The 144179-nt window shown below is 27.8% G+C and overlaps 5 protein-coding genes and 1 non-coding gene across 8 annotated transcripts; 3 read left to right on the forward strand and 3 right to left on the reverse strand.

The window, feature by feature from the left end:
- Positions 1 to 1204: 1204 nt before the first annotated feature.
- Positions 1205 to 2353, forward strand: LOC100204780 (inositol-tetrakisphosphate 1-kinase). The gene has a single exon (XM_065803548.1). It carries the CDS (start codon positions 1262 to 1264, stop codon positions 2264 to 2266), a length of 1005 nt encoding a protein of 334 aa, XP_065659620.1. The 5' UTR covers positions 1205 to 1261; the 3' UTR covers positions 2267 to 2353.
- Positions 2354 to 6860: 4507 nt separating this feature from the next.
- Positions 6861 to 26130, forward strand: LOC100198804 (nitric oxide synthase-interacting protein). The gene is made up of 3 exons (XM_065803549.1): positions 6861 to 7201; positions 15104 to 15290; positions 25546 to 26130. The coding sequence occupies exons 1-3, from the start codon at positions 6929 to 6931 to the stop codon at positions 25998 to 26000; spliced, it is 915 nt and encodes a 304-aa protein (XP_065659621.1). The 5' UTR covers positions 6861 to 6928; the 3' UTR covers positions 26001 to 26130.
- Positions 26131 to 48046: 21916 nt separating this feature from the next.
- On the forward strand, positions 48047 to 54939 carry LOC100208319 (uncharacterized). 3 transcript variants are annotated; one of them, XM_065803550.1, is made up of 4 exons: positions 48455 to 48537; positions 49837 to 49964; positions 51506 to 52276; positions 53650 to 54939. In XM_065803550.1, the coding sequence occupies exons 3-4, from the start codon at positions 51707 to 51709 to the stop codon at positions 54775 to 54777; spliced, it is 1698 nt and encodes a 565-aa protein (XP_065659622.1). In that variant the 5' UTR covers positions 48455 to 48537; positions 49837 to 49964; positions 51506 to 51706; the 3' UTR covers positions 54778 to 54939. The 3 variants fall into 3 exon arrangements, with proteins under 3 accessions (XP_065659624.1, XP_065659623.1, XP_065659622.1); XM_065803552.1 differs by lacking the exons at positions 48455 to 48537; positions 49837 to 49964 and adding an exon at positions 48047 to 48167; XM_065803551.1 differs by lacking the exon at positions 49837 to 49964 and having other exon boundaries at positions 48227 to 48537.
- A 12011-nt stretch (positions 54940 to 66950) lies between these two features.
- Positions 66951 to 112407, reverse strand: LOC100211838 (SUMO-conjugating enzyme UBC9). Its single transcript, XM_065803555.1, has 6 exons — positions 112291 to 112407; positions 106564 to 106627; positions 103330 to 103349; positions 98851 to 98923; positions 81001 to 81190; positions 66951 to 67224 (listed from the first exon to the last, which is right to left on the reverse strand). The coding sequence occupies exons 1-6, from the start codon at positions 112354 to 112356 to the stop codon at positions 67161 to 67163; spliced, it is 477 nt and encodes a 158-aa protein (XP_065659627.1). The 5' UTR covers positions 112357 to 112407; the 3' UTR covers positions 66951 to 67160.
- On the reverse strand, positions 67893 to 71200 carry LOC136083788 (uncharacterized). Its single transcript, XM_065803553.1, has 6 exons — positions 69627 to 71200; positions 69416 to 69520; positions 69129 to 69249; positions 68888 to 69042; positions 68498 to 68648; positions 67893 to 68398 (listed from the first exon to the last, which is right to left on the reverse strand). Exons 1-6 carry the CDS (start codon positions 70137 to 70139, stop codon positions 68058 to 68060), a joined length of 1386 nt encoding a protein of 461 aa, XP_065659625.1. The 5' UTR covers positions 70140 to 71200; the 3' UTR covers positions 67893 to 68057.
- A 28967-nt stretch (positions 112408 to 141374) lies between the features above and the next one.
- Positions 141375 to 141447, reverse strand: trnat-ugu (transfer RNA threonine (anticodon UGU)). The gene has a single exon. It is a non-coding gene; the product is annotated as a tRNA-Thr (tRNA).
- Positions 141448 to 144179: the final 2732 nt, after the last annotated feature.

The following is a 144179-nucleotide window of genomic DNA, read 5'->3' on the forward strand; positions in this document are numbered from 1 at the left end:
TATCATTTAATTTTTTTTTAAAGTTTTTTTTTAGATTTTTAATTTTTTAATTAAACTTAAAGCTCACTGCTTTAAGTTTTTAATTTGTTTTTATTGTTAATTAAAAGTTCAAAAAGATTCCTCATCAAAGACAAGTGGTTCCTCGTTAAAGATAAATCTAGATTCCTCATCGAAGGTTTTCCATCACTACACACCTAACTAATATTTTTATATTTCAAATTTTTTTGGATCTGTGTGATTAATTTGTTTCTTCTATGAAATAAAAAATATGTTTCTTTGTTGCTTCATTGTTTTTTCCATGAAACTAAAAAAAACTAAAGATTATGCAGACAAGTTTAAAATACATTTTTTCTTTTATTTTTGTGAGATTCAAAAAATTTTTATTTTGTTAAAATTCATTTTTTTGAGTTCCATGGGTTCAAAAAAGTTTTTTTTTTACTGTATTCCCCTTGCCAAGAGGTAGTGTGGTTCACTATAGTTAAAGGAGCAACTCATTATTTATTTTTTATTTTTTGTTTTTACAACCCTCTATCACTCTTTGAAACATAAGCCTTGAGGAACAACCTGCTGTGCAGAGAAATATGTTAAGGGGGTAACACCAGGGATATTATGAGGATTAAACATCTCACAAAGCGATTGTTCAACTACTATACTACTAATGCAATTATGGATACCACTACATCATTACCATAGATACCACTACATCACTACAAAAATCATAAATACTTTTTTCATAATGTTTCACGAGACTCAATAATGTTGGGTTTATTTGAGTTTCATGAGACTTTTGAAAGTTGTTTTAGAATGTAGGATACTAACGACTCAAATTTATTTTTTACATTTTTAAATTGCTTTAACTTTAAAATTAAACTTTTTTAATTGTTTTAAAACTTTTTCTTTGTTATAGTTTCTGAGAGTTATTAAAAATGTTGCTATAATTTTGTCCAACTTATTTTATTATTAATAAGTAAAAACATTTACATATTTGTATTTATTATTTATATATAATTATAATAATTTATATATATATTTTATATATTTATATGTAAATTATATATGTTCATATATCTTTATATATTTATATTATGTGTGACTTACTTCAACAAACTTACAAAAAAGCACTAGCAGTAAAGGATAATGGTTTATTTATTAAAAATTTTTAAATTTAAATTTTTATCAACAAATTTCTATTCCATATTGTATGCATTATAATATTATTTGAAAGCAAAGTTTTTTAATTGTAGAACTTTAAAATATTATTATGACTCCTTTATTACGTGTTGGTCTTTGCATCCCAACTAGAAAAAAATTATCTATGTGTCTTCCTGAGAAAATATCAGATCTTTGCAAAGCTTCCAATATTGAACTATGTGAAATAAATCCAAGCATTGATTTGGAAACTCAGGGTCCATTTGATGTGGTTTTACATAAGGTTTTGGATTATCACAATGAGCTATCAACTGAAGAAGCAAATAAAAAAATAAAATCTTTTGTAACTTACTTTGCAAATCATCAAGACACAATTCTTATTGATAATCTTGAATGGTGTACAAAATTTACAAATCGAAAATATATGATCGAACTACTAAAGTCTTGCGAATTTAGTATGAAAGGAAAGAAAGTATTTTTACCTAAAACCATACATATTGTTGATAAAATGACCATTTCAGACATATTACATATTATAAGTGAACAAAAAGTTAGGTTTCCTGTTATTTTAAAACCATATTCTGCATATTTTGATAATGGCTCACATGACATGGCTTTGATTTTTTCAAGTGACAGCTTATTGAATGTTGAACCACCTTATCTTATTCAAGAGTTTCATAATCACAATGGTGTAATTTACAAAGTGTTTGTTGTTGGAAACAACTTTAATATTTGTGAACGCCCATCAATAAAGAATTTTAAAGTATTGCATGAAATTGAATCTCCTTTAAAAGAAGCAATGCATTTTGATTCCCATTGCATTTCTAAAACTGGACAACCCTATTTTAAAGAGTTGCAGTCAGAGGATCCAAACAAAAAAGTTTGGTGTAATGATGACACCAATCCGAATCTTTTAAATCGAAGTATTATTAAAGAATTAATTTTAAGAATTCAAACCAAGACCAATTTATTTTTGTTTGGTTTTGATATTTTAGTAGATAACGAGAATGGTGATTATGCTGTTATTGATATTAATCAGTTTCCCTCTTATGCTGGGATTGGTGAACACCATTTTGCAAACCATCTTGTGGATTTGTTCAAGTCATTTATAAGATGAAGATGAAACAAGAATTTTTAATTTTTTTTTTGGGAAATGTATTATTATACTAAACTCTTTTATCAATATTTTATAGTTTTTTTTTTATTTATTGTTTTTTTTTTCTTGTATAACCTCTCTTGTAAATTAATAAGGAACTATTTTTTGTGCCTATTTTTATATTATATTTTATTCCTGTTTACATTTATTTTACATATTTATTATAAAATAGTGTAAAAATAACAAGAAAAATTTGTTATAATTAGTAAGCAGATGAAAAACCCAAGGCTTAAATCAAGTCAACATCTGAAATCTCATCAATGAGATCTAAAGTAAACTAATTTAATAATAATAAAAAAGCATGTATCAATTTTATTAATTAAATTGGCATCAGTAATCACTGAAGATAAATTATATGATATTAAAATTCTAGTTTTCTTATATACTTATAACAAAAAAAAATATTTCTCTATAATAGTTGATTGGTTAATAGACAATACTAAGATTACAATGTTTACATTGCAGCCTTAGCAACCTTAGTGTTGTCCAATTTGCTTAATAAAGTATTAAAGTATTAAAATCTCTTATTTTCTCTTATCTCTCTCTAAGATATTTTATCTCTTGACGTTTATCTCTTAGTTTATCTCTTGACGAGATGTGCATCCTAGCACGAATTTTTAAATTATGATTTCAAAAGAGGTTGTTTTGTTTAATAAGTAATCAGAAATCAGATTATTAATTAAAAATTTCTTTAAATATAAAAATAATATTGTTTATTTACAGTTTTTAACTCAACTTCTTTTGTGTGAGCATTTATGGCACTTCTGAGAGATTCGTTTTTCTTTTCTTACTTATAAATTTTATTAAGTGCAAATTTTTTTTCTAATAAGAGTGGTTTATCGCTCAATGAAAAAAATCCTTAAGACAAGCATTTTCTTTAGGTTTTCACTAGCTTTCCATTTATTTATTACCAACTCTTCTTATTTGATACAAAAATTTACAAACAAAGAGCTATAAAAGTTTTTACTGCTTATTAAAAATATTTTATATTTTCTTACTGTAATAGAATGCAAGAATCAGGAATACAGGAAGTTACAACAATTATTACAACAATTAAAACATCCACAATAAAAGTGTTTATATGATATTTACAGTTTTTTTATGGCAGAATATTTAAATGTGCATTATATATTTTTGATTTGCTCAAATTGAGACAAATTTATATAATTCATTACACAATATAAAAATTATTAAGCAATAATTTTGTGCGTAATAAATTATATTATATATATGAGTTTGAGCAAAATTTTAGTTCGCAATAATTTAGTACCTAATAAATTTAGTACGTAATAGATTTGTATTATATATATATGAGTTTAAGCAAATTAAAAGAAAAGTAGTTATAACATTCAAAAAGTTTTACTTTTTCAAATGCATTTTTAAAAATGTTTAATATTATAAACTGAATTTTAAATAATAAATTTAATAGCAAAAAAACATTGAAGAAAAGGATTTACAACAGAATATTAATTTATTTATTCATAATAGCATTTTTTATAAGAAACTGATTTTTTATTTAAAAACCAATCAGTTAGTCCAATCCAACTGATTGAAATGTATCTTGCCTTTTCTCTTCTTAATGTACTTTGTCAACAATTTTTTGAACTAATTTGCCTGCTCTCTCTCTCTCTCACATATATATGTATATATATATATATATGTATATATATATATATATATATATATATATATATATATATATATATATATATATATATGTGTGTATATATATATATATATATATATATATATATGTGTGTGTATATATATATATATATATATATATATATATATATATATATATATATATATATATATATATATATATAGTATATATATATATATATATATATATATATATATATATATATATATATATCTTTCCTAATTTTTCTCAATCATATTTGGTGGGTTTTTTTTCAATAAAGAAAACTTTTTTCATATTTTTATAAAATCTCTTTTTTATTTCAGGTTTTACTTCAGCTTTTTAGCTTCATTCGGTCTATCACTATTTTTGTCCACAAAGCTCTAATTTTAAATGCTATGCAGCAACCTAACTGACTGGTAGAATAATTTGGTGTAAATAATCTTTTATTTGAAAATCTTACCATAAAACTGAGTTTAACTTCATATTAGATTTTCACAAAAAGTTTTTATCTTTAAGATTTTCTTGTGTAGTAGCAAATATAACTATAGTAGATAAAAAAGTCATTTAAGACTATATACTAATATGAATATATAACTTGAAAATTAATAGTTAATTAAGAAAATGATTTTTTGAAAATTAAAAATTTATTTTTTATTTTATTTAAAATCTATTTTTTATTTATTCGTAACAAACTTTGTACAGCAAATATTTTCACTTTTTTAAACATATTTTCATATAAATTGTACAAAAGTATTAAAATGTCTGATAATTTGAAAATATTGATTAAAATGTTTTGTAGAAAAAAATGTTTATTAAAAAGATGTTTATTAGAGATAAATATTTTATTGCCTTTTTTCCAATATTTTTTTTTAAATTCAAATTTTGTTTTTCAATTTCATATTACTACAATAGGCATATTAAAAATGAATGAAGTGCACATTAGAAATGAATGAAGCTTTAGTCAATTAAAAAACTCTTATTATTAAAAAGGAAAAACCGACAAGTGCTAGATTATATTAATGCTGTAATTATTATTGAATAGATACTTTATTAAAGGCTTTGTAAATCCTTTTATCTAGATATACAGCTTCCAACTCTAGTAGACTTTTTTGAATAAATAAAAACAACGTTGATTTGCAGTGAAGTCTCTAAAAGTCTGATGCAGTAATAGCAATAGTTCTAGAAGATACTTTTGCTGGTAAGGTTGCCATTATAGGCTGTGAAATATTACTGAATGTTTTACAGCAGGTAAAAAATGCAATTTTAAATTAATCAGATGTTGATCTTAAATATAATATAAGCAGTTAGTAAATGAAGAAAAAATATATTTTAACTTTTGTAAAAGAGATCAAAGTAGCCATTTATGCTTCTCCATATCTATCATTCTTTTGACGGCAAGATTCTTTTTTAGCTAAACAAAGAAAAAATATTATTGAGGGATAAATAGCTGTTTTAGTTAACATTAATTCAGAGATTCACCTACCTAGAGTATCTACACTAACTCTATTGAGTGGTAAAGATTAGTTCTTAGGTGTAATGGTCTATCAACTTGTGTACAAGGGCATCAAAACAACTTGCATCAAAAGCTAGAGGAATTAGCTTTGATACATCATGGTATTGAAAACTAATAAAAAAATTAAATGACCAGATAATCTTTTTTTTGATAAGTCAAAAAAAAAATATTTTTGAAGAACTTTATTTTAATTATTCTTCAGTTGAACTGTTATGTTTTGATTGGACAAAAGATAACTCAGTTGAACTGTTATGTTTTGATTGGACAAAAGTTAACTCAGTTGAACTGTTATGTTTTGATTGGACAAAAGTTAACTCAGTTGAACTGTTATGTTTTGATTGGACAAAAGTTAACTCAGTTGAACTGTTATGTTTTGATTGGACAAAAGTTATCTCAGTTGAACTGTTATGTTTTGATTGGACAAAAGTTAACTCAGTTGAACTGTTATGTTTTGATTCGACAAAAGTTAACTCAGTTGAACTGTTATAGTTAGAAGTCTTTTCAAGAAGGTACCTAGGAAGTCACTAACATTTTGCATAGCTTACATAAAACAGGTGTTATAAGAGAATAAATATCAGTAAAACAGGTAAAGAGATTATATGATATGAGAGATGATAAATATAGATATGATATATGATTGGCCGAGAGGTCAAGAATATTTTTATTGTGCTTAAATTCATTTTTTATATATTTGATTAAAATTTAGGAAGCATGGTATTTTAGGTATGATAATTTGCCCTCTTTTATATATATATATATATATATATATATATATATATATATATATATATATATATATACAACCCTCGGAATTAGAAAAAAATGAGGTGGGCAATAATTTGCCGACCTCAATCTTTTTGAGGTCAGCACCAGGTCGGCAAAAATTATTTGATACAAAGGTCTAACCATAAAACATAAAAATGAGGTCGGCAATTTTTTGCCGGTCTCAAATATTTTCAGGTCGGCATTGCCGAATGCCGACCCTAATTCCGAGGGTTGTATATATATATATATATATATATATATATATATATATATATATATATATATATATATATATATGCATATATATATATATATATATATATATATATATATATATATATATATATATATATATATATATATATATATATATATATATATAAAGTAGATAAAAATCACTACAAAATTTTTTTTCATTTAACACTGTGTTTCATCAATATAGATTCATCAGCATTTTTGAGGAGTCTTTATTGATGAAACACAGTCTTAAATGAAAAGAACATTGAGCACTCTATTTTCTAGAATACATTTTGTAATAGTTTAAAATTATATATATATACATACGTACGTACGTACGTACGTACGTACGTACGTACGTACATACATACATACATACATAAAATAAGTAAATACATTCTGCACCAATTATTTTGAATTTTTTTTTAAGTTTTAGAATAAATTAATTACTTAAATTAAAATGACAAGGCATGGTAGAAATTCTACTGCAGGTGCAGTGTACACATACCACGAAAAACAACGAGACTCTAAAACTTCTGGGTGGGGTTCCCTTAAAACAAGATTTAGTAAAGATGCAATAAAAGAATTCGATTGCTGCAGTTTGACATTACAACCATGCAAAGATCCAGTTGTTACAACAGAAGGTCATTTGTATGAACGTGAAGCGATTTTGGAGTATATTCTTCATCAGAAGCAAACTTTTGCTAAAAAGATAAAAGCATATAAAAAACAGGTTTTACTGATTTTTTAACTATTTATATATTGTGTATTTTTCTTGAGTTTTTCAGTTTGTAATTTTTCTAATTATTTTAGTTATTTTTCTAGTTAATTACTTATTGAATTTGTAATTATTTTAAATACATGAAATTAAATTTTTGGTTATTAACAATTTTATAAGTATTTAAAAACATTAAAAATTTTACCTGAAATTACTAAAATCGCTATTCTGAAACTTCCCACATGAATTAGTGGGGGTCATAGTTGACCGGTTGAAACACTTATTATTGGTGGCAATAATGAAAAAGTTCATTACACTGTCAATAATTGCTGCAATGCCAATGTTGATTATTTGCCACCTTTTGTTGTCTACAAAGCAAAATATTTTAGGGCTCAATGGGGTATTGGTGGACCTTCAGGTATATACTACACTGTGTTCTCTTCTGGTTAGATGAAGGAATATCAATTCGTACAATGGATTAACTCTGTCTTCATTCCTTTTAAAAAAATACAAATTGTGAAGGCCAAGTAGTTTTAATAGCTGATGGTCATTTAACTCATATTTCTATGGCAGCAGTTCATGTCGAAAGTATAATAATTACTTTAAGTAATTTTACAATCCCATTCTTCAACATTTTTATCATGTTAAAAATGTATATACTATCATGTTAAAAATGTCTAGCGCGCAATTCTTTAACAACACTACAGAGAAACTAGTTTTAGAAATGTTGATAAGCTGGCGTTTCCTCTCTTGCTTTCGAAGTTACATTCATCAGAGCAGGCTTTCAAAAGATCTCATGCAGTCAGTGGTTTTCAAAATACAAGTCTCTATCCATTAAATAAAAATGCAATTCATAGAAAAACTCAAGCCTTCAGAGCTTCACAATTCAGCACCAAAACCAGCACCAAGAACTCCATCAACGTCTACACAAATAGCACCAGCAACTCCATCAACGTCTTCACAAGCAGTACCAACAACTTCATCAACAGCATCTCAACTACCATCATTCATCACTGGTCAATTAGTTCAAGAAGAAATACAATTGGCAAGCCAAGTAATTAAAAGAAGTCTCAAAAGGCACCTGCAAATAAGAAATCAAAATCAAAAGCTCAAAAAGCGAGTCTAAGTTGTAGTCAAAGGTAAATGCATTACAGAACCATTGATTTTTGAGGAAGCGAGGGTAGCAAAAGAAGAGTCAGAAGCTAAAAAACAAGCTAAAAACCAAAACCAACTATTGAAGCAAAGAAAACTGATGATTGGCATTAAAAAAGATGACCACGGCGAAAACAGAAATGCAAATATAGCAAAGAATAAATGCAGTAAAGCAAAGTGTCAAAAGCCATTCAATAGCGCAACAAATGATCAGCAAAACCTTTTGTTGCAATGTGAGAAAAGTTTTTGTCAAAAATGGGTTTGTGAAAAATGTTGACCCAAAAAAAATCAATAGAATTTTATTGCTCAGTAAAATGTAGAAAACAATGAGTTTTTGACTTTTGTCACTTATGTATTATAATTTGTAAATTGTTTTTTTTTTAAAGTTTGCTTGATTATTTTAAAACTCTTTTTTTAGTCAACTAAATCAATAAAGGACCATCTTCATGGTATTCAAAATATCCTACATTTTTAAAAAAAAAAAAAAAAAAAGGTGGAGCAGGGGACATGCCCCGATGCCTCTCGGTATGGATGGCCATGCCCCAAGTTATTGAATATTGTTAGATTTCTTTTAACTGATGTTATTTTTATTTAACTGATTTTATTTAACTATGTTATTTGCAACATAAATTTTTTATTTAAAATAAAAAGTTTATGTTGCAAATAACATAGGTGGCAAAATTCCCCCGAACTAGATTTTATTTAAAATTGGGGTAATTTTACCACCCCATTTTTTCTGTTCTAATTATTTTAAAAAAAAAAATTAAGTATGTAAAGTTTATAAAAATATTATTAAAAATAAAAATTTGATTTTCATTTTTAGTTCTCAAGTTAATTAAATTGAAAGAATTAGTGGCAAAATTACCCCATCTTACTCTATATATATTTAGTAAAACCTTGTTTTATGTAAAAGTAATTTTTATAGTAGTGTTTTATAAAACAATCGTCTTCTTAGTGTTAAATATTCAGTTTAAATGGTATCTGCGAGCAAGAGTTAATAACATTATTATTAACTAATTATTACCCCGTTCATACTGAACAATTTAATGCGCATTTAAAATAAAACACATTTTATTTTAAATGCACATTAAATTGTTATTGTAAAAGGCTGTATGAAACAGCAATAAAACAATACTGCAGGTTGTTTTGTCAATATAAAAAGCTGGTTTTAATGTAAAACAACCTCGCCATATTGTTTTATTGATGTTTTATACAGTTTATCATATTAAAAACATAAAACACATTTAAAATAAAATGTGTTTTACCTGTCAGTGTGAACAGGGTATAAAATTAGCAGTTTTTCAAATGATTTTAATGAGCAAGTGATATAAAAATTTTCTTTTTTACGTTCTGCAATTGAAGTTCTTATTTTATTATTATTCAAAGTTGTTGTATGGGCATGTCCATAAATTTATATATATATATATATATATATATATATATATATATATATATATATATATATATATATATATATATATATTGGTCATGTGCCATCGGCTAATGCCGATTGTGGCTAATAATAGGTTTAATGTATTTATTTAAGGGTATTATAATAATATTAAGGAATTAAATTACATATTTAACATGTACCTATTCATCAGAAGTGATTCAATCTACTAGCCTATGCTATTGGTAACCAGCAACCAATTAATCAGCTTAACTATTGGCTGATTAATCAGCCAATGGCATCGGTTGATTAATCGGCATTGGCCGATGCATTGCTATTGGTTATTAAGCCAAACCAAACTGGTGCATAGACATACCTTATATATGCAAGTTGCATACCTAATATTAAGATATTGCCTTTATATACATACATTAAACCCTATAAATAGATAAATAGCCTCAATCGGTCTTTGCCGATGGCACATCACTAATATATATATATATATATATATATATATATATATATATATATATATATATATATATATATATATATATATATATATATATATATATATATATATATAATATTGTAATTATTATGTAATTATTGGCCTAAATTCCAAATTTGAAGCAAATTTGATAATATTTAGGGGTTGCCATGTTTTATCACTTTTTGGTGTAAGGTTACAAAAAGTAAATTATTTTCTTTTTGCAATTTATTGTTTTATATTACTGAATTATTATCAATTAAATGACATTATGTAGATTTTGGATGTTTATTGTTTAAAAACAAAACTGCAAATATTTAAATAGTATTTTGCTATATATTTATTATTTTGCTAATAGAAATTAAGTACAGTATTTTATTTTACAAGAAAGTGCAGTGCACTTAGTACAGATATGTATGGTAGTACAATCTACATTGCACACAATGTACTACATACTACTATGATGCACTAAGAAATCACAAATCTTCATTAACAGTCATCAACCTATTGAAGAAACTGCTTTTGGTTTTCAGCTTTTGAATACTTGAGTTAAAGTATGTTATAAGTGCTATGCCTTTTTCCACATCATTGTTAATGGCCTTCATTTGACAAACCTTGTGCTTCATTTCAAGATATGATTTCAAGATAATTCCCTTGAAGAAGCTTGGCACTATTCAATGGTGCTTGATCAGAAAAATTCCAAAACTGTCCATATATAAATGCCTCAAAAAGACTTATGTTTGTTATTTCTTTTTTTTCCCTTGCATTAGTAACAAATTGATCTTGAAACAAATATATATTTAGACAATATATAGCTTTCCCTATCCAAAGTGCATTGTATGTTGAACCTGGAGCCCAAAACCTTACATTTGATTCTGATGCTGCAATATATCCTCCATTTTAAATTAAGGTACAAATACAAGAGTTCTAAGTAATTGGGTTGTTGATCTGTAATTGCCTCACACTAGTATACTAAGATTTCTTCACGGAGTTTAATAAGAAAGTCACAGTTAAAAAGTTTTTCATTCCTATAGTGAACCCCTCCCTGTTGATTGCTGGCCATTGTTTCTGAAAACAGTAAAAAATTCCAACATCAGATCTTCCACTGATTCCAAATGCAGTCATGAAAATGGTGGAAAGCATGACTTCAAACAAATGGTGCCTACTTGCTAAAGATTATGCAGGGCTCGAATTAAGCATGTTGGGATGGCGAAATACGTTTTTTTTTTTTAGTTTTTCCTTAAAAAATTATTTGTGTTGTTTTTTGTTTTGTTTTGTTTTTTTGTTTCTTTTTTTTTCTATTCTAATTTAGCTTATTTTTTTTTTAGTCGTTCCAAAAAACATGGAATGTTTTTGTAGAGCTTTTTATTAAGAGTCACCCATAAAGTACATAACGCTAAACTTGACTTAAATAGAAGCATATTCATTTGCTCTCTTTCTCAGAAATTTTCATTCAACATAAAGTGCTTTTGAATTTCAATTACTTTAAATCTTTGCTCGAAAACTAATAATATCCTACTCAGCCCTCGGAATCAGGGTCGGCATTCGGCAATGCTGACCTAAATGCCGACCTAGAATTGTTTGAGGTCAGAAAAAAGTCACCAACATTGTTTCCAAGTTTAATGGTCAAACCTTTGTTTCACATTTTTTCTGCTGACATCAAACAGATTAAGGTCAGCAAGTTATTGTCTTCTTTTTTCTAATTCCAAGGGCTGCCTACTACTAATTTTAAAGTTTATTTTAGTTAGATTTACTTTATGGATAAAGTACATCACAGTGAATTTACCTATAGACTATTTACCTATAAAACTTTTTTATCTATAATTTACCTATAAAACAACCAGTTAAGTTACTCAACTCTTAAATATACTTAATATCAAAGATACTTACTTGCAAAAGTCATGGAAATGTTTTTATTTATATTTTGTTAACACATAATAAGCTTCCAACAAAAAATTATTTTAACAAGAAACCTCGAATAGAACATCAAAAATACAATATCATTTTTTTGATATTTCAATTTTATTTATAGCAATATCAATGTTAAACATTTTCTATAAATAAGGAAGTTGTTTTTATTAAATTCATTTTTAAAAAAAATCTATTTGAACAAAAGAATTTCAGTTCAATTCTCTTATTAAAATTATCTTGAATTTAAAATTTGAAAAATTTAAAATATTTTGAAAAACTTGAAAGAATTTTGTGAATTTTCAACACTTGCTAACAATAGTTATAAATTTAATTGAAGCGACGAATAGTTACATACAATATAGTTATAAACACAATAGAATGAAAGCTGCAGTGATGTTTGTAATACCCAGTGGTATAGCAAGGTTCATTCCTGAAATGTAGATCTAGCTACAGTGACAATATCATATTTAGAAGATTGTGTAAGTTAGGAAGAAAGTTTTATTTAAAATGTTTTTTTATTAGTTAAATTTTTTTGTAGATGTCATTATTTTTTGTTTCTTGAAAATAGTTTAAAAAGTAGAAACATATTGCAAACATTAAGCGAGTGAAATAAAGACTAAATCATAAAAAATTTATATTTAAAAAATGATTCTAATTATGTTCAAAAATTTTTTTTTTTTTCAAAAAAAACTTTAAGCATATATTTAGGCTTAAGGAAATATAATTCGACTAATAAACCAAATTTTTTTCTTACTTTATTTTATTGCAAAAGAGTTTGAACAAAAAACTTTAATGAAAACATCAACTTAAAAACCCTTTGAAAAAACTTATTACACATAATTTTTAATAGTACGCTAGATCAAGAAGCAATAATAATTTTTAATAGTACGCTAGATTAAGAAGCAATAAATTAGAAAAAAAGTAATATCTAATAAGTTTAGTATTTTTTTGAGTTTACTTTTTTTGATTTGACCTTACTTGTTTGGTCTAGAGATAGAGCATGTTTATGCAAAAGTATTAGGTTCAAAGTTTTATAACAATGTTTTCATCAATTCTAATTTAATAATTAAAATAATTCTATTTAATTACTTATTTTTATTTTAAACGCATTTTATGTTTTAAATGTTATAAACTGAAGAAGAGAGCATTAAATCAAAATAACAAAGCTCTTTTATATTAACACAAGCTTTTTTTATTAACAAAACAATTTTGCAGTATTGTTTTATTGTTATTTTACATTTCTTTTTACAATAACAATTTGATATGCTTTAAAAATAAAACATGTTTTATCAGTTGCATAAACTATTAAATAGTTTAAAGGTATTAAATAGTTTTTTATAACTGTTTAAAGTGCTTTAGATATTGTAATATTTGTGTTTTTGTTTTTTTAAGTATCATGTTAAGTAAAAGCAATTACTAAAAGTAATATTGTATTAGTTTTAAATACATTACTTGCAAATTACATTATAACTGCAACTTAAGCTTTAAATTATAACTTAAGCTATTTTAAACCCTGCCAGATGAGATTATTATGAGATAATATTTAATTATGAGAAGTATTATATTAAAAAAAATAGCAATTACAAACTATATACATAAGATGCAATTTTATACTAATGCACCTCCTTTACTGCAAAGCAGCTGGCAGGGAGAATTTCAAAAAAGATTTAAAATTTTTTGCAATTCGAATTTTCTGCGTTAATTCAAGCTCTTTTATGGTCAAGATTCATTATTGTGCAGGCACCAATGTTCAAGCCAGTGTTGTATGAAGTAGTATCAAAAAATCAGTCCCCAAACATGTTTATTCAATTTCCAATCTTCAAAAGCCTTTATACAAGCATCAGTCTTCAAGGACTAGCCTGTTGCTCACTTGTACCTGAACCAATCTTTGGAATGCCCAGCAATTTTCCCATTCCACCACCAGTCACAAGGGTTGCAATCTTATTCATTTTTTGTTGACCACCAATGATATCTGGTAAGAGCTTTCCATCCTAATTCAAAAGAAGTGGATCATCAGGAAAAAGATAACATTCCTGTCATTATCTTACAAAAGTGTTCTCTAGAACTCATATCAAAGACATATCAAAGGTTTTTGATAAAGCCTGGCATACTGGTCTGTTTCATAAGCTCACTTTATTTGGTGGTCTGTTTCATAAGCTCACTTTATTTGGTGTATCTGAGAAAAATCATTCCTTTCTAACTACAATATTAAAGTTGTCCTCATAAACAAATACTTTTGTTCATTTTCAGTAACTTCTGGGGTACCGCAAGTTTCCATCCTTGCTCCTTCATTGTTCTTATCTATAATAATGATCTTCCTGATAATCTTACACTTAAAATGAATCTATTTGCTGATGACACAACAATATACCTAGAGTATACAAAAAGTTATCACTTTTTGGTCACTTTTCTTCTTGGATTATCATTCACTACTGACCTCTCATGGAAATCACATATCAATTACAAAGTTAGCATCTGCTAAGGTTGCCTTTATTTGTTGTACTTGCCTTTTCCTTGCAAATGGCTCCATCTTCTAACTCTATTAATCTTTTATTTGCCCAATATGGGATACTGTTGTCATGGTTGTACTGTTGTACTGGTTCTGGTAGACAATATCCAAAAGTATTAAATTTTCTTTTAGTTTTCAATACAGGAGCAAAATTATTTTGCTTTATATATGCCTTTGCTTGAATTAAAAGTTAAAAATTGATTGTTAAAGTCTAATTGTTTTTTTATTTGTTATAGTTAGTGAAATTCATTTCTTTTATTTTTTTAATAGTATAAAAATATAAATTCATAGTAAATAAAATCTAATTATATATTCCTATTATATTTGTTTTATTATATTATTATTTTAAACTTAAAAAGTAATTATCAAAATATTTGAAAATATCAATAACAGTACGTGTTCATTTATGTGTTGTTATTTTTATAATAACAATATGTGTTCATTCATGTGTTGTTGTTTTTTAAGTTAAAAAAAGACAAAGAAGAAGCAGAGGAAAGTAACGAAAAAAGTGAACGACTAAAAGTTTCACAGTTTATTGGTTTGGAGACTAGTATTGCAACCAAAAGAGAAAATCCTTTTAAAAGTACTGATGATTCTGGTTCTACAAAGAAAAAAAAAGACAATGATAGCTTGCAGTCAATTAAAAATACAAGTAATATATTTAACATTTATAAAATACAAGTAATATGTTTAATATTTATAAAATACAACTAATATATTTAGCATTTAAAAAAGTCTTAGAAAAACAAATCATCACCATTAAAATTGTTTGTATTAAAGTGCTATTTCTATAATTTTAATTAAAAAACATCTGACATAACAAACAGATTTTGTTTAGAGTTGCCGCTACTTGTGCGGTACATATGCGGTAGTGGTGTAGTGGTAGAGCGCTCGCTTCATAAGCGAGAGGTTCCGAGTTCAATCCCCACCACGTCCCTGGTAGTACCGCGCTCAACTTGTTTCTCCGCGCAGCAGCCTTGTTCGTCAAGGTTCGTATTTCGAAGTTATAGAGTTGAGAGAGGGTTATGACTACAATTAAGTAGCCTCCTCATCTGTAGTGGCCTTCTGGGCCTTGGGGAGGTGAAATAACAACAACAACAAAAAACTTGTCTTCTTTTTAAAAACTCTTAAACTTTAAAAAATGAAAAAGGTTTTTTCAGTGTTTAGTTTGATATTAAGGTTTTTGCATTGTACTTGAACTTTATTATTAATTCTTTTAGCCCAGAAAGAGTAGGACTTTGTTGAATTATATTGTCTGCATAAGCAATAATGCCTGTGTATATGCCACTTACTGTTGTTCCAACTTTGCAATCTGAAACAATTTGACTTGATATACTTTCAGTATAGATATTGAACAAATGTGGCAATAAAATGGACCCTTGTTGCATGCCATAAGACAAAAGGAAATGATTTGATTTATGTCTAAGATATGATACACTAGCAGTATCTAAGCGGTATAATGTTTGTAGTTCGGGAACTGCTGGTAGTGATAAATTTTTGTTGTGATAAAGTTTTCCTAACAACAAGTCCCAGTTACAGCTATCGAAGGCCTTATTTGCATTTAAACTACAGATATATACTGATGAGTTATTATTATTGTAGTGTATTATTATTTAATGAACATCTTACATAAAGAACATCTTACATAATGAACATCTTACATAGTGAACATTTTGCATAATGAACACCTTACTTTTTTTTTTTTTTTTAAATTAAGGTTTTACAATAAATTGTGTAGGCATAAACTGCCTGTCAACCTAGTTATATAATTCTTGACAATTACAGAGTTTGTATAACTAATAGAAAATAAAATGTGGATTAGTCGTAGAGAAGCCATTCATTTTTTAGATGATTGTCTAGAAGCAGCTTAAACGTTTTTAGAGATAATGCTTATACAATGTCATTAAGAAGAGAGTTCCATTTATTTATTATTCTTAGAGAAAAAAAGTTCATACGTGAATTTAATTGCGAAGATTGTTTTTTTAGTTTATATATATGACCACGAGTAATAAATTGGCTATCTATTTCAAAAAGACTTCTGTCACTATTTTTATTTTTGCACCATTTATAGACATTGATTAGGTCTGCACGAAGTAGCCTGTATTATACAGTTGTCATATTTAACGCCAAAAATCTTTGTTCATACGGTAGATCATATAATCCATTGATTCGTTTCGAAGCTCTTCTTAACACATTTTCTATTTGCTGTTTGTCTTTGAGAAGTCTAGGGTTACAGATTGATCCACAGTATTCTAGGTGAGGGCGGACTAGTGCTGAAAATATTTTTTTGAAGGATAATAAGTCTGGATATGATGTAAATGTTCTTTTTATTATTCCTATTATTTGTGTGGCTTTGTTAACTTGAATAGTAGTGTGTTTTGAAAATAATAAGTTCGAATCTATGTGAACACCTAAATCTTGTTTGCAATTTGTGGTTTTAATGTTTACTCTTATATTTGTTTCTGGATCATACATATTATAAGAATGGGATTTGTTGTTGTGTCCTAAGTGCATTACAGAACATTTATCAATGTTAAATTTCATTCCCCATATCTGGATTAATGAAGGCGTTTGTATATTTTATGTTTTTGCATAATTCCCTAGCGGCAAGTAAAATTTTATTATGTTCGCTGTTTTCATGAAGTACTGTAATAATGGGCGACCAATTTCCTCAAATATCTTGGCTTTATTTTTTTTGTTGTCATTGTTTTTTTCAAGTTCATTTAAATTATTTGATTCTGGAATTCCAAAAATGATAATGTTCTTTCACGCTTTTTTTTCTCTTCCTGTTCAGATAATATAGTTTTGGTAATTGAGTTTACAACAATAGCTTTTTCTGCAGATTTATTTTTGTTATAAAGATTTGAGCAAAATGTAGCTGAACTATTTTCGGTTTCTTTTTTCGATTCTAATTATTCAATTCTTTTATTTAATAAATCTCAAAGAAAAAAAATATTTATTATGTTATATTTGTTATATAAATTTTATAAATTTTATAAAGAAAAAAAAAACATATATATATATATATATATATATATATATATATATATATATATATATATATATATATATATATATATATATATATAGACTAAAAATTAAATTGGGAAAAAAGAAAAAAAAATGAAAAGTGATATAGAAAAATGGAGAAGTTTATAAAAATTTGCAAACAAAACGAAAAGAAAAAAAATTTTGAATAAAAATTAAAAAAAAAAAATGTAAAAAAATCTCCTGATTTTTTTACATTTAATCAGTCATATGCATTAGTAAACACAATATATGTTGTCAGGAAAATCTGAACTAAGTGCTAATATGTATATTTTCAAAATTAAAATGCATAATTTTTGGCTTTTTTCTTCCAAAGTTTTAATAAAGCCAGCCATTATGGTTGTCAAAATAACCCATTTATATTTATTTAAACCATAATGTAAATACATTTGTATCACAAATGATATTAACGTTAATGTTTGTTTAAATTAAAATTTACTACAACAGATATTTCTTTTATAGTTCGTCTAAGTTTTTTTCAATTTGTGATGAACAGATTCACCACATTGTTCTGCATAGTTACCTAAGCTAATATTATTGTGTTCTACAAAGGGAAGAATGTGACACACTAAAATATGTATTCTCCATGAAACTGTCAATTCATAGCCAAGTACATCTTTTGTATATAGTTGAAGACTAGAAAATGAACTAGCAAAGTGCAGAGTTTATTCACAACTCCCATCATAATGTGAAGCTCAGGTGGAGGAACAATGTATTCAAGAAAAGTTTCTTGATCTTCTTTTAAGTAAATTAAACGAGGATTTATTACATTTTTGTATTCCTGCATTTTTAATCTTTTTTTTCCACCATATACATATTGATCATAACATAAGTCTATGGAGCCCAACGTTCTTAGTTTCCTTGATTCAAGGGAGCATTCTCCTTCACAATACAGACAGGCATATTTGCCAGAGCGACTTGAAAGTCGGAAAACACTGTTTGCACACTTTAGATCAAATGCCATGCTGAAATTCACTTCTTTTAGTTGAAGAGGTGCCAATAATTTTCAAAAACATTAACAATAACTTTTAAGAAGTTTTGACCATCATCTAAAGATATTCAGAGTTCCCTGCAATTCAGCCATTTTAATGCTCGGTTAATCTAACATTAATGCTTAATTCTACAGCACTTGTTAGATTCCTGCGTAAAGTAGAACATAATTTTTTGGTTTTATTTTTAGAAAGTTTTAATACATTTAATAGCTCCATAATGGTTTGGAATGAGATATGATTTTCTTTCTTTTCGACTTAATTTCTTTCACTCCAACTGTAACAGAGAGAAGATTTCCACCTGTAGACATCTTGAACTGCTCTCCACTTACAATGCTTTCACGTTCCATTTTATGCTTTAACAATCCAGATGCTACTTGCTCCGCATGTTTATCTCCAAGTGATTCACTAATATCTATGATATTCCTTACAGCTTTACTTTTGCAACAATCATGAGAAAAATGTAAAATTAATAGTAAAAATTTTATAATAATTTTTGAAATAAGTAAAAACAATAAAAAATCTATTGAATCAAACTGTAAAATAACATAAAGAGAAAAAATGTTTTAACTAATCTTATTTTAATCTTATTTCTAAATTATAAAATCATAAATATAAACAATCCATACTTAGATTTAAATAGCTGAGTCCACAGATTTTTTCAGCCACATTTAAAGTTTTTGAATCTGGCTCAACATTTATCTGGATACAAAGCAGTGAAGAGGTTTGCCTAATAGTTCTATTTACCTGAAATACATTATTTTCTATCAAATACGTTATTCTAACTGAAGTATATTATATAATAATAATATGTATATATGTGTGTGTTTGTATATATATACATATATATATATATAAACACACACACACATATATATATATATATATATATATATATATATATATATATATATATATATATTTGTTAAAGTATCTTCGATATACTCTCTAACCAGCTGGAAAGATATGCAGTTTCACCTTTGTTCAGATTAAACAAGTCTCTTCTGCAGTGGGAACAAACTATTGAAGGACAAACTTCAAGATCAGAATCAAAATTTGGCCAAATATATTTTTGAATTTTCTCACATATTGAGGGTGATATGGGCGTTAGAGATTTTGATCTGGTACCTTTATTTATCAGGCAAGCTGCACAAGTTGATAGTTTAAAGTTTGCTGCCATATTGGAAAATGATCTAAAAGCAGCTGTAAATGGGTTATTTTGATTACCATAATGACTGACTATTAAAACTTTGGAAGAAAAAAAGCCAAAAATTATGCGTTTTAATTTTGAAAATATATATACTTCGCACTTAGTTCAGATTTTTCTGACAACATATATTGTGTTATAAGTCATAAAAAATTTCTGAATTTTTGCTTCTGTCTAAAGTTCCAAACTAATCATTGTCTTCAACTGCCAGATCAACCACATTTGGAGTACTGGCACGAGAGGTAGTGGAGACAGAGAGGTAGGTCCTTCAAGGGCAGCAGCTTCATCAGCTTGTTCTTCAGCTTGTTCTTTAGCAGAAGTGAGCAACCATTTCTTGATCTTGACTTTGCCATAGTATTGCTGGATGTACAGGAGTTTTTCTACTTGTTCTGGTTGCAACTTGGTTCGTTTGTAGGAGACAATAGCACCTCCAGCACTAAAAACTCTTTCTGACAAAGCACTAGATGCAGGCACACAAAGCCATTTTCTTGCAGATTCTGCCAACAATGGAAGCTTGTGTTTGTTGGTCCTACAGAAGTCCAAGATATCCAATCCAGTGACTGCAGGTAACTTGAGGTACATTTCCCATTCAATAGTAATGGAAGGCTGATCAGCTGGGGCGGAGGTAAATCTAACTAGGATGTCACTAGCCAAATCAAAGAAAAGATCGTCATCAGGTTGGGAACATTGAGGTCTTGCCTCTTCTAGTTGTTGGCTTCCATCTCTTGTGTTGCCTGGATCCATTCTTGATGATTCTGAGATTTTGTAATAAGAGCGTCATAGGCCTCATCAAATCCACCAATCTTTTTCAAAGCTCGACCCTTGTACAGAGGATTCAGCAATTTGGTGACTGAATAGTGCAAGTTGGTTGCTCCAGATTCTGGAAACTGGAAATCAATGGCTTTATCTATTTTTTGGTAAAACATCTCAGCAGTAAGAGAAAGGCCACCATGAATAGCTTGCAGAAGTCAGTATTTCAATCCATACAGATGAGAGATAACTCTGTGAATGGAGACTTTCTTGTCAGCAGAAAAGCTTTCCGAAATGTCCAAGAGTTTCCTTAAAATGGCAAAATTTTGTCAAAGAGGTCAAACTCATCCTCACTGGGAATAGCTGATTGAGCTCAAAGGTCTTCTCATCCTTACAATACTGTCAATCATCATTAATGTGGAGTTCCAGCGGGTTTTGACAGGTGAGATTATTTTCACATACTTTAACTCCTCCTTATCAACTATGTCATTGTCATCCAACATGTTTTGAATCTCCTTCTTGATTGCTGTTCTGACAAAGGGGGATTGTGGCATAGAGATGACAGTTCTGTGGCTTTTTTAATGGGTGACTCCTGATCCAAACCTTCAACTGACTTGGCTTCTTTAATTGCACCTTCCACAACTAAGTTCAAAAGGTGATCAGCACAAAGCAGAGACTTGTCAACAAACTTGCATTTAGGGATGGCTGCCTTCATGTTGGAAGCTGAGTCATGAACACAAACAATATAGCTGTGTCCGGGATTTCCAGGAATCTCTGAGACATTTCTAAAAATAAAAAAAAGTTAATAAGTATAAATATTATACAAATTAAAACTTAAATATAACAATTTAATAACTTTAGTTATAATATTATATTATAAAATTATAACTAAAGGTATAAAAAATATTATATGTAACAAGTAACTAGTATGTTAGATTGTATAAAAATTTGTACAACAACAATGATTTGTTGTTGTACGAATATAATTGATACAAGTTGATACAAGTACTACGTAATTAGCTTACTTAGTAATAGTAAGTTAAAGTATTAGTGTAAGTACTACTATACTAAGTTAAAGAAACTTCTATAAAAATTTACTTACTGATCCAGTCTGTTTGCAATAGCTTCTGCAGTATGGCGTCCAGAAAAGGGTGACACACCAATAACAAACATCCGGTGGTTGAAGTCTTCATTGATGAAGTGGAGGGTGATGGCTTGATAGGCGTCATTATTCCGACTTTGCCACATGTCAGAAGATATGGCGAATCCAGGACTTTTTGGCAACTCTTTCTCCAGAACTTGATTCACTGCTGCTTTCACGTTTTTGTAAACTAATAGCAACCTAAAAGAAGAAAAAACAAATAAAAAAAACTGTTGTTTATATTAATTTATAGTTATTAAAAAAAACTAACAAAAAAAATTGGCGCGGACAGGTCTAGAAGCTAATGATTTTAAAATTAAAAAGGGAGGTACTAACTTACTAAGAAATAACAATAATGCAATAATGGCGTCATGGGACTTATGGCGTCATTTTCATTGCAATTAAGATTAAGGGGTTTTGGATTTTGGGTTTGATTTAAAACTTATACAAATTCTTTAAAGCTGTTCCCCTCTTAAACCAAATGAAACCATCTTAAAATTATTTACTTAACCAAAAGTACAATAAGTTATCTATCTTACTTATAACGTGAGTATGTTATGGCAGACTTGATCAGCATCTTTGGGTTGAAATAAGCAATCAGATACTGGAAGCCTTAATGCTCAACAAGGCTAAATAATAAGTTGCATCTGGCTAAGAACTTTGCAATTTCCAAATCACCTCGAAGTTGATCTCTGTCTTATGGTTTATATTTTAACCAAGCATCAATCTTTTTGTTCTGATTGGCCTTCGATGGACTGCCCAGTTTTCTTGACTTTACTCTTCTGTCCATGACCAGAGGAACCTTGTCTCCATGATCCTTTTCATAGGACTCATCCTCGTCGTATATCGGTAAAATTAAAAAAAAGTTATAAAATTTTTACATTACAATAAATGCGCTGTAAAGCTGCTAAAGCCTGTAATACATTGTAGTATTAAAATTTTGAACATACTTAATATAGAAATACTCAATTTATAACTTTTTTTTCACAACTGTCATATAATACCTGTTCTAGCTTATTAAAAGTAACATCAGTCTTCCTCTTCTTCTCTGACTTGTCTTGTTCAATCTGGGAAAATTCAATTGGATGCTTTCTAAAAAGATGGGACCTCACCCCAGAAGTGTTATGATCTGCAACCTTGACAACTGCCGGACAGCGCTTGCACTTTGCTTGGACGACTCTTTCACCAATTACACTTTGAGTCACCTCTTCTTCAAAGAAGTTGTAGATTTCCGTTCTTGGACGCGGCATGATGCTGGGAACTGACTTACAAGATCAAACTTCTAAACTAAATAAGAAAATGAATCTTTTACTTTTACAAAAAAAAAAATTAAATCTGGACAATAATTCTGTTCAACTAGTCACTTTGACTCCCTCTCGAAAACTAGCCTTTTCCCAAAAAATGACAAGGTTTTTTACTAGAAAAATTTCTATCGAACATTTCAAATAACTGATATTTCAATTTTTACATCAATTCAAGTTATTAACATAATATTCCAAAAATTTATCTTTTTTTTTTACTACTTTGAACAACCTGTAGCAATAATAATTTTTGTTATCTAAGTTTAACCATATTTCACTTAAAAAGTTTAATAACAAAATAAAAATAGACATTTCGTACATACTACTATATCGTAACAAATAAAATAAAACAAAATTTATTATATCTTACCAAAATTAAATTTGATTATTTTTACAAAACTTTTGCTTTCTTTTTCAATGTTTTTTTGTGGGGAATTATTTAGACTTTCCCTGAGACACTAAAGAGTCACTGTTTTCTTTTTGAACTTGATATTATTTTTCCCATCTGACTGCGAATCATAAAATTTACAAACTACAATCCCTTTTTATACAGTTTTACAACCGCGCCATTTTGACACATTAAATACATTAAGACCTTACATGCGTTAACACCTACATATATTAACACCGACACACATTATTACCGTACATACATTAACACGTTAATTGCATCTTGAAGACGATATTCCCGACATTTTCGACTTTTGTTGATCAACAAAGTTTTCAGCTGACATCCTATTTAATTGGTTATTGACATCCTATTTAACTTGTGCTTCCGCAGTGAAGCAAATTTTTTGCCAGCCAGGTTTGTTTTTCCAGCCTGAAATAACGCAATGATAAATCAAAGCAAAACAAAAATGAAGTATTGTCAGTTTAAATAAAATGGCTATTGGCCAAGATTATAAAGTTTTGGTCATTGAAGCGATGACCAAAACTTTATAATCTTGTTTCACTTTTTCTTAGGGAATTTTTGTGAAGTTAGACATCTAGATAATATATACAATTAGGAATGATTAACTTGTAAAACCGGTAAAGATAGGCAAAACGACATCTTGACTCGACTTGAAGATTTATAATATATTTACAAATGGAAAGTTATTGGACTGATCAAATAAAGAATCATTACAACATTGAAATAGCCAAGCTTGTGGGTGTTGCTGTTGACATGCCTCAATCTGAAACTCATTGAAGCGATGACCTATAACTGAGTTTAAGTTTAAACTTTCTAAAGTTAAAAGATTTTGATTTTTAACTGACAACTTTTGCATTTTCATATTTACGATGAATTAAAACGTGAACTATTTTTGATCGAGTGTGTTTCTTTGTGTTTTATCGTCTATATTTTTGATTAACTGATTTTTTTAATCAACAAAATAACTATTCCAGTCTGCATACTGAATATTTTTTGGTGATTTGAATCAGATTTAAAAATTGTTTAAAAAGCAACACCGCTTTAAAATAATTGAGAAATAGTATTTAATTAAGAGTCAGCTTAAATCAAAAATTCATTTTCATGAAACTTTATAAATTGATCTAAAAAAGGCAATTAATTGAAAACAATTTTGGTCTCAGTAAGACACTTAAAAATTATTTTAAAAAAGAAAATTTGATAAAAGTGTTTTTGTAAATTAGTTAGTTCAGGTTTTCGTAGTTCTAACTGGCACTGTTGAAGTTATTTGACCGTGGTAAAAGTAGCATATTTAAAACCAGCCAATTCCTTCCCAATTCCTTTCTAATCAAAGTGTAAACTTCTTGTTTGTAGCAAAAAAGTATTGGGTCTTCGTTGCAATATGGAAAATCTATCTTGTCAACCATAGCAAACAGATAGAAAATAGTGTGAAGATCATTTGCATTAGACATTTTCAGGTCTTAAACTACAATGAAAGATTCTAGATTAAAAGTTTTACAACTAAGAATTATTGTAAACCCTATTTACAAGCAAGATGATAAGACTGTCTTAGTAGGTATACGGAAATACTTTTTACGTCTTTTTCACCTTTCCTGTTTTAAACCTTTACTTGATTAAACGCAACTTATTTTTTTATTATGTAGTATTATTAATTAATTAGCGAGTTCATTTTTCTTTTAAAAATAAAAAACTTATTTTCCAGATTTTATTTAGTATTTTTTAGTATTAAAATAGATTAAGATAAACACACACACATATATATATATATATATATATATATATATATATATATATATATATATATATATATATATATATTGTTTTTAAATTCACCTCCCCAAGGCCAAGAAGGCCACTACAGATGAGGAGGTTACTTGTGGTTATAACCCTCTCTCAACTCTCTAACTCCGAAACACGGACCTTGACGAACAAGGCCGCAGCGCGGAGAAACAAGTTGAGTGCGGTAGATTACTTTAATATAATAATAACTTATTTATTTATAATTTATTTGAATAAAAAATTCTAATTTTTATAAACTTATTTGTTATCATCCTTTCTATAGGTGAAACTGAAAAAATGAAGTTACCAAGTTTCTGGATTCCAACTCTAACCCCTCAAGCAAAGGAGACACGTTTAGAAAAACCAGATAGTACTGTATATTGTCCGATGAGTGGTAAAGTTTTAAAAATGAAAGACTTGATTTCGGTTAAGTTTACTCTTGCTCCTCATACCGATAGTAAATCATTAATAACTAAACATGAACGGTACATTTGTCCGGTAACGAAGGATGTTTTAAGTAACAAAGTTCCGTGCGCTGTATTGAGACCGAGCGGCCATGTTGTTACTATAGAATGTATTGAAAAATTTGTCAAAAAAGATTGGGTCTGTCCTATTACTGGAAATAAACTTCATCCAAGTGATATTATTGAAATTAAAAGAGGTGGTACGGGTTTCGCCGGTGTTAGTGGTAGTGAACTAGAAGGAAAATTATACGGAGCCTCTCTTATGTGTGGTTAAAAGTTTTTTTTTTATTTAAATAAAAAAAAATCTTTTATTTTTTATTTTTTGTGTTCTAGATATTGGATGCAATATTTTACTTTTTTTTATTTTTAAATTATACAAATAAATTTTACGATAATGTCGTGTTGATACGTCTTTTTATTTTAAGCTGTAGTTTTTATAGGTGCGTATAAATATTTTAAAAAACAATCAAAATATTTTCGACATTTTTGTGTTATATACATTTTTTTCATACATTAATTAAAGTAAAATCAATAAGGTTTTGTTTACGCTGTGAAGCTCTCTGAATGTTGACTATTTCTATATTTTGAATTGAATTGAAATATTTTGAATATCTTAATAGGCCATGGAAGAATGGAAATTTTTTTATCAAGGTTATCATTACTGATGTTAACCTCCCTAATACTATTATTAATTAGAAATTTTTTTATCAAGGTTATCATTACTGATGTTAACCTCCCACGGTACTAAATGGAAAAGTGCGAGAGATAAGTTTTTTTAAAAGGTATCTTATTGAAAAGGTCTTATTAAAAACTATTCTTGCAGCATGTTTTTGTTTTCGTTATAGTGTGGTTAGTTTGGATCTATGAGTACTCGCCCATGCAACATTAGCGTATATGTAGTAGCTTTGTATAAACGAGAAGTATAGAAACTTTACATTGTCAGGAGATAGTATAGAACTAGCTTTGTAGAGGATACCAATGTTTTTTGATATTTTGGTATTTATTATATCTATATGTGATTTCCATGAGATATTCTCATCAATAAGTATCCCTAGAAATTTAGTTGCTTGGGTTCTCTCTATTTCTTTAGTATCTATATTTAGCGAAGGTAAATCAGGTGGTATTTTTTTAAGGTTAGAATGAAAAAGAATGTATTTAGTTTTTTCTGTGTTTAGCGATAATTTGTTAGATTTTAACCAACTGTTTATTTTTTCAAGTTCAGCATTTGTAGTTTCATAAAGTTCTGAAATTGATGAGGATGCATAAAATAAATTGGTGTCGTCTGCGAATATTATGAAATCCAATTTACTTGAGGCTTTAGGAAGATCGTTTATGTATATTAAAAACAAAAGAGGTGCAAGAATGGAACCTCGCGGGACACCGCATTTTACTTTGAGTAATATTGAAAAATTTTTTCCATGAGCAATAACGCATTGTTTTCTGTCTAGTAAAAAATTTTGAACCGATTTAGTGCAACACCTTTTATCCCATACTTTTCCATTTTCCTAATTAAGATTGCGCAATCTACCGTGTCAAATGCCTTAGATAAATCAGCAAAAACTCCAAGGACGTATTTTTCGTTTTCAAAGGAGTCGTTTGAATTATTTATAAGATCAAGAATTGCGTGTTCGGTTGAATGTTGCTTTCGGAAGTTAAACTGTTTTTCATTTAGGATTTTGTTATTTGTTAGATATTTATACAGTTTATTGTATATTTCTCTCTCCTAAAGTTTTGAAAATACAGGTGGCACTGAGATAGGTCTGTAGTTATTTAGTGTAAATGCATCACCGGTTTTTAATTTTGGTATTACCTTAGCTATTTTTAATTTATTCGGTACCGATCCTGTAATAATTGAAGGTTTAAATATTTCATAGATTGGTTGTTTTAACTCCGGAAACACATTTACAACTATATAGCTACAAATGTCGTCTATCCCAGGGGCCTTATTCTTCTTAAGCGAGTTTTTGCAATTTCTAGTTCTTCATGGTTTAGTCCAGAGAAAATATTTAAACACAAATGTTAGTTTGTGATATAGGTTTCGAAGGAGATATTAGGGCATTAAATTTTTGAAGCCATAGGGCCTATGTTTGTAAAAAAGCTATTGAAGTTTTCAGCGATAGAAGTTTTGTCGATATATTCAGTTTCGTTTATTTTTTTCAATGTGTTCCAGGTTTTTTTAATATCACTTTTGCTTTTTTGTAGTTGTTTTGAATAATATACTTTTTTTGAATTCTTTCTAATTTTTTCAAATAGATTTTTGTATTCCTTGTATGTAGTTAAGTTTCGTTTTTGGTTTTTAAATACTTGATATAGAGTTTTTGCTTTGTTTTTGATGATTTTCTAATCCCGTTAGTTATCCATGTTTTTGATGATTTTCTAATCCCCTTAGTTATCCATGGGCAGTTTAATTACTTTAGCTTTGTTTCTTTCTCTTCAACAAGGAAATGTTTATTGTAGTGATCTAGAAAAATATTTATAAATAAATTGTATGCGGAATTTGTGTGTCCAAGGTTACATTCTTGATACACTTCATCCCAATTTACTACCGATAGCGAGTCTTTAAAATTTTTAATAGAGAACTGATTGATTTTTCTTTTATATATTTTAGTTTTAGGGTTATAGGTTCTTAAATCTTGAAATAATGAAAAATAAATAGGAAAATGGTCTGATAAATCGGTTTTGATAATTCTTGCTTTTAAAGAAGTTTCTAGAAATGTATTTGTTAATATATTGTCTATAGCAGAGACGGAGGTTGGGGTTATCCGAGTAGGTTTGTTGATGATTGGAAGGATACATAATTGAAACAGATTATCAAAAAAAAGTTTAGTAACCGCATTTTCTTTGTAGTTTAGACTGTTAATATTTAAATCTCCTATAAAGAAAATATTTTTTCCATTGTCATTTATTTTAAGAAAGATTTCATTTTAAAAATTTGAAAATTTAGTTAAATCACCTTCTGGAGGTCTATAGCAAGTGAAAATTATAATATTTTTTGATTTATTACCCGTTATCTCAAATAGTAAAAACTTCGCTATCAGTGTCAGAGATGGAGAGGTCTTGTCTTACTTTAATTACATGATTATCTCGGATATACGTTGCGATCCTTCCTCCCTTTTTGTTTGTTTTTCTTTCAAAAGATATTAGTTTATAATTTGGAATTTAAAAATTTGTGTTCGTTTGAAATGATTCATCAGAACACCACGTTTCAGTTATGCAAATCATATTAAATGAGTAATTGCAATCTATTAGAAAGTGTTTTAGTTTATCAAAATTTTTATTTATACTTCTTATATTTATGTGTATTGGAGTAAAATTATTTTTTAAAGTTTCAAGTTCAATTTTAAAGGTTTCTATTTCAAAGTATTTCGAATCAAAATTATTTTTGTGAAAAATTTGCGCATCAGAGTCGTAGAAATCATTTAATAAAATATTATTTGCAGTTTCGAAGACGTTGCAACGCAGCGTTTCAAAATCTTTTGTGTTAGTTTTTTTTTTTTTTTTTTTTGTAGTTATTTTAGGTGCTCCCAGAAGTCCTTATGGTCTTATCACAGAGCACCGCGGGAGAGCATTTAGCAAGAAGTTCACGCCTCCTTCCGTTCCAATGTCGCTTATCAAGAGCTGGCATCGAACCTCGGACCTCTGGGTGCGGATTCACAACTTTTGCGTAACTCTTGCGTAGCTGCGCAAAAGTTACGAAAAACTTACGCAAAATATTTTTTGCGTAACTATTTAGTATTCACAACTTTTTCGCAGCATTTGCGTAAAGTTAAGGTTGCGCATGAGTTACGCAAAACTTAGGCAAAAACTTACGGAAAAATTTACCCAAAATTTAAGGCAAGTATTTTATAACTATTTGTATAAAGGAAGTAGTTAGTATTACTAATTTTTTTTTTATTAAGACACACAGGGCAATGTGACCAAACAGTAAATGTTTCTTTTTTAAAGACAGGGCTTAAATTTACTTACAATTATTATTATTTTTATTGTTGCTGCTATATTTAAAAATGCAGCAAAACCATTTAGGGGCTATTCAAATAATGCGTGACATTCTTATATGAGGTAGAGTTGTTTGAAAGTGTCACCAAATATCAAATGGGAGAGGGGGTGGTTAGCCACAGTGTGACATGACAAAATTTTTAAAATATAAATTCTAATCACAGCGGAATAGTAAACCTTTAGCATAAAAGTACAAACTCAAAGATATATTTGTTTAAGAGTAATGTCACGTCACAAATAGGGCGGGGAGAGATTGTTTAAAATGTTACATATACAAAGAAGGGAGTCTAAAAACAGCAAAAAAGTGTTTCATTGTACTTGAACAGCCCCATATAGCATATATATGCAATTACTTTTAAAAGTAATAACATATATAGCATAAACATTCTTTCAATCTATTTTGAGTATCTATTAGCAAAATAATCAAAATAATTAATAATTGGATTAAAAATGGAACAAATAGGAGTCGGCTGGTTTTTTAAATGAGATATCGATTATTAACAGAATGCTACACGTCTGTTATTTTAAATATAAACATTACAAGTACTCATTAAGAAATAATTCGGGCATATTTATTCAAATCCAAATGGGTAATATAAATTGTATTATCCTGGGCTTATATCATAATTATTTGGCTTTCTGTATGATGCCATCAGTGAATGCCCATTAGTTTTATTTAACCCTAACTCTAAACCTGCAGCGAACCTTCTTTGTAAACATTACTGGCTAAATAAACTAACTAAAATATACAGAAAACTAACGTTTGAAAGAACTTTTTTTCTATTTTAATATAAAAAGGAAAAGAAAAACAACATGAAATTAATCTTTTGAGGCATTATTTTGGCGCCCATAGCGGTCCTATAGTACTAAATAAGGTCTGGGTTCACTCCTGATCAGATCATGCAACTTGTCTTGCATTGCTTCAGGAAGTTAAAACAAAATACTTTAGTTTAGCATAAAATTTCACATTCATTAAATAATGGAAGTGCTAAACTAAAGTGTTTTTTTTTAACTTCTTGTTTTCATTTTTACTTCTTATACCCTAAGGTATAAGAAAACATCATGATAATTGTTAAATTTTCTTTTCAGTAGTCTTGTTTTATGATATAATTGACTTGAATCAAAAACACTTTTATTTGCAATAGGGAATGACAGTTTTATTAAATAAAGAAATTGCTACAATAAATTCAAGAAATACATTTCATTGCATTCTAGTATATTTGAAACTATTTATAAACAAAATTTCTATTGTCAGAAATATAAGGAACATTTTGAAAACATAAGCAAAAGTTCAACAACTTTTCCATAACATACTATGAAAAATACATTGTATTTTTCATATTATGTTATGGAAAATGTTTCAATTGTATTAATTAATAAAAGTTGAGTTTTAATTAAAACCCACTTGTTTTTTGTAAGTTTTTTTTCAGTGATATTTCAGATTGAGAACTTATGGTACCATATTTGCACGAATAAAAACATGATTTTTATATTTGATGGATAGCGTAAATTTAATTATGTGAATCAGGTACATGCAGTATAAAAAAAGTTTAACTCTTTGACAGAGCAAGTATTAATTAAATCACAACAACAAGTATTGTAGTAGGTTTTCAAGACACCAAATACAGTACAAACTAATAGCTACAACCATTGTGAACAATATGCTGTCATCTCAAGAGTTGTATTACTATTTTCAACAGCAACAGATAATAATTCTACTGAACTGTGAAAAGCACTATCACTCCATTTGGACTAACTGGTGGATCAAGTAACTTTTTATGGAATTTCTACTCTTTGCAATAACAAACTACAACAATGACATTTCATATAGATATACAAAAAAAAAAGATCTACCAAAACAATTTAAACTATTACAGAATATGTTAATTATTTGCAAATAACAATATTATTTACCAAGAAATTAGGCTTTAAAAAACTATGCTTTTTTTTTAATAATTTAAATTATCCATAGATATTAATATCTCCTGATAATTGAAATAATTAAAAACAGAGCATTATTCAAAATAACCTTAATATTGTTATACCTTTAATACCTTTGAATAATTGAAATTATCGAAAAACATAGCATCATTATTCAAAGTAAGTTTAATATTTAGGTTATAATACTTTTTTACTTCAATAGCCTGATTACTCAGAGATAATTTTTGCATTATTGTATTTTGAAATAGTCTTATTCTCATTTATAAAAAAAAAAAAATAGATATTTGAAAAACTAATGAATTGATTACATATTTTTGTGAATATTGTATCTATACTAGCACAAATATTTTCTCTCACACACAGAGAGAGGGAGAGAGAGACTCTCTCTCTTTATGCTAGTTATGCAAGTTAAAGTATATACTTCAATAATATTATGGTATATATTTTTGTATAGTATAGTATAGATAGTATAGTATAGATACAACCATAAGTAGGTACGTGACAATTGCGTTTTACGGAACCGAATTTTGTGCTGAAATTTTGTGCCACGATTTTTGCAGTCTCTTCAAAGTTAGCGTGCTTGAGGAAGGCTTTCTGAAATAACTTTTTAGTATTCGTTGTCAACATAGAGTATTTTTAGAAAGAAGAATAGTTGAAGCTTATTATTAATTTGGTTTTAATTATACTCAATTGATATATTACCGAGTTTATTGATGTCAAAGTTTTAGTTGTACTTCTGTGGTGAAATTAATGTCCAGGATATAGTCTATATTTTATCTATTCAATTTTTATTTTTAAGTTATTCATTTATCTATGCACCTGCCAAATTTCGTTGAAAAATATTATGTAGCAGTCACCCTATTTCTAGCTGCACTTTTGTTACCTAATTTACATTTTCCCTGTTGTTAGCGCGGGAGACAGAGGGGTCCATTGATTATTTGTATATATATATATATTTTTTTATATATAACATTCATATTAATAATATTATTAGCAATATTTAACTTATTTCATAAATTGATATTATAAACCTAGATACTTTATAGTAAAAATATGATTTAAAAATATGTAAATTTAAACGAAATTGTTTTATTAAAAGGATTTTTAGTAAATAATAAAATAAGACTTAAATTTTATATTTCATTTAGAAACAAAATGGAGAAAGAAAATAAAGGTTTCACATAGTATTTCGTATCATATTCATAATATAATTTATATATGAATCAAATTAGTTATGAATCATATCTAATTTGAAGTTTGAACGTTGTCTTTATTTAACAAGGAAAGCCTTTAGATTATAATTTATAACTAATAAATAAGTTATTTTTATATAAATTTATTAAACTATTTTTAAATTATTATTTGGCCACTATCTAAACCTTTACGTATAACTTAAATATTTCTTTCGCTGTTTTAGATGCTCTAAGTTGTGAAATGGCGTCAGCCAACAACATCAGTTAGTTACTTTCTTTTTCAATAGCTCAGTAGTTATTTTTATTATAATATTATATATATATATATATATATATATATATACATATATATATATATATATATATATATATATATATATATATATACATATATATATACAAATGTCTTTCTATATGCAAATTTTTATATTAATTTGTAAAAATAAAGTTAATTTAATTTGTTTAGATGAACTTGCTTTACAGAGGATCAGTCAGTTATATCCCTATTATATGAATTAATTTAGTATTTAGTCATTTACTATTAGTTTTCAAATACAGTTCTTTATTATGCCTATGTAGATTGTTGTTAGTTGTATTTTTGTATACCTAATTCTTACATTTTATTAAGTCACTTTTTTTTTCTGTAGACAAATTAGAACAAACAATCAGTAAGTTTAGTTTAAATTGTTTTAGTTACTATATCATTTAAAAGTATTTGTATGCTGTGTTAGTATTCCTTGTTAGCTTTGAATAAACGTTTTGATTTAAAATTGGTATTTAGGTGAGTACGGCCAGCAGATACGTAAGTTTCATAGATTTCTATATTTTTCAACATATAACTAATTGATACATCATTACAAATATAAACTTCAAGTAAATGTTTTAATTTAAAGTTGGTATTTAGGTGAATATGGCAAACAAATATGTAAGTTTTGTAGGTTTCAATATTTTAAAGTGTATACTTCGTTAATACATCATTATATAGATATTATAACTCGAAACAAGTGTATTTTAAAGTTGAAAAATATTTAGAAGATTTAGAAGATGTCATGTCAGATAGAATTGTTGGGAAGAAACTAGAACATGAATCCAAAGACATGCAAAAGTGTTTTATATCGTGGCAGAGTAAAAAAAGTTAATAAATGAAAAAATGACTTCATTTACACCATTTCTTACTGGAAAGATGATGAAACTGATAATGAAGCTGTTGACTATTGCATGAAAAAGATCCAGCTTGCTGCTGATGTTGTTTCCGGTGAGTTACAATTTAAAATAATTTAATAACACTGCAAGTGTTGTGACTTGCCAAAAATGTATTGCAAATGTTGTGACTTGCATAAATAATACAGCAAGTGTTGTGACTTGCATAAATAATACAGCAAGTGTTGTGACTTGCCTAAATAATACAGCAAGTGTTGTGACTTGCCTAAATAATACAGTAAGTGTTGTGACTTCTTAAATTTTTTGATAGACGGCTCTGGCTTACCTTCACGTGGTGTCTATCGTTAAAAATGATTAAAACATAGTTTCATTTTTGGAATTAATTATTTTAATCATTCACTAAAAGCCAAGACAAAAATATATTGTATTATCTTTAAAATAGTTTTATATTATTATTATTTTTTAATATTTTATTTATTATTTATTTTGAAACAGGAAATTTGTTTGTTAACCAAACAAAATGGCTAGCTCGTTAACTATACTGTATGGTCCTTACTTCTGTTAATGTAATAATCACATGAAAGACTTTATTCTTATGACATATTTGGATACCCTTATACTCCACTCTCTTATGACCATGGATGCACCACTAATGTATCTTTTAATCTAGTGGAATATTTTTTTTACTTCTTTGTTGTTGTACTTTAAATATTCAATCAGATATTTCAAGAATTGAAACATTTTTTGATATTATAGTACTAAAACATCATCAACATGTGATGTTTTACTGTGAGTTTTACATTCACCTCCCATATTTGGTGGTTGTCTGGTATGAATTTATTTTTTAATTTGTTTCCAATTTTTTTCCAATTTTTTAATTTATTTTTTAAATTTATTGTTCAAATTTTGAAAATAATAATTTATTTTTTTTAGGTTGGGTGGAGAGGTGGGGGGGGGGGGGGGTAGGCAGGTGGTGGGCATACGCCCCTTTGTAATAGAAACACCACTTTTATACGTAAGATTGTATAACATAATTTTATATTGTGTACAAATTTTACTCATTTTAGTAAAGATATAAATATTTATAAAATCAAGTCGTTTTTGATCCTAGGGTGTGATACACCAATCGCCACCACACCCACCTCTATTGCTAACATTCACCTCTCGTATATTTTGGTGGTTTACTATAAATTTAAAACAACTTTTTTGTGTATTTATATTGCTTATGTCTTAAAAAAAAAAATTTTCTGAAAAAAGTGTCCAGTTTTACACGGGCGAGGTGGTGGTTTAGTGCCCCCTCTGTCCATCCAATACACCCGGTGGTTAGAGTTTAACATAAAGTTGTAACCCACTCTTACACCTATCTTTTGACACCAAGATATTTGTATTTCGATATGAATTGGCAAAGTTATGACAATTTAAGTGAAGAAAAACATTATTATGACCACAGTTTCTTCAACAAATCCATATATAGAAAAATCGCTACTTAAACCGTCATAACTTTTCAACCAATTGTTCGATTTTGATAATTTAACCTTTAAAATACTGTAATAATCCTCTTTCTACTGATATATAACATTATAGTATTCAAACAATTTGAATTTTTTTACTCACGTACCTACCATAAGTTAATATAGTATGGATACATCATATAGTATTGATGTATGACATAACTAGTTATTAAGTTAACTTATTTAATAAGTTATTGGCATACTACAAAACTATATGATATGTCCGTACTATAGTCGCTCTCCTTGTTTTAGCTAGGCTATGAGAGAGTGAACCATCCATTATATAGATTGTGTGTATATTTTTTTAACCTTAAATTTAAGGTGAAAACAAGTTTTATAAAACAAGTAAATATACTGCTATTGTTGTTGTTGTTAAAAAAAACTATAGTTTTATTATTTAAATAAACGACTTAACGTATAGCAGTGTAAAATAAGGATAAAATTATATTTTATTGGCAATAACAAACAAAATCTGAAATCTTTTATAATAATAAAAACGCCATTTTTAAATATTATTCGATGATTTAAAGTTACGCCAAACTTTAAATCATCGAATAATAAAGTCTGTAAATAGCAGACGTAACTTTTCTTGCGCAAAGTTTGCAGAGCACTTTTTAGGAAAATGTTGTGAATACCGTTTTTTTCGACTTTTTGCGTAAGTAATACTTACGTAAAAACTTAGAAATTTCGAAGTTTTTGTTTACGCAAGGTTTGTGAATACCACTTAAGCTTGGTTTCCAATAGTTGTAGAAATGTTGTGCAACAGTTGTGCGTTTTTGTTGTACAACAATTGTTGCCGAGATTGGTTTGATTCTATTTCCGCAACCTTTGTTTTATAACATAAATTTTGTTGTACAACCGACGTTAAGTTGTGCAACTTACGCAAGAAAATGTTTCCATTATAAAGCATTATTGTTGTACAACTGTTGTACGACATTTCTACAACCATTGGAAACCAAGCTTTAGCGTAACTTTGAACTTAAGCAAAACTTACGCAAATTTTGGACTTACGAAAGTTTTGTGAATCTGCACCCAGAACTCTAACCATTGCGCCACGGCTGTTTTGTTTTCGTTAGTCTTTGTGTAAAGTGCGGTAAATTAAATCGTGTTAGCATAACAAAAAATGTACAGAACTATTTCACATATCTCGACTGAGTTAAAATTAAAATTATTTACGAAAATCTCTGACGAATATTTTATCATATTTGATAATAGCAAATTTACCTTCCTTTTGAAATCTTTTAACATCTTCCCAAAGCTTTTTTCTTATTTCCATCGTTTCGTTCGCATAGTCTTCATTAATGAATATTCCGGTTCCTTTGAGTTTTTTTTTGATAGCGTTAAGAATTTATTTTTATTTTGAAAGTCTAGTAGTTTAATGATTATAGTTCTCGGAGATTTATTTTCATTAGTTTTTCCGATGCAGTGAGCTCTTTCAATGATTACGTCTTCAAAGATTCCCAGTTTGTTTCTAAATAGATCTTTAACTTTCTTTGCACAGTAATTCCAAGATTCAATGGGCAGCTCAGTTAGGCCGTCAATCCTTAGGTTATTACGGCGAGAACAATTTTCAAGGTCAATATATTTTTTTTTAAGTTGTTAATTTCCATGGCCATCAGACTGTTAGTTTCCGAAATTTTTTTTTAAGAAGTTTTCTTCCTGAAAGTTGTTACTTTCCTTTATATCATTGATGTCTTTTTCAATTATTATAACCTTCGATTTGCTTTTATTGAACTCATTTTCCAGTTTGTCAAGCCAATCTGTAATTATTTTTAGATTAGCACATCCCTGTTTTCTTATCACCTCCCTGTTTTCTTATCCTAATCACCTCCCTGTTGACTAATCACCTATGTGATTATCACCTCCCCTATGACTATTACCTCCCCTAGATATGACTACCTCCACCTTCCCTGTATATGACTATCACCTTCTCTATGACTAATCACCTCCCTGTTTTCTTATCCATTAATATAAACTTGAAAACATTACTAATTATAAAACATGTTTTTCTAAACGTATTTTTAATTAAAAGAATAAGGAAACATGTAAGGAGTAATTATTTCATATTCATTGGAGGCTTTATATCATTTTAGATTTGGCTTAAATGGTTTTTTTTAAATATATTTTTGTTAAAAGTTTTTTTTTTTAAATAAACTTTACGCAAATGCCGTGTTCGATTTCAATTTGAGAATTATTCTTTAATGTTCAATTGAGTCAAATACTTTTGCAAAATCAAAAAAGGCAGTATCAGCAAAAATACCTCTTTTTTTAGCATATCTAAGGTTTATAAAAAATTTGTAACGCAGTTTTTTGCTTCTATATGGCTATGTTGGTCTTTGCGGCTTTTATATTGCTATGTTGATCTTTGGTTTCTAAATTGTTGTCAATAAGATGCTTCATTATTATATCTTTGACTTTCCATTGGCTTGCAAACAATTGATGTTACAGAGATAAATCTGTAGTTGTTAGTCTTTAAGCAATCTCTGTTTTTAAATAAGTATAACTTGTGTAAGTATAACAGTGTAACTTAGCTTCTAGCTAAATTTCTGGTAGTGTTCCCAATTTGAAAATAATGCACAATGGCTGGCTTAGGCTTTTAGCACATTTATTAAGTTTAGTTACTTGGTTCGCTATTTCAATTGTTTTTTATTTATTTATGAACTAGCTACTTGGTTTGCTGTATTGACTTTAAACATGATGGATTTTATGATGGATGGCTTTTCACATGATGGGTTTCATTATGGATGACTTTTCACATAATGGATGGATCTCAATATTGATGGATGAATAGATCTCAATCAATATGGATGGATCTCAAGATTTTTATTTGTAAATAAGGAAGAGGAGAATCTATTTAAATAGCTTGCTATGACCTGTACGTTATTAGATAACTGGTTACTATGAGTAATAAATGACCTTTGTGGTCTTTTGCTTAATATTTACTATTGATATGAGCGTAAATTTGTTTTTTTGTTTTGCTTTAATATACTGCGAATTTTTTTTTGCAACATTTCGTTCTTTTCTATATATATTTTTTTATATTGCTTATTTAGTTCTTTTTTTTTATTATCCATCCTTTTTCAATAGTTTCTGAAGTTGTTTTTATTTGATTAAATTTTAATTTACATTAATTGCAACCTTTTTCGTAAGTATAAATAAACTTGACCCCCCCCCCCCTAATAATGTTTTTTTTATTCTTTAGCCGGCAATTTTGACCATTTTAGACAAGTCACTCGGCAAAAGCTGTAATGAAACCATTCCCCCCCCCCCCATCCCCACGTGACACTTACTTGGCCCTGTTGATGACTTTTTATACGTTTCCTAAAGGATCGGTGTGACAATTTTTTTTATTAATTCACACTGAGCCATTAGGAAACTTGATACTCACGATGGATTTGTCGCCAAGATTAAATTTAGAATATTTGTAAAATTAGTTGCCTTTAGCTAAAACGTTGGTTTCAAAACATGTTGCGTTTAGATTAATGAATGCAATTGATTAAAATTCTTTTGGTCCCATTCTAATACTTTGATACTCATTGTTCCATTTGCTATTTTTTGTTTTAGCAAAATATTACTTTTTTTTATAGACCTAGTTAAAAGCTAATGTTGAATTTACTGCATTGAATCTGTTTTTGGTGTATAATTTGAGTTTTATTGTCGTATCGTTACTATTTCCATATCTTTATTACTTTACCATTACTAATACCTAATAATGATTTTCTCTTTCTTCGTTTTCATTATTTTCATCTCTATATAAGGGAGAGCAGAGTTGGTTGTCACGCTGGTTGGTTGTCACAAAGTTTATTACTAATTTTAGAATGATTTAGAGTTTTTAAATCGTGCAACAGAAACCTTATTTAAATGACCCTTTCATAGGTATTTCCATCTTTTTTAGCTTATAGAAAAAAAGTTATTTGTTTAAATGTGTTTTTGATATATAAAAGTTGAGTTTTACCAACGGAAATTATTTTACTGTGTTTTAAACATTTATAAAGTTTTTTATTCATTTGAGAAACGTTCTGTATAAAAAGTTTTCATGAAATTCACATGCTTTTTTGATAAGTTTACAGGTAAAGTTATATTTATATGTAGAAGATCTTTTTACACCTTTTTTCTAGAAGGGGTTACTTGTCACAAAATGGATGGTTATCACGTTTGCCTTAACTGCGCGCGTTATTTTTTTAAACCGTTTATTCAAATTCTAGGTTAGTGCTATATAATGTCGTTCAAAAGTACGACATCACAAGTTATATCACAGGCTGTATCTCCCAAGAATATTTGAGTGGTTTTGCTGCAATGCGTATTTACTCATTAAATCAATACGTAGTTACTCATTAAATCCTGATTTAATGGGTAAATAAGTTTAAGGGTTTAACAAAAACCACCAAACAAAATGTTTATAAAATTCGGGTACCGGCTAATCAGCTAGACAGAAGTATAAAAGATCTACTTGTATTAAATAAAATCTCTTATCATGACCAAATCACTCCATTAGTTTTTAAAAATTCAATCATACCACTTGAAAGTATTAGACCTCTGCCAAAAGCAGGTCAAGGGTTAGCATCAAAAAGAGCTAGAAGAAAGCGTTCACCTGTAATTCTAACTAACTTACCAGTCAAAGCATGGCTTACTATTGATAAAAACAAGCTAACATAAATTACATGTGAATGGAAGTAAAAAAATATTGTTGAAGTCAATTTTGTTAAAAAAAAAAAGCATTTTTAAATTTATTTAAAGATGAAAAGTATTTATGTACCTACTGTTTTGAATCATTTGCTATAGCAGATCAAAAGAACAGTGGATCCCAGGAAAAAAAGTTCTATAGAATTTTTACAAACTTTTGAAACGTATAACCTATAGAAATTCTTTGAAATTTCTATAGAATTTCTATAAAAATTCTTTGAAATTTCTATAGAATTTCTATAGAATGCTTATTAATTTCTATAGAAATTAGTATAAAACTTTATTTTCTACCTTTTTTTTCCGTAGAAAAAAAGGTAGAAAATAAAGTTCTATAAAAATTTCTATAGAAATTAACAGAGATTCAATAGAAATTCTTTAGAGTTTTTATAGGCTATATGTTTCAAAAGTTTATAGCAATTCTATAGAATTTTTTTTCCTAGGATTCAATGTCAGCTTTACATACAAATTGGGATAATGAAGAATGCATACCAGGCCTACGGCAGTTTATTTTTTAAATCTGTTCTTCAACATTAATTAAAAACATTACTACAACATTAATTAAAACACCACTTTTAAAAACACCTATTATAGTGTTAGTTGTGTTACACTTTTGAAAGAAACTATTATTTTCAGTATATTAAATTTTCTTTACTTATATTGAGATTATTTCAAGATTAAGATCACGTCCCTCGAAGTACCGCGCTTAACATGTTTCTCCGCGCAGTGACCTTATTTGTTAAGGTTTGTGTTTCGGAGTTAGAGAGTAAAGAAAGTTTGCGTAAGTATGTGCCAGGGGCCGATCCAGACCATTCAGCAAGAAGACTGGGGCAAGAATGGAAGCGAACTTAGGTTTTTTTATTTGATGGATCCTGACCATCTAATGAAAGGTGAGATTTTTAGAATCTAGGATTTGTAGGACAAAAATTATAATAAAATTTTATGTTATTTTTAAATAGTCTGCATATTAGATCTAATTTACTTTCATCTTTTCCGAACAACATGGTGAGTTAAATGAAAAAAAAACATTATTTTCAAAAAATTTAAAGGAGCAGAAGGAAGGGGAAAGATATAAGCCCTAACGCCTCCCTATGGATCCGCCTTTGGTAGGTACTGATGTTTGGTAGGTGATGATGGTAGGTGATGTTTGGTAGGTACTGATGTTTGGTAGGTGATGATGGTAGGTGATGATAGTAGGTGATGATGGTAGGTGATATTTGGTAGGTGATGATGTTAGGTGATGATGGTAGGTGATGATGGTAGGTGATGATAGTAGGTGATGATGGTAGGTGATGTTTGGTAGGTGATGATGGTAGGTGATGATAGTAGGTGATGATGGTAGGTGATGTTTGGTAGGTGATGATGGTAGGTGATGATGGTAGGTGATGATGGTAGGTGATGATAGTAGGTGATGATGGTAGGTGATGTTTGGTAGGTGATGATGGTAGGTGATGATGGTAGGTGATGATAGTAGGTGATGTTTAGTAGGTGATGATGGTAGTTGATGATGGTAGGTGATGATGGTAGGTGATGATGGTAGGTGATGTTTGGTAGGTGATGATGGTAGGTGATGTTTGGTAGGTGATGTTTTTCCAATTCTCAAACTCTTTTTATTATTTTTTCATTGTTTAATTTTCGGATCTTTTAACTCTTCTACTAGCTACTCTTGTTGTCTCTTGCTCTTGTTAACAGGATTTAGATATGTGGAGGCTCTGGACATATATTTTGTAGAGACCCACTCTACTTTAAAAACACAAAAAAGATAACTCTATATACTTTTAATAATAGTGATGTGCATTTTTAAGGCATCTTTAATTAACATAGTTGAACCATATATAGTTAAATAAAGCATCATATATAGTTAAATAAAACACTCTACCTTAAAAACACAAATAGGTAGCATTCTTATTCATAATAACGTGATTATATTAGGAACTGTGCATGCACAACAGATTGATGAAATACTTATATTTCACTAATAAACAAGCAAATAGTTAAACACAATTAACACGTAAAGTCGAAGATATCTGGAGAAGGTAAACAGATGAATTGAAACTATAATTACAAGCCCGGCACTTTACGAGACTTCATTTTTGCGAAGTCTTGAATCAATTGGTTAACGTCAATCTCTCTGAGAAAATTATATTCAGTACTCATCAAAGTTAGAAAACTAAGCCTATTATGAGTCATTGTAGTGCGGAGTCGATTCTTTATGAACTTCATTTTACTGAACAAACGTTCCCCAGAACAGTTTGTGATCATTAGGACCAAGTACATTCGTAACATTATTTCAACATTTGGAAATGTAACCACAACTTGCTTCTTCTGCAATAGTTTGTAAAGAAAATGTTCCCTCCCAATGTTATCATCTTCTTCAAAAAAAAGTTCAGTGAAGAAAGCTGTAAACTGCACAAGCTCACCACTAAGTGCTGGATCTAAATCGTCTTTATATTCATCAACCAATTTTCTTGCAGCTGCTTCTATCTCATTGCACTCTAGTGAATCCATTTTCTCAAAACACCGAAAAGAGAAAAGGTATTCTCATATGCTTTTAAGCGTTGATTCAAAGAGGTTTGATATTGATCTATTACAGGGAGAAAGTTCTGAACCCGAAATTTTTCAGATGCCGTAAGTCTAGCTTCTCCTGATCCTCCATAATCTAATGGAGTGAGCCGCACGCTTTGATAACGCTCGCGTGCTTTTACATATTCATCAGTTCCAGACATCTCCTTCCCTTTTTCCTCATAATCACGAAAATGCTCTCGTTTTTCACTAACAAAACACTGCAGAGACTTCAGTGCTGCTATGGCTGTGTTCAGATCGAGTTTGGGATCTTGTAGTATATGACTTGTAGCATTACTACAATCCAACCAGATTTAGTGAATGTCCAGCACAGGGTATCTAAGTTGCGTGATGATTTTCAACTGACACTTTAGCGTGAAGGCCATTTTATCTCCCACTCATAGCTGAAGCGTTATTGTAAGATTGCCCACGACAATTCTGAATGCCAATGTCATTATCTTCAAGGAAATTCATTATTCCACGAAACATTTCTTCCGCTTTGTGTCCTTGATTTGGCAAAAATTTCGCGAATCTTTCAACTGGTGTCTTGTTCCATATATCTGAATATTAGAGTTAGTTGATCAACATGACCTTCATCAGCAGTAGAATCAAAAGACACTGAATAGTATTTCGACAATTTTAAGCGTGAAATGATTTCGTTTAAAACTCGATTGCCCATTAGTCTAACAAGTTCTTCACAGACAGTAGAAGACAAAAAGTTTTATGTCAACACACACAAAATCTTGCCAGAACCACGACTGGCAAGATTTTTTATGTGTTGTCCTAAGAAATTATCGTATTCTGCCAAAAGTTCTAGTAACCCTAAATAATTGCCATTGTTAGGCGATCCAATCATTTAATTATCTCTACGAAAAGCGATGCCTCGTTCACATACAAACTTAAGCACACTGATTAGTCGTTTAAGCAGACTACGCCAATAATGTTCATGTCGATCCATTTCATGGGCAAGTTCATACGTCCAGCTTTTTTAGCACGACTTGCAGTTTTCCAAACAGCTTCAATATGATCTTTGGATTACTCATGTGAACTGAGTCGATCCGTAGCATGTTTCTAATCACAGAAACCATCGTGTGTAAATTGGGATCTCCCAGTACCCATTAACTTACAAAAAAAACAGTAAAGCCAAGAACGTTTTACAACTTCTCCATTGCAATTCGATCACTGAAACAAATTTGGTGTACATTTCCGACTGACCCTGTTTGCAGCTTTCTGAATTGCTGATTTATCATTCAAAGACTTGAAATCACTGTGGTAGAGACCCATAGGGCCTCTGCCAGCCCAGTAATTGATGAATTCTGCTGTGATTTTTTCTGGCCATCTGCTGATGTCATCAGCTTGTATATTCACTTGACTGCTTTGACATTCAGGCAATTCTGGCTCTAAAGCAATGTCTGTTTTCTCAACATTCTGGCTGTCCTCGGGATTTTTGTAAGCAATAGACATACTGCATGATGAAGCTGGTGTCTCATTTTCTGTAGCTGATTGACCAATTAAGAATTTAGTAATTCGAGGTGTTTTGTTCAATTCTCGAGCCTCTCGTTCAGAACGATCCTTTGATGCTTTCCTTTTTGCAGCACCACTTTGAAAATGTCGTGGACCTTTGTGTCTGTCAGTGTCCATTAAGTTTATCTAAATATAAATTAAAAAAAAAATATTACAAAAATCAAAAACTTATTTAATTATTATTTATTCTAAAAAATACATTATATTATAAAAAAACATTATAAAATAGGAATATTGCATCTGAATGTTTAATAAAAAATTGGGAAGGGAAGGCTTGGAAGTATAACGGCAAAACAACAAATGCATTTTGTTAATATCTCATTCAATAATATGTTTTACAAAGTCTATTTAAATTATTTTATAATGTTTATCTATGATAAGAACCATTATTCAACCAAATTAAACACGTGTCTTGATCTAAATTTTGTAATGCGTTAGGACTAGTATCAAAAACAAATGTGTTAGGTAAAGTATCAAAAACAAATCTCCTAAAATTAAAATAAGTTGATTATGCCCTAATCCTAATCTTAAACTGAATTCTTATATTAAACTTAATGTTAAAACAAACAACTTAATTCTGTTATTAAACTAAATGTTAAAACTAACAACTTAATTATTATAATAAACTTACGAAGTTTTGCAGCGACCATGTGGCTAAAGAATCAACAGAAAAAGAAATTTTAGATGTAATCAACGGCCAGTTTAAACGCGACCGCCGTATGAGAATATTTAACTGGTTAAAATAAGACAATCAGATTTATTATTTCGGCGTTTCTCCATTGTCCCAAATTTAAGCCTCCTAACTGACTCAATAATAGTTAACGATTGTTGTGTTATCAACAAATAAGTTTATATTATTGTTAAAACATAGTGATAGGTGATAGATAATAGCATAAAAACTTTGCCTTGAATGGAAGTCAAGAACTCAATATGATATTAAAACTGAATATGAATTAAAAATTACAAAAAGATTAGAATTATTTGAATAGTTTTAAATTATAATCTGAAAATTGCATGCAGTTAACATTTAAATAGACTTTGAATGTTGAAATTCAAACAACTAGTTTCAATTTCACATATTTATATATTATATTCAAACTTTGAATATAATATATAAGTTGAATTTAAACAAAAGATGATTTATTTAAACAAAATAATATTTTTTCGGTCTCATATAATATTTTATTTAGATAAATATATTACTTTTGTTATACAGTTTATCATGGTATGTGCCAAAAAAACTTGTATGGTTGGTATATAGTTTTAGGTGCTGTTACTGAACTATAATTACATTACTTTATTGTCATTGATACGTACTTTAACTCCACGAACCACAAAAAACATGCATAAAAATTCTATGACCATTTTATGTGGAGGCCCCTAATTGTGGAGGCCCCTGGGCAAATGCCTACAATGCCCACCCCTAAATCCGGCTCTGCTTTTAAATCAACAAATAATTTTAAAAAAAGAGGAAAAAATTTAATCACATTTTTTTCAAAAAAAAAGTCAAAGTAAATAGTGTAAAAATTTAGTCCAAGAGTACTCTATTGATGAACATTTTGAAAAAAAATTAACATTTTAAATAAAATGAAATCAAAATGGCCAGAACTTAATAAATTAAAATTATAAGAGCTCAAATTACAAATACCACAACGGCTTTTCGTTTTTTATAAAAAGAATGACTCAATTGCAACCATTAGCACACTTCAAATAAACGCCAACAGTTTTTTGTTTAAGGTGAATTTCCAAAAGTTGTGGAAAAGTTGAACAACAGTTAAAAAACAAAAATGGTTTAATGTTATTTCAAGGCAATTTGCACAATTTAATTTGTACATAAGTTTTAGTTAAGTAAAACAATAGTTGCACAAATAAAAACTTTTTCTGCAACAATTGTTCACAAGCTGCACAGGTAGTGTTGGAGAATAGCAACGAAAAACTATTTTAATCGCACAATTATGTTCGACATTTCTACAATTATTGGAAACTAGCTTTGATCTTTAATTAAGTTTAATTAATTATTTATATATATATATATATATATATATATATATATATATATATATATATATATACACACATATATATATATATATATATATATATATATATATATATATATATATATATATATACATATATATACACACATATATATATATATATATATATATATATATATATATATATATATATATATAAATATATATATACACACACACACACACACACACACACACACACACACACACACACACACACACACACACACACACACACACATATATATATATATATATATATATGTATATATATATACACACACACACACGTCTATATATATAAATGTTACAAAATTGTTATAACTGTTGAGCTGAGTTATTATTGAATATATATTTACCAAAATATCTTTAAAACACTACAATGTTATTTTTTGAATTTATAGTATAAAGGAGATTTGAGATAATCTAAATGATTTAAGATTGTTATATGTCTCGTTAGGCAAGATTTATGCAAATTTTCGAAGTAACCCTACTTTTGCTAAAATCATAGCCGACGACACGGTTTTCGAAGTGGTGGTAGGAGGGGGGGGGGGACAATATCGTAAATTAAAAAAAAAAAGTTCTCTATATCTAGAATTTTCTTTAAAAAAATAATAAGGTCCTTTAGAGAAAAAGTGGGGGGCACACGCCCCCAGCCCCCTCCCCTCCTCCCCCGGTGTTGTCGGCCCTAAAAATTCATTTGATTCCCAACTTGAAAATTTTTTTGATCAAGCAATTAATCATCAAAAAGACTTCTAACCGATAAAATCTTTTTGCAAGTTTAATTCTTTAAATTTACACTTAACAGCGAAATTTTGGGGGAGCATTGAATAAATAAAGTAAACTATTTTGAATTAAGCATTTGATAATTAATCAACAATTGATTACGTAATCATTTTACGTAATCATTTTACAAATTCTTTTACAATGATAATTTTTTAAAAATATGTTACTTTAAAAAATCTCACATTGCCTGTGAAAAAAAAATCAGGCACCCCAAAAAGCGTAAGCACTCTTAAATTACAGATAAAAATGTTATAGACCAATAGCTCACTGAGGCAACATCTCTTTCATCTACTTTCGAGAAAGGCTCATTAGTAAATTACATTGATGTAATATATTAATAAAGTATATGACTTATTTAAATAACTTATTTTATTTGTATTTGATTGGTTAGTAAGTTAATTAAGGTTAGTTCGATATTGATAAAATTAATCATAAATAATATAAAAATAATTGATAGAAATAATTTTAAATTATTAATTTTCAAATGTTTTTGATCATTTGTGTCGTCATGTAATAAAATTATTACTGAATTTATTTTATGTGTGTGATGTATAAAAATAATAAAATATTATATGTGTGATGTATAAAAAATGATAAAATATTATATGTGTGATGTATAAAAAATAATAAAATATTATATGTGTGATGTATAAAAAATAATAAAATATTATATGTGTGATGTATAAAAAATAATAAAATATTATATGTGTGATGTATAAAAAATAATAAAATAAAAAATAATAATAAAAAAAGTTTTAAAATTAAAATAATTAAAAAAAAAAAAACGTTTTCAATTAACTTGAAAGACGTCTACAGTTTCAATTAAGCAACTCTTAGAAGTTATAATTTTTCAGACATGTTTTTTAACTCAGTTAAAACAAAATAAAAGCATATTTAATCAATTGTTTTCGAACGATTTTTTCGATTATTTTACGGTATTCGAACATGCTATTTACACGTTCTTTTATTGGAGAAAAAAGCATTTTTTTTAAAATAAACTTTGGAAATTCCAATGCACTTGGCGCTATATTCACCAAATAAAAACACCGTAAGTGGTTAAAAACGTGACTATTCGCGTATATTCTCTTATTGTAAAGTTTTTGTTGTATTTTACATCAATAAGGTGGATTTTCAATTATGATTTTTTTAATATTTGTTCATTTTGAAGCAGTTCAGTTAAAAATGGAAAAGTTATGATATCAATCTAAGAATAGAACCTTTTTCTTTAACGTTTACTTAATATCGGTTTCTTTAATATTTTATTACTGCGGTAATGAAAATATATTCTCCGTAATAAATCATTAATTGTATATTGAAAGAGTAAGAAGCAATTCATCATAACAAGACAAAAAATTTAATCTAATATATTAAACTTATAACATGTTGAAAAAATATTTTTTTACTTCTCTAACTTAAAGGTTTGTTTCTTTTGTTATTTTACAAATAACTTTGTATTTTTACTTTACTTGATTACAATTTACAAAAAGAATTTCTCGGTTATTAATAGTGATAAAAGTCATATTTTTAAAATAATGAATGTGCAAAATTCTTGGCATAAGATTAAAATTTGCTTTTCTATTATTTTGATAAAGTGATGATTTTGTTCAAGTTTTAAATAAATTTAAAAAATCAACAATAATTTTGAGTTTGATAATTTTTTATTTTTAAAATCAATAAAGATTAGAAAATATTTACTTAAGTGATTTTATATCGTAATGATTGTTATTTTGGGCAGCTTTGAATCTACAATTTTGTCAATAATAAATATAACCTTGTTGACTACTATATAAAAATAAAAAATAACATTTGTGCGGTAGGATTATAAAAAATTGAGACTTTTGACCCGTATTTAAAAAAAATAGTTAATAAGTTGTTTTTGTGTTTTTGTGTTCTTCTAATATGAGTCTTTGTGTTTAAATTAAACTAAAGTCTTTAATATATTTTACTGGCTAATTAGTTTACCTTGGCAACAAAAAACTAAGGCTTTATTTTATCTTAATTAATGGCAACTTGACAAGCTGAAAGGTACAAACACACACACTAACAAAATTAACTTACATGTCTTTATTCATAGTTTAATAAGATCTACTATTAAAGATTTATCTGACGACTATTTGCTAAGAAAACGTTATACGGTCGTACGCAACATTCAAATAAACCATTTCATTCAACTTTATAGACTCGTCGTCCTGAAAACATATTTATTAATAGAAGAATGTTTGAAATTTGTACAAATTCGGCTGCACTTTATTACAAAGGTTGTGGAGATAAAATCTGTTACTTAGTAACAGATTTAGATCATTACTTATTAGTAACAGATCTTGGATCAGTGACTGTTCCAAAACTGGTTATAAAGGACCAAAAGCTTATTGTAAACAAGCCTTATCAACTTTGATGTGCATAAAGCAAAGTAAAAGATCTTTTTATGAAGGATACTAATATATTGTAAAAACAGGTTCCTATAGCTCTGGTAGCTTTTAAGGAGTGTTGATTTTTAACTTTTGACTTGACTATTTTCATTTTGAAATTTTTTTTAGATTTTTTTTTTAAATTTTAAAACATGATATCTTCATTAAAAAACGGTTAATTAAGCTGAAAAATTCAGGAGATGTATACATATACATACATATAAAGTTCATTTGTTAAAAGATTTTTTTAAATTTCTTTAGGGCGCTACTGATTTTATCTGTCATTTTTTTTTTAAATCTATGCTTTAGTTTAAAAGTCAATACAATCTGAGCTAGTGAGGCGAATTCAAAAATCCTTTGATTGGATAGAATGAACACGCTTGATTAAAGTCTTGACTAAAATCCAGGATACTATTAGTTAGTAACAAACTCCAAAGGTTTGATGTAATAATATTGAATATTAAAACAAAAATACTTTATTAAAGTTTAGCAGAACCATAAATGTAGATAACCCTAAATCGGTTTTATAATTTTGCATTTCATACTTTTTTAATTTAGTGTGTTTTTTCCTTTGGATTTTAGGATCAAGGGTGCATACTAAATACTAAATGAATTTTTTATACATTTAGAGCTACCTTACAAATTTTAGAATGTTTATTGACTGTTCATAGTTGACGACACGGGTTTCAAAGTGGAGGGGCACAACCGTCAATTTTTATAAAAATTCCTCTATATCCAAACATTTTGTAAAAAAAAGTCCTTTAGAAGAAAAAAAACCCGGCCACCCCTCCCTTCTCCCCCCCCCCCCCCACCACCACCACCGGTGTTGTTGACTCTGCTGTTACTTTTGATAAATTTTGTCTTCAAGTTTTTGTTTTTTTTTTCACATTTTTTTATAAATTTTGGAACGAATGAGGCAGTTTAAAAATAGGCCTTTTCATAGGCCTATCACCTTAAAAAAATGGTACTGGGTAACAATTTAAAAAAAAAATTTAAGTTGAGAACCGTATGTAATTAAAAGTTGAGAACCGGATGTAATTAAAATTATTATAACTATATAATGTTAATACATCACAAAAATTTTGAATTTTTCTTGTTTAAGTTTTTTTTTAATTTTTAGATAAATTTTTAAACTTTAGTTAACCAATGTTATCGAAAAGTAAAACAAATCATATTCATTATCATCATCGGTGATAATTTTTCTTCTGATAATAATTGCAAAATAAGCATGATTTTATTTAATAATTAAAAATATCTTTTTACAAGATTGTTAAGAGTTGATCAAAACTTATTTTTTAATAAAACAGAATGTTGAAACATTTTAGAGATGTTAGTAAAAAACTTAAAATTTAAACATGCTGAGGAGTGAACTTTGTTGCTTTCATTTTTACTTAATAACAGTTTGTTTATATCGGTTGCTAATATATTTCAAAAAATTTCAAAACTTTTAAACATAACTTGTTTATAAATAATATATAACATCAAAAAATAGTTATTTTTTAGCTTTTTTAAAATATAGAAGCTACTTAAATTATTTTTTAAATATAGAGGTTACTTAAATTATTTTTTAAAATATACAGGTTACTTAAATTATTTTTTTAAATATAGAGGTTACTTATATTATTTAAAAAACACACTTCAAAATTTTCAATAAGTTAATTTCACCTTTGCAAACTTTAAATATCTTATTTAAATGTTTGTGAAAAGGATCTTTTTTACTCGTTCTGGAAATAATATTTATATAAACCTAAGGCATATTCTGTAGGTAGAATAGGATATAACTTAATTTTTTAATGTTATTATATAATAAAACTTTACAAAAAAAAAGTAATTAGAATATCTTTAGTATATTTTTCTAACAATCAAATATATTTTATGTTTCTTTCTAAATATAGAGCATTTTTGTTGATTTTTTAACGATACTTGTATTGTGTGAAAAAATTACAAACTAATTTGTTTTCTATAATTTTTTATTTAGTTATTTTAAATTAAAATTTCGGTTAAACGGCTATTAAGAATATAAGGTTGTTTGGTTATTGATTTAAAGTTGGTTGGCTGGTTGATTGGTTATATTAGTAATTTGAACATTTAATCATATTAATTAGATGATTTATATAACACAAAACCGTTCTTATTTCAACTGTTGAAAGTAACCTAAAACAAAGCTTTTATTTTAAATATGACCTGTAAGTACATTGAACAGCGTATGCCGAGTTCATTTGATTATAACGACGTAAATAAGTCAAATGCTTTTTGTCATTCCAGTTTTATAAAAGTAGAAGAAGACGAAGTATTTCAGGTAAAGCCAAAAAATGACGTTAAATGCTTTCGACAAAAAAATTTTGAGTCGATTACCATGAAATATAAAATTAATAAACAAAAAAATCAACTATTTGATGATACATTGACTAACCTTAATTGGTTAACAGTAGTTAATATAGATGATATCTTGGAAGGAAAACCAATTTCTTACACATCATCATCACCTGCACCTTCAATTGTTTGCAATGAAGGAGAAAATAGACAAGATTACAACAACTGTGTTGAAACTTCTTTAGACTACCATTACAACGAAAAATCCACAAATGACTGCCGCTCGAGTGAAAGTGTAAAACCTCCTTATTCGTACGCAGCTTTAATTATTATGGCAATGAAATCGAAAGTATGTGGAAAAATGACTCTTAGTGAAATTTATAAGTGGATCGGTGATCATTTTCCATTTTATAAATACGCCGAACCGAGTTGGCAGGTATTTTTAATTTTTAAACAATTTGTGATTATTTCATTTGCGACGTCAGCATAAAATAAATAAAAACCATTTTTGTAAACTAAATTAAAGTCAACTTTCAGATAAAATTGTTAATACATAAAAAGGGCGAAATCCACTCACATGTTTAAAATTCAACACATGTCATTTTGCATGTGCTTTGCATATTCCGTGAAAACAACTTAAACTGAAACTTAGCTCAACTGTCCAATATAAAAGGATTTTAACTAAATTTGAAATTATTACATTTAATCAATATCTCTGTGAGATAAAAAGCTATCCGTCAATTTGTCAGTCAAAATGAATTTCCGGTATCACAGTTTTCAATAGAACGAAAGATTATAAAAATCACACGCGCGCGCACGCACGCACACACACAAAAGGCAAACGAGAGTGTTTCAGCAAAAATAAAATCTCAATGCAATGAGTTTAAGCAAATGGATAAACTTGTTAAGGGTACTTTAAAAGATCTTTACAGAGGAGTTTTTAAAAGATCTTTACAGAGGAGTTTTTAAAAGATCTTTACAGAGGAGTTTTTAAAAGATCTTTACAGAGGAGTTTTTCTTTTTTGAAGCATAAGCATAGGTAAAAACATTAATAATCTACTTAACGTCTTTTATATAACAATCATTAATCCACTTAACGTATGTCTTTTATATAACAATCATTAATAAAAATATTTTTTTACTGGAAAAACAATTGGAAAAAGAACAAGATACTTGTACTAAAAGAAAGAGGGAATCAACAATATTTATTTAGTATAACCTTAACGACATTTGTTTTGGTACCTAAAACCTTAACAACATATTTTTCTGCAATTTGTGATCTCAACGGCATTTTTTTTACTAACTATACCTCAGCGACATTTTTTCTGCTACCTTTCACTGATAATTAAAACAAATTTATAAGGAAGTCTTTTTTAAACATTCTCTTTGTATCATGTTATCTCGAGAGATTTAGTCTAAGTATTTGCCACCTTTTAAAATAGATAGTTACTTTTAACTTTTGTACTTATATTAAATATGAAGAAAGAAAAAACTCTTCTCTCAAAGATTCTTTACAGCAGCAGCAACAAATATATTTTTCCGCCTGTTTGACTCTTATTGGTACCATTTTTAAACTCGTGTTCTCCAATAAGAAAGTGGCAACTTAATTGTTGAAATAATGTCTTTCTAATTTTACTTTGCTGATTGTATTCTTTACTTTAAGTGCTTTTATACTAAAATGGAAAACGTGTTTGAAAACATCTTAAATATTGGACTATTAAGCTAAATTTTGATTTAAATTGTTCACAGGAGGTAACCATAGCAATTTTTATATCTATGTGTTTAAATATGTTTGTATTTATTTTACAGAACTCGATTCGGCATAATCTTTCGCTAAACAAATGCTTCACTAAAATACCACGAAATAAAGGCGACCCTGGAAAAGGTGGTTATTGGACTGTTATTCCTGAGTTCGCAAATAAACTATTAGAAAATAATATTAGAAAGCGACGAACGACAATGATTGATAGTTGTCGTGAAGCCATAAAATATCAACGATTTGAAATACTAGAAACACAGTTGCTACATAAGCTAAATCAAGAAAATTTTAACTCAAAAGATATGTGTAAACCACAAATGTGCTATAAAATGGCAGAACTTAGAAACTTTTCCGAAGATAATAAATATGGGATAAACGAGACCAACAATTATGCGGTAAAGTTAGAAAGTATAAATTTAATGCAAGATCCCAAAAACAAATTGAATTCAAAGCTTTTAGAGTTTAAAACAAATATTAAAAAGCGCGATATCCCTACCGATATGCAAGATTGTATGAAAGATCATTCGTATGGTAAAAGACCGGTTATAAAATATTTTCCAACAGACGAAGATAATATTACAGCAATTGCAAATAATTTATTGCAATCAACTTCAAATATTCGTCGTGATGAAGTTCTTAACTTAGAACATTGTTCAGCTTTTTCAAAGGTCATGAGAGCCGATTGCAATTGGAGTTCAGAGCAAATTAGTGCAGATCATTTAGAGACAATGACGGAAGTTAACGAGGAACTAATAGAAGCTGGGAGTTTATTGCCAACCTCTGAAAACTCTTTTCTTATCTCAAAGAATTTTGGAAACAGTATAAACGGAGTGTTTAGTATTTTGTCATCACCATTGTACTTGTCGCCACCTATGTCATGCGATGAAGAGACATTGTCTGGTGACGACTTTCCAAGAAAACTCAAAGATGAAAGTATTGACATTCATAATGATGTTAACTTGTTTATTGAAGGAACTAGTATTATCTTACATGAACCATCATCTATAGGAATGAAATTGCCAAAAGAATCTTTTGATATAGACAAAATTGAATATGCACCCATAAACCCAATACCAGAACTAATAACATCATTATCCGATAACAAAAAAAATAAAAAATTTGATGTAATTAAACGAGAGCCACTATCGCCTTTAGTTGAATATATTGCGGTCAGTTGATTTCAATGAATTTTTACATTTGCCTGAAACAAAAAACAACAGACTCATAGTCTTGCAAAGGACTTTTTTAGTGAGAAAGTAATATACACTTTTTTTAGTTCACCTGATCATTTTAAGGTTACCTTATATTTATAATATTTGCAAAAATTATTTTTCAAGCAATACGGAATTATTTTTTTATTTAAAGCTTCCATTAATATTATTTGTTTTTGGTTAAGAACATTTTAATATGTAATTGGTTAAGCCAATAGCTGTAATTTTAAGCTGATTAGCTGGTTATTCACTGTTATCATCTATAGTAGCCGCAATAAAACTAACAATAAAATGCTGTGAAAAAAAAGAAGGGCTGCGGTAATTAAACTACCCCTAAATTACACAATGTTGCTACATTTTTTCTATTCGTCAACAAAGTAATATTTGTATTTGATCTATTGATTTTGTACCATAGATTATATTTACCATCTGATTCTTTATTTATAAATGAATAACAATTTTGCAAATGCTGCTATAACTTTTTTGCCCTTCCAAATAAAGTTTTAGTCAAGTTTATGTCAAAAGAAGTTCTAGTTAAGTGCTCCTAGATTTACATATCTACTATCTTTAATTAATATATCTACTATCCTTAGTTAACATATCTATTATCTTTAATTAACGTATCTATTATCTTTAATTAACGTATCTATTATCTTTAATTAACATATCTATTATCTTTAATTAACATATCTATCTTTGACCAACATATCTACTATCTTTAATTAACATATCGTCTATTTTTAAATTACGTATCTACTATCTCTAATTAACATATTTGCTATCTTTAATAAACATATCTACTATGTTTAATTACATATCTACTATGTTTACTTAATATATCTACTATCTATAATTAACATATCAACTATCTTTGGTTAATATAATTTTAACATGGATCCTGAAAAAAGTAAGTAAGTTAGTTTGGAAAAGTATATAAATAATTTTGATACGAAAATTTTACGCTAAATTTTTTTCCTTCTGCCAGTTTTTGTGATGAATTTGAATTTTTGTTCCTAAAAAGCTCTAATTCTTGTAAAGCAACTTTATCTCTCCTTGATGTTTTAACTACAAGGCAGGGGCGGATCCAGCATTTTTTGGTATCTAAAATAGCTAACTTCCAGACATGGAGCTAACTCTAAACATTTATATGTTTATACTTATGCCCAATAATGAGAGTTTGCAAAAAATTGTGATGATTGGAGGCTAGGAACAAAAAAGCCCCCAAATTTTTGCACCATCCTCCTGCCCTAACGTGAGAGCAGCAAGTTGATGAAATATTTTTTGTACTATTTTCAACTAGACTTATATTCATCGATAAAATTTAAGTTTCATAGTATTATCTCTCAGCGTTCAAAATTTATGACATATAATTTGCAACCCGCTCAAATTGAGGGGGGTTTAAACTTTATATGATCATAACTTTTGAAAAAGTTTATCGATGAATATAAGTCTAGTTGAAAATACCACAAAAAGTATTTCACTAACTTAATCAACGAGGCTTTTTTTATTTTAGTCGGTAAAAATTGTAATGCTCCCTCCCCTCCTCCTTGGTGACGTCTACTCGCGCCGGCCCTGACTAGGTGTTCTATTTTTAGCATAGGAAGGTTTGTTTTAATAATTTTGCTTGCTCTTTTTTCGACGGAAGATAATTTTTGCATCTGCGTTTTTGTATAAAGTAATTGAATTGATTCGGAATAGGTAAGTAAAGGCATTATCATACAAATATAAGAAAATATCAAAGAGTTTTTATGTCCGAATACTTTTGCACGTGCATATTTGAATAAAACGAACTTTACAGATTAGATTTCTTAGATTTAGTAAAAATTATTTTGTTTTTACTTTAGAAATCTAATTTTTGACTTTCCAGTGAAAATTCGAAAGAAATTGGACTTTTCATTCAAAAGTATGGTTTGATTTATGCTCTTGTCCGGTTACTTTTGCACGCAACAGTATATACCGTAAAATTGCTTAAGATCGGTCACTTAAGCTTTAAAGATTTATTTATCACGCATAAATAAAAAATTTTCAATTTTTTTCCTTCGAAACATACAGGCAATTATATTGATAATTGAAATCGTAAAAATAAAAAAAATGAAAAATAAGAACTAGTACTCAATATTTAATTTTAAATGAGAGCATCTACTTTGACGGAGCTTTCAATAGCATCTCATAAGTTCGGTCGCTATATATATATATATATATATATATATATATATATATATATATATATATATATATATATATATATATATATATATATATATATATATATATATATATATATAACAAAAAGATAAAAAGTGATTGCACACACTCACATATAAATACATGGCGAACAATTAGGGGTACTTTATACATGAGATTTCAAGAATATATAGTATAAACTTTTTTACCTCCTCGGTAATAAACAAATCATAAAATTAAATCGTGTAAAAGTTTACAATAGCACTTTTTATATATATATATATATATATATATATATATATATATATATATATATATATATATATATATATATATATATATATATATATATATATATATATATATATATATATATATATATATATAAAAAGTGCACTTCTTTGCAATGACATCGCAAATGGTGGACGCTTTTTTCAAACGGTGAAAATAACTTTTGAAAGGAAAAAAGTAAAAGGGAAAAGAAAACATTTATAAATTAAACAAAAATAAAATCAACAAAAAAGAAGAATAAATAAACGTTTTAAAAGAAAAAAAGAAAAAGAAATATCTGTAAGAAAGTTAGTAAAAAAGTGATGAAAATAGAAGTTAAAAAAAAAAAAAAACGTTAATGAATGAAATATATAAAAAGAATGGCAAAGAAAGAAAGAAAAAAAAAAAAACAAATTAAACATCGGAACAACGATCGGCAAATCAAGATTTTTTTTTATTTTTTCATTTATTTCTTTAGTTTTCTTTCATTTATTTCTTAGGATTATTTATTTTATTATTTATTTATTTTTCTTCAGTTTTTTAGCGTATATAGTGTTACTTATTATTTTTTGTTAGTCATTTATTTATTTTTAATTATTATTTATTTTTAATGATATATAAATTTTTTTTTTATACAGTTACATATTATTTGTTTTTATTTTCATTTTAGCCATTTATTACATATGTTTTATTCTACCGTGTATTATTATTTTTTTTAATCCTTTTTTTTTTGTTTTTTTTTTTGTTTTTTTTTTGCCAAAGGTAATTTTTTGTTTTGTTTTTAATGTTTGTTGTAACTTTTGTTTTGTTTTGATTTTCTCAGTGTTTTTCTGTTTATATTGTATTTATTTATTTGGTCATAATATTTGCAATATATTTTGATTATTATATTATAACAACTATGATTATATTAATATATTTACTAAATCTTTATAACTTTTTTAGCAGTAGTCGTTTTTATGTCATCGTTAGTTGTTACGTTTTGTCAGTTTATTACTGTTTGTAACTGTAACTTTGTACGTAAAAACGATTGCTGTATGAAAAGTAATACCGATTTATTTAAATTATCATAATTACTTTATTATTATTCTTATTACTATTATTAATATTATTATTATTATTATTATTATTATTACAAAGATTAATTGTATATAAGTAAACTATTTTTTTAAGGTATTTACTTGAGATTAGTATATCAATACTATTTGTAAATAGCCGTGAAAATTTATTTTCAGAATATATATGATTGATTGATTGATTGATATATATATATATATATATATATATATATATATATATATATATATATATATACATATATATATATATATATATATATATGTATATATTAAAATAATAAATATATTCATAATTATATAAATCAAATCATAAGAGTACTTTTATTTAACGCCTTAGAAGAAATTTAATTCATTGTCGTTTAGTAGAAGAGTTTGCCCAAGTTTTATTTTAAATTGGTTAAGCAAAGAGAGTGTTTTAAGATCGTCATTTTAAAGTGTATTCCATAATTTAGGTCCTCGATTGTGATTGATTATATTCAGTGGCTGAATAATAGGTTTTGGATTGACTAAAGTTATTTTTTGAGAGTCTGGTGCTGTATATATGATTTATTTTTTTACATATTGAGTAAAATAAAGGCTTTTTTTATCAAGTTTAAACATAAATATAAAAACTTGATAAAGATTTAATTTGAAAACACTTAATATATTGAGTTTACTAAAAAGTATTTTTGTATGGGAGATTCTTCATTTGTAATAATCCTAGTTGCATGTTTTTGTTTGCAGAGAAGTTTATTTATTTTTGTAATGTTGGTGCTGCACCGAGCAATATTTGCATAGTTTAGGTAACAATGTATAAATGAAAAGTATATGTATTTCGAACAAGATTGGTTTAAAAACTGTTTAGCTTTATACAGTATACTAATATTTTTTGAAATTTTATTCTCAATTACATTTATAACGGGTGATTCGGAAGTTATCGGACAAATCCTAATTTCATTATTTGAGCATAATAATTAGTTTTTGTGGTTTTATGCGTAGGCATAAACGTTATATAAAATATAAACTTTATTATTCGAAACGCATTTATTTAAAATGAGGTTAAATGCAGCTGAACGAGAATCTTTTCGAAAGCGACTAAAAATGTTTTTTGTAAATAAACCTAATATAAAAAAAAACGACTTCTTCCATTTATTCACAAGTATCATGGAGACTTTAACTATTTGCGGTATTGGTGTAGTGGTAAAGCGTTCGCTTCAGAAGCGAAAGGTTCCGAGTTCGATCCCCACCACGTCCCTGGTAGTACCGCGCTCAACTTGTTTCTCCGCGCAGCGGCCTTGTTCGTCGAGGTTTGTGTTTCGGAGTTATAGAGTTGAGAGAGGGTTATAACCACTATTGAGTAGCCTCCTCATCTGTAGTGGCCTTCATGGCCTTGAGGAGGTGAATAACAAAAAAAAAAAAAAAAAAAAATTTATTTTGGCCAGATTTAGCAAGTTCTCATTATTCTAAAGATTCTCTAAATTGGATGGACCAATATGTCTATTACGTTGATAAAGAATCCAATCCCCCATATGTGCCTCAAGTACGACCAATTGAAAATTTTTGGGGACATTTGACACAGAAGGTTTACGAGGGAGATTGGCCAGCTTCAACAGAGCAAGTTTTGATTGATCGCATTAAACTAAAACTACAAGAAATTGATTTAAACTTTTTACAATCGCATATGAAAGGCGTCAGAGCAAAATTGAGATCAATTGCAGATGGTGGTGTTTTTTATAAAAAATAATATATTTTTATTAAAAGATAAATGCTTTATTTAAAAGAAATGTAATAGTAGTTTGTTTTTTTATTTATAAATAAGTTATTGACGTTTTTATTTTGTCCGATAACTTCCGCATCACCCGTTATGTTCTCTCCTATTATCATTTTCATTTAGAATTACGCCCAAGAATTTTAACGATATTTTCCTTTTTATTAAATTATTATAAATAAAAAGATTCGGTAGTTTCAATGGAATATTTTTTTTTAGAAGCATAATGGAATAATGTATATTTAGTTTTATTAATGTTTAGGGATAGTTTATCAAGTTCTTTGTTTACTGTTAAAAATGAAATATTAATATCTTCATTGGAATAAAACAAGTTAGTATCATCAGCAAATAAAATTGACTTTAAGATATTATATAAATCCTAATAAAGCACACGTCACGAATGATTAATTTTTAAATGTTGTTTTATTGCTTAATGATGGTGTAATATCAGGTAATACCAGTAACCAAGGAGGGTGTTGTCCTGGATTCTAAAAAATTATCTTTTGGGGCGCCAAAGAAAGCAGCATGGAGCACATAAAAAAAGGCTTTTTTAAAGTATAAATAGTATTATTTATTTTTTTTTAATTATAATTAGTCAACTATTTTATTACTTTGGCCTTTATCACTTCTTTTTTTTTTCAGGTACTCCTAGAAGTCCTTACGGTCTTATCACAGAAAATACTTTTTGGACTTCTTATAGCATCTACGTGCTGCGTTCGCTTCGCCGCTGGTTAATAAAATTAAAAAGATATTTTTCAATTAAACTAAAAAGTTTGAAGTTTTTAAAATGCGGAGTTTCCAGATTCTTCGCACATCTGTTTTAAATGCTTTCTAAAATAAATAACACGTGATTCCAAAAAATCTGGAAAAACTTCCCGCCAATTTTTTCTCCGCGTAAATTTATCTATTTTGATTGGCTCGCACGCCATTTTGTAGAGAATTAAATTCTCTACAAAACTCATTAATTTTATATTGAGCAACAAATTTGAAATGATGAAAAAAGTTACTTCGAAACAAGATGACGTAAGAAAGCGAGTGTACGAGTTTATTGAAATTAACCCAGAACTTTCCAAAAACGCAATTGTAAAACATTTTGTGATGGAAAGTATTCCAAGGTCTATGCTCTACAATATTCTAAAACGAAAAGACAACAACATATTACCCGAACGACAAGTTGGAAGCGGTAGGAAAACAGTTAAGATGACAAAAAAGAAGATCAAACAATTGGAAAAAAAAATCGACCATCAACATGGAATCAGTCAACGTTTTCTTGCTAAAAAATTCAATGTCAATCAATCATACATATGCAAAACGATAAAGCAGAAGACAATCATTCATTATCTTTACCTTTATTATTACTATTATATATTTATTATTTTTACCTTTTAATTTGGAAGAGTTGTTGAGAATTTCAGTTTTTTCTTTAAAATCCAGAAGTTTTAGGATTATTGTTCTATGTTTGTTGTGAACTACTTTGCCTATTCTATGTGCTCTTTCAATGTTTACACTTTTGACTCCTAATATGTCGTTGAGTATTTTTTTTACCTTTTTTTCACATTCAGCCCAGCTTTCATTGTCATTTTTAGTGACACCATCAATTCTTAGAATATTACGCCTTGACCTATCCTCAATCTCTCTGAGTTTGTTATTTATTTTTATAAGTTCATGGTTGTTATTTTGTACTTTGATGTTTGCCAGATTTTCTTTTGCGAGACAATCAATGGCGGTTTTTATTTTTTTATTGAAAAGATCTTCATGAAAATTTAAACTTTCTTTAATTTCTTCTACTTCCTTTGCAATTGATGCTATTTTGGTTGAGTTTTGAAGGATGTTAAGTTCAACTCTGTCTAATCGATCATTTAATATTTTTGTGTTAGAACTAACTATGTTGATAAAGGTATTTTCTTGTTGCTTAAGCATTTCTTACGTCTCGATCTTAAACATTTCCTTTATCAATTTTTTAACTTCAACAAGTGTGATAGACATGTTTAATAAGTATTATAATATAATATCTAAATTATTATAATATAAATATCTATTAATACTATTAACGATTTTTTATTTTATTTTCTTAAAGCAGCGAAAAAAGCATGCGTTCACTTCCATTGTTCCATGCGTTCACTTCCATGCGTTCACATCCATATTTAAAATTTTTTCGTCTTGCGTTAGCCAAGGAGTTTTCCCTGATCAACTTAAAATTGCCAAAGTAACGCCAATATTAAAAAAATATTCAAAGGAGGGGTGTAACTATTAGTTACTAACTAATGTAAATAACTATCTCTGTTCTTTCTGTATTTTCAAAAACCTTAGAGAAAATCTTATATAACAAAATCAACACTCATCTTTCTGTAAATAATATTTTATTTAATAATCAATATGGTTTCAAAAAAAAACTCTACCGAACATGCAATACTTCAGTTTACACGTAGTATTAACGAACCGTTTAATAAATCTGAATATACATTAGGAATTTTTAGTGATTTATCAGAAGCTTTTGATATTATCAAACGTCAAATTCTTATTAAAAAGCTCGAATTATATGGAATTACAGGAGTCGTTTTAAAATGGGTAAAGAGTTACTTAAATAGCTGTGCTCAATATGTACACATTGACTATGAATCACCAAAAACGTTACTAAACATTACTTGTGGCGGGCCACAAGGTTCTATACTCGGACCTCTTCTTTTTCTTATATATGTCAATTATCTCCATAAAGCATCCAGCCTGAGGACAATAATGTATGCTGACGACACAAATTTATTTTTATCAGACAGTGTACCTTCGTTGGAGCAGCTGAACTTAGCTCCGCTCTAAGAAACCATTCAGTGTAAAAAATGCAAAGGAACTTTGTCATTTCAGTGATTTCATCCCTGCTCTCTTTACTGATTTCAGGGACTTTTTCCATAAGTAGAATAGCACTCAGCCTTTGTTCAAGGAATCAATGAATCAATAATAGTTGATAATCTTTTTAAATCTTGGTTTTCAGTATCTAGATCATTCTAATGGTTCTTAAGAACTTTAAATAATTTATTTTCTGGTCCTGAAGTATGACTGCTTGGATAAAGCTCCCAAAAATGGGTAACATGACGCTCAAAAATATGGCGTCGACATGCAGTTAATAACATAGGGTACTGTGAGTGCACAATGACCCTGCTACAAGCTCCTGTTGCTTTACCTGTGTTAGCGCTAGTGGTGTCAAAGCAAAGACACTAAACTTTATCCTCTAATCCAAAGTTAGAAATAAGTTTTTCTATAGCTTCTTTTTGGTGTTCTCCAAAACCTGAGTCAATTGATGGAATTCCAAGTAACTCAGTTTGTCCTTTAATCTTAGCAAGAACAGCTAACCTAGTGTTCTCTCCAACTGCTGTGTGAGCAGTACAGTGCAAGATATCCTTGGGTAAGTTGACAGAATTTTTAGGATCAATATATAGTTCAATTTCAAATTCACTATCAGTTGAACTGCTTTTATTGGTATTAAAAGAACTTAATGAATTTTCAGAATCAGTATCAGATACATTGTTTAATTTATTATAATTACATTTAGATTTATAATTTCTTTTTAATGAAATTATAAATTTAAATGTAATTTTCTTTTAGAGAAACTTATTTTTATTTTTGCGTTGTTTATTAATCCTTTACTTTTACTTTTTACTGTTTATTTGCTTTTACTGAATTGACATTAAAAAGTTTTATAAATTTGATTAAATAAGTTAAACTATGAATTGCACTAACAATAAAATGTGTTTTATATAAAATCATATCTTCTTATTTTTTCAAACCAATTCTTAAATGTCATTTTAATATTTTATAAAATTTTGTTTCTTTTATTTTACTCAACATTTCTGAAATCTTATTCTTTGAAAAACTATAAATTTTATACGCTAAGCGATATATTTACATTTTCTTTTTTATTATTAATGTAGAGATATATACATTGAAACTATATTTTATTGTTAAACTATATTTTATCTAGTGATGACGCATTTTTGGGGGCGTTGTGATAAGACTAAATATGTCTTCTTCTTGCCCCGGTCATGTAATTATATTTTTTATAAGTTACAACTGTAAATTTTTTTTATTGGCAAAAGTGTAAATAAATAAACAACTTTAAGAATGTTTTAAACCGTTTTTAAAACTTTAAAACATGTGCGGCCGAATTTTTTAACTGTTACCAAAAACTACTTTTACAAAACATATGTTAGTACTTTTTGGTAACCCCAATAAAGTTTGGCGGCACACTTAAATTCTAAAAAATTTGGCGGCGCACTTAAGTGCCGCGTCGCAGTGGTTAAAAACCACCGCACTTGAGTATTTTATGAAATTACATTTAATCAAATATTATAAAGTAATATAAATATTTGAGTAATACATATGATTGTAATATTTTACCATTTTCTAGTAATAATTTTACAGATTTTATTGCATCAATATTACCAGAACGAATTTTGCTCAATACAAAAAGCGAATTAAAAACGAATTCAATTTGTAATAAAAATTTGTAATAAAAATTAAAATGTAAAGTTTATAAACTTGTCATCTGGTCACTAGGGCGGGTCATCTGGTCACAAGAGCAGGTCGATTTTGAAACTGAGTTATTGGACTGGTAGAGACGGGTGTGTTATTGCAAATTAAAATATCACTCTGAAGGAATTTTTGTATAATTGCTTAGTTTTTTGAGGAAAGCTAATTTTTCATGCATTTTAATGTATAAAAACAATATTTTTAAAAAAGTTTCAAATAAAAACAGCGTTAAAAACAATGCTCTGAGTGAAAACATTTTTATTAATTTTTTTATTAACTTATTAATTTTAGCATATTATTTAAAAGAAAAAACGTTTTTTATTTTATTTTTAGGTATATATCTAATTAAATAATATTTCGTACTTTTATAATAAGGGCTATTAAAATAAATAAATTTTTAAATCTAAAATGGAATAAAGTAACGATTTAAAATGGAATAAAGTAACGAATTTTATTTTCTAAGTTAATAAACACGCGGTTGTGTAAATAACTCGTGTTAAATCAAAAATCTAATTTACAGAAAATGTAATTATTCCTCTAAAACGTATCGGCCTGATTTTAAAAAAGTTGCCATCAAATGCTGAATTCCATTACGTTATTTTTATTAAAAAAAAAAAACATATTTAGCTTTATTAAAAAAAAACACCTAGTTTGATATTTTTAATAGAAAATATGAAAAATAGAAATTTTTCTAGGCGTTTTTTTAAAATACTTTTTAAAAATAACTTTTTTAAAACTATAAATTTAATTTTTCTGAAATCAGCATAAGATTTCTTTTCTTTTAAGACCCAGGTTGCCTAAATTTTGAATAATTTTTTTTTCCACATATATAAGGGCCCTATATATGTGGAAAAAAAGTCAGATTTTTTGGGCAGCTTCCTCAAAAATTGGTGCAATGGGAAGCTAACATTTTCACAATACTTTTAATAGCATTATATTGCACTTATCTCAACGAGTCCAAGATCCATTTTCCAAAAAAGTTGAAAATCGACCTGCCCTACTGGTCACGTGGCCGGGACAAGAGAGCTTGTAATGCGTTTTCTGTTTCCAATTTTATAAAATTTTAAAAACGATCAACAAACTATCAACTATTCAAACTAAAGTCAATTATTCAAACTAAAACACAATATAAACGTGTGTCGTAAAACAAATCCCAAAAAATGTTACGCGTGAAGGTATTTTTCTTTAGTGTATAAAATAATTAATAAACTTTTGATAAAGAATAAACTTTTTTTCTTTTTTGATTAATAATTAACTAATGATTAATAAACTTTTGCGTTCAAAGTTATGCTAATATTAAAAAAAACTGGTATTTTTTTTAAATATTAGCAAGATATACCAACAAAAAGTATGCAACAAAAAGTTCGGACTGAACTTTTTTAGTTTGGTGGTAAGACAAATAAATTTCTTAGACATTTAGGTTGATCAAACAATAATACCTGCATAAAAGTTAACAAAAATATTTCAAAAATTTCAACAACACGCTAATGCAGAAAGAAAAAAGAGAATCAATCTTGAGAGCCCTTCACGCGGGTAGGAGTCTTCAAGAGGTTATGGAGGAGACAGGAGTTGTCCAGTTTTTAACAGTTTTTGCAGTTAAAAAACGTTTTTTTAAATGTAACAATGTTAGAAATCAAAAAAAAAAAAAAAAAAAAAAAGAATCTAGTGGACAGAATAAAATTATTAATAACAGCATGGTAAGACGCTTTAAAAGCCGAATCAACAAAAATCTAAACAAGTCAATGAGAGTCATGGCCTCCGACCTCAACAGTTCTGAGGTGTCTCTCCGCTGGGTTGTTAATACAACATAAGGGCTAAATCAGAGAATATTTCTTTGCTGGCTCAAAGAAATCTGGCCTTTTACATCTCCAGATTTTAGCCCTCACAATTTTTCTATTTTGGCATATGTTCAGACCAAGTCTTGTAAGCAACAATACCCAGATATTGAAGCCCTCGACATTTCCATCACGCGGGTCTGGTCCAACATGTCAGCTGATTATATCGGGAAAAACGGTTCCAAGTTTCGTCCTCTAAATGAGACTGTGATCAAAGCTAATGGTGGTTATATTAATTAGAATTAATCTTATATAATCGAATGTATAATCGAAATAATCTTACATGGTTATATTAATTAGAACAAATCTTCAGCTTTAACATTTATCAAAAAACTATTTGTTGGAATGCAAGCTACAGTTTATTGTTGTGATATATTTAAAAAGATAAACAAGTAAACAAGCACTATAAAACTTGAAATAGGTTTCGGCGCAACCAATAAAAAACTTCTAAAAAATGACGATGCGCAGAAAAGTTTTTTTACTTTTTTATTAAATAAAGCTGAGTTTATATTTTAGAAAGTTTCTTTTTTGACGTTCTAACGAGTAAAAAATATATTGTATATTTATAATGAATATTTGATTGTGACACAGTCATTCGAATTTACAAGGACTTCCAGATGATACAAACATCATTTTTTTAAACTAGAAGTGTTATTCTCTGCATCAAATCGTTCGTTTTGTGATAAACGTCTTTTTTATACAAGAAACCAAAAATTATTTTGCTGCAAACTTTTTGGCTTGTGCCTTAACTCGCTTTTCGTATTCTTGTTTATCTTGACTAAAAAAAAAAAGTCATGTATATATATATATATATTATTATTATTTTATAAACATCAATTAATACGAGTTTCTCTCGATACTAAATTTATTTTTATTTTTATTAAATAAATTTTCGCTGTTTTTTTTAAAAAAAAAACTTTAAAGCTCAAGACGCTGGTCACAACAATCCAGCGAAAATTTATTAAAAAAAAATAAAAAAAAATTTAGTATCGAGAGAAACTCGTATTAATTGATGTTTATAAAATAATAATTTACATACTCTCGTACATGATGTCATTCAAGAATATATATATATATATATATATATATATATATATATATATATATATATATATATATATATATATATATATTAGACTGCTTCATTTTGGAGTCATGAAAAAATTTAAAGTACCATGGAGTCTTATCTACTGCGCAGACCCCTATTTTATTAATAGAATTTTTTTTTTTTGAATTTTGACAATATTCAGGGGTTGCTCAAGTGCCCCAATTGCCTGAATTTAGACTTTTTTAAACCTATTTTTGGCATATTTGAGCAAGTTCTAAAACTCAAAATAATTCTATTTTTTTTCTTTCCAGAGTTTCTTCAAAGTTAGAAGAAACAAATAAAAATGCATGGTATTTTGATTTATCTGAAATATTTCATGCAAATCTACATATAAAATCGCAAATTTATGCAATTTTTTCCGATTTTTACGCAATGTAATAACTTTTTTGATATGTTAAGTCATTTGGAAAAAACACCAGATATGTTGCATAAAACGTCTAGCGATTTCATTATAAAAATTTCTTAATAATAGTGTTATTTTTTACAAATATTATGTTATATTTTTATATTGTTTTTTTGTTTTTCTTGGAGGTTTTGCTTTTTCCTACATACTTCTTTTTGTAATTGCGCAAGAATAAAAGTGAATCTTGTCTTTTTTTTTCCTTTCTGGCAATATCAATGTTGTTCTTTATGAGTTTAACAGTTCTTTCAGAGCAATCATTAACAACTGCAAGATTAAAAACAGCACCTTTAAATTTTAGGTAGAAATCGTTACCAGTCCAATATTCTGGCGGGGTTTTCATCCATTGACAGTCACTTTTACTCTGCCCTATCATAAGGAATAAAAGCCACGAATTTTCCGTAACCAATTCAACTAAGTTTGGCGGCGTCGGTCCACTGAAGTCTAAAGAATTGAGGACTTCTATGTTAGCTTTTATTCGGACTAACGAATATTTATCTAAGCTACGAAATTCAAAGCTGTATAGTTTTTAAGCAATTTCACCTCTTTCTTCACAGTTTTCATCAGCTAAGGCTAGAACAATAAGGTAAGGGTCCAGAAACCATGTGTGCCATTTGATTGATTCAATGACTGATTCTGCCCCAATCAGATTGTACTCCTTAAACCTATTCATTTGCCAAAGAGCTCTCATATCCTAGATAAACAAAAAATTGTCAAGTAACTAGCTTTCCTTAAAATAAAATTATATTTTAGAAACTTTTAATCAAAACTTTTTATTCATAATAGAATTCTTATATATATATATATATATATATATATATATATATATATATATATATATATATATATATATATATATATATATATATATATATATATATATATACATATATATATGCATATGTATATCATACTTGTTAACTTGGCACCTACCTGACGAGGAGCCATAGCAGATAGTTTAGCTTTGAGAAACCAGGTAGTATAAAAAACAGCTACAAAAGTTGCCACTTCAGTAATTTCATTTTTCAGTTGATTTGTCAGACTGGGTATTGCATCCATCATAAGCTGGAGCTTTAGGTAGTAGATACCTATAAAAATATACATTTTTATTTTTTTGAAAAGCTAAATATTTGATCATGTATAACAAATTCATTTTTTTTTTACAACTCTCTACCTTTTGCCATAAAACGGGCATGATAGATTGCTCCGGGTGTACGAAACTTGTACTTTTCCTTAGAAAGCATAATAGGTGTAAGCTCTGTCAGCTCAATGTAGTCCTTCCTTGTAGCCCCATCCTAAAAATTAAATTAAATTAGAAGTATATTGGTATAATGCAATAAACATAGGTATGTATATTTTTGTCTTATAAAGAATAATAGAATTAAACAAGAAAAATATTACTACTTCATAATACATATTGTATACATAACTACGTATTAAAATGTCTAGTCATCGGGCTACCTTTTTCAGAGACCCATGGGTGATAATATTTCTGCAAAACGTTATACTTTCATGCTTTTGATGACCAAGCCATGTTTCATCTGGAATAGTCAATCTTCTCAACACCTTTTTATTTAAAATATCAAAAAAAAATCAAAGAGCTCAAAATTGAAAAAATACTAGGGTACAATAATATTTTACAAAAATGTTTACCAATTTTGTAAAACCCTACCTGGTTCTCTACATCAAGATCATTCCATGCTGATTTTAATATTTTAAACAGCATATTATCTGGTCCAGAAGTAACACTACTTGGATAATTTTTCCAGAAATGTGTTATGTGTAGCTCGTTTACATGATGTCGGCATGCAATAGATAAAGCTGGTCGCTGAAAAACTTCATTTACCAGTAAAGATACAGCTCCATTTTTGTTTCCAGTGTTGATTCTGGTTGTATCAAATGTAACAGCTTGTATACTGTTTGTAAGGTCAAAGCAATTCAAGATATCTCTGATTGCATTTTTTTGATTTTCGCCAGTTCCGGAAGAAATTGCTGGAATTCCCAACAGGTGCATTTCCATGTTACCGTTTATTAATATTGCTAATCGATCTTTTTCCAATTTTTTCCCATCAGTATATTCATGACATACTTTTCCATCAAAATGGAGTTGAACTAAAATGTTCTTATTATTATTTCTGAAATTTCTCAAATGATCCATGATGTGTTTCATGGGTCCATGACCCATGAATCAATCATCATAAATGACTTTATCTGCTACTCTTAATGCTGTAGAGGTCGAACATTTAAATTCATCTATATTTCCACCTGATTTAGCAATTATACTATTAACCATGGCAGTATGCTGCCTATGACTTATTCCTTCCCCAACAGCAGTGTCAGCAGTTCTCTTGAGAATATCTTTTGGAAGTAGAACAGTATCTGCATTTTTGACTTTCTTCTTTAACTCTGGATATGGATATGGGAAATCATCATTATTTTTATCAGATCCATTTGAGCTGAATTCACTCTCTGACATGGTTCCATTCAAACTTTATCTCATTTCAAACTTGGATAAACTCCTGTTAACAGAGGAAATGTACCTTGTGTCTAATCCACCTATTCTTGTTTTTCTATCTCCTAATTGGTCTAATAAAAAAGCAATATCTTCAGTCTTGCCTCAACAACTTCTTTTCTTATCAGCTTTAATGATTGCAACCAGAGTATCAAGCTCAGGTGAAATCCAAAAGATCCTTTTCATCTGAGTTAAAAATTTCCTCCTTTTTTCAATTTTTGATAAAGTTTGTCTTGATTTGTTTTTTTTTAACAGTGGATAATTCTACTTTCTTTTTGTTTCGGATGCTTCTCCTTTAAATGCAAGAAGTATTGCAAAACCTCTTGTTCTGTAGAAAATTTGTCTTTTGGTAAGGATAACCTGGATTCCCCAACCAAAAAATTTACTTTTTTTTTAGTTTTTCCTGACATGAATAAAACTGTAGAAAATAGCTCTAATAAGCATATGAAGTAAGTATATCATGAAAGTTATCAATAATTATTTCTCGCGTTTTTAAATGAAAATTAAATATTGTCTTTGCTAAAAAGTAATTTGCATAACGTGTTTAAGCAAGTACGCAAAAGTATTAAAGTAAACGCGAAGCTTAAAAATTGGTTAAAATCCGCATAATTATGCAATATTTTAGTTAGGTTTGGACAAAATATTTTAAGCAAATTAAATTACCATGCATTTTTTACCATATTTTTTTCTACTAACTTAGAAGAAACTCTGGAAAGAAAAAATAGAATTATTTTGAGTTTTAGAACTCACTCAAATGTGTTGAAAATAAGCTTAAAAAAGGATAAAAAAAATTCTAAAATTAGACAATTGAGGCACTTGAGCAACCCCTAAAAAAAAAATCTACTAATAAAATAGGGATCTGCGCAGCAGATAAAACTCCATGGTACTTTAAATCTTTTCATGACATCAAAATAAAGCAGTGTAATATATATATATATATATATATATATATATATATATATATATATATATATATATATATATATATATATACATATATATATATATATATATAGTCTTGCATGGTAGTCGGAAAAGTTTCTTAAACTGTAGTTTTAAAGAGAATGCTCTTAAACCAGACCAGAAAAAGTTTAAAAACTTGACTAAATATTTAGTCTATATATACATATATAGTCTATATATGTATATATAGTCTATATATACATATATAGTCTATATATATATATAGTCTATATATATATAGTCTATATATATATAGTCTATATATATATATATATATAGTCTATATATATATATATAGTCTATATATATATATATAGATGGTATTTTTAATTTATTAATACCTGTTACTTTTTTTCTCCACTTCGAGCACTGTATGTATGTATCTATATATATATGTGTGTGTATATATATATATATGTGTGTATATATATATATATATATATATATATATATATATATATATATATATATAGATATATATATATATATATATGTGTGTATATATATATATATATATGTGTGTATATATATATATATATATATATATATATATATATATATATATATATATATATATATATATATATATATATATATATATATATATATATATATATATTAGGGTTTGTCGATTTTTTTTTTTCAAATATTAAAAAGAGTAGTGAAAATATGTAAGTTTACAATTAGTTAACTACAGGGAAACTTTCAAAACTAAATTCTAATAAGTGCTAGCTCGGTAAATTTTGATTTCAATATTTCACATTTTTGGTCGTTAGTCATTATATTTAAATTTGTTTATGGAATAGCGCTGATAACTTTTTTTATCAATTCGCATGGTGTACGACGTACACCATGCATAGGCGTAGGAAAAGAGTAAAAAAATGAAAAAGTATCTATAACAATAAAGATCAAAGTTTTTAGCCATTTAAACATTTTTGAAAGTCTTTATCTACTTCCCTACAGTTTTTACGAGGGTTGCCATATCTTTTTTGCTTCTATTTTGTGACATTAAATGTCTATCTACAAGCTGAGCACGTATATATGATTCTCTTCGTTCATGTGTGTAAACATGGCTTGCAGCTTCAGTTACCAATTTGACACATCTTTCAACTGACTGCGTATGAGAATTCCAGTGAGGAACTTCCATAGGATAGTTTAAAAACTCTTTGATTGTGGCAGATGTTAGAGGGCAGGTAAGTGGAGGTTCAGTAATACTTAAATTCCATGTTATAAGGTCTGATAGCTGTTTAGCATTAGGATTTATTTCTGGTGTTCTTCTTACTCTGAGACTACCATCTCCAACTTGAGTTACCTCATCTCCTATTCCTCGTATAGTAAGAATTCTGTTTACAGCTTCTTTTCTTTCTTCTGTATTTTTGCTGCAAAGCATGGATTGTAAAATTGCTTAAGAATGTGCATACCACGCTGATCGTCAAATTGTTGGCATAATGATATCTAAAACATTGTTACTCTGAGTTCTAAGTAACTCTAGTTGATACAAGACATGTCTAGGTCCCCCAACCCAACTTGAATGAACTTTTAGATTAAACCAGTTAGGTATATAAACACTAACAATAAAATTCACAATTATTTTTAAGTTATCTAGATTTGTACCAGTAAGGCCATGATTAGACACCCAAAATTCTGCAAAATCGAAGTGCTGTTGTTAGCCATCTACTGTGACAGACTGGTCCAATTTCCAGCATTGCTAACTTGATAGGCAGATCTCCAATCTTTATTGCTTGATAAATTTGATAAGCATAACTTTGGTCAGTGCTTAAATCCTTAACAATCTTCTGACTGAGATAAATCAAAGGAGGACCTAAATTTATTTTAACAAGGTTGGTATTGATTTCAATCCCAGTTGTTGTGTCAAGCATTTTCCCAAGTGCTCCTGACCATTTATTATGAGAAAGCATTGGACCATCTAAATGTTCAATTAAATGTCTTAACCCTAATTCACCAGTATGTAGATCATAAACAACCCAAACTAATTTTTTTCTACCCATTGCATGACTCCGCCCGCCCAACCAGTATTGACATTTGTGCTATCTCCTCCAATAGCCATGAGATTTTGATTTTGATTTTTCCTGTTTAACCAGTCAACTATGTGATCTGCAATGACTTCAGCTTTCTTTTTATTACTGGTCATATCTGGAACAAAATGAAAAAGATAGTCACCACCAGGGTCTTTTACAACAGAGTAATGTTCTTCTTTAATCAGACTAGGAAAACTTCTTTCATTTACCTCAATAAACATTTTTGTGGCATCTACTCTCCGTCAAAAAAAAGACATGACACAGGGTTTTTTTCTAGGTCTACCTCAAACTGATTGTTTAATTCTTTTGCCAATTTTTCCTGAGCCCTTTTTACCTTGTTATGAGTATAATAAGATGGCAATCACTCTTGCTTATAATCTTTGCATCCATCAAAGTTGCTGTAGCTATTTCAGCAGTTTCTCTTAAAATTGTTTGGTGTCTCATACTGGCCAGAGCAATATTTTCAATACTCATGGTATTATAAACTGAACATGTTTGATTCAGAAGAAATTTACATTGAGTTTGATTATCACTTTGGATTGTTTTCTGACCACTGCCATCTTTAAATGATGAAGAGCAGCTGTTTATATAAATTGCTTGAACATTTTCACTATACTCATAATCCTGAAAAAGTAAATAAACTGTTTATATTTTCAATCTGTATTTAAACTAATATTGTATACAACTAAGAGTTTTTCAACTTACTTGCTCAATATGTGGCAATAAAAGAGGTAAGGATTCATTCTTGTGCATGCAATTGATTTGTTCTATTTGATTGAATGTTTCATCTGGCTTTAAAATAAGTAATATATATATATATATATATATATATATATATATATATATATATATATATATATATATATATATATATATATATATATATATATATATATACACTTATATGTTGTCTGAAAATTTTCTTCCATATTTTGTTGACAAAAAGTAAAAGTTAAAATGCAAGACCGGATTTTTTTTTTTATTAATTGATAGACTGCCAGCCCCAACCAAACACTCAGTCGATGTAGCAGCACTCCCTTGCGAGTCAGGCTATTTGTCAGTCAATGTAGCAGCACTCTCTAGCGAGTCAGGCTATTTGTTAGTTGATATAGCAGCACTCCCTTGCGAGTCAGGCTATTTTTCAGTCGATGTAGCAGCACTCCCTAGCAAGTCAGGCTATAAGATAGTCGATGTAGCAGCACTCCGTGCATGATTTACAGTAAAAAAAATAAAAACATTTTATTAAAAAAAATAAAAATAAAAACATTGTTTATATTGTTAAAAACATGTTTTTTAAAACATTCTGGTCAATTAAGTTTTCGTTTTTGCTGCTTTTTTAAAAAACAATTAATTTGTAATTAAATTAATGGTTTTGACTTTCGTCCAACACGCAAATGTTGGACGAAAGTCAAAAGTAATTAAAAGTGACGTATGTGTTGGCGTAAGAATCACTTTTTTCCTTCCGCTCTTCCCAAAAACAACAAACTATATATATTTATATATATATATATATATATATATATATATATATATATATATATATATATATATATATATATATATATATATATACACACATATATATATACATACATATATATATATATATAATATATATATATATATATATATATATATATATATATATAATATAATATATATATACACATACATATGTTTGAGTATGTGATGTAGTTGTTCAAGCTTTCTGCTTAAGTAGTTACCTTTTCTTCTTTATTTGTTTTCATTGCTCTTTGTTTTTGTTGTTTTATTTTAATTCTTTTGGATTCTTTCCTATCTGCACCACCAATATGGAAAGTTCCAAAACTGCCACTTTTAGTCCTCTGATAGAGGATGAACTGAAGCTCTAAAATCGGTATTTTTTCACCTCTCTAACATTTACACTTTATATGAATTTTTTCCATACATTCTGATCTCTGTACAAAGGAATAGTTTACATTTGCAAAATAAGATGTCCACAAGATTGTCTAACTTTAAACTAAATCTTTGTTTTTCAGCTTTTTTACCACGTCCAATACTAAAATCAACAGCTGATTTCCATAAACACTTAAGTTTTTTGAAAATTGTTTTTTCATGAATAATAACAGGATATGTAAAAAGTGCATTTGCTTTCAACCATTGGCCAAGTAAAGCTGATAACATATCAGTAACTAGATGATCTACAGTATAGTTCCTAACATTTTTATCATTAATTTCTCTTAAAAATATACCATATCTTAGCATATCTCTAGCTGTAGGAAGCTCAGGTGTATAAAGTTCTTTTCCACTTCCTACAAGATTGCTCATTTTAGTAGATAATGCATTCCTTGTTCTTTTTGACATTTTTATGTCAAAATGTTTCTGGGGCTTTCCTTTTGGTCTGTATTTATGACGTATTAATTACTTTTCCAAGAAAAAAATGAAAACTTGCGAATTATTGGTAATAACCAAAATAAGTGAATTAAGAATCAAAATTTACCAAGCAATAAAATGATTTCATTTTTAAAAATATCACTTTTCTTAAAAAATGGCGAAGTTATACTTTTTCACTACTCTTTTTTAGAAATTATAAAAAGTTCATTTTACCTTAAAAATTAACACACCCTAATATATATATATATATATATATATATATATATATATATATATATATATATATATATATATATATATATATATATATATATATATATATTAGTAAAAAACACTTATCTAACTTTTATCTTCTACTTTAAGTTTCACCATTGCTGGATCATCAGGAAGAGTTCTCTTTGCTGGATCATCAGGAAGAGGACTTATTGCTGGATCATCAGGAAGATGACCCAGGAGGATCAGGAAGAGGACTCTTCCTGATGATCCAGCAATGGTGAAACTTAAAGTAGAAGATAAAAGTTAGATAAGTCTTTTTTACTAATTTATTGCTCTGTTCTTTAAGAACATTGAACACTCTATTTGTAAAATAATTTACATAACAACATAATTAACGTTTTTTTTTGAAATGATAAAATTTTTCAAAAATCAATTGTTTCGACAGATTGAAGAGTCCATGGCCTACTATAATTACACGGTCGGGTTTGTTGGTTTTTACGGCAAAAAATCAGGAGGCTAGTTTTATTTGTTGTAATAAACGATAACTTTAAACAGAAGACTTTGATTTTCTTGTTCTTTTATATGAGTTTAATTATGAGAAACTTATTAATTTTGATGCTTTAAATAAGATTTTAATTAGGTAATAACATAAATACAATATTTAAATTAGATACATTTATAACTCGTTTATGCTCTTTAGATTATTTATATTGAGCTTCAAAAAAATAAGAAATACTTTTATTTCTATACCTAGAATTCTTAATACAATGCCAAACAAGTGTGATATACTGTTGCAGTGGATACAAAAGTAAATCATCAAATATAAATGTGAATCCTCTAAAATTGACTTCAGAACCAACTATTTATAACAAAGAAAGTAGTGTTTTTCCTGATGCTGTAAAAAAACCTGAATTAAGAAAAAAATGGAATAAGTTTGTTAATAGAAAAAATTGGTTTCCTTCAGAATATTCAGATGTTTGTAGTGGTTTGATTTAAAATTTCTAAAACACGGTGTAAGAATGACTCTTATTTATGATCTTAATCCAATACCAACTATTTATTCAAATGATGCAATAAAAAAAATTCCACCTCCTCTGTTATTATCTATTTCAGGTCCATCAAGAAAATCTCCCACTAGATGTGTCACAAGCATTCAAGATGAATCAGATATTTTCATGGAAAAAGATTCTATCAAAGGCCTAAATATGTTAGATTCATCTTCAAGTCCTGTTGGCTTTATTTTCCAAAAATTTGACTCCCATGTTTTACATCGTATTTTTAAAGTGGCATCTATTGATAATGCTCCCTGTATTGAATCAATACAAGTTGATTCTACTTTGCATGCAAAGTTGCATCACAATGGATGTCAAATTCTTCTTCCTAAGTGGTTTAAGCCCATATTTACTTAAAAATATTAGCACATTAGAAAACCATGTATCATATATGCGATTTTTGTAGCAGAAAAAACCAATACTATTTTAGACCAAATTCATAGTAACCAATATTTTAAACCGACAGGCAGGAAACCATATTCATCTGAGTTCTTTGTTTTTCATTATTGCAACACTATACTTCAAAGCAAGCATTCATTCAATTACAAGAAAAAATACCTCTACCATGTTTGTTTGTTTTAAAAAAGTTAGCAGCTAAAAAAAGTTAGCAGCTAAAAAAAGTTAGCAGCTAAAAAAGCTAGAGAAATTGAACCCTTAAAAGCTATCAAGTTACTTTTGGAGGTTATTTTTGAAAAAAAAAATTACCTTATGTATGATAGTGTTAATCTCTTTAAAAATATTCGAAATAATCTTCTCAATTCTAAGCGATTTATATTCCCTGTTTTCCAATTCGATGGACTTATTGATCCTATTTCAATTACTGCTGGTGAAATATCTTGGCATCTTCTCCAAAAAATTTGGGAAAAGGATGAAAAACTTAGTTGTAATTTGCTTTGAATGTTTTTCATGAAACTACGTCAGCTGTCATTAAAAGTTATTTTCCACAAGATTTATCTGTAGCTGAGTTTTTACAAAAGTCAAAATATTCAAATAACTATATTGGTTATGCAGTTGCGAGGGAAGATAAAAAACCTGAATTCTTACGTTGTTTTTCAAAGTGGATTAATGAATGGCAAATAATGCAGTTAAAAGCGTGTGGAAAGTTTCATCTTAGCAAACAAACAGCAAATGCTATGATAAAAACATTAAAAAGTTCTGATTTGTGTGATGATATACTTAATGAAGGTTATACTTACATTTTAACAAGTCGTTTCCAAAGTTACCCTCTAGAACGTAGATTTTCAAAATAAAGACAAATGAGCGGAAGTCATTTTCTTGTTGGTTTACATGAAGTTGAATCTTCACCGTCTAAATCAAGAGATAGATTTAGACAATGATAGCAAGGCAACCTACATTGCAGGATTCGTTATGAAAAAAGTCTCTAAAAAATTTGTTTGTTCTAAATGTGAAGCTTTATTAAATCATGAGAAGGTCACCATTTGTATTGAGTATACAAATTTGCTCTCTAGAGGAGAGGCTCCAATTACCTGGGAAATATCTTGCATCATATATATTGCATTGCTTTGCTAAACTAGATTTAGCTCAAGAAATTTATTTTTAAATGCTGATAAAATCAGATATGCTGCAAGAAAGCTTCTAAATCTTGGAGGAGAAGCGATCTTTATTTCTCAGTATTTTAATAATGCAATAATATCTATTAATAATGTAATTATAAATATATACTTTAACAACAAGCAAATGATTATTAATGGTGGAAAAAGAAAAGACGAGATTGTTGTTTTTAAATCCAAAATGATTAATCTATTTGTTGTTGTTAATTTCACAGTATTATTTTAATTTTATTGTGATTTTATGAACGTTTATATTACTTTAAATTAGAAATAATTGTAAACAATTGTTTATTTATTTTAAACATTTCTATTTTTATTATTCCAGCATTTTCTATAAAAAATTCAATAATAAAAAAAAAAAAAAAACTGGCTTCCTAATTTTTTGCCATAAAAAACCAACAAACCCGGCCGTGTAATTATAGTAGGTCATGGAGAGTCTTGTTTTTAAAAGGAATGACCTTTATAAACTAAAATATTAGTTAAAAAAGCAAAGTAACAAATTTACATGGCTGAATTGAGTTAACCCTCAAGATTGCGAATGCTGGAAGTGTGACTGGTGCTCAATTGAATAATGTGTAGTAATTTATTGTTATGCCTTATACCCTGTTGCACACAACTCTTTTAAACTTCTTTGAAAGTATAGTAAGCACAGAGATAGCTCAATAGTTAATTTATAACCTTCCAAAAAAGAGTATAAAATAAGCAATTTTAAGTTGATCTGAAATGCTTTTGATTTTAAGAAAATATATTTATAAAAAAAACTTTTCAAATCTTTTATTAATTTTAATTAGAATAAAAATATTTTAACCGAAATATAACCACATGGTTTATCTAGACATCTTTAAAAGTTATTCTAAAGAAACCAGCAATAATATTTGATAATGATGACTAACACTGATGTAGACTAACACTGATGGTTTTATAAAAAAATATTTTATATTATTTTAAATAATAGAATAAAACTTTTGTAGCAAGCAAATATCAAAAATCTCAGAAATTTCTCATACTTTTGAGATTTTCTGTTTACGTAAATACTAGTAAAAATTGTTTGCAAAAATAATTCAAATGATGAAATGAAATTGCATTCTTATGAAAAAGTTGAAAACAACGAACAAAAACATTTTATAAACAGAAGTATAAATATTTTGGGTAAAAAACCTTATGCAAAATAAAAAATTAAAAAAGTTTTCTGAAAGAAAGATTATAGCTGTAAGTGAGAACAACGGTTCAAAAGTCATATTAAAATTATTCCATACCCTCAGCAAAATATCTTCATAATGATTGATTATAAGTTTTTGGTACCTTACACTCACTTATGAATCATTTTGACAAAATTGTATATATTAATTAATTTAAGTTCAAATTTTAAGTTCATCAACCTACAGCTATGACTATGTGTAAGTTCATAAACCTACAGCTATGTTTATGTGTAGTTCATCAACCTACAGCTATGTTTATGTGTAGTTCATCAACCTACAGTTGTTTATATGTAGTTCATTAACCTACAGCTATGTTTATGTGTGGTTCATCAACCTACAGCTATGTTTGTTATGAGTAAGTTCATCAAACTTATTTGTATCAACCTACAGCTATGTTTATGTGTAGTTCATCAACCTACAGCTAAATATGTTTATGTTTATCAATCTACAGCTATGTTTGTGTGTAAAAGATCTGAGTTCATGAAATTTCTAATTACAACTTTTAAATTAGTGCTTGGAAAAGTATTGTTTCACAAGTTTAACATTGTTACTTTTTTATGGTTTACATATTTGATTAATTTATTTTATATATATATATATATATATATATATATATATATATATATATATATATATTTATATATATATATTATATATATATATATATATATATATATATATATATATATATATATATATATATATATATATATATATATATATATATATATATATATATATATATATATATATATAGGAAAAATGAGCGAAATGGCGAAATATTGCCGACCTCAATCTTTTAGAGGTCAGCAAAAATTATTTGATACAAAGGTCTTACTATAAAACATAGAAACAAGGTCGGCAATTTTTGCCAAGCTCGGCAAGCTCAGGTCGGCAGTTAGGTCAGCATTGCCGAATGCTGACCCAAATTCCGAGGGTTGATATATATATAATATATATTTAATAAAGAATCTCATTGAAGACTGTAAAGATGATCCATCAAAAAATTGTGTTAAAGTCTGAATCAAAACTATAATTATTAAAAATTGGGTCACCTAAATAAACACATATACATAAAACTAAATATAGAACAAGAAATGAATTAAAATAAAATTTAATACCAATATATGGTATATGCCTCAGCTTGAGCCGGATCTCTGACATTTGGTGCAACAAGCAGATCTTGTATGCCAAGTAGAATTTGTTTGATGGTTATAGCTGGACGCCAATCTTTATCTTCGTCCAAAAGAGATAAACAAACAGTGCCAGAGGGATATACATTTGGATGGAAAAGGGGAGGTTCAAATTTACCTAAAATAAAGAGATAAAAAATGACATTAAACAAAAAAATTTTAGTTATATACCAAAACAAATAAATGCAATATTAAAACTACACATTTACACTTAACACTAATTTAAAATGTATAACTAAATATACTTCTGACATACATATATATATATACATATATATACATATATATATATACATATATATATATACATATATATATATATATATATATATATAATATATATATATATATATATATATATATATATATATATATATATATATATATATATATATATATATATATATATATATATACAGTAGTGGCCAAAAGTCTTGGAACAAAACATTTAATGACCAAAAAAATTTATTTTTGATCTTAAGTATAAATTTTGAAAGTTTGATGCTTTTGTTTTTACATAGCAATATGTTTATAGTTACATATTTGTATATTGCGCAATTTATTATCGTTTTTTATTATTCATAAGCAATTTATCAGCTATATTATGCCAGAACTTTCACCTAAAAAAAGAGGAATTATTGCTGCATTATATGAACAAGATTTAGTTCAAAAAGAAATATCTGAAAAGCTTGGTTGTTCATTACCAACTGTAAGTAGAACTTTAAAAAGGCATAAAGAAAAGCCGAACAGTTAGAAGAAGGCTTTTGGTTGATTTCAAAATGAAGGCATGCAAGCCAGCAAAAAAACCTTTTTTATCATTAAAAAACCTAAAAGATCGAAAAACATTTTGTCAGCGCTACAAAAATTGGACTGGAGAAAATTGGTCTAAAGTTCTTTTTTCTGATGAAACATGTATTAAACAATTTAATGTTACAAACAACTTTGTAAGAAGACCAAAAAACTGTAGATATATGCCAAAATATATTGTACATATATATATATATGTACAATATATTTTGTACATATATATATATATGTACAATATGTACATATATATATATATATATATATATATATATATATATATATATATATATATATATATATATATATATATATATATATATGTTTATGTCTGTGTGTGTTCCACATATAACTTAGATTACCTGTGCAACAACTTTATTAACAATTAAATATTATCCTATTTAAAATACTTGCTTAGTTTTTAGCAATTATGTATAATAAAGTCTAAAGAATAAAAGAAGCTAATAAGTTTTGAGTCTGACAAAAGAATAGTGAAAGAATAGACCAAAAATAAAGTTTAACTTACGTTACGCAGAAAAACAAGAAAAAAATGTTTCAACTTTTAGGTCAAATTTCTGAAATCAATATTGTGAATCATAATGAAACTTTTGTTGTGAATTCAATACTCATTGCAAAAAATAAAAATGTTCCATTAAAAGTGACTCAGGAAAATAAACATGTTATTTTGACACAATATATTTAACTTATGTTACATCATTTGCATTACCGTGCAATTATTATGGAAAATTTCCACTGAAATCAGCTCATATCTCTGAAACGAAAAATATTAGCGAGCTAATATTTCACAGAAAATCAGTTTATTACTTGTGGGAGATGAAAAATAAACCAAACCCATATTAGCTCATTAGTAATTTCATTAAAACAATGTGTGGCTAATAGTGAATTCAGTAAAACTATGTTCAGCCAATATATAATGCAATAGCATATTATATTTTGGCTGACAGGGTGGGAAATTGTTCACATATCTTCATATTTAATGCCATGTGTTTTTCCTATTTGTGATGTACGAGGTAATTTTAATCAATTTCCAAGGCCAGATTAATTTCAAGGCCTCATTTAAATATGTAACTCTAGGAGCCTGGAAAAACGTTTTTTTTTTTCGTCTACAGAACATTCTTTAAAATACAATTATTTTTTTTTAAACAGCAAGTAGTTTCAATAATGTAGTTTATTTAAATTACCTTATATATAAACATTTATTTTAAATTTAAAAAAATGTTTACTGACAATTGTTAGAAGGTGTTGTTTACTGACAATTGTTAGAAGTTGTTGTTTATTAACAATTGTTAGTTTAAAAGCAATATCAGTTGTATTGTTGGTGGATTATATTTTAAGACTGCAAAATGAAAGAATTCAAATTGAAACTTCATTCATTTAAAGTTTATACAAACAATCAGTCGCTCTCATACTTAGAGATTTTTTATCAATATTTATATATATATATATATATATATATATATATATATATATATATATATATATATATATATATATATAAAAATATGAAATACAGTTAATAAAAAACTTCAGGTATAAGCCAAAACATTCAAATCGTATGTTAAACATCAGCAATCAGTTCATGGTCATATTAGGAAAGTAAATAATCAAGATGGTGAGCCATTAACTAACGGGTTTGATATTGTCAATCAATTAAATAATCAATTAAAATGAGTATTTTTACCACAAGAAAACAATGAAATACCAAATTTTCCTATTCGAACAGATAAAGGTTGTCCAATACCAACTTTTACTGTGTCAAACGTATACCCACAATTATTAAAACTAGATCCCTACAAGAGTATTGGTGTAGATAATGTGCATGGATATGTATTAAAACAATGCGCATCCAGTTTTTCAAAGCCGTTAAGTATTCTATTTTATATATCGCTCAATAATTCTAAACTGCCTGATATTTGGAAAGCTTCAAATGTAACCCCACTATTTAACCTCTATTGTATGTAAGGTCATGGAATCCTTTATAAAGGACTGCATACTTGACTTTTTGGGTTATGAAAACTTATTGAATCAGAATCAACATGGTTTTTTGAAATATAAATCATGTGTCACCAATTTAGTAGAATCCATAGACTTGACTACATGTTATTTATCCCAAAGTTCTTTTGTGGATATTATTTTTTAGATTTCGCTAAGGCCTTCAACTCAGTACCACATCAGAGATTATTGTTAAAATTATCAGCTTATGGTATAAAAGGCAAACTATCGAAGTTGATTGCAGATTTTTTATATTCACGTAAACAATGAGTTCTTATGGGTGATTTTATATCAATTTGGGTGATGGTCTTGAGCAGTGTTCTACAAAGTTCCATGCTCGGGCTACTTTTATTTAGAAATTCTCATTAATGATTTGAATAATGTCCTCTTAAATAATTCAAAATTTTGTGCTGATTATTCAAAGATAATAGCTGAAGTAAATAATTTGACACAATGTTTATATTACAAGGGGATATTAATAATATTTTAAAGTGGTGTAAAGATTGGTTAATCAACTTAAACATCAACAAATGTAAAGTTATGCACATCGGCAAACAGAATTTAATGTACAATTATAGTATAAATAAAGTAGATGGCACAAAACTAGTCCTAGAATCGTTGTATGAAGAAAGAGATTTTGGAATTACAATAAGATCGAATTTGAAATTGAAAACGCAAGTGTTAAATGCATGAATTGAAGCAAATGCCATAATTGGTCTGATAAAAAGAACATTTAGCATAATAAACGTACAAATGATAGAAATTTTGTATAAATCATATATCTGACCACATTTAGAATACGCAAGTGTAATATGGTGTTCCTATCTGACAGGAGATATAGACTGTCTGGAAGGAATTCAACGCAAAGTAACAAAAATCCCTTCAGAATTAAAAGATTTATCGAAGAACGCCTTAAATATTTGAATTTAACCCGTTTAGATTTAAGACGACAGCGTGGAGACTTAATCCAAATATGTAAAATTGTTCATGGGTATGAGAAAATTCAATGGTCAAATTTTACAGTTCCAGTTATTGATAAACCTAGGATTCATACATGTAGGCAAGGACATAAATTGAATGTTGAACTGATAAAAAAATTGTCCAACAAGATTTAATTTTTTTACAAACAGAGCTGTGAAGTTGTGGAATACCTTAAAAACCGAAGATACTAATGCAATAGCATTAAACTCATTTAAGGCTATTTTATCATCCAGATACAATTACTGATGTTTACATTCACAATGGTATTGTAGGCAGTGACGTTAACAATTAAATGCTCATTTGGTGTTTTGTGGTTGTCCTACTAAAGAAACAGCTTTGTTTGTATGGTTATGTTTATAGTAATGGCTGCAACAACCTAGTGATAGGTTCTGCAGGGATACATTATCTCTGTTTCAGCATCAATATATTCTTCTTCTTATTATTATTATTATCATTATAATATATATATATATATATATATATATATATATATATATATATATATATATATATATATATATATATATATATATATATATATATATATATATATATATATATTAGGGTGCATCCAACACCAAATACATTCAAAAATTGATATGTCCCTATTCTTAAAACTTTCTATTGGTTCTCACAAGACACTCTGTTAAATTTTTTCAAAACTGAATGAGATTTAGGAGGGCCACCTCAAGTCTGAAACTTGCAAAAAGACCCTAAACAGAAAAAAAAAAGTTTTACAAATGTATGTCATGATGGGTCTCAAAAGAAGCGAAATTTTATAAAAATTTCAAAAATAATAAAAATTTTACACAAGAATTATTATTCTAAGTTTTATTGCATAAAAATTATTATTTTTTAACAAAAAATTAAAAAAAATTTTTTTTTCATAGTTTTAGTCTAAATTTTTTTTAAGGTATTTTTAACAAAAAATTATTATTTTTGAAATTTTTAAAGTTTTTCTTCTGTTTAAGGTCTCGTTGCAAGACTTGAGGTGACCCCCCTAAATCTCATACAATTTTGAAAAAAATTAACAGAGTGTCTTGTGAGAACCAATAGAAAGTTTTAAGAATAGGGACAGATCAATTTTTGAAAGTGTGTATATATATATGTATATATATATATATATATATATATATATATATATATATATATATATATATATATATATATTTCAGATATATTCAGAGGGGGAAATACACCATCTATGGAGGGGAACTACACCATCTATGGAGGGGATCCAGACCATCTAAGGGGAGGCAATTAAAAATTGCCTCCCCTTAGATGGTCTGGATCACAAATCATAAAACTTTTATTAGTTAATTTTTTGTTTATATCAGTTTTATACTGTTGTAACCAGTGTAACCATGAAATAATGTCATATATTGGCATCCCAATAACCATACTAATTTAAAATTTGCACCACATAATTTTATTGTATCACTTTTAAATGGTTAAAAACTTAAAAGCAAAAAGACAATAAAAACTTTTTTCTAAATTATTATATTATATTTGCGCACTATGGTTTTCCTTTACTATTAAAATATTACAATACATGTTTTTTTTTAATTATTTATTAATATTTTATTTTTTATTATTGATTTATACTGATAATGTAAGTTAATAATTTATTATTAATTTATTATTGTTAATAACTGCTTTAAATATATTCAAAGTGACATACATTAACTGACAATTAGGGATAGGTGAAATGTTGAAACATTAACTAAATACATTTTTAGTCAAACAACTAAGCTTTCTAGTCATCATCAAATAACATCATTCACAAAAAAAAATTATATTAAAATTAAAAATAAATTAGCTTTCTAACACTTTTTTAGAATTCTTTGAACAAGAAACAAAACTAGAAACAACAAAAACTGAATGACAAAAATATTAAAAAAATGATGACAAAAATAAATAAAGCTGAGTCAAGCAAGTCAGTGACAGGTCTACTATTGTCAAACAGGGTATACAAAAAAGAAGCCTACAGAGCAGCTGATGGTAACTAATGTAGCAATGAAGACGAAAGAAAAAGAAGAGCAAATCAAGAGAATCAACTAAAGAAAGCATAGAAATGAAATCAAAAGAAGAGGCAAAGTAAATAAAAATTTTTAAGCTCATAAATCAAGAAAATGTAATACTAAAATTTGTTAGATAGTTGAGTTCTAAAACTAATAAACCAGGTCCACTTCTTGTTGAATTAGCTAAGGATATTCTTCGCAACACAATATTAGCATCAGGTAAAAAATTGAGAGGTAATGTCGCACATAAAGATATTTATTTTAGTCCAGATTTGGTTAAGGCTCAGAGATTCCAAGACTTTAACCTCAGAACTGAAAGAAATAAAATGAATGAGGCAAGAGCAGATAATGATCCCTTTTGGTATAGTATCTTTGGCAATAAGATCGCCAAATTCAAAAAAAAAAATCAGAATAATATATTTCTACATAATTCAGTGTCAGATGGCAATGAAATTAAAAAACTGTCATGTTTATACCTAAATGCTACCTCTCTCGATTACAAGTTAAATAGAGTTCAAAGTGGTAATTGAACAATAAAACCAAGTGCAGTTTCTGTGACCGAGATGTGGTTTAAAAGTGATTCAGTTGTAAACATTGAAGGTTACCATCAGTATAGAAAAGACAGATCAGACAGACAAAAATGCGATGGTGTTTGTTTATGTATAGACAACTCATTAGACTCCTATGAACTAAATGATGCTGTTTTAAATCCCTGTAAACTAGAACAAGTGTGGGCAGTTGTTTATTTTGATAATGACATGTATTTACTTGGATGCATCTACAAGCCAAATGATTTTTTAGGTATGCAGAATTTGATGTGGTTTTTGGCCTGGCATGCAAATATATAGACAAGAATAAGTTTAAAGACCTACTCATCATGGGTATTAAACAACCAGGATTGATAACTGACCGGGGACAGGGCCAGGATTAATAAAATATAGCCAGAGTCGAGTTTGTGACCAGGTGCATAAACATTTATATATCCTAAAGTATACTTTTTATTCAAAATTCATGTTATATTATATATATATATAAACATCATTATGATCAACATCATTATTACCATCATCATTATCATCATCTGATGATCTTCTCTTTCGGCAAATACCACACCATATAAATACTAAAGTTTATATAAATTTATATGTAAGGATATTGTATGCCAGGGTCTAAATAAATAGTAAACATGTATGTTTATATCCATAATATGTATGCATAATAAAAGTTTAAAAGCTTTCCTTCTCTTCGATTTTAAGTTAAGTCTCATTCTTCTCCACATATTTCACCATCTTGAGCAGCTGCTTTATTGAACTTTAATCATTTTTTACATCTTTTTTAAAAGAACATTACTCTTAAGGACAAAATTCTTTTTATTATTCCAAGAAGCCAATGTAAAAAGATCTTGTCTGATGTTAAGCTCTGTTATTCTCAGTTTACTAAATCTTGTATCTTATCTCAAATGTTAGGTTCTAGAGACTTTTGGTTAGTCTTCATCAGTGCCATTAACTAAAGTAAGTCTAACATTTAATCTCTAATTCATGGGACTGATCTTTTTAATTCTTCCCAGAATAAAGCAGAGTTATTTGTGAAGAAATCTTACTCTAATTTGACTCTTGAATCTAACGACCATACTCTTTGCTAAACATCCAAATCACTCTGGGTTCTAATGCTCAAGTTAATTCTTAATTAAAAACTTCTACAATTTGTGCGCCAGACAAGATTTCCATCATAGTCTTGAAAAAGTGTACTTTTCAAGTACCAGAACTCTCTAAATTTTTAAAAAAAACTTTTAAAAAGTGCTAAATAAGTAGTTGCAATTTTTCTAAACAAAAAACCTTTCCAACAATATTTATTTCCTGCAATATTTATTTATTAAATGTACTGAAACATATTATTAGATGGCTTCTGTTTATGCTTCCCACTAACGCTTGCTGACTGAGTTGTTGATCTGACAGCTGGAAAGTTAATATTCTAATAAAGAAAATTATCATTTAAAATATCTGCAAATTTATATTTAATTCCATTCTCATTTGAAATTGCATCAACACAGCCATTTGACCAGCTGATTGATGAGACATTAAAGTCGCATATGATTAGTAAGTGATCGTGGCCCCGGCCCCGCCTTGTCTCTGGCTGAAAATGAGACTTTTTGCAAACCGGGCTCTGGCCCAGGCAAAATTATAAGATTTAGCAGGGGTTAGGGGTCGTCCATAAAGTACGTACGCCAAAAATTTTGAAATTTGACCCCCCCTCCCCCTGTTGCCATGCGTACTTTTATGTCCCCACCCCCCCTTAAAAGTACGTACGTTTCTCAAATACCCCCCCCCTCAAATATCCCCCCCATCCCTCCTGTTTTTTTTTTCTTAATTAAAAAGTTTAATTAAAAAAAATAAAGACGGAGGGTACCTTAGATACTTTATACTACCCCAAAGCTTTTTGCTTACGCATTTTAAAAACGTCTTTAAGTATAAATGCAAATAATAATTTAAATATATTTAAAATTTACAAATGCAAGTATGTATTTGGGCGAAAGGTTTATGCAGCGGCAATAGTCGACGGAGATCCAGGTTCGATTCTCGGTGAAATTTAGGAAAACTTTTTTTGTTTTTTTAACGAATCAAATGTAAATAAACTATACTTAAGGTGGACGTTTTTTTCAGGCACCCCTCTTTAGTAAGTAAAAAACGAGTCTAAGGTGAGATCATTAATATTGAAAACAAAGGGTAAAACCCAGTGGGAGGGAGCAACAGCAAATTTTGTGCCCTTTTGCTATTTTAAGAAACTTTTTATTTTAGCAAAACCTAGCGGTCTTTGAGACGCCATTGACACGTTTTTTTTAGGGTGACTCCGTCCCATCAACCACGGCCCTCAGATCTTACTCAGGGCCAGTATATAAGGGCGGGCATGTGTGCATGGGCCCCCTCAGGATTTTTTAATGTTTTGATTTTTGATGATAGAACACTTTCACACAACGTGCAAACTTAAGTTTGTTAATATGCCAAATGAGGTGGCCTTGCAAAAAATGTGGATGGCGGAGGCCATCCAAATTTTTTTCCAAATCTAAAAGTTATAACCATGCAAAATTTACACCCCTCTCATTTTGGGGGTCGGGAGGGTAAGCGTTTTAAGGCTTTTTGTTCACAGGCCTCCGCCATCCCGATATTTTGCAAGGCCTCCTCATTTGGCATAGGTATAAACAAACTTAAGTTATGAGTTTGCACGATGTGTGAAAGTGTCCTATCTGGAACATCAAAAAATTCTGAGGGTGCCCATACATGTGTGTGCATAGAGGAAAACTATACCCTCTACTTCATATACCATACATCTTTTTATGTTGGCAAACTAGAATCTTTAGTCAGAATGTAACTTTTCTATTGATTAGCTGGTTAATTGTGATAAATTAGAAAATTGAAGTACGTACTTTTAAATTGAACCCTCCCCCCCCCCTCCCATACGCTTTCGTACGCTTTTTGAAGACCCCCCCCTCCCCCCTATGAGCGTACGTACTTTATGGACGACCCCTTAGTAGCCAGGACTAGAAAAAATTTTTATAATCTATTATATATTATAATTTAATGCTTATGTTTACTATTTTTTAAGTACTGGCATATATTTATATATTTTGAAACTCTAATGTACTTCCAACAAGATTGCAAGCAACCACTATTAAGTTATGAGGGACTTTAAATAGAGAATAAGCTAAAATACTAGGAAACGGTTAACTGAAGACTTAAAAAGTTGTAGGTTGTATAAAAAAGGAAAACATGAAGATAGGTAAGAGTTATAAGGTTTTTTTGATGTGCAAGGAAAAAAACTGGATTAATAAAAGTTTTTATATATGAAGGGAAAGGTACAGTAAAAGCATGCAACTTGTTGAATTAGAAGCCAAATAAGAATGAGTTTTGGTTAATCGTAGTAGAAATAGCTCATTTGAGCATTAACCATGATAGTATTTGTAGAAAAAAGAAACACAACCTTACAACAAGTGGAGAGTGGCATGAGCTTGGTAGATAAAGCAGGTCTAATTACATTTCCAATGTGCTTTGTTTGAGAGTAAAAGGGTTGTTATTCATCAAATTAGGAATGCCAACATTATTGCAATATTTTTTCACAGTAAGTAAATGAGTTTTGTTGTCTAACAAAAATTGTAAATTTCAAGTCCAGAATTTAAATCCACAAGCCAATAATTTTATCAATCTGAAATAAAAAAATCATGTAATAAAATGCGTAGGCAAAGCCAATTAAATGTTGTGTCGGATTAGAAAATGCTTCATTTGTTTAGATGTTAGACTCCTGAGAATACTTTATGATTCTTTTGTGCAAACACTGTTAGAGTTTGCAGTACCAGTTTGGTTACCGATTTGAAAGGGTGAAATTGATTTATTAGAAAGAGTCAAACATCGTGCAACTCGATTTACCATCGAATACCATTGCTTATAAAAAATCAACTAAGAGAATCGTCTAAAAGCTTTTTTGTGACTGTTCTAAAAACTTTTCTGTGACTGTTCCTAAGTGCTCCAAAAGAGTTTTTGGAGCACTTAGGAACAGTCACAGAAAAAGGATGACACTTAATTGAATGACAAGTAATATGAGAATGAATTTTAGTATATGGCACAAGAGACGCTAGCTCTTTAGATCAGTGCACATTATAGTATTTGTAGAAAAGAAAAAGAGAAGCAACATTAAGACCATGTGATAATGGTTAGAGGTTGACAGCAAGAGCAGGTCCAAATATGTTTACAATGAGTTTTTGCACCTTGTCTAAAAGAGAAAAGGGCATCATTAGAAGATCCGCCCCAGATATGGCAACAGTATTCCATACAAGTCCGGATTTGAGATTTATAGAGATAAAGAATAGAATCCGGAGTAAGAAAGTATCGAGCTCGATAAAGAGATACAGCCTTAGCAGATATCAATTTTGCAACTGATTTGATATATGGTTTCCAAGAACGATTGGAAGTAAGAGTTAATCCTAGAAGATAAAGGGTAGATGACACATCGAGTACATTATCGTTCATAAATATGTAAAGATCTAAACTATTACGACAATGATTGGCTGAAATAAATTGAATTTTATCTGAATTAAAGTTCACCAGCCACTGTGAGCCCATGTTGTAGCAGAAGTGAGATCCTTTTGAATCAGATGCACCCTCCAAGCAATCAGAGAGTGTTAGCTTCTTATCGTGACAAGAATAAATGGTAGTGTCATCAGTGAACAATGCCACCTTAGATGTGAGAATATCTCGAAAATTGTTAATGTAAATTAAAAAGAGTATAGGGCCAAGGATTGAATCTTGAGGAACCCCTGAAGTTACAGGATATGAAGAAGAGTGCTGTCCATCGAGGGCAACTTTTATACTACAATTGGAAAAGAAGGACTCAATAATCTTAAAGATGTTACCAGATACATCGTAAGAAGAAAGCATATTGAGAAGACCAGCATGCCTAACTTAATCAAAAACTTTAGAAATGTCAAGAGCGATTGCCTTAACCTCTCTACCTGTCTAATGCACCATAAAACCTATCGGTTATTACTGTAGGCAAATCAGCTGTAAAATGAGAAGATCGAAATCCATATTGATGATCAGAAAGTAAGTTATTAGATTCAAGATGAGAGATTAAGTGTTTGTTAATTAAAGATTCAAAAACCTTGCTTATGATAGGAAGAGGACTAATAGGATGGTAGTTAGACGAGTCAGATTGCTCTCCAGAATTTTTGAAAATAGGGATAACAGATGCGGCTTTCCAGCATGCCGGAAAATAGTAAACGACCGCGGTTGATATTTGACTGGGACCGTATTTGATAAAGTATAGCCGGGGCTGTGATTGATAAAATATAGCCAGGGCCGGGTTTGTGACCGGGGCTGCATAAACAGTTATACATTCTAAAGTATATTTTTTTAATTCAAAAGTCATGTTATATTTTGTATATATATGCATATATAAACATCATTATGATCAACACAATCATCATAATCATCATAATCATCATTACTATCATGATCATGATCATCATTATCATAATCATCATCGTTATCCTCATCATCATCAGGCTTTAGCTTTCCTCTTTTATGCTGTTTCTCTAATATAAACAATCTAGAGCATTTTCTAAACCTCATTCATACAATATATAAGACACTCTCTTCAAGTTTTCTTACTTCTATCACTACCATTTTCTCCTGAAGCTTCTACCTCTCTACATGCTGATACCTAAATCACTTTAATCTTCTCTAACAAACGTTGTCCGAAAAGACGCTTTTTACTAATCTGTCTAAGATTATGCCACCTTTTCTTGTCATTTTAGAGTCACACCACACATTCACCTTTTAGAGTCACACCACACATTCATCTTTTAGAGTCACAACACACATTCATCTTTTAGAGCCACACCACACATTCATCTGATCATCTTCTATTTTGGCAATGACTACACCATATAAATACTAAAGTTTATATAAATATGAAAGGATATTGTTTTCCAGCATTAAATAAATAGCAAAAATACATATTTACACCCATAATATGTATACATAAAGCACATCTTGGAAGCTTCTATTCCTTCGCTTTAATATTAAGTCAAGCCTCATTCTACTCTGCTTTTTTTACCATCTTGAGCAGTTGTTTTATTAAACAGTAATCATTTTTTCATATTTTTTACAAGAACATCTCTCTTATAAACAAATGTTCTTTTACCATTTCAAAAAGCCAATGTAAAAAGGCCCTGTCTGATGTTAAGCTCTGTTATTCTAAGTTTACTAAATCTTGTTTCTTATCTCAGATGTTAGGATCTAGAGACTTTTGCTAAATTTTCAACAGTATCATTAACTAAAGTAAGTTTAACATTTAATCTCTAATTCATGGATCTGATTTTTTACTTCTCCCCAGAATAAAAGTTTTACTCTATTTCAACTCTTGAACCTAGTTCACACTCTTCCTGCCAGCTAAACAGATTAACCCATTGCTAAACATTAAAATCATTATGGCTTCTAATGCTAAAGTTAGTTCTCAATTGAACACTTCTACAGTTTGTGCTCCAGACAAGATTTCCATCACAGTCTTAAAAAAGTATCGAGCTCGATAAAGAGATACAACCTTAGCAGATACTAATTTTGCAACTGATTTGATATATGGTTTCCAAGAAAAATTGGAACCACTTATTTAGCACTTTTTCAAAACTTTTAAAAAGTGCTAAATAAGTGGTTCCGATTTTTCAAAACTCTAGAAAATACTTTGACTTTATATAAAGTTTTTGAGATTAATAAATTATTTCTTTTTAACTGCGGAAATAAAGTTATTTTTGAAGACCTACACTCCACTTTATTTCAAGTAACTTTATGGGTACCTCAAAGTACTATCTTTGCTCCTGTAATGTTTCTTATCTACAATAACAATCTTCATTAAAATTTTACATCTAAAGTACCTCTCTATTAGCTAAGGACTCAACTTTATACTCTTGTCTAGACAAAAAAATCTTCACTTTTTGATTGCTTAGAACAAGCACCAGTTTTTAATCTGATCTCTCTTCTGTAACAGCCTAAGGCTTTATCTGTCAAGCATGAACCACTCTCCCATTGTTGAAAGGTTGTATTTCTTTCTATTTTCTACAAATACTATCATGGTCAATGTTCAAACAAGCTATCATCACTATTAGGATAAACCAAAACTCATTCTTACTTGGCTTCTTATTCAACAAGTTGCATCCTTTTACTGTATCTGTCCCTTCATGCTATAAAAATTTTTATTAATTCAGTTTTTTGTCCTTGCACATCAAAAAAGCCTTTTAACTCTTCCCCATCTTCGTGTTTTCATTTTTAATACATCCTACAACTTTTAAAGTCTTCATTTAACCACTTTCTAGTATTTTAACCTGTCCTCTAGTTTAAAGTAACTCATAACTTAAGAGTGGTTGCTTGCAATCTTGTTGAAAATAAATTAGAGTTTAAAAATATATAAATATATGCCAGTATGTAATAAATAGTAAATGTAAATATAAAATTATAATACAAAAAGTATTATAATTTTATTTCTAACCCCGGCTATTAACCCCTGCTAAATCTTATAATTTTGCCGGGGTTTGAATAAAGTCTCATTTTTAGCCAGGGCCCAGGCTCTGGTCACTTACTACCAGAAAACAAGACTCTGATAAGCACTTGTTAAATAGTTTTGAAAGTATAGATGACTGCTCCGGGAACATTTCTGCAAGACAACAACAGGTATGTTGTCTGAACCACAAGCTGTAGAAGAGTCTAAACAGGAAATCACTTTTGATACAGAAGTTGGAGTGATATGAATGTCAAGCAATGGATCAACCTGTTTGGCGGCTATATCAGGTAAAATGCAACTAGTGGATTTAAGAGATAATATTGATGAAAAGTTCCAAGCAAACAATTCAACTTTGCCTTTAGGTGAGGTGACAATGTACCATAGAAGAGAGGTTGAATAACGGATTTGCCTTTATTATTGATACTGTTAAAGATTCTCCAGAAGTCATGAGAGGTTTATTTTTGTGATAAAATATGAGATTTTATGCCAGCACACTAAAGCCAAGCCATTCAGTGTGATGAGCATTCAAGTCACCACCAACAAGGATATTGACTGATGGATTAAGAGAGAGGGCTTGGTCAATTTGATCATAAATAACATCGAATATATATATATATATATATATATATATATATATATATATATATATATATATATATATATATATATATATATATATATATATATATATATATATATATATAAATGCATGTTTAGATAAGTAGTGTTTAGATAAGCAATATAAAATCCTTTTTAGGGCACCAACAACTTCAGGAGGACAAACAACATTTGTTTAATTTTATGACATTTGTGTTTTGTCATTCGTGCTATTTTACTATGTATTCTTTAAGTGCAGCGATATTTTTGGTCAAATATTGTAATTTAATTACATTAGATTTATATTATAATATACTTTAAACCATTTTTACAAAATATTTACACATTTTGTATACTTTATTTCAATATTTTCTACACAAAACAGTTTTTTTCTGTTTTAAAATAACTCTTTAGTAAAAAAAGGTCTAAATAACAAAATGGGGAAAAAAGAAGACATTAGTTTAAAAAAAAGCAATAACTCAATATCACACAGTTCGTATACTTTTATATACTCAATAAATGGCAGATAATATCTTTTGAGAGATAAGCACTACTTGATAAGTGAAATATCAAGAAAATGCTTACATTTTCTTGATTATATCAAAAGATATCAAAATGTATTGTGAACTGAATCAAAGAACCGAAGACAAACTGAAAAACAGCATCCTATTAGATATTGAGAGGCAAGACAAATGTGGTTGAAAAAAGAAAACAACATCAAGGAATGAGAAAAAGCTAATAAAAATAGTGAAAGAAAATAGACTTGCTACATACTCAGCAATTACCAGAAAGTTAAATGAGGTGGGACTAAATATAGCAACAAAAATATCCTAATATTTACTTATTTAACATAAAATAAGTGTTATTTTTGAAAAAAATAAATATGGTAACTTTTGTTAAAAAGCAATTTCAAAACTAAAAAAATCATCTGTTCATAAACTTGTAATATATATAAATAAATAAAATAGTTGAATGTAAAAAAAAAAAAAAAAAGTAACTTTAATTAAATTTGATAAAAAGATTATCTTTTTTAATTATCTTTTTTGATAGTTTGGAAATATTAAAAAAATTTTTTTTTTTTTTTTAAATTCAAATTAAATTTAATAAAATAAATTTAAATTTAATAATATTTAATAAATTTAATTTAAATAAACTTAAATTAAAAATTTTTTCAAAGTTAAAACTAGAAAAAAATTTAACTATCTGTTTTTTATCAAAATTAAAAATTATTTTACACTTGAGGTAAAAATGTTTTTTAAAATGATCAATTACTGCTTAATGTTTTCTGGTTAAACTATTTCAAATGACTGTTTAAATACTCGAATTGATTAATGGCTTCACGCATAGATAAAATTGCTAAGTGAAAACGCATAGGTAATTTTGTACATAAAATGCAAACAGCATTACGCTTTTAATAAGACCTGATATATATATATATATATATATATATATATATATATGTGCATATAAATATATATATATATACATATATATATATATATATATATATATATGTATGTATATATATATATATATATATATATATATATATATATATATATATATATATATATATATATATATATATATATATATGTGCATATAAATATGTATATGTGTATTTAAATACATATGTGTGTATATAATATATAACATAAATGATGTAGATAATATAATAATAGCATTCAATGAATCATAGCAGAGTTGATAATGCAGCCTCCCAATACATTTTTAGCTGCAAAATGTTATTTCTTTTGCATACAGTAACTTATGCCTTGCTTTGGCAGCTGCAGCCAGAGTTGGCAGCTGCACCAGAGTGGCAAAATGTTTTGGAGGCCGACGCCAAGAGGGAGGTGGAACCCATTGTTGGTCGTCTCCAAAATTTTCAGAAAAATCAGTTTGAGGCTACCTCCAATGGTTTCTGCCTCCCAGCTGGCTGCAACAGTTAAATTGGAAGCAGAAATATTTGCATTCTATCAGCAGATGAAATGAAATTAATTTCACGTTTGTTTTTAAGTTAACAAGCAATTATTTATTATGAATGTTAAATATTTGACAGTTTCATTTGATTTATTGCAATAGTTTTGACTATTTAAAAAATTCTAATCATTTTTTTAAACTATCAAATAAATTAATACTTTTATAGTTTAATATTCAAAACACAAGTTAAAAATTGAAAAATTTACTTCTATGCCAATAGCAAAAAAATCATTTTGACAAAAAAAGTTAAATTGTCAGAACTTGATCAAATTTTATTTTAACAAGCCAACATCCTAAAGTTTTTTATTCATTTTATTATTTAAAATAATGTTATATATTTTTGTTTTAATTGATTAGATATTGTTAAATAATATCTTTTAATATTCATTAAAATTTGCTGTATTTTGCGTTTTGACAAATGACAACAACAACAACAACAACAACAACAACAACAACAACAACAACAAATGTTAAAAAGGTTTAAAACATTTAAAAGTTCAAAATGTTAAAAAGTTTTAAATTTTAAAAAAAAATCACTCTTATTACCTGTTGTGAGTAATGTCTTTTGTAATTGATAAAGAATGTGTAATAATATACTATGCTATTGATATATAACAACTTATATGTAATAATAAATATTATTATTGTGATGTATATTATCACAATAATAACATTACATATAAGTTATTATACAATTAACTATTAATACTATTAACTATATATACTATATTAATACTAAAAAAAAAAACTTTGATTTCAAATTTTTAACATTTGTTCCTAATTAATATTCAAATTACTTGTTAATGTAAAAGGTAAAAACAATTGTAAAATTTTTTTTCATTACATCTGCTGGCAGGAGGCAAGTATTTATGCCTCTAATTTAGCAGCCGCAGCCAGCTGAAAAGCAGAAACCACTGGATGCTGCATCTAAATCATTGTCTCCAAAATTTCATTTTGAGGCAGCCACCAATGGGTTCCACCATCCTATTGGTGTCAGCTTCCAAAACATTTTTTAGTATCCATAGTTAACTACATGATTGCAACACAAAATGAAATACAGACTGGATTGATCATATGATATGTTTCAAGCTGTGTATATTTTGTCAGATTGCACATGACACATTTTTGAAATATTTTTATTTACACTATCATAACATTTGTTTTCTTAGTTATCTAACTACGCAAGAACTAAGCTCACTCTCAGAACTCTCACTCTAAGAACTAATTTGTTTTCAGACTTTAAATAAAATCCTTAAAACTTATATCATTTTATAACTTTTTTTTACCAATAAAACTTTCTATAAATTTAAAAATTATTTTATTCAGAAAAAAATCTTACACTTTGGAGGAGTAGAAGGATAATCATCTTTAAATATCATCCGTAAAAAATATGCACCACCTTCCCATATTGTCTAAAATATAAGAAAAGTATTAAAAGATTTTTTACATATCTTTTTACTAATTATAATTTATAAACTAAATTTCATATTATATTTGATGGATCATTTCTTATAAATCACATTGAATTAACCAAAATCAGCAAAATTTGAGTATCTGTAACTTACAATAGACTATTTTGATTTTTGATGGACCAAAACTTAGGAAATATAAATAAATAAAAAGATCTCTGGTCAAAAAGTTCTATAGGATTCTAAAGAATTTGGAACAAACAAAAATTCAGATTTGACACCCATTAGATTAAAACACAAAGGTTAATAAATGTTTTGTTCCAAATTCAAAGAGGATCCTAGAGAACTTTTTGACTAGGGTAAGGCCTTTTTTATTTTTTAATTACTATGCAAAATTTTAGGTGATCTCCATTTTTATTTCCAAAGTTCATCAAAAATCAAAATAATCTATTGTAAGCTACAGATACTCAAATTTTGTTGATTTTGGAAACCTGCAACTTTTTGACCTAAATTTGTTAAAGTTTTAACAAATTCAATAATGTTTATTTGGCAGTGACAACTTCAGTCTTCAAATTTACTTTACCAGGTTGAGCATTAATTTTTGTTGGTAAGTGTTTTAAACCATGAAATAGGTTAAAAAAGACCTCTAAAAATAATAAAAAAGGTTGCCACACTCAAAGTCTACAACTATGTCATAAGATGTATAGAACTTTATTGTTTTGTTTTTGATGATTATAGTCTATATATATAGGATCCATGGTGCAAAGTTTTATAACATATTTCAATATATTATAAAACTTTTTCTACACTCATAAAATGAATGTAGTTCATAATTTTTTTTAGAATTTATAATTTTCGTAATTTATCATTTTTTTTATAAAAGTAATTTTTAACAGCTGCTCATGTTTAAATTGATGAAAGACTATTACAATACAAAATTTTAAATGATCACCTTTTACTTACAAGGTTCTTCCACCTTTTATTTACAAGGTTCTTCCACCTTTTATTTACAAGGCTCTTCTACTTTTTACTTACAAAGTTCTTCTATAAATCAAAAAAATCTAGCTACAATTATTCAAACTTTGCTAATTTTGATTAAAATTGATTTAATCATAATTTTTGATTGGATTGGTCAATTAAACTGAAAGTTTCAGCGAGACGTATTCTTTTTTACATAAAATTTTTTGGCAGTCAAAATTGAAAACAACTTTAGGCAGTATACATGGGTCCATAAAAAACTTAAATAAAGAATGAAAGCTGTTAAATATTTTTTTTATGTTAGACAAACCCTGTTTGATCGAGAAACTAGTTAAGTTAAAGTCGGCCACTTAAAAATCAACAAAATCAATTAATTATAATGCTGTCATAGCAACTAGATCTATCAATTTATTACAATGTTGTCATAGCAACTAAATTTATCAATTTATTATAATAATGTCATACCAAAAGAGGTGCTACTTAGAATTGAAACTTTTATAAACAACTTTAGAACATTGTTAACTAACAATTTTTTGTTGTAGTTTTTATTATCGTTATTATTCCTAAATAACAATTATAATATTATAAATATTTATTATGTAATTATTTATATAATTATTATATAATTTATTATATAAATGTATTATTTATATAGAGCATAAATGTCTTCTCAATGTCTTCTCCCCTATTCAGACCCGTAGGAACAAAAATTATATTGGGGGAGGGGGTTAGAGCAGAACTACCTTGAAATAGTTTTAAGGACCTTTTTTTTTAAATCATTTTTTCAGTTAATCTTGCGAAAATTATTAATTTTAAAAATTATTGGGGGGAGGGGGCAAATGCCTTTAGCTATGTGGTCTATTTTAAAGTTTTCACATTAAATTTTCTTAATTTTATATACTCAAAATCAAAATCAACAATAAGTATTACTTTAGCATCACCTTGTACATCTCTTGTGCTAATATTATAAAGAACTTTTATGATTTGTAGGCCATGTAAAAGATATATCTGATCACTCTCTTATTAACGACTCTTGTTGATGTTTTGCAGACAATATTTGACAAAGTTTTTATTGGATGTCCATTTATCTTTGGTAGGGCTATATGCTTTGTTACGGAGTTTATTCTGTAAAATTTCCTTTAAAAGTTCTTTCCTTATTTTATCAACATAATCCATTATTTGTTTTTGAATGCAGCCATTTGTTCTCAATAACATTTTTAAATCTTCAGATGTACAAAATTTATTTGAAAGAAATCTTTTGCAACCATTAGAGTGATTTTTGATGCAACACAATTGGTTCTTTTGATTGCTCTTTAATATTCCTTTTTAAAATACTAATTTTATGTTGACTCATTTGATGGGCATAAAAGCTCTAGTACTTCCTCTAGCTGTCTTTATTATTTGTGTACATTGTTTACGTATATCTCTTGTGTATGATATCTACATCTCTTGTATATGATATTGATACCAAATTAAACTTTAATTAAATGTTATGTAGATCTTCAAATTAAAAATAAAACAAAGGAATTCTCATTAACTATAAAAAACACCAGCATCTAAAATCTATTAATTAAAGTTCCAAAACCTATTTTATTAAATAATTGCTTTTCAATGAAAAAATAGTAATAGCAAAAAGTCATTATGACAGAAAAAAAAAAAACCTTCGGATTTACAAATATAAAAAAATAACAAGTTAAAGGGATAATTGATTACTCTTTATTAAAGCCTTAATAACCATTAACTGTTTACTATTTTTTGTGTACTATTTTTTAAATATTCTTTTCTTGATGTTGGGTGTACTTTTCTTGATGTTGGGTGTACTTTTCTTGATGTTGGGTGTACTTTTCTTGATGTTGGGTGTACTTTTGACCAAAATAAAATAATTTAGCCAAAATCTATTTTATTATATTTTTTAATTAGAGTTTCAAGTTTACTCATGCATTAAATTTAACAAAAGAATGCTTTACACAGTTTAGATAGTAATGTTATTGAGAAAAAAAATTAACATACTTACATCATTTAACATTAAAACACATTGTTTTTATAAATGAATTACAATTTAAAACAATCCTTACATATTAAGAAAGTACATAATTACTAGTAAGTTTTTGCAATTTACTGTTAAAATATTTGAACTAATATTAGCTATTTACAGGTAAACCGGTATTTCAATACCCATGCCAACCTCAAGCTGTAAGAGGTAAGCATAAAAAAATTGACACCAATGGGTTACCATAAAACATAGAAATGAGATCGGCAACAAATTTTTTTATTTGAATTATAATTTTATAAATGACAACTCAAAAAGATTTTGTTGAAAAAAAAAAGTCAAATGTTTTTGAAAGCCGTTACAATTAAATAACTTTGATCTTTTTATATTACGGAAACGCTTTTAAATAAAGTAACACTTTACAGAGGCAACCCATGACAAAAGAAAAAAGCAGTTTTATCTTTCCATTAAAATGGAATTATTTGAAATGATATAACTATTTTTTCTTTTATATTACTATAAAGTATTTTTGAAAATCTATTTATTTATTTATTTATTTTTTTTTGTTTGTTTTATCTACTAAACAAAGGAATTTAAAGATTCAAACATTTTTCCTTTATTATGTACTACGTTCAAAAAAAACATAGTTAAATATTTGATTTCAATAATCTTACCATTTTAGTTTTTTTTAGTTGAGTTATATTTTAGTTCTTTTTGTTTTCTCTTTTGATTTTTTTTTTAAATAAAGATTTTTTTTTTAAGTTAAGCCTAGATATGTTTTTCAGTGCATTTTTAAAATGTTCAAATTTTCAAAACATGTAAACAGCTGAGGTTATATTGTCAAAACAAAATATCATTTGCGTGGTCATATAATGGTTACGATCGCATGGCTGAACAAGACTGTGTGAATAAATAATACAAATAAAATCGGAAAATGTTTTATTTAAATTTGAAAAAATATAACTCAAATAAAAGTCAGCAAAATCAATGTTTATTTAAGTAGTTAATTTAATTGCTAGTAGAATGGTAAAATGTCGTGTTCGTTTTTGAAATGTTTGCTGACATTTGAAACAAATGTCAGCAAACTTGACATTTATTTTTATGCTAAATGTTTGCATGTTCATCGATTTGCTGAACCCTGTTTCTAAATTTTTTACTGACCTGATGCTGACCTAAAACATTTTTAGGTTGGCAATTTTTTGCCTTATTTTCCTAATTCCAAGGGCTGATATATATATATATATATATATATATATATATATATATATATATATATATATATATATATATATATATATATATATATATATATATTGAAAAAAATGTTCTTATTCCATAAACAAATATTCTTACAGCCTCAAACAAATTACTTTTAATTTAAACTTTTAATTCAATAAAACTATTGATAATTTAAAAACAGAAATAACAAAAAATGACTTACTCCTTTTTTACCAGGTATAGCTAAAAAAAAAAAAAAAAGACAAAAGTTTAATTTTTAAAGGTAACATGTATTGCTTATAAGTTACATTTAAAATTTCTTAAATATAGTATAAAAGAATAGAGAAAGAACTAACAAAACTGTTTTAATTAAAGATAAGTAAGCAAAAGGAACATTTTTATTTTCACTTTTATTAAAAGTTAAAAAAAAATAATAATAATAATAAAATCCAAAAATGCACTTTAAAAATAATGAAATCCAAAAAATGCACTAAAACTAACAATTACCAACATATAAAATCTAATATTTAAAAGTTAAAAAAAAAATAACAACAAAGAAACACAAATTTCTATTTTAACCCATTTCAATATGTTTTAGCATAGTTATAAAAAAAGAGTCTCTTTTGGAATATTCACATTGAATTATGGCTGTCAACTTTAAACATTTTTCAATCTTTCGACAGCTACCTTGATTTTTTATTTATATATAATAATTTAAAATGGTCTATTCAATAAAAAGAACTTGATTACAATCTATTTTGCTAAATTAATTTTGCTCATATTTTAATTGATGACTTATAATTAAAAAAATTTTAAAATTTTTGTGAGCAATATATAAACTCCACACTTGTGAAAAATCTTTAGATTTCATATATTATACTTAAAAAACACTTCAAAACCTATTTGAGTGTTTTTCAACCACAAAATATTATTTATTATTTTTCATAGGTTATTTTTGATGGCCATATAAACCCTATATCTTTAGAAACTTTAAAAAGAGTTACCAATGTGAAGTCACTAGCGCAAAAACAATGAAACTCCATTTTCACAAATTGCTCCAAAAAAGAAGGTGACAGGTTGCATCTGGAATACTTGAAATAAATTTTTTTTTAATTATTTTTTCTTTGAATCTTCAATATTTACTAAACTACACACAGCAATCATTCACACCCTTCATCGTTCACACCCGTTCATAGCAAAAAAAGATACTTTACAAAAAGATAAATACAAAACAATAAATGAAATACAAAAGCTATGTATTAAAAAAGTGTATAAAATACAAAAACAAAAACTTGGTCAAAAAAGTATTTAGAATACAAATGCAAAATACTTTTAAGCAAAAGTATTAAAATAGAAATACTTTGACAGCCGATTTCAGTGTGGCACAACAATTAAGGCTCCTTTTAAAAATAGACATTCAACCAGAGCAGATAATGGAACAGTTGCATTAGCAACTCTGAACAGTTTTTTAACAATTGGATATTGTTTCAAGCATGATAATGAAGATGTGTACAAGCCATCTTTAAGATATTGTAAACACTCAATGGTGACTGCTGACTGACTAACAGTTTTTATTTGATTCAAATTCAAAAAAAAAGCATCAGTTCCAAATGTTAAAGTTCAATTAACATCAAGTTTAATTATCATCTAAATTGAATTTGTGTGCTTTTTCTATGAAGGCTTTTTTAAACCAGTTTTTTTAAACCAGTTTTTTTAAACCAGTTTTTTTAAACCAGTTTTTTTAAACCAGTTTTTTTAAACCAGTTTTTTTAAACCAGTTTTTTTAAACCAGTTTTTTAACAGGGAATAAGCATCACAAGTTTCTTACTGTTTGTATTCTTCTAATACCTTTAACTCCACTGGTTTGAAATGATGCAATTTTAATGCATTCATGATTTGGGGAGCATTATTTTACTTTGTCTCCACTTCATATGTATCTTCTTCATCTGATGAATTTTGTGGTTCTGCTGATTCTAGTGAACATTTTTGTTATCAGCACAATCGGTATTATCTTGACATTCATTAAATACTTTGACAAAATTGAAACAATTGTCAGTCACAGTGAATGCTATGTTGTGATGATCAAGCCCAAATGATTAGTATGATTATTAAAAAGTTTCTCTGTAATTGCATTAAAGGTATTACTTCCTTTGAAACGTTTGCAGGAAAGCGCAACAGACATTTAATATGTATTGTAGATGTAAAGAATGTAGCTCCTTTTTAAGCAGCTCCATTTCATATGAAACATATGAAAATTTTGGTCCTTACTGTTAATTTAATTTATGTTAATAAAAGTTAGTTATCCACCAATTCCACTAAAAAATATTTTTGCAGGGACAGCTTTCTTGCGCAGACCAACATAATCCAGACCTTTTTTCTAACATTTCTGGATATTTGTACACATGTGCAGTCTAAAAATAAGATTAAAAAATGGTTGTTAAATGGTTGTTATAATACCTTTTATTGAAATATTTTAGCATTAAATCCATAATAACAATAATAATAGATAAATAACTACCTTTAGATGCTTTAACAAGTTTGAAGTCAGTTTGACAAGAAATTATTCAGATAGTTTTAACACCTGGCCAAGACATTTTTTTCATCAACAAATTTGGTTATTTCAAATAACCCAAGATTGTATTGTAAGAATCAAATAATCTAAAATTGAATGAAGATCTTTTTTTTTTTGTTGATATTAGGCTCTTGGTTCTAGAGTCAAACAATTCTTTTTCTTGAATCTTGCTAGAATCTGAATCTGTATATTTATCTTCTGATGTCTTTGTTTATATATATATATATATATATATATATATATATATATATATATATATATATATATATATATATATATATATATATATATATATATATATATATATATATATATATATATATATATATATATATATATATATATAATATACTAAGCTTAACTAATAAAATATCAGAAAAATAAAACAATTTTAAAAATAATAATAATAATAAAAAAAAAGTATTTTATATTTTGAAAAACATAGAAAATACAAAATACATTGAAAATTGTATTTAAAATACAAATACTAATTACTCAACTGAAAAAATTTCAAATACAAAATATAAATACTATTAAATGTGTTTAAAATACTTTGCAGCACTGGTAAATGAAAAATTCCAAAAATTCATGATAAATATTTATTAGGTACTTAAGCATTAATTAAAAGTTATATTTTTATCACTATAAAGTTTTTCACGATACTTTTAAAACCTCATTGTTAAACCTTAATAAGGTGAAAACAAAAGAAACCCATATATTGTAACATCAATTTCTAATCATTCCAAATCTGATTCAAAGGTTAATTAAAATATATTATGGCTTTGCTGTAAAAAGATTCATAAATAAAATGCCAACATAACATATAACACGAAAACTACAATGGATTACTGCAACACTAAAAAATGGAATAAAAAAAGAACTTACAGCATTCCCAATTGGTTAAGTTTAATGTGCCATCTGTGTTCTTAACTGGCTTTGCAACAAATCCCTAAAACATTGGGTTATTTAAACAAACCTAGAAATTTAACATTTTTAAATTTAACAAAATAATTTTTCAAAATTTAAAGAATGCCATGTGAAACAATATCAAGTCTTTCTTCAAAAACTAATTTAAGAGATAATGAGCAGTAAAGAAACCTCATTAAAATTCAAAAAAAAAATATTATTTTTGCATCAACAATTGACTTATGAATAAGAATTACAATTTTTTTCAACTTTATGTGTAATAAAAGATGTTTCTCTAAAACTACGGAAAATGTACCAAGTCTTTGTACTGAAAAAAAAGTCTTCTTATTTGCAATTTTCGGACCTTTAATTTTTAATGCCATGAAGGAAAATCACTACACAACTACCTCCTACTTCGATTTTTCAAACAATTATTTTTTTTAGAACATTAACAATTGATTTTGTCAGAATTAAAAATAAATATAATTATTACTAATTTTTTTTTGTCATAGCACAGTAAACATGAGATTTCTAACAAAAAATAATATTTCTACTAACATAAAACACTAACATTGTGGTTTTTGTAAGCCGGCTTGTATGTGTATTTATATATAATTTAATCATTTGTCCATCAAGTAGTTTTATTTGACACATAGTTGTATAAACAAAAGGTTTACAAATATGTAAAATTGTTTATATTTTATTTTTTTGTTTTTTTTTCATTAGTCTGGTAAGTTATTTTCAAAACACACTTGAATCTTTTTCTATAGGGTCATTCTAGCTCAATTCAAGTTATGCTTGAAACCGTACCATTTCAGATTTTGATGTTTTTAGTATACAAGCTTAAATAAATGTAACAAAAAACATCACTCAAAATTTTAGTGTCCAACTCATTACAGTTTTGGAGATATTGATACTTGGTCCCAATCAATTTTCCGACCCCCTTACAAAAAGAAGTATATCTGGTGATATATTTTAGATGTCTAAAAGAAATAAAAATGAATTTTATTTTTTCCTATGGTTCTATTTACTAAACTCCAAAATTAAAAAAAAAAACTGTAAGGGTATTGTTTTTTTAACCTGATTTATCTGCATTGAAAGTTTTAGTAATAATAAACTCAAAAACTATATTTAGCTACAAAAACAAACCATAAACATTAAGAAATGAATAAAAATACTAAAATTAAAATGTAATAAGAATTAACAATCTTGAACATATACAAAAAACTTTCCTGGTATAAATTTTGCCCAACTGCTTTGAATGTTCTGGTGCTCAATCTTACTGATTGTGTATTGTCTTCCTGTGACAGTTGTTGGAATATTAACTATTAACAATAAGTTTGTTGATGAAACCCAACACATATCATTTCTTGAAGGCTAATAACAAAATTTTGAAGGGGTAACATAGATGCATGTATCTTACTTAAAAGTCTTTATTTTTAAAGTCTCTCAACTAGTCCAATCCATAGATTGTTATTATATATCAAACATACAAACATTCTGAGGCTCATATTCCCAAACAAGCATTATTTAATAATTTCATCAGTTTAGAAATTAAAAATACTCTAGTTGTTCAGAAACAACTTTAGTTCCAATTTTTGTGTTACTTATAGGAGTGAAATTGTGAAGTCTAGTAAATTGAAGTTGGTCTTTTTACAGTCCCATCAATACCATCGCAAGGTGATTTACCATGACTTATTGCAAAAAAAGATCCTGTATATTTGATTGCAAAATCTTGCTCATGATGGCAATTTATAAATTTTTTAAAGTTTTTATATTAGCCAGCACACCCATCTGAAAAGTAATGAACAGTTTCTATATCCATAGAAATATTGCTTTTAAAATATTCAATTGTTAACTTCATTACATTATACATCATGCATTAAATCATTAGAGATAAAACATATTGAATCATTTAACTACATTTTTTACTTTGTAATAAAATACTGTTTGATGTAATGTTGCTTGAGTTTTGTTCCAGTGAAAACTTTGAAATTGTCTTGTACAACAAACTCATAATTTTCAGAAAAATCAGAGTACAACCAGACCTCTGAACTACATAATGATCTCAGAACTACATAACTCATTTTTTAATTTAATTAAAGAAGCATTTGACTTTTGAATGCATTTGCATTCAAAAGTCAAATTTTCTTCTTCTGAAAAGTCAAAAAATGCATTGCATGAATGAACAGTAAATTTTTTGTAACTTATCTGTCAAAGAATTAATGAAGCTACTTATGGATTCAGCTACACTTACTAGCTCAGATCAATCTGTTTTCTTCTATTGTTTGTAATCTATACATAAACCATCTTCATCAATACCATCTTTAGAATATAACTCATTTTCAAGATATAGTTTTAATATAGCATCCTCAGGACACAAAGGGCACCGATGTATCATGCACCTCTTGTTAGCTCTACCCCAAACAAGCATGTCAATAAGTTCACCTTTGATAACTCCACTAATCATTTGATAACTTGATAAATCCTTTGATAACTCCACTAATCATTAACTTAACATATGCGTGTGCATCTACCTTTGATGGTAGATGCACACGCATACTGTATGTATACCTGATGTTATAACTGTAATGCATCATTTTGGCAAAAATTAGAAAAACAAGTCTTTACATCTGGATAACTATTTTTAGACTTATTTATGTTCATTTAGATTTGAGAGAATCAAACACTTTGGCATGTAAATTCTTTGAGCTATACTTACAAAATCTTTTTTTCCAGACATTTGCCTGCTATTTTTATCATTACAATAAAATTCAACAATTTTACAGTGTCTCAAGGTATCTCCTTCCTTTTTTTTTTTTTTTTAGCTAAAGATAAAATAACATTTTTCTGCAGCAATTTGTGTGATATCTGCACCATATCACTATTAAACTATTCTTCTTTATATTTATTAGGCCAAGAAGTTGGAACCTTTGTTAGTAGTTGCATTTTCTAACTGCAATTGGAACTTAACATTTTTTCTTTGACTTTTCCTATAAGTATATCCAAGTCATTTGCTTTATGTTTAACCTCTTTACATAATTTGTAACTTGTAATAAGATCTTTTTACCTAAAGCAACTCTCGAATGACCAGTCACAGAATCCATTTTGAGAGGACTTAAATTCATAGAGGTCAAAGAAGAAATTTTCTTTTGAAAACTCATTTATGTTAAGCTCATTATCATCATCTTTATAAGTCCAGCTGTAAGTTGGTTCTTTTGGTCCATTATCATTTAATGACATTATTTTAATCTTACATGAAGGGCATATCTTTTCTTCAGGAATAACATTAATACCAATGTTGTTTTTTTATTACCAAATTTTTATTAAACCAATTGAACTCTTTATAATTTATATTGCTATTTTTTTTTAGTTCTGAAAAAATATAAAGAATACTAAATTTGAAATTTTGTAAATTAACAGCTATTAAACATAAACTTTGTATAAAATAAATCTTTGTATTAAAATGTTTGCAAGTTTAGAACCTAAAAAACTGGAATTTTACAAATTTCTAAAAAAAATGCAATAGCAATTTTTGTTAGTTTTTAGGGATATTTTTATAAAACTTTAAATACAAATAAATCATATTTTAAAAAAAAACCTTGCAGTTTTTTTATTATAGAAACTACATATAGAACCATAGGAAAAAAATTTCATGATCATATTTTTTAGCCATCTCAAGATATACTTCTTTTATTAAAAGGGGTCAGAAAACTCAAAAAAAAAAGAAGAGTCGCACCATTTTAAAATTGAATTTTTATAAAGAAGCTTTGATTTTGTGGTGTTTTAGCCATCATTTTTGAGTTCTTCACCCTATATTATAGTTAGGAACAAATTTTCATTACCACTGAACAAGTATTATATAAGTTAAAACTGTGTGATGCAATGTGTTTAAAAAATCAATGGTGATGAAAAAACAGTCAAAAAAATGGATTGAACATTGATATCTCCAAAACTGTTATGAGTTGGTCACTAAAACTTGGAAATCATCAAAATCTAAGATTTGCTGAGGCATGGTGTCAATTTTTATTTGGATAATTGACATGGATTAACCTATATTGACATATACTATATTAACATATAGTAACTTTATTTTAAATTTATTAAAAACAAAATTACTATAGTTAATCAAACTTATATTATTAGTTACAATGTTTGAATATTTTAAATGGAAATATAAATTTAATCAAACATCTTGAAGCTATAACCAAATATTTATACTTAATAATACAAAACTAATAAATTTTTATATCACTTCACTGAATATCATAAAATTAAGCAACAAATCAGGTATCATAAAATGCAAAATATAGAAGATTTACACTGAACTGTCAACTCAAGTTAATCACTATATCATGTTTCACTATAAGCAACCTATGTCATTTGTAGTGAAAGAGAACCTATGGTTTAAGCATACTAAAAACCGAGTCCAGGGATTTTAGAAACTGGTTTAGTCCTTGGAATCAGGTCTACATAAATAACAGATATATTTTTCGGGTTTGTATTTGCCTAAAAGAAATTGAACTACCTGCAGTTTTTGTGAAAAAGGAAAAAAAAAAGTCCTAATAAAAAAGAACCTTATTAAAAAAAAAAGTGTCATTTGGCAAACAAACACATGGACAGATATGGTTTAGTATCAAATAAAAGAATCCTAAGAGTTTATAATTTTGATACTATTTGTTATAATTTAGTTAAACAAACAAGTGAACAATTTCATGAAGATATTGATAAATAAATTAGTTTTTTATAGTGTATTTTGTGCAACAGATATATGGCAAATTGGTAGGTTATGACTCAAGTCATAAATAAACTGTTGCAAATATATAAGAGAATTGGTTAGACAAAAATGAAAAAAAAAATGACAACCTTAACCTATGACTAAAAAACACTCAAAAAAAATCTATTTTTAAAGCAGAAAAAAATTTCAATACTTACATAATAGAAGAAGCGTATTATAATTATAAGAATAATCTGATGATTCGTAATAAACTGTAATAGTCTGAAATCTGTCTGTAGTATTTTATCAAGTACAACTTTCATATTTATAAATAAATGTTCAAAATAAAGTTCCTGATTATGTTATGTCCTTTCAATATATTTTTTATATTCTTCTTCAGGTATACTTCAAAGTAACATGTGTGAATTCTCTTGATATATTAAAAACTTTGGTAAAGTCTGATATGCTAGTCTTCTCCATAAGCTCTTATCATCGTGTATCTGGGAAAATTTTTAAACTATTCTTTTTTAAATGCAGTATTAAAATTATCCTTAAACAAGTCTTTTTAGTTGTTGTTACCACTTGTTCTAACCATAATAAATAATAGAAAATATATTCAAATAAATTCAACTTGTTCTACTTATTTTATTTAACACTCCTAAAAATACTTAATAAATTTATACTTCTGAAAACTTCATAAAACTTATTCACTAAATATTAACTTGTCTGGCTAATTATCTGAAAGCTCAAAGTTATACCATTTATTAAATTAAAAAGCAAACATTTACTAACATAAAATTTTTTTTTTCTTTGCCAATTGTCATAACTAACATTTTTAGATATAAATAATTGGATAATTTAATGGTATTCATTATCTTTTTATATGGTATTCGAAACTTGAACATGACTGTACTGTGTACCACTAATATTATAATAAACTTATAATCAATTATTTATTTTGTAAAAAAATATTTTAAAAGAAATCTTACAAAAGGATGATCTTTTCTCCATGCTTTTCTCTCTTCTGAAAGCCTTCCAAGAGCAATATTAGACATTATATATATTTTTTCTAGTAAAATAGAAAACAATAGTTTACTATAGCTAACTATTTAATAGTAAACTATAGTTTACAGTTAAATAGTTAACTATACATTTTAAGTCATTAGAAAATTGATCTCTAATTTTATTAAAGATATAAATATTCATTATTTGAAACTTTTTTTTTTCTTATTTTTAAATAATGCATTATTTTGTATACATTTAAAGACAAAAAAATTTTAAAATCACAGACAAGTTGAACCTGTCATTTCGAAAAGGGCACAAGTCCATTTACTAAGACTTTTCAAAATCAACAAAAATATGATTTTTATTAAAATAATGTCTAGGTTGCTAAAGAAATTAAACATAAAAGTGGATAAATAAAGAACGTATATAACTTAGGTATTTTTTATTTTTTATAAAAAAAAAAAAATCATACAGAAATTTTTAATTCAAACTTATAAACTATCTGCTAAAAGTTTTGGACTTATGTCCTTTTCGAAATGACAGGTTCAATTAGGGGAAAGCTATTCTCAATAATTAGCAAATCAAGCTTTTTCTTGTCCCCCCATTTTTATGATTATTTTGAAGATCTATAAATGATGATAAAAATCAAATGATTTTTTTTTTAATGAATAGACCAATGGAAATTCAACATCTTAAAATATTCATTTCCTTCCTTTATGTAACTTTTATGATTGCCTTATTACGACTGAGAGCAAAAACTTACGAACTCATTAATTACGACTAGTTTCCGGCTCTTCCGTCTCATTCCGTTTTCCGTCTTTAGCGTTAAATCGCAAGCCCTCGGTTTGCGATTTTTAACATACCAAGAGTCTGCGATCCCGGTTCCGTGGGAGTGTAAATAAATCAACTTAAAATGTAGTTTGAAAGGGAGCCGTCTTTTATTAAAGATGTATAATATGTATTGCCTGATTTTTTAGATAGACGTAATGAACTGTGCAAAAACACTTAATGCATAATTTCCTTCAAGTTCTAGCAGTTTTAGCACCCCGGGCAAAGATTTAAATCGCGCCCTTAATAAATTACGCATTTTATTTGTAAGTAACTTGGTAGTTGTTAATAAAACCTAATGTAAAAAAATAAGCATCAACATTTTGCCTTTTAATGGGAGGATTAATTAAGGTCCAAATACAAACAATAAATTATTTGTTTATAAAATTATAGCGTAGTTTAATTTTCTGTACACTAACGATTTCAAAAAACAACGATTGTTATGATCTCGTGGAAATTCAATAACATTTGTTAGGTGAAATTCTACATCAATTCCTAGATGAATTATGTGATAACGACTTTTAGAATTAAGGGGAACTGACCGTAGTGCAGGATCATTTATATCTGTTTTAACGTCACCAGTAGTGATAGGAGTAGTAGTAGGAGACTGAGATATTATTTTTAGACTACTTTCTTTAAGTGTTTCTTCCTTTTTTTCGTTCAAAAAAGAATTACTACCAACTAAGGACAAAGGGCAACCAATTTCTTCACTTTGCTTAGACTCTACTTGAAAATATTTCGTAAATACCTTTGCAGACTTTTTATTTTCTTGTTTAAATTGCAATTGTCTTTTTTGGTTTTGCTGCACCTAAAAAGCGAGAAAGTCCTGGTGTATCAAACAAAACAGTTTCTAAAGACTTGCAGATCGCTTTGATAAAAGCCCAGAGCGTTGTGTAACAGTTTAAGGACACTGGTACAATCAAAAGGAAATCAGGAAGTGGAAGAAAAAAATGTTTTGTTAGACGAGATCTTGGTAAAAAAGTGAAAGATGCCTTAGATAGAAAACCGGATATTTCTGTTTGAACTTTAGCGAATAAATTTAAGACAAGTGCTTCCACTATACAAAGAGTAAAGAAAAAATTGTGGCTATAAATCTTATAAAAAGAAAATCAAGAAAATGTTGCAATTTATTGTTCAAAGCTGCTCTATAAAAAATTATGTGCCAAAAAATCTTGTTTGATTATTGACGATGAAACTTATTGTGCTGCACATTTCCAATCTTTTCCAGGACACCGATATTATTCAGCAATTAATCTCAAGAAACTGAATTCCAATTATAAATGCATTGGAATACAAAAACTCGCAAAAATGTTCTTAGTTTGGCAAGCAATTTGTGAATGTGGTGAAAGAAGCTCTTGTTTTGTGACAACAGGAACAATTAACACCGAAATATACATAAAAGAATGCCTCAAGAAACGTCTTTTGCTGTTTTTAAGAATACACACACGGTTAACCTCTCTGGAACAACTTTAAATTGGCTTAAAGAGTATAAAGTAGATTTCGTTGAAAAACACTGCAATCCAACAAATTGTCCCGAACTACGTCCTATCGAAAGATATTGGGCTCTTGTCAAAAAGAAAACTAAGGCTCAATGTAAAAGAAGCCAAAAACATTAAAGACTTCAAAAATAAATAGATTAGAGCTACGAAGAAAGTCCAGCCGAAGACTGTGCAAAAGCTGATGTTGAGTGTAAAACGCAAAGTGCGTGCGTTCTTACGTACAAAACTTCACAAACTTTCTTGAGTGAAATATAAGAATATTAATATATGTACTTTCAAAACATATATAACATTCAATATCGAAATACAATAGTTAAGCAAATATTCTTTAAAATGTCCGCGCAGATTTTTTCTGGTACATGTCTTACATAAATGATTTAAATTTAGCAACAGACTCATTAACTTGAATTTTTTTTGCAGATGACTTCAATCTTTTTCATTCTTACTCATAAGTGTACTTATAAACAATACGTTGGAGTGTACATATAAACAATATGTTGGAGTGTACATATAAACAATACGTTGAATTTTACATATAAATAATACGTTGAAGTGTACATATTAACAATATTGAGAGAAAAATATCAAAAAATATTGCAATAATTCTTTAAAGAGTTTTTTTTTTTAATTATTGTTACTTGACTTATTGTAATATTGCACGGTTTGTACTTGCCCATGCAAGTTTTTTGTCATTCACTCAATTATCATGTTATGATATATACAATCAGTTTTCACTTATGCCAGCTTTCGTAACTTCACATCAACTAAATTCGCACCGTATGGCCGTAATAAAAGTTGACAAAAATGTCAACTTTTATTACGGCCATATTATATATATCACGGTTTTTATAAATAAAGTGTTTGTTTTTTAATTTTTCCTTCTTTATTTTTTAAATAAATACTGTTTTTAAAACTTTTTCTTAACCAACCACGAACTGTTATATATTTTACTTTAATATTTTTCAATAAATAGATTGAAAAGTATACGTATATATTACGGTTCATACGTATATATTACAGTTCATACGTATATATTACAGTTCATACGTATATATTACAGTTCATACGTATATATTACAGTTCATACGTATATATTACAGTTCATGTTCACGCTCTTTTATTTTTAGTTTCTTTACTTAAATATCTCTCTTTATATGAATATTGTTCTTGAAATTTTCTTAAACGAATTGTTATTTTATTTACTCTTATAATTTTCAATAAATGATTTGAAAAGTATACAAATATATTACAGTTTTTGTAAACACACACGAATGGGGCTCGGCTCGGTAATAAGACAAAATAATATCTTCTTCTTGCCTCGCCAATGCCTTTATTTAGATAATTTTAAACTGTAAATGTTTTATTATAAATTAGTTTAATATAATTACCTGCATTGATTATTTCAGGTAATATTTCGTTAATAGATAATAATAATTATAATCTTTCTATCATCATATAATTAATGGGACGACTGAATAAGCGCGAATTTCATTCGCACTTATGCCAGTGTGAAGTGGCATAAGTGCGAATCGGCATAAGTGCGCCAAAAGAATTTGCAAACATTGGAATAAGTGCGAATTGGCATAAGTGCAAATTGGCATAAGTGCGAAATACCAATTTGCACTTATACCAATATTTTCAATTTTATTCGGCGCACTTATGCTAGTTCGCACTTATGTCAATTTGCACTTATGCTAATTTGCACTTATGCCAATGTTTGCAGATGTATTCAGCGCACTTATGTTAAATCGCACTAATGCCAGTTCGCACTTGTGCCAGTTTTTGCAACTGCTTCACACCTATGCCAGTTCGTTATGACAGTTTGCACTTATACCAATGTTTGCAAATTCTTTTGGCACACTTATGCCAAATTGCAATGATGCTAGTTCGCCCTTATGCCAATTCGAACTTATTCAGCCTCCCGATAATTAATATGCACAACAAAAAAGTTGTAAATGTGGGAATCAGTTCACTCAGCTAAAACATCAGAAACTTTTCAAAATTTATTTAATTTCTAGATCAAACTCTTAAGAACATTATTTCGAACATTTTTGGGGCATTTTTTGGCTGACTATTCATTCCTGAATTCCGAAAAAAAAAAGTTAAAGTTATTTTATTAGAAATTTATTCTAGATTCAGAAAATATCTTTAACATTCAAAATCAATAAGATTAACATTCATCTTTTTAAGGTAGTCTTTTCAGCTTCTATAGTAACGCCCCTAGCAACGGTGATTTTCTGTATTTTTAGTCAACTATTGTAAATCTTCAGTACCTAATTGCTTTTGCAACCTAAAAATTGCAAGTCATTAGCTATTCATAATGCAATAAAACCAATTTTTATTGATATATGTTCTGAAAATTTGTTAAAATGATATCTACATGGTACTACACAATTTTAAACAAAGCATTTAATCAAATAATTTAGAAAAGATGTCCTAAAGTATTTATTTGCAAAGAATTTTTAGCTATTGGTGTAGCTTGAGCAGTTATTCATTTCATTGCTGGAGTGTCTGGTTTTTCAAAAGTTTTTGAGATATTTAATCTCAAATATGTTTATCTTGGTAATTATGATTCGTGTAAAATTCGTGTAAACAGCCAGTGTCAACGTCACTCCAAAAAGAAAATCTTCTGAAGCACTTAAAAAAGACGTTTTTTTAAAGTGCTTCAGAAGATTTTCTTTTAAGTGCTTATAAGCACTTAAAAAAATGCTAGGAGGTGTCAAAAAGGGGTTTATCAGTAAAGAAAAGGATGTTGAAGGTGGAAATTCTTACTCTCCAAGAATATATTAAAAAATATTATACGTTTTTTAAATGTGTCATGTATAGAATTGTTTTTTTCGATATTGCACAAAACTTAAAATGGGTTTTCTTAAAAAGTATAAAAGCAATCAACATGAAATTTTCAGGGAATGCTCCTTAACAATTACTTGAGGGACTGTAGTCAAGTTAAACAAAACTAATGATCTTGTTTTAAGCTTGGAACAATTATCATAAATAAAAATTTTTTTTTTGCTTTCATTGCTTTTATCCGCTATTTTTGATATACAAATTTTTATAAAAAAAATGCTGCTACAATTCCTTTGTATTGAAACTATAAAGATACACTGAAATTTTTAAGTTCATTGAATGTATATTTTAGGTGTTATAAAATTTTAAAAGTGTGTTTATAATTTTATTGGTGACTCAGCAAAACAAAAAGTTTTTTAAAATTTTTTGGAGTTTATTTTATTAGGTTATTTATTATTAAGTTATTTTTTAATCATAGAGCCTCCTTTTTAACTAACCAAAAGCTTTTACTTGGTTAGTTAAAAAGTTTTAATTGCACCCTCTTAGTTAACTTTTTCAAAAATAAACAAGAAGCCGTAAGTCACCTTGAAACATACATGTTTGAAAAATTAAATCAAATTAAATTTCTCATAAGTCTGTATAGCAGACTTTGGGTTTACAAAGGTTTACAAAATATACTTAATATATTTTAAATTTGATAAAAGGTTGATGAAATGTTTCAAAATACTTTTTTACTATAGTCCTTAAATCTGCTAAACGTAAATATTGTTCGCCATTATCAATTTTTTTAATTAACTAAAAGTTTTCTTGTATGATTTCCCAAAATTCACTGAAAAAAAAGATTCTGGCGTGACATATTTTACAGTATATATATATATATATATATATATATATATATATATATATATATATATATATATATATATATATATATATATATATATATATATATATATATATATACAGTGGCGTAGGAAGGTTTTTAAATGTTTAAAATAACCAACTTTTAAGCAAAAAGAATATTCCAAATTTTTTTACATTCATAAGTATGACGAAAAGATTCTTAAAAAATAAAAAATACTGTGGTAGGAGAATGGGAATAAGAAACCCTAAAATCTTAGTCCCCTCCCTGCCCCAAACTTAAGAGCAACAAGTTGATGAAATATTTTTTGTGCCATTTTAAACTAGACTTATATTCATCGATAAATTTTAAATTTCATAGTAAAATATTTTAGTGTTTAAAAATTATGACCATTTAAAATTTACAACCCCCTCAAATTGAGGGGGTTTTAAACTTTGTATGGTCATAATTTGCAACCCACTCAAATTCAGGGGTTTCCTTCGATTTAGTTGAATAATAATTTTAAAATCTATATATCTTTTTATTGGATTTACTTTTCCAATATTTAATTTTTGTTTGTTTATTTTACAATAATAGCATGCAGTATAATAACTTTTACATGATTCGTAGTTTATTTCAAGTTTTATCTAATTCATAGCATGTTAACAACATTTATACCTAACTTTCGGTTATGCATTTCATCAATTTTTTGTTTGTTTGTTAGCTTTTTGCTTGTGATTTTCATTATACCCATGTAGCAAGCAATATTGGTGCAATATCTTTTTCAATATAGGCTAAATATTGCTAACAGTATTGCACTAATATTGTTACACTAAAAATCCACATTTTGATATATATATAGCCAATATTGATTTACAATATTGGTTATATATAAACAGCATTATTGTGCCAAATTATTTTTATATCATACCTAATGAAAGAAACCATTAAATTTTTTTAAATGTATGTATATGTGTGTATATATATATATGTATATATATATATATATATATATATATATATATATATATATATATATATATATATATATATATACGCATATAGAATGTATACGCATCGTAAATGTAATACAGAAAACTAAAATTAAATTTAAAAAAATTAATCAACTTAAGAGTTTCAGGTAAAAAAATTTAACAAGAATACAAAAGGAAGCAAAATTAGTAACTATTAATTTTGCGAATAGTTATTAACTTTCAAGCGAATAATTATTAACTTTCAAAATAACAAAATACTGCGAATAATTATTAACGTTCCAAATAACAAAATACTTCACATTTTGTATACAATTTTACTTCTGGGTTAATAAAACTTCAAAGATATTAACAAACTAATGCGTTATTATTGGCAAATATTTATTATTATTATTTTTACATTATTAATTATAAATTATTTTTTTTTTTTTCAGTGTACAATATTAGCCTTGATACAATTAAACAAACTATTAAAAGTACTTTACAAATACAAAGCGTGATAACAATGTAAACTAGGTTTCCGAAAGAAGATCACTAATATCTTATCATTGGAACCTTAAAAAACAATATAATTTTAACCTTAATAAACAAATTAATTTACGAATATCTAGTGAAGTATAAGTTTAAAATTGGCATATCAATATTGGCCAATATTAGCACCCCAATACATCCCCAATATTGGCATTCCAATATTAGACAAACAATATTGGCGAAATATTGACATGCTAATATTTGACAATATTGGTATTTCAATATTGGTGCAATATTGTTTACCAATATTGGCGCAACATTGCATATCTTTTCCGATAATGGCCAAGATACCCAATAATGCACTAATATTGCACCAATATTGCACCAATATTGCTTGCTACATGGGTACTTTAATACCGGGCCGTTCCAATCTGTTTTGGGATCCTGGGTTAAAATTACATAGTGAAACTCCAAAAATCTAAATATCATCCATGCAATCAGATTGTAGTTATGACTGCATAAACTTTTATCTCTAAATTATTAGGGCTCGATTTTTAAGTCTAAATTATTAGGGCTCGGGAATAAATACTTTTAACGTTGGAGTTGGCCCTGCTTGCATATTGTTTTCTTTCATAATTATTTACAATAATGAAACAAAACAATACTAAATTGACTTTTAGTCGATTAGTACTAAATCGAATTTTAGTCGATTAGTAGGAAATCCATATTCGATTAAACTGATTATTCGGTTTTTCAAAGTTGACTAATTTGACCTTCAACTTGTCAACTCTAGTTAGTTAGTATAAAATAAAACACTTTTTACAAACTTAAAACATCTTAGTAAACTAAAACCATTAAAATGTTTATGTAATGTTCAAATCATTGAAACTAAAACCACAAAAAATAAAGTTTAATTGTAGTGGTACTTTACAAATAAACAGTTTTAAGATAAAAGTTCCCTTTGTTTTAAAACAATACAATTTTACCAATGTTTCATGTTCATTAAAAAATAAAAGCAAAATTAAAAGAGTCAAACAAGGAAAAAATGTAAATACATTCTCAATTCACCTGTTATTAATATACCTAAAAGGTTTTAGATCACAATATTTTTATAATAATTTAAAACGTTTTTTATTCTAGCATTTTTATTTTAGAGTTCCCTTAGTTATGGAGGACAATGTATATGAGTATCATATATATATGATTCGTACACAAAGCCATTCCACCAGTGATATTTTAAGTTCGAAGTATAATTTTCATTTCAGTTTCTATTAAGTTTTTGTCGCGTTGATTTAATTTCTAATTCTAATTTTACTCATAAAATAATTCCTATTTTAATTTTAAATTAGTTCTCTTAAAATTAATTTCAGTTCAGTTCTTATGATTTCAACAATTATACTTCTTATTTCAGTTCCTAATTCAGTTAATATTTCACTTCTATCAAGTTTTTTTGGAAATTTTGAACAGGATATTAAATTATTAAGTATCATTATCAAAGTTTCAAGACAACAATATTAAAGCAATTTTTTTATATAATATGATACAATATAAATAAGCAAACAATAATTGTAAAATAGTCATTTAATAATTCAGTTCAATTGAGATAATATTGTTTTTTAAATTGTAAGAAAATATATGCATGAATTTCAATAACATATTCTTGTTTAGTTTCATAAAAACTCTCATCTCTAATGATGTTTTCATTCGATTACGGCGCCCAACATTTAACATTCCACAAAATGAAAAAATTCGTTCCAAAAACGCCTGTGATGCTGGGGCGGACAATAAATCTTCAGCCAACATCGCAATCTTACTATACTTAATTAATTTTGTTTTGTTTCTAAAAGAGCAAGCCATTACCTGGCAGGGCGTCATTACACTTTATGTTTGCCAAATATCTTGACAATAGATTTGAAATGTGACATTGTCTCGGTTATTAATAATTCATTTATTTGAAAGGATTTTATTCAACAAGAATTTTAAGCGCTTCATGGCAGCAGATTCACATTCAGATCCATTTGACTCGGCAGCTGCTTGTAATTCTAGTTCATCTCCACAAACACTTGTTATATACATCTTTGCTGCATGAAGTAAGGTGCCCATTTCCGCCGTAGGAATAAAGACAGCAACGGTTTGATCTAACAAACATGCAGCAGATGTAAGTGGATTAAACATAGCCGAGTCAGGCTGCAGAATTGATTTTTAAACCTTCGACGTAAATCTCCAAGAAGATTCGCTGTCAAAGTCTTGTTCGTATGATGTTCTTGCAGATAGCATTCCAAGTTGAGTATAGATAGTAGAACGTGTGAAAATGATTGATCATCGGTTTGAAGTATATCCGTTTGTACTGCAAAGGGTTCTAAAAGTGAAGAAATATTTTAAAGCCAAACCCATTCACTTGTTTTGAATGTGTTAGTTCCTAAATTTAAGAAAATCATCTGAAATTAAAGTTTGCCAATATCAATTATAATAACTAATAATTGTCATTGTTTTTCCCATGTCCCTTTTCCCATGCTTTTGTAATATGATTTAAAAAACAGTATATAGCTTTTATAATACATCTTATCTTGTTTTTCAATGATAATGATTAAAGAACTTCACCCAATTTATTTCTATTTTGTTTTCTTAGTTTAAATAAGACAGTAACTTTGTGAATTTACAAAGCCCAAAAATAGTTTGTATGCACTAATAACATAAATAATAATATATACCTATTTCTGTTAGAACTTCATTCACCGGTGACTTTATTTTCAACAGTCGGTTGATCATCTGATATTTACTGTTCCATCTTGTGGTGCAGTCAGTGATTACAGATTTCCCACACTTGTTAATGAGTTTCTCAATTGTCACAATTGATTTTCTAATTTTTGATACAACTTGTCTTGTTTCTGAGTTGCACTATAATGTTCGTAAATTGGTTTTATAAGAAGTTGAAGTGTGTGAGTCATACTGCACTATAATGTTCGTAAATTGGTTTTATAAGAAGTTGAAATGTGTGAATTATACAGGGCATTCGACAATATGGAATGTATTCTGGCAGGAATAAATCAGTTTAGTCAAAATGAGAATGGGGTCTTCCTCATTTGTTTCATGTTCAGACTCGTCAGACTTTATGGCTGCGTGCTCTTCCTGTATTAGTCTGATGGCTTTAAACATATTAGACCCATTATCTGAAAAAATCAACATAACTTGATCTTTTCTAATACCCCAATATTCAAGACATTTTTTTAAACGTTCGAGTTTTATCAATGATGGTGTCATAGAAACACGCAGATATTTCAAGGAACGATGCTGTAAGACCCCTCTTCGTCCAACCATCAAGGCAAATTGTTGCTTTGAGTGCACAAATCAACAAGTCTTTCAGTCAAGTTTGTAGATGAAAACTTTCATTTATCCGCTTGTTCAGTGTGCAGGCCCTGCAATATAAAAATTAAAGTTAAAATTACAGCATTTAGTGTTATAATTACTATAAATATAGATAAATATATGAGTTAAAGTTAAAATATATATATAGTTTTGTTAAATTACTGTTAATGTAAATTTGCTGGAAATTACCATAACTTTACTTTAAATTTCGGTATTTTTCCATAAATTTCGGTAATTTTACGTAAATCATGGTTAACCTAAAATAATTTAAAATAACCGTGAAATAATAACTTTAAAGTTATTATTGGTTACTAAAATTGGTTATTGGGAATAATGGTTATATAATTTTGAATACTAGTATTGACGACAACTAACGGTAAGTTGTTTCGCATTATTTCTTTTATTTTGGGTTTGATGTATTTCGTCCATTTGACGCACTGATAGTACTATATTTATTTTAGGTAATCCATTGCACTATATAAAATTTAAACGTAAACTTATATATCACTGCATTCCACAAAAGCCAATATTTTATAAAAAGCAAAAATTTAATTTGTGTTTAAAAAAAGACAAAAAATTACTATTGTGGTCTTAACATAGTTGGCATGCGATGGTATTAAAAATACTGTAACTAATTCGTTTTGCAACAGCCAAATGAATCAAAAGAACGTAACTCTAGTATAAATAAGTAATATGTATAAAGCTAGCATAATATGTAATATGTTAGCTTTATACTGCATGTACACACATTTCTATTACAAAATGTTTGCATATGTATGACAAAATGATGCTCACAGAAATGCATGAAAACTCTTATACTTTACTGTTCCACATGATGAGAAAATGTTATAACACAATGGCGAGAAAATACTAAAGTGTTTTTTGAAGCAAGTGTAAAAAGTTGGTTTATAAAATAACTTGGGTAGATATCTCCTAGTAGTTTGATTGTCGCTTAAAACACAACATTTGGGTCCCCCCCCCCCTTTACCTCATTTTGTTTAGAGCAAAAATAACTTTGATCAACACACGATCATTTCCAAATACCTCTTAAAAAAACTTGCATAGTCATGAAGTTGTAAGTTATAAAAAACACGCAGTTGGTCATAGTTTTTTTAACAAATCCATATATCAAAAATTCTTTCCTTAAAACGTCATAACTTTTTATAGATAAAAACTTTCAAACTAAATACTAGTGTTAGTTATCTAAAGCACTACTACCATTTAAATATAGAAATACTATTTGAAATAATTTAAGTTACATACTTTTTCGTTTACTGAAAATGAAGTAGGGGCAACGGTAACAAGGGTAACGAGGGGCAAAATGAGACACTAATTTATCTAATATAGACCGCCTAAGAACTTTTGAAAAAAAAACTTGATATTTTTTAAAGCTTCTACCATCCTACTATAACATTACAAAATATGAGTTGCAAAATTGCAGTGGTTTGGTCAACAGAGATCATTTATTGACAACACCTATCCTGTCTCATTTTGCCCCGTTATGTGGGGCAAAATGAGACAGATTTTTTTAATAAGTAATTCAAATAATTAATGATAAACAAAACAGATTTTTAAGAGGTTTAGCAAGATAAATATTTTATAATATAATACAGCTAATAATAATACATAACATAAAAAAAAACACATATAATACATATTCAAACTGTCACTAGTTAATCATATAATCAAACACACTGTCACTAGTCACATAAATCACAACATGCTTCACCAGTATTAACAGAAATTAACATCAGTCTGAATTGAGCCCAAGTTGTAAATTTTAAACATTGACTCTGCTTCAATACTTTTGCAGCCATACTCCATAATCCATTACAAAAACATTCACAGTTTTCAACACTTAAACTTTTAACTCTTTCTTTACCCTTTCCTAATGCCCATTTATTTTCTATTTTTTGTTCTTATAGTTTTTTTTATTTTTCAGAGGATTCAAATAGTGATTTTCTATAATGTGATGTTGTTATTATCTGTGGTTCTTTTCCTTTTCTTGGTAATAAAGTGATCTTTGAAATAGGTAAAATATTAGAAAAGCAGGTATTCCTATATTAAAATCAATATTTTCTGAGCATCCTGACAACAAAGGTAATAAGGTGCTTGAATTAACTTGTAAATCAATTTTATCAGATTTATGTTGGCATTTGAGCTTTTGTCATTATTAAACTTAATGTCTGGAATTATATCCCAACACAAAAGATAAATTCCAGATGTACGAAAGCCAGAACAGGCAACTTCTACAGAGGCAGCTTTATGATATGCTTTAGAGAATATACCTCTAAGTTGATCATTTGTTATTTTCGTTCGGGATACTCATGTAACCATGATCCACATTATATATTATAAAAAGTTTTAAGCGGTTTAAAGCAACAGTTGTCCTTACATCTCGTTCACCATTAGCTACAGAAGAAACACAATGTTTTTCATTTATTGTTACAGCTTTAACAGATCTATGAACAGTTGTAATGCCTGATTCATCACAGTTAAAAAATTGATGAGGTTCAAACTTGTACTTTTTCATAACAACTTCTATATCATTGAAATAAATATTCACAGAACTGCTGTTTAAACCATAAACACAATTTAAAGACAACACTTAATGCTTTCTGATTAAAAGGTCTGAATGTTTCTTAAAAAACCCACTTACTATCTTTAAAAATCTCTTCGTGCAACACCATTATACTTAATAAATGGATGAACTATTTTGTACTTTTCAACATACTGGCAACTCGTTGAATGTCACTTATAGATAATCCATTTCTTTTATGTAGTTAACTTATTGACTTTCAGTATCATCTGGCAATACTTAAATTTTAGTATTATCTGGCAATAATTAAATGAACCAAGTGATTTTTTATGTTTAATAATAGTCTAAACTCTTTAATTTTCTTTAAAGCTGCAATTCTCAATGAGATTTCTTTTAATCTTAACATAACATGCTCTGCTTAGAAAAATTGCCTATTTAGTTTTTCTCATATAGTTTCTAACCATATTTAACTTTCTAAATAAACATGGTTAATATCGGCAAAACAAAAAAGCCAACATGTTGCCCGCAACATGATGGCATCGAAATTGTGTAATTTCCAGACAATTTTGTCATAGATATGAAATATAGATATATGGATAATGATGATAATAAACAAGGAAGTAGGAATAGGTCCGGCAAGCCCGGCTGAAACCCTATACAGGCTCATAATAGACAGAAATATGAGCAATCTGATTCGCTGATTTTGAAAAAGAGGCAAGTGCGTGTTAGGTGAAAAATATATTTAAATAATTATTGAAATAAATTTCATAGTAATGATTAACTAAGTTTATCAATACAAGTTTTGTATTAGGAAATTTATTTTATTTTAGTACTCTTCAGAGTATTTAAAAGGTATCAAAATCTAATTGTACAAGTGAATTTTCACTCGTAAAAATCTCAAAATTTCAATAAAGTTTACCTTGATGATGGAGGTTTTATCTGTTGTTAATTTAAAGAAATGGAAAAAAGATTTATGTGTTGAAGTAAATTCGAAAAGATTTATAAATGTATTTCTCGTAAATAATGTTCTTGGCCTTGAAGCATGCTCAAATACAAAGTTTATATACAGTTGTACGAGACTACTTGTGAAGTACTTTTGCCTATAAAGGTTATATGCAGTTTTACCAGACTACTGGTGAAGAACTTTATTTATAAATTGATTTATATGTTAATTATAAAGAGTTGAACATTAGAGTTTTTAAATAAAGAAAATTTTTACTGATTTCAAAACTAGCTTACATGTTCCATGTCAATATATGAGCTCTGAGGAGATTTTGTTTTCGTGTTTTGTTTCAACCATAGTTTTGAGGAGACAGATTTATTTTTTTATTACATAACTCTAATAAAACATCGTCTTAAACCATTTAACACTTTTTAAAAATTGAAATATTTAACTTGAATTTGCATTTGTGCAATTTTGCAAGATTTCTAAATGTGTTTCTTATCAAATGTAATGTCCATGTTCTATAAAACATAATCAATACAAAGTTTATATGCATATGCAGTCCAAACTACTGGTAAAGTACTTAAATTATGCAAAGTTTAAATTTTAAGCTGAGATGGAGGTTGTTCTAAGTTCTTTACTGCATCTTTATACTAACTTGTTAATTATAAATATTTAAACATTTAAATTTTTGGAAAAAGAAAATTTTTATAGATGTTTTATCAAACTAGCTTACATGTTCCATGTAAATCTATCAACTCTGGAGAAGTTACTGTTTAACCTAAATTTTGAAAAGGCTGATAAGGTGTATGTCAATATTTTTATTCACTTAACTTTAATAAAACATCATTCTTAAACCTTCAAACACTTTGTGAAAAATTAAAAAAAGTTTGGTCGCGTGTTTTAACTTATATAAAAGTAGGATAAAAATTGTATATTAATAATCTACTGGAAAATTTAACAAAAACAGTGATATTTATTTGTTTTTCTACTGAACAGTTCCTTTGTACAGTTACATATAAGCGTTGATATTACAAGCTAGCAAAAAGTATTGAAGTTAAAAAACTTAACCAAATGAAGGTGAGTTATGGCAATTATTGTAATGAAATAAACTTCATCAAAACAAGCTTTAACATTTAGAGAAGTAAGTTTTCAAAAAAAAATTAATTATATTACTTCAAGATAAAACATGACACGTCTCTATTTTTATATTATTATACAAGAGGTATTCACAGAAATTCAAAAAATGCACACTCAATTATATTGGTTATACCAAAGATTACATAATAAAACTGTTCATACAATTTGGAAATATGAAAGATAAATAATTTTTTACTTTCATTTTTTTTTCCCTCAGGAGTATATAGTGTTAAATAAATTGATAGCATAATAAATGTAAAATTTATCAAACTTTGTTGCTTTATTTGATATTATTTATCATCAGTTGCTATCAAAGGTAAACATTTTTTACCTATTATAGAATACAATAACCAATATATATATATATATATATATATATATATATATATATATATATATATATATATATATATATATATATATATATATATATTACACTTAGTTTTTCATAAAGGTGTGGTAAGTTAAGAGTTATTCCTTTTTGTAATCAGTTTACTATATCAAAACACACTTGTGGAAATCAGGTTATAAATTTTTTCTTATTGCTTATTATGCTACAATGCTTTGTAATCTTTTATTACTTTACATTACCAAAGACAATCTAAATCAGCTCTTGCTCACAATTGCTTTTATTTTGAGAGTGTTGTAAATTATCTGGGCTAGTTAAATAATCAATATTCTCAAACTTAAAATGTTTTAGTGATGTATACAATTTATATATGGGAATAATAAGGGTAAAAATCTGAAAAGAAATTAGATTCTTTTTAAAAATAGTTTTCTTGTTATATAATAGGGTTAATGGGAACTTAATTTGAAAAAGCTTATATCAAGTTAATAATATTCGATTGATATTACAAGGTAAATTATAAAACTATTTCATTCTAAGGAATCACAGCATAGTCAAGTTTTACCATCTGGTTTATAGTTTGTTACAATGGCTGTTATTTTTAAATCTTAATTTAAGAGTTATAAAAATAATTAGGAAAACAAACTAAATTTTTTAAACCTTTATTTTTACGAAAATATTATGAAAATCACGGATGTTTTGAGTTGTGAAGTTTTGTAAAAATATAAGTACTATATTGTACAAAATCGGATAAAAAAAACATACTTTTTTCTTATTATTATTTGGCAATTACTCAGTTTCACTTTCATTAATCAATACGTTTTTTGAATTTTGACATTTGTTTTGATTTACACTTACGCGCAAAAGCCTCTCTTTCAAAATCAGCGAATCAGATAGCGCATATCTTTGCCTATTCTGAGCCTGTATAGGGTTTCAAAATATGCAGCCCGGCTTTAGGCGGACCACTTTTGACCGGTGTCATGAAATAAATTAACCCCCATAATAAATTAACTCCCGTTGCGTAAAAAATTACCCGGGGGGTTAATCTATTTCGAAATAGATTAACTCCCCTTGAAATAAATTAACCCCTATCGGCGAAACAAATTAACCCTCCATAATATATTAACTCCCTTGGAACAACTTATACGAATTACAAAAAAAATTTTAACTTGATGTTTTCCAAATGTGTTGTTTTTAAATCTGTTAATTAGTTATTGATATGGATATAAATTATATTTCTACTAATATTATATCATATATTAATAGTGGCAATATATATATATTTATATATATATATTTATATATATATATATATATATATATATATATATATATATATATATATATATATATATATATATATATATATAGGGGAAGTGGGGGCATAACAGCCCCCGTAACGTTTAGATTAATGGAGTATGAAAATAAAAATGGCATGCGTTTTTTAACAGTGTATTTTGATAAACACATCATTAAGCTTTAAATTGCTGCAATTAAGAAAAAAATAAAACGGTTTTTGAAAATGTTATAACACAAAAATTAGACTTAGTGAAAAAAACGGTTGTGTCCCTATAGAGAGGCACAACCGCACCCTAAAATATATATATATATATATATATATATATATATAGATATATATATATATAGATAGATAGGGAAGTGGGGTCATAACAGCCCCCGTAAGGTTTAGATTAATGAAATATGAAAGTAAAAACGACCTGTGTTTTTTTATCAGTGTATTTCAACAACTAAAAACAACAACAAAAAGCTTTTAATTTTAACAATTTAGAAAAAAATGCAACAGTTTTTGAAAATGTTATTAAACAAAAATCACAAAAATCACTGGGGGTATACTTTTCGTGGTACAATTTCTGCAGGTGTATCATTTTTTGTTTCTACAGTCTTGTCAACTGTTTGAGCGTTTTTTCTTTTTATAGTTTTTATAACCATCTTTTTTGCCAGTTCTGCTTTATATAGTGAACTGGTGAGTATAGCTGTTTTGCTCTTTTGGCATGGTTTGCGAGTTTGCTGAGTTTTCTCATTTGAAATACTTACAATTTCTGCAGGTAAAGCAATTGTGAAAGAAGCCATAGATGTCGAAGACAAAGTTTCTGATTCAGAGCAAGATGTCAGGGATAATTCTTGCAGTGAAATAGTTTGTGTTTTAGACTTGGTAGTTAGATTTGGTATTGCTGAACCCATCTCAGGAAATGACCTATTGGTTGTTTCTAAAGGCTCAAACATCCAATCATCAAAAACTTCAGGATTAAGTGAACTTATTCTAGTCTTTCGGTCACAACTCTAGGATAATGTGTACACAGCCAAATACAAACTTTGTTTGAATAGTTGCTACTAAATGGTGCCATGAAGGAGACATCTAGTGGTTGCATATTAGGGTTGCCAGATGTCCCGATTTTACGAAGGAGAACTAAGTAAAAAAAATATTTTTACATATTTGGCGCAGAATTCTCCTTCGTAAAATCGGGACATCTGGCAACCCTACTGCATATGGTGTGAACAATGTGGTGGAAAGCAAATAACAATAACACAATTTTTACATGCTTTCATTATGAACTCCATATTTTTTGTATGTGTTGCATGACCATCTAATAATAGCAGTACAGGTCTTTTTTTGGATGGCATTACAAAGGACAGAAAATGGTCAAACTACTTCAAAAATATATCTGTTGGCATCCAACCACTAGGGTGATATGATGCAATAGTACCCGGAGGAGCTTTTTCGATAATATTAACATTTTTGAGAGCTCTAACACGGAGGAAAATAATCAAGGGGGGCACGTATATACCAGAGGCACATTTTGATTTTTATGATTTTCCCTAGTTCAACTGATGTTAGAGTTCCAACTTGTTTTTAACCCCTCTTAGCAATTACTTTTGACACTTTTTTCGGTATTGAAGAAATTCCTGTCTCGTTAACATTATATATATTATTTGGAGTAAAGTTATTTTCATCTATGCTTTTAGTCAATAGTTCAAAAATTTTATTCACATTAGGTTGGTTAAATCCCATTGCTCTAGCTCCAGAAGTTCCCTCTGGCATACACAAAGAAATAACAGGGTTGCGTTTTAAAAATCTTTCTGCCCACTGGTAGCCTGCCATTCCTGTTTTTTTGTAAAAGCTATGTGGCATCTTGTTCTTTTCAGCTAGCTGAAATGCCAATTCTCTCAAATCTTTCATTGTAACTGGAAACAAGCAACTTTCTAGAAAAATTAGGTGTTTAGCTAACTCTTACTTTTGTTCAAGGTTAAAAACTGATTTAAAATTCCCAAGTTTTTTTACTGAGCAACTACTTAGTTCTAAACACCCTTGCTGAAGTCTTTTTATTCTGTCTCTCAGTGTCGTTGTTGGGATACAAAACATTAACAATGCCTTCTTACACCCCATTTCCTTCTTCATTACTGATTCAATAGCTGCTTTCATTGAATTTTCTTCCCAGGATTGTCGATTAGTTAGACGTTTGTATTTTCTAACCATATTAGGTAACTGTATGCACAAAATAATAATTTTTTCTCTATCAAAGAAAAAATATAATAACAATATCTAAATATACAATATGCATCTATATATCTATATCTATCTATCTATCTATATATATATATATATATATATATATATATATATATATATATATATATATATATATATATATATATAAATTATGTTAGTGTATTCTACAAAGAATGCTCAATATTCTAAAAAAACAGAGCAATAATAAATTAGCAAAAACACTTATATAGTTTTTGATTACTTCAACACTGTGTTTCTCCATCAGTAGGTTCATCAGGAAGAATGTCAAAACATAAAAAAATGTTCAAATTATAGAAAAATTATTTCACAGGAAGTTGGGAATTGTTATAATTAATTATGTAATAACTGCAGTATTTTGCAACCAGGAAGTTGCATCAACTACATTAAATAATTAAAAAATCATGAAAAGAATTATTATGAATTAGGATAAATTTGGACTGGTCATTTGTTTTTATAATTTTTTTAGACATTCTTTCTGATGAACCTACTGATGGCGAAACAGAGTGTTGAAGTAATCAAAAATTAGATAAGTGTTTTTACTAATTTATATATATATATATATATATATATATATATATATATATATATATATATATATATACTTACATATATACTTATATATATATATATATATAATAGAGTTTATATAGCTAACTAGTATATATTAATACACACACACATACACACACACACACACACAGATATATATATATATATATATATATATATATATATATATATATATATATATATATATATATATATATATATATATATATATAGAGAGAGAGAGAGAGAGAGAGAGAGAGAGAGAGAGAGAGAGAGAGAGAGAGAGTATAGTATAGATATATAAACTCTATAACCTTAGACATTATTATTAGCAAAAGAGAATAGTTTTGAAGTATTAGTATCAAAACAATAGTTATAGTATTGCACGAACTTCTACTAATACTATTATTCTACTAATACTATTGTTTTGATCTCCTTTTTAATTGCAGATAAACTTTCAATTGCAGATAAACTTTCTAAAGAAATCCTTTCTAAAGAAATCCTTTCTAAAGAAATCCTTTCTAAAGAAATCCTTTCTAAAGAAATCCTTTCTAAAGAAATCCTTTCTAAAGAAATCCTTTCTAAAGAAATCCTTTCTAAAGAAATCCTTTCTAAAGAAATCCTTTCTAAAGAAATCCTTTCTAAAGAAATCCTTTCTAAAGAAATCCTTTCTAAAGAAATCCTTTCTAAAGAAATCCTTTCTAAAGAAATCCTTTCTAAAGAAATCCTTTCTAAAGAAATCCTTTCTAAAGAAATCCTTTCTAAAGAAATCCTTTCTAAAGAAATCCTTTCTAAAGAAATCCTTTCTAAAGAAATCCTTTCTAAAGAAATCCTTTCTAAAGAAATCCTTTCTAAAGTAATCCTTTCTAAAGAAAAAACTTTCTAAACAAATCCTTTCAATTGCAGATAAACTTTCTAAAGAAGTTATACCTCCAAGATTTCACTTCAGCCACTATTTGAAAAATCAAAATCCTGATACTTTTTTTATATCTCCAGTTACTCCTCAAGAAGTAAATGACTATATTTCCCTCTTGAATCCAAAAAAAAGCACCGGTCCCAATAGCATTCCTTCAAAATTAATGACCTTAGCATCTCAAGAATTGAGCTTCCCCTTGAGTATTATAATAAATTAATCTTTTCAAGCAGGGATATTCCCTGACTTATTTAAAGTTGCAGAAGTTGTTCCAATTTTTAAAAGCGGCTGTAAACAAGATCCATGTAACTATCGGCCTGTATCCTTACTCTCAAATATAGGTAAACTAATTGAAAAATTTATGTATAACAGGCTGCTCAGTTTTTTAAATCTATCAGATAGCTTATACAGTCTGCAATTTGGATTCCGAAAGAAACACTCTACTAACCAAGCACTCATAGATATAACTGAAACCATACGTGAGGCTTTGGATCAAAAGCAATTTGCTGGTGGAGTATTTGTTGACCTGCAAAAAGCTTTTGATACTGTCAACCATGAAATTTTATTATCAAAACTGTATCATTATGGTGTAAGGGGAATTGCACTGAACTGGTTTAAGTCATATCTAAACCATCGTCCACAAAGTGTTGCTATTGGTAATATCTCATCCACTACTAAGTTTACATCTATAGGTGTTCCTCAGGGTTCAACTCTGGGTCCGCTTCTTTTCTTTATCTACATAAATGATTTAAACACTTGTATTAAATACTCAAAGGTGTATCATTTTGCTGATGACACTAACCTTCTGATTGTAGATAAGTTTTTAAAAAAGCTAAATAAGTACCTAAATTATGACCTGGCATCACTGGTTCAATGGCTGCAATCAAACAAAATATCTTTGAATGTCAAAAAAACTGAATTAGTTCTTTTTAAACCTCAAGGCAAAAAAATTTCCAAAAAACTTAATTTTAGAATTAGTGGTCAAAAACTAAATATTGTAGATAACATAAAATATCTGGGCATATTATTAGATGAAAATCTTTTGTTCATTCAACAAATTAAGCCCATATCAAACAAATCAAGTCAAGCAAATGAAATGCTTACCAAAATAAGGCATTTTGTGAATTATGAAACCCTTGTGAATATTTGGCATGCTATTTTTAACTCCCACCTACGCTATGGTTGTCAGATATGGGGGCAAAGTCCATCCATTTATAAAAAAAACCTTACAAATCTCCAGAATAAATCTTTAAGAATAATTCACTTTCAACCTAACAGTTTTTGTTCTGACATACTGTATAATCTTTCTAAAATTTTAAAGCTTGACGAACTTATCTACTTATCAAACTGTGTTCTTGTATGGGACATTGTCCACCATAATACGCCTAGCTGCTTCACTAGCTATTTTAAATTCACAAATGATGTTCATAGTTATAAACTTAGGTCTGTATCTTATTGTAGTCTTTCTATGCCTTTAAAACAAACACACAAGTATGGCATAAAGTCAATCAAGTATCAATCAATTCTATGTTGGAGCTCTCTTCCTGTTGAAACTAAAAAAATATTCTCCAAAATATCAAATAGAAATGCCTTTATAACCCATGTAAAAAAATTTACCTTCAGTAAAAATTATCAATGAACTATCAGTTATGCAATCACCCCCTAGTTATTCTCTATAACTAAATTTTTAATATAATAAAAGTAACATAGAAATAAATAAAAATAACTCATAAATAAAAATAAAAATAAGAATAAAAATATAAAACCAAAAATAGAAATAAAAATATAAAACCCATAAAATAGAAATAAAAATATAAAACTCATAAAATAAAAATAAAATAGAAATAAAAACATAAAACCATAAATAAAACATAAAAATATATAAATGTTCATTTAGTCACAATCAAGTACCCTCATTTTCATCATCCTGTAAAGTTATATGGCTCTAAAATTTGGGGCACTACTAAACCATATAACATGTAATAAATAAACAATAAACTATTTTCTATGCAATCGTCCCGCTTAATTCTCTATAACAATTTTTTTTTTTTTTTTTTTCTTTTTCTTTAATTCATATTCAATTTTTCTATGCTTGAAAAATGCTGGATCACAACAAAACTCCTATGACTTCTACTTCTTTGACTCTTCTTCCTTTCTTTCCTTCTTTTTACTGTTATATTTTTTGTTATTGATATTGTTATGATTTTATATTTTTTATTTTTTTTTATTTTTTTTGCATTATCCTTATGATAATCACTATAATATATATAGATAAATATATAGTAAAATATATACCTATATATAGTAAAATATATAGATAGTACTTATTATATTACTGTATTTAATATTATTATTACTATTATTATTACTATTTATTTTTATTTATTTTTTATTACTTATTATTATTATCATTATTATTATGCTATATTTATACCATCATAGGTCTTTACGCGTCATCAGTTTATAACTGTTTGTAAATGTTCCGCACGATTGTATATATACAGTTATTATTAAAGTGAAAATATATTGATTTGATTTGATTCGATTTGATTTGATTTTATATATAATATAAAGGCTTGTCAAAAATAAACAGTTATAAAGTAATTTTATTCAACGCTCACTAAATATTTATATATTATATATTTTAATATATATAATACTAAATATATTTTAAAAAAATTTTAAATAGAATACTTACACAATTTTGTAGATATAATTATAAGTTAAATTATTTAAAACGCGTATTATAGGGGGTTAATTTATTTCAGTTGGGGTTAGAAATACTTAAACCCCCAGTTAATCCATTTCGCTATATTTTAAAATAATTTAACTTCCGGGGTTAATTTATTTCGAAATAGATTAACCGGGGAGTTAAAATGTTTTAACCGGGAGTTAACTTTTTGGAGAGTTAATCCATTTCGCGTCACCGGCTCATATTTTTATTTATTTATTTAAATCTGCGTCTATTTATTCTGCTATATACAGGCATACATTATTACGGTCGCGAATTGATCAATTTACGTAGTTGTATAAATGAATTATAAAAAAAAGCGTGGTTATTACTAGATCGTAACTATTATTTTGTGAGTGTCCGTGACGTCATTTAGAAAGCTGTCCGTTTGCAACGATTGAACCAGATCCTGATTCCAGTCATCTCCGATTGGTATTTGCTTCGATCAGTAGGTTTCAAGCTCCCTAAGCGTTCTCATGGAGTCAAAAAGGTAAAATAGAGAAGTTTCAAGCCACAATGGTTTGCTAAATGGCCTTTTTTGCATTATGATGAGGCAAAGGACGCAGTACTCTGCCATACATGTATTGAAGCCTGCAATCTTAAACGAATTACTGCTAAGAAACCCGTGGCAGTATTTGTAAGTATTTTTGTATACTGTTTGTATATAACATTGCAGTTATCCTTTTTTACATACCTTGTAAAAAACTATTTCATTGTTAAAAATATCTTTGAATTCCTAAACCGTCCATGGATTTCATCGTTGTGGCAGGTGGTGGTTGGCTCTAATTGGAAAGATGCTACAGTATTGTTCAGGAGCCATGAATTGAGTTCTTTCCACAAAGAAGCAGCCATGGTGATGGTAACTATTCCTTCTACAACACCAGATATTGGGAGCTTCTGTCAAAGCAACATGCTGCTAATGAATAATCGGCACTGTTTGTTTGAAATCATTCAATGTATTCAGTTTCTGTGTAGACAAGGATTGGCTCTCAGAGGTGATGATGATGATCAAGATAGAAATCTTAAACAAATTGTGTATATAAAGGCTTACAATGATACTCTGCTTAAAGACTGGCCTGTTAAAAAGGACAGTGTGTACACCAGTGCAGAAATACAAAATGAAATTATCCAAACAATGAGTCCCCAATTGCTGAGAGAAATAATGACTGAGCTCCAGCCTTCTCCTTTTCTGACCATTATGATAGACGAAACTTCTGATTCATCCAACATCGATCAAGTTATATGTGTCGTAAGACACATCACTGAAGAACTGGAAGTGCATGAAGAGTTTTTAGGTGTATATGCTGTGGATTCCACTGATGCAACAACTTTGGTGTCTCTTATTAAGGATGTGATGATACGAATGAACCTTCCTATGGCAAAACTACGAGGACAATGCAATGATGTGGCAAGTGTGATGAGTAGGATAAGGAGTGGTGTTGCCAAACAAATCGCAGATATTGAACCAAGAGCAATATACACTCATTGCTACGGTCATGCTTTAAATCTTGCTGTTGGTGACACTGTAAAACAATCCCAGATTATGAGAAATGCATTAGAAACCACATATGAAATCATAAAACTTATAAAGTATTCCCCAATGAGAGAGGCAATGTTTAAAAACCTTAAAGCAAACTTGTTTGATGCTCTAACTGTTGGAATCAGAACACTATGTCCTACCAGATTGACAGTAAGAGCAGATTCACTTGCTAATATAATTAGCAACTATGACATTTTACAGATGACATATAATCTTAGTTGCACTTTGCAAAACAAGTCCATGTCTGCTATGGAAGGACATCAAATTGCTCTTATAACTATTGCTAAATTAAAATCTCTTCAAAATGATACATCTTTTGATCTTCTGTGGGATAAGGTAAATCTTATGACATCCAAATTAAATGTTGATGAAGCTCAGGTTCCTAGAATCAGGCAAATATCTAAGAGGTTTGATATTGGTAACTCTGATGGCGACTATCATGCAGACCCTAACTCCTTATACAGGCAAAGGTATTATGAAATAGCAGATGTTGTCATTGCTGCTATTTAAGAACGCTTTGATCAACCAGAATATAAAAAATATCAGCAATTGGAAGCTCTCTTGATAAAAGCAATTAAGCAAGAGAGGTTGGGAGATGATGCAAATTGTGTTTGCTTCTTATATGGTGATGATTTAAACAAAGGTCTACTTGAAGCACAACTTGTCATGTTTGGACTACATTTTCAGCAGGTCCTTAAGGAGAAAAATGAGTCATTGAAAAATGATATAAATATCTTTAATGTCAAGGGTTACTTCACCTCTCTCTCTCTCAATAAAGTTTATGTCTGAAGTGAAAAAAGTACTTGAACTTGTTTTAGTAATGCCAGCAACAAATGCGACATCAGAAAGATCATTCAGTGCTTTTAGGAGGGTTAAAACATATAAGGGTTTTTAGGAGGGTTAAAACAAGGACAAAAATGTCTCAGAAATGGCTAAATCGTTTATTAATACTTAATGTTCACAAAGAAAGGACAGATACAAATGACCTGAAGGAAACACTTAATGACTTTGTAAAGGATTCACAACATCAGTCAACGTTGTTTTCTCTGTTTTCATTTGTGCGTTTGCTTTTATAGTTCATTGTTGTAAACAGTTTTTTTAATGTGTTATAAATATAATTAAATTCGCCGGACCACTCCTATAATGAGTGCTACGTCCCTGATAAAACACTAACTTTGAAAATAAAATTTTTTCCACTCCGTAAAATAAAAAAACACAGAGAAAAATTAAAACAAGTACGCATCGAAATTCGTAATTGTCATTTAGATAGGAGATGAAATGATTGTCGTTCTCTTCATCTTCTTCATTTCAAAGTGACTTAAGATGTTTTTTGTAACGATAAATAATTTAAGAACACAACTAAACATTTAAAAACCATTAAAACAATAAATTGCGAGGTTAGGATCATTAAAAAGCGATCTGTCTTATTTTGGCCCGTCTTATCCTAAAAGAAAAATGAATCTTCCAAATATCAAAATTTTCTTGTGTTATCAAAATAATCTCAGATATGCGCAATTATTTATATTATGCATACATATGCGTTAATCTATGCTTTTCTATCATCTCAATAAAGGAATCTTTATCTAAAGTTAAATAACAACTTTTAAAAATGCAATCGCATATTTACTGCTATTTTCTTATTGTGACATATTATAAACAATGCAGTGTATTAAATATTCTTTACATTTTAATTTTTTCATGTAAAATATGTTCATTCGCGTTACTTTTTACTTTCAGTTTTTCAAAACATTTTTTTTAACGGTGAGGTTCTTTTAATTGTAGTTTTTTTTTTCAGAAACAAATTCAATGCGTCAAGTGTCAAGATGTTAAAAGAAATTCTGGGAAGCTCTTTGCAGACGTCATATCCGACCTGCATTAGAAATTTAGTATAAGTGGGAAAGTGTATAGAAGCAATTTTATTCAATAACTGATAATTGTTACAGAAAAGAGAGGACTGTGATAGCAAATGACATCAAGGTAGGCCTGAAGTTGGCCTCACCAAAGACCACCAGTTTGAACTCCGTCAATGATGCATAAATTAAATAAATCAAAGAACATAATATGTTAACATAACATATAATTGTATGTTTTGTTTTATATGAATATAACAATCTAAATTTTCTAAATAGTTTACATTTGAATGGTGTTTCCATTCTTTTGCACACCACTACTACTTGCTGTCAGTTGTCAGTTACATCTGCCATAAATATATCACAGTGGAATATACAACAGATAGAGTGAAAAGATACATGATTAAGGACTTTTTGCGCGTAATCATCACCAAGATTTTAGATTTTACGCAAAAATCCAACGAGTTTAATGAGTAAATTGTAACTAACATCGATTTCACCAGCATTCGCCTGGTGAAATGATGTAAGTTACTATTTACTCATTAAAAAATTAGCAACAATAAGTAAATTTAAATCTTATGTAAAACACTAAAAAAAGTGTAAAATAAATTTAAAAAAGCGTCACTTTATATCATCCCATATGGATATCTGAAACTCAACGAAGCAATAATACTTTGACAGTGCTGGGGTGGATCTAGAAATTTTTGTTGTTTGAGATTGATAAAAGTTGATAAAATATTTTTTTTTACTAATTTTAAACAAATTTACAAATTTCTAAATTTTATGCAATAATCTCTAAGCGTTTAAAAGTTATGACTATATCAAGTTTGGACCCTCCCTCCCCCCCCCCCTAAATTTAAGGGGGTTGCAAATTTTATAAGGGCTTAATTTTGAACGCGAAAAGATTATTGAATAATAATTTATCGATGAATATAAATTTAATTGAGAATAGTTTCAAAAATATTTTATAATCATGTTGCTCTCACGTTTAAGACAGCTTTGTTTGTTCCCAGATCCAATCATCGGGATTTTTTGTAAACCATTTTTATTTAACATAAATATAAACATATAAATGTTTGGAGTTTGTTCCATGTCTGAAAGTCAGCAAACATCAAAAAATGTTGGATTCGCCCTTGTTTGTTTTAACATAACGGTTAATTGCCGGCTTGAATTTTCAGTTTGCAAGTAGAAAAATTTGTAATAAAAATTAAAGTAAAAATATTTAAAAATTACCAATTAAAATCACGTCAGTTAATATATAATTTTCTGTTGTTGTTGTTTGTTTTTTTCGATTAAAAAAAAGTTTGCGAAGTTATTATAATTTTATGAACATCCGTCACTCTAGTGTACTGTCACACTAGTTTTGATTCATCAATTACATTTTCATTCATCAACTACATAGTGATTATATGGACTTTATTCTTAAACAAAACGTCTCCATTTTGTTTTATGTCATAAATACAGGCAAGTTCGTGAAACTGGTATGTAAATGACGGTTTGTTGTTGCATAGTTTTTTATTTACGTTTAAAATAAACTTAGGATTTTGTAATGAGAAACTTATGTAAAAATCAAAACTAAATGTTTTAAAGGGCGCCAGTTGACCATCCTAGAGGACATGGAAGGGGTGCTTGCCTCTATCCCCCCTCCCTATGCTGAACCCGCGATTTCCTATAGAAAAAGGAAGGTGATTGATATCAACTGCAGAAAACAGCTTGACTAAGCTAGATTTAGGCTAAAATCTTATCACTCTAGTTTTTAAATTTTCGTCGATGTTTTCATCTGACAATATTTATTTATAAATTTTTTTAATTTTAATAGTAAAATCAAAGTTGTATGTACCGTGTGTATGTACCGTTTAACTGTCTAAATAAGAAAAGCTAATGAAGCTCAACCTTATCTGCCAGAGGCTTATTTTTATTACTAATTAAAACTAATGGTATTATTAATTTCTAATACAATTAGAAACAAAAACGTAAAAAAAAAAAATTATATTAATAAAAAAAACGCATCGCAAATGTTTTTTACTTCATTGAAGCTAAACAAAAAACCACAACAAAAATCACCGACTAAATAAAATAAAAATAAATTATAAATTATAACATAAATAAAAGTTTTTGCAGCATAGATAATTTAAAAGGTAAATAATGTAAAAATATTTTAAATAATTTTAAAAAGTAATCGAAGCCCACGGAGAGAGTTGAACTCTCGACCCCTAGTTTACAAGACTAGTGCTCTAACCACTGAGCTACGCGGGCCCTTGAGCGTAATCGAAAATATTAAAACTTTACTCTACAATTTGTTCAGGTTTCGAATAAATTTATTACCTAATTTAAAATTCCATAAACCATAGGGTCATACGGTCAAATTAAATGATATTTTTATGATAAAACTCTTGATCTATTATATTAATTTCATACTAGTTTAAAATTGTGCATTTTTTTATTTTAAAAATTATATGCCCTGACATTTTAAGTGGACATCAGTTTTAAAGATTTTTATGGGTTCCTGTTACAACCATCATTATTTTATATTAGAAAGCTTCATTTGACACAAGTGCGATCATAGTAAAGTTTAAGGTTTACGCTACATCTAAAGGTTATACAATTTAAACAAAAAGTTTACCTAAGTTTACAAATAACGTAAAAGTAAAAAGAGCATCCGTTTTACTTATTGTTATATTGCAAATCTTTTAATAAATAATTTCTATAAAAATTAATAATAATTACTTCAGTAATTATTTACTAGAAAGCAGTCAGTACTTTTTAACGCTTTCGTCCCCCCCCCCTCCTTGTTTTACTCCAAGAATCGGCACTAACTTGGGGAGACCGGGGCTAGTTGGCTCGGTTTTTACTCCATGAGCTCTGTAGCCTTTTTCAAAAAAAATGTGCTCTGTAGCCATTTTCAAAAAAATGTCCCTAACAGGACATTTTTTTTTCATGCGACCATTATTTTCTTTGTAAAGTAAAAAGGAAGCGATGTTCCAAAAGTTAAGTTTTTGTCCAAAAAACAAATAAATTTTATAATCTCCCATGTGCATGCGCGAATCCTGACAATACTATAGTTAATAATGAAATGATCTATTAATAAGGTTCTGTGTAATTTTTGTCAATTTCTGATGAAAGGCTCTGAAGATAAACGCAGTTCGTCAACTTACCCCTGCGGCCAACTAGCCCCGGTCTCCCCTATAGTAGTTATTAGTAGTAGTTATTTATTAGTAGATTTGCAATATAAAAACTAGTGTCTTTACTCTAGTTTTTATATTAAAAGATAAGTTAAACATCCTTTGATGTTTTTTTTCATCTTTATTTATTTGTGAAATCTCTAAAACCGAATCTCTATTCAAATAACATTTAAAAAGGACGTTATTTTTGTTTATTATATATTTTAAACTTAAAATTAAAATTTAAATTTATAAGTATAATAAGGAAACAGAGCGAAAATATAAAGGTCTAGAACCTAGGTTTAGGTACGTGCGTATCTGCGATTTACGACACCGATTTTAAATATAAAATCTGTGACCATTTTTTCACCGCGTGCTCGAAGTAGGTGTCATAAGGATGGATTTTTCTCGTCTTTTTTTTAGAATTAAATATTGACTTTGATAATATTTTAAAAGTAGAGTGTTGTAAGTTTATTGCAACTTGTTTTTTTTTGCAGTTACTAACATTTTTAGTGATTTCATTGCTACTGAAAACTTCGTTCTTGTTCTAGAAGTGAATTGACATTAAAGGCATGATGGGTTTTTTTTCTAACTTTTCGGTCAATTTTATATATCTATTTTCTATGTACCTGCCAAATTTCATTTAAAAATAATGACACACTCATACTCTTTTTTTGCACGCAGGAAAGGTACCAAATATTCTACTTTTGTAGAGGTTGTGGGGGAGGGGGGGGATTCACGATTATGAGCATTTTGTATATTTGAATTTTTTTATTCATTAAAAAGTTGTTTTTTCACAAGAATGAAACTTTATTAAAAATATTGGTGATTTTTTTAAAGTATTTAAAACATGGTTTACACACACACAAAAAAAAACTATGCTATATATTTATTCTATATATTTATAGACGGGTTGGAATTGCTTTGAGTTTGTCCGTTGAAGTACGCATGCGCAAATTCTTGGCAGTCAAAACAAATCGTTGTGTGTTAATTTTTTGCTGGACTTCGTATAAAACTTCTGAAGATGTGGTCTAAATCTTAGTATTTTACCATGTTAAACAGTAGTGATTTTTTTTCCCAGCAAAACATAATCAATAAGAAATTAAACAAATTTACGGAAGGCTATTGAATGTATTTGGTGTAAGCATAAATCTATTAGGAATAAAAGGGTAGTTTTCAAACCTTGTTATATAACTATAACATCTAATTATAAGACACGAGTATATCAGAACTTGCGGAAATTAATGTTATTGCTGCATAAAGATAAATTGTATTTTAGTCCGAGCAACTTAAAATAAAAAATGAATGAAGGCAATTAAATAAGATTTTGATTAAACAAAGTCAATAATTATTTGTTAACAACAGGTTTGTGTATTTTCTATCTTTAGTACACTTTTACTGGTCAAATCAAGAATTGCAACAACACAAAATCTGACATAGACCCAAAAAAAAAAAAAAAGAAACTTTCAAAAATATTTAAAAATAAATCAAGATTAGCACACAAAAAAACACATCATCTCTAATTGTAGACACAATCAATATAAAAAAACATTACTTTGATTTTGTTTACATTATTTTGACAAGGAAATATTTTACAAAACTTTTTTTATGAGAACTAGTATAAAATATCACAAGTAACTTTAACTCATATAACAAAATATCCTTAAACCAAGCCTTTAAGGTTTTTCAAAAAAAAAGTTTTAAAATAAAAAACAAAATTTAATGAAAAAAAAAAGAAAATACTTGAAGCTTTATAAAAGAATTAATAAATGAATGTCTAAATATTTAAAAAAATCATTTCAAAGGCAAAATAAATGCCAAATCTTG

This window comes from Hydra vulgaris, chromosome 08 (genome assembly GCF_038396675.1).
Source record: "Hydra vulgaris chromosome 08, alternate assembly HydraT2T_AEP".
Taxonomy (NCBI): Eukaryota; Metazoa; Cnidaria; class Hydrozoa; order Anthoathecata; family Hydridae; genus Hydra; species Hydra vulgaris.

Coding starts and splice junctions, on each gene's coding strand:
- LOC100204780 (XM_065803548.1), top strand. CDS start 1,262: ATGACTCCTTTATTACGTGTTGGTCTTTGCATCCCAACTAGAAAAAAA.
- LOC100198804 (XM_065803549.1), top strand. CDS start 6,929: ATGACAAGGCATGGTAGAAATTCTACTGCAGGTGCAGTGTACACATAC. Junction 7,202..15,103: donor TAAAAGCATATAAAAAACAG/GTTTTACTGATT, acceptor TTGTTTTTTAAG/TTAAAAAAAGACAAAGAAGA. Junction 15,291..25,545: donor GCAGTCAATTAAAAATACAA/GTAATATATTTA, acceptor TCCTTTCTATAG/GTGAAACTGAAAAAATGAAG.
- LOC100208319 (XM_065803552.1), top strand. CDS start 51,707: ATGACCTGTAAGTACATTGAACAGCGTATGCCGAGTTCATTTGATTAT. Junction 52,277..53,649: donor ACGCCGAACCGAGTTGGCAG/GTATTTTTAATT, acceptor TTTATTTTACAG/AACTCGATTCGGCATAATCT.
- LOC136083788 (XM_065803553.1), bottom strand. CDS start 70,139: ATGGGTCATGGACCCATGAAACACATCATGGATCATTTGAGAAATTTC. Junction 69,521..69,626: donor ATCTTGATGTAGAGAACCAG/GTAGGGTTTTAC, acceptor TTAAATAAAAAG/GTGTTGAGAAGATTGACTAT. Junction 69,250..69,415: donor CCCATGGGTCTCTGAAAAAG/GTAGCCCGATGA, acceptor TTTAATTTTTAG/GATGGGGCTACAAGGAAGGA.
- LOC100211838 (XM_065803555.1), bottom strand. CDS start 112,356: ATGTCTAATATTGCTCTTGGAAGGCTTTCAGAAGAGAGAAAAGCATGG. Junction 98,924..103,329: donor CTATACCTGGTAAAAAAGGA/GTAAGTCATTTT, acceptor CTTATATTTTAG/ACAATATGGGAAGGTGGTGC. Junction 81,191..98,850: donor TCCTTCTACTCCTCCAAAGT/GTAAGATTTTTT, acceptor TCTTTATTTTAG/GTAAATTTGAACCTCCCCTT.